At 44.5% G+C, this 116717-nt stretch overlaps 2 protein-coding genes across 4 annotated transcripts in view; both read right to left on the reverse strand.

The window, feature by feature from the left end:
• Positions 1-48683: 48683 nt before the first annotated feature.
• On the reverse strand, positions 48684-90259 carry rab11fip1a (RAB11 family interacting protein 1 (class I) a). 3 transcript variants are annotated; one of them, XM_063194842.1, is made up of 9 exons: positions 88995-90259; positions 69437-69879; positions 67916-68213; positions 67407-67536; positions 66912-67124; positions 65721-66097; positions 61159-62961; positions 52530-52647; positions 48684-51676 (listed from the first exon to the last, which is right to left on the reverse strand). In XM_063194842.1, exons 1-9 carry the CDS (start codon positions 89342-89344, stop codon positions 51479-51481), a joined length of 3930 nt encoding a protein of 1309 aa, XP_063050912.1. In that variant the 5' UTR covers positions 89345-90259; the 3' UTR covers positions 48684-51478. The 3 variants fall into 3 exon arrangements, with proteins under 3 accessions (XP_063050912.1, XP_063050911.1, XP_063050910.1); XM_063194841.1 differs by having other exon boundaries at positions 65721-66100; XM_063194840.1 differs by lacking the exons at positions 61159-62961; positions 65721-66097; positions 66912-67124; ... (2 more) ...; positions 69437-69879; positions 88995-90259 and adding exons at positions 54332-58532; positions 59547-59878 and having other exon boundaries at positions 48685-51676.
• Positions 90260-96903: 6644 nt separating this feature from the next.
• adgra2 (adhesion G protein-coupled receptor A2) overlaps positions 96904-116717 on the reverse strand; it is a 167984-nt gene continuing 148170 nt past the window's right edge. The window contains exons 11-19 of the mRNA XM_063193413.1: positions 116173-116334; positions 114778-114981; positions 110874-111066; positions 109281-109489; positions 108571-108698; positions 106002-106125; positions 104916-105064; positions 102875-102964; positions 96904-101613 (exon numbers count right to left, since the gene is read on the reverse strand). Coding sequence (XP_063049483.1) covers positions 99753-101613; positions 102875-102964; positions 104916-105064; positions 106002-106125; positions 108571-108698; positions 109281-109489; positions 110874-111066; positions 114778-114981; positions 116173-116334 — 3120 coding nt within the window. The 3' untranslated portion in view covers positions 96904-99752. The remainder of the gene's footprint in view (positions 101614-102874; positions 102965-104915; positions 105065-106001; positions 106126-108570; positions 108699-109280; positions 109490-110873; positions 111067-114777; positions 114982-116172; positions 116335-116717) is intronic.

The raw sequence follows: 116717 nt of genomic DNA on the forward strand, positions 1-116717 counted from the left end.
GGACATTGCCACGAGTGGGATCCGCAAGTTCATTGTTCACATTTTGTAAAGGCCACCATTAGAGACCATTTTTCTGTTGAACATATTTCAAAAATGAGATGACCCTGTGCTGCCCTTTATGAATGGCCCATCACCAGCTCACAGCTAACACTCTAACACCAAGTTATCTGTTGATGCTGGATGTTGTGTTGCATTACGCAACATTGGCCCTGGCGCCTGGAGCTGCACGACGCAACCTTCAGGCTCATGAGATTTGAGACGATTTTATTAAAAGTGTTGGTATGTTAGAGATGAATGAACACATTCTAATGCGAAATGAGGGTCTTAACGTTTAAATGCAACTCATTGCACGTTTTTATGTGCTTCAGAGGCTGAGATATTTAGTTTTTTATTGGCTGAGGGCAACTTTTCTTAAAAAGGGCTTAGGAATTGAACAGCCTTTTTTGCAGGTGCTTTAGGCATCAATGGGTAAAATAACAAACAAACAAACCCATTAAATCCTTCTCTCTCTGCTTTGCTTTTGTCTGTGGAGTGGTGGTGGCTCAGGTGATGGAGTGTCTTAGAGCCTGTTGAGCAAAACTCTTAGCTTGGTGGCAGGGTGGTACCCTGTGTGGCAGCCACTGCCACTGCTGCGTGGGTGAATGTGAGGCATACAAAAGTGCTTTGAGTGCTCAAAGTAGTGGGAGAAAAACTATATAAATGCAGTCCATTAACCAGACCACTGTGTGTGTCCACTGTGTGTATGATTTCTGAGCAAGAAAGAGATTTTTGGATATTTGTCAGTTTTTCAGAGAGAGCCTGCTGAGAGAACCAGCATGCTGCTCTGTCAGATGCTGCAGACTAGTCACTGCTGTCAGATGCTGCAGACTAGTCACTGCTGTCAGATGCTGCAGACTAGTCACTGCTGTCAGATGCTGCAGACTAGTCACTGCTGTCAGATGCTGCAGACTAGTCACTGCTGTCAGATGCTGCAGACTAGTCACTGCTGTCAGATGCTGCAGACTAGTCACTGCTGTCAGATGCTGCAGACTAGTCACTGCTGTCAGATGCTGCAGACTAGTCACTGTTGGCAGATGCTGCAGACTAGTCACTGCTGTCAGATGCTGCAGACTAGTCACTGCTGTCAGATGCTGCAGACTAGTCACTGTTGGCAGATGCTGCAGACTAGTCACTGCTGTCAGATGCTGCAGACTAGTCACTGCTGTCAGATGCTGCAGACTAGTCACTGCTGTCAGATGCTGCAGACTAGTCACTGCTGTCAGATGCTGCAGACTAGTCACTGCTGTCAGATGCTGCAGACTAGTCACTGCTGTCAGATGCTGCAGACTAGTCACTGCTGTCAGATGCTGCAGACTAGTCACTGCTGTCAGATGCTGCAGACTAGTCACTGCTGTCAGATGCTGCAGACTAGTCACTGCTGTCAGATGCTGCAGACTAGTCACTGCTGTCAGATGCTGCAGACTAGTCACTGCTGTCAGATGCTGCAGACTAGTCACTGCTGTCAGATGCTGCAGACTAGTCACTGCTGTCAGATGCTGCAGACTAGTCACTGCTGTCAGATGCTGCAGACTAGTCACTGCTGTCAGATGCTGCAGACTAGTCACTGCTGTCAGATGCTGCAGACTAGTCACTGCTGTCAGATGCTGCAGACTAGTCACTGTTGGCAAAAGGCATTTCCCATTCCCAGGGCTGGACTGGGGCAGAAGTTAGGCTGGGCATTTTCAACCTATGCCAGTGAACCATGTGACAACATGTTTTGTCATCTAATACGAGCTATTTTGACCTCAACAGCCAAAATGAATATTTAAATCTGATTCGGAGAGGTCAACTGAGGCGGAATGAGGACTGATACCTCTACATTGAGGGGGGGACCAGGCCAAAATCATCAACAGTCCACTAGGCAAATGCCCTGTATGCCTTGTGGCCAATCCAGCCCTGCCCATTCCCTCTACTCTGCGCAGTGTGCGCCCATCAATCTCCAACATCCATTCTCCCAGGCAGGCAGCTACAGTACAGCAAAAAAAGCAAATGGCTCAAGTAGTTTCTCCCCAAAGAGTTGTTATGTGATGGACATGTAGGTCAGGGCCCTTTTTGTGCCTCTCAACACAATGCCTTCTGTACCGGAACTTGTGACTGTTGACATATTACCAAAGATTTTCTCTTTTTTATATATATATTTATTTGTCTTTTACAACTTTATTGACGATAGGACAGTTTGAGAGGTGGACAGGAAGCGAATGGGGAGAGAGACGGGGAGGGGCCGGCAAAGGACCCAGGCTGGGAACCCCGGTCAGCCGCATGGCAGACGAGTGCCCTACCATTTGGCCACGGCAGGGCCTCCAACGATTTTCTTAGTAGAGTAAGATGATTCAAACTCTGTCCACCTAATGCAAAAGAGTGTGCTCAAGTTCGGTCTCCTAAGGCAGTGGTTCTTAACCTGGGGTGCGGGCACCCCCTGGGGGTGCGCCAGAGATTCTAAGCGGTGTGCGGAACTTTGTCTGTGTTGAGGTTGTGACCAAAAGTATGCTTGCAAACATTGTAATTAGGCCAAATTAAGACCAAATTAAAACATTTGTTGGTCCCCATTTTAAGTCATTAAGATCAATGTCTCAAGCAAGAATCATTGTAATTAATCACTTCAATCACAAATTTAGTGCGTGGCTTGTCTTCGGCACTGGTAAAGGGGTGCGTTAAGAAAAAAGGTTAAGAACCACTGTCCTAAGGGGTGCGTTGTCCCTTCCTTCTTCTTCTCTTTCTGTGGCATTTGGTGATGGCTTGCATAAGATGTGCGCTGCCGCCATCCACAGTGCCAAGGGAACTCAACGTAAAGCCTCCAAAGGTGATCGAAACGTTGCTCCCAATAAATTAAATCTTTTGCGAGCAGTGTGCAGATTCTTCCCTCCTTCTTTTTTGCCGTTATTTCAAAATGACAGGAAGTGAGGGGGGAGAGAGACAGGGAAGGGTCGGCAAAGAAACCGGGCCAGAATCAAACTCGGGTCAGCTGCGCAGCAGACGAGTGCCCTACCGTTAGTGCCATGGTATAGGCCATCCTTCCCTCCTTCTAGTTATGTAGGCCTGTCATATGACATAGACCAGATTGGGGGGCGCTGTGGCGCAGCATGTTAAGCCCCCCACATTTGGGCTTACATGCCCACCCACGGGGACGCCTGCTTCGAGTCCGGCCGGCGTCATTTCCCGATCCTCCTCTGTCTGTCCTGTCTCTCTGTCTCATTCGCTTCCTGTCACCATCTTTGACTGCCCTGTCAAATAAAGGCACAAAAGCCCCTAAAAAAGAAAAAGAAAAAGACCAGATTACTATAAGAAACTGTAATCAGTATAGTTTGCTAACTTGCTGCTTTTTGGAAGGAGCCATACCAGTGCATTTCAAAAGTGATCACTGATAGGTCTTTCTTTTTCTTCAGCTGTTACGTGAGCAGCTCTTTCCCAGAAAGGTGTGAATGGCAGCAGCATGGACTACAGTAGGCTACAGCACAGTAAGCAACACAAAACCCGGCAACACAAAACCCTTGTCAGCTTTGAAGCGTATTAGCTAAGTGGTTAGTGCATGCCAGAAGCAGCATTATGAGTGAAATTAAGGTGTCATGAATGATGGCATAATACATACTGTAGGATATGAGATAAATGGGATAAAAGAAAACTATTAGTAATAATAAATGCAGGGCTATACTGAGCTTTTGTTTAGCCCCCGTCTCCTCTCAGTGACAGACATCTGAGCTCATTTGTGGAGCCTCACGGTAAGCAGGGCTTGGGAATATCATCTGAAGCAATCCCCTGCACACATGCCCAACCCCCCCCCCCCTCCAATTCGATACATCCAATGTTATGGGGACCCAGTTCTGGGCCCTCCATCTCCCTGGGCCCGGAACAACTGACCCCTTTGCCTCTGCCCCCCCCGTCTGTTGGTGGGCAGTGCCAGCTTTTCCGCTTTTCCGCACAAAAAGCTCAAAATATCATACACGAACTAAAAACAGAGAATGAAACAATAACAGACAGTGGAGGACTTGCGCAAGCGCTGAACAATTACTTTATTAAATCAGTTGAGGATATAGCCAGCACTTCTAACACTAGTGGCTGGCCTGGCCCGACTATGGCTACACATACGGCCCATATGTTAGAACTTAAACAAGTATCAAAAAGTCAAGTAGTACAAATAATTAAAAAGCTAAAAACGACCTACTCCAAAGATCTTTTTAATTTAGATATAGCATTTTTAAAAACACATATTGATGCATTCGCTGACCCGTTGACCCACCTGGTTAACACCTCTATAACAAGTGGGATATTCCCTGAAGCGTGGAAACAAGCTAAGGTTGCCCCAATATTTAAATGTGGTGCTAAGGACCAAGTAACCAACTATCGGCCCATCAGCATCCTGCCTGCCCTATCCAAGGTCCTGGAAAAGGCAGTTGCCACACAACTGATGGAACACCTAGAGGGCAACAAACATTTGCACCCATTACAATTTGGTTTTAGAGCAAAATTCTCCACAGAGAGCGCTAACTGCTTTCTCTTGGAGCAATTTAAATCTTACATAGACAAAGGAAATCTAGTAGGGGCAGTATTTTTAGATTTGAGAAAAGCATTTGACACAGTTAATCATAACATTCTAATATCTAAACTTATTAATTATAATTTAACAGAAAGGACAGTGGCTTGGTTCCAATCATATCTCACAAACCGTGAACAATGTGTTGCCATCGGCAATGCAAAGTCATCACTACAAAAAGTTAAAACGGGCATTCCGCAGGGTTCGGTATTGGGACCGATACTCTTCAGTATGTTCATAAATTATCTCCCTGACTCCTGTCCAGACGCAGGTTTTCAAATGTATGCAGACGATGCTGTTTTATATGCTTATGGTAAAACAGCGGCTGCAGTCTCGCAAAAATTAAATGAACAACTGGAGACTGTAGCTCACTGGCTGAACAGGTCATGTCTAGCACTCAATGTAAGTAAAACAGTGTCAATGTGTTTTTCCTCTGGGAGGTGCACCACGTCCACAATCTTAAACATTAGTATCCTTGACAAACCAATAAATCAGGTTACAGAGGTTAAATACCTTGGCCTAATATTGGATGAACATCTTAGATTTGATAAACATATACAGAAGATCAGCAAAACAGTTAGACTGAACTTATGCACTTTTAGACTAATTAGAGATTGTTTATCATTTGAAGCAGCAAATATATATCTGCATTCAATGATTCTCTCTCACCTTGGCTACTGTATAACTGCATGGTCACAGGCAGGTCTCACAGCAACAAGACCACTGGAGAGACTGTACAATCGTGCTTTAAAAATTCTAGCTAAAAGGCCAATTAGAGCTCATCATTGCGATGTTCAGCGGGATCTGAACATGATGAGCTTTGATAATTATATTGCTTTGTCAAATATCAACCTGATATATAAATGCCTGCATGGTCAAGCCCCTCAAGTGCTCTGTGACCTAACCCAACCTATACAGGCAGTTGGGAGGTCTACCAGGGGGGCTGTAGCAGGGAACTGTAGAATACCCCACCGTAAAACATCCTTTGGTCAGTCCTCGTTTTTAATTAAAGGTCTTAATTTATGGAATAATTTGCCCCCAGAATTCAAGGCCAATCACAGTCATATGTCGTTCAGATGTCAGATGAAGGAATTTCTAAAAAATAACCAGATATGTAATCATGTGTGATTCTATGTGTGTGTTTCTAGAATGTGTGTGTGTGTGTGTGTGTGTGTGTGTGTGTGTGATGGAGGAGGTGCAGTTCAGAGTGTGTGTGTGTGTGTGTGTGTGTGTGTGTGTGTGTGTGTGGTGATGGAGGAGGTGCAGTTGAGTGTGTGTGTGTGTGTGTGTGTGTGTGTGTGTGTGAGGGAGGGAGGTGGGTGGCAGTTGACTATGTGTGTAAGGGGGGGTGCTATTGTACATGTTTTATCAAATTGATTAATTAGTGGATGAATGAGCGAGTGACTGTACATTAATATAGGATTAGGTATGTGTATGTATATTGCCTGTCTTCTTAGATTGAATGAATGCTTGGATGAATGGATAGGTTGTATTTTAAAACAACATTAAAACAGTTTTTTATATTTTACTTTAAAAGCCCTTCTAGGGACGGGCATTGGAAATTAGCCTATGGCTACAAATGCTATGATACTTATCTGTTAGGTTGTTGTACAGCCTACATGATGTGTATTTGTCCCTACTCAAATAAACCATAACTGAACTGAACTGAACTGATCTCACAATTTGTACCCATCAAGCTCACGCTTACACTTACATGTTGTATTGAAATGGCACTGTTAAGCATTGCCAGCTGGAACCTTTTCCAGGCTTTTAGTGTGTGCATTGTGCACTTCCTGACAAACTAATTGCATGCTGTTCAACATCCTCACATTCTGAGCGTCTCTCACTCGCGTGCGCGCGCTCGCTCTCTCTCTCTCTCTCTCTCTCTCTCTCTAGCTCCGAGATTCAATCACACACACACACACACACACACACACACACACACACACACACACACACACACACACACACACACACACACACACACACACACACACACACACACACACACACACACACACCAACTCCATCCAACATGCAATGTGATGGTTTCCTTGTAGTTCATCATAGTTCATGGAGAGATGCTTTCTTTAGACTCAACATGCTGTGGCATGCTGTTTTCATACGCCACGTTTCGATTCCTTGCGACTTCCCTCTGTAAAACACATGTGGAAATGAAAATCTGTGGAACATCCACACATCAGTTCCCAGAAGCAGAAGCACATCAGTCTGGTCTGGTGTATGGAACCATTCACAATAAACATTCACAACACATCCACAAAAAAATAGAAGGAAGTTGAAAATATAAGAAACAGAGACACAAGAGACAGATAAAAACAATGACAGGAAAACAGAAATGAAAGCAATTTGAGACTTTCAGCCTTCAAGAAGCAAGTAAAGACTCTCCTCTTTCGTGACTATCTACTACACTAATGCTTGAGCTGCCCTAGTCCCAGACGAGACTCTTGACATGATGTATATGTGTACTCTACTGAGAAAAAAAAACACTAATCCTAATTTGAATCTGCACTTGTTGTTCCGTATATTTCCTGTGCACTTTGTATCCGCTAGTGATGTTGGCTATAATTATGTCCTCGATTAAGTCAAGTAAGTCGCTTTGGTTATAAAGCATCTGTCAAATGCAATGTAATAAAGGTCTAGGATCTAGGTCTGTACATTAAGTACATGGGCCACTTTCCCCATCATATTCTCTCCTCTCTTAAGAGTCATTTCGTCACATGTTCAAGGAGGTGTGACTGTTAATGAACATCAGTAAGCACCGCTATGCAATGTTGTTATACAGAGACCAATCTTTATCTTTAATCATTGTTCTTTTTTTTAGATAGAGGGCAATATTGACTCACTAGCGTTGACCTCTTCGATGCTCACATCATGAGACCTTCTCATTATATTCTTAGCAGCCCTTATATATTCACAATTATACCATACACATGTATGTATAGTCGATATTTATGAAATAATTGGAGCATACTGTATGTGTTGTGCTCCCTCCCACACACAGTATGCACACATATAAGGTAAAGAGCGTGATGTGCATAAGAGCAACCATCCCCATCATTTTGCACTTCGTATCTTTTTGATGACTTGTTTTTTTAGGTCTATTTTCCAACTGTTTCATTTGGCGTATTTGAGCAATAGTTCCAGATAAACAAAATGGACTCAATAAAAACCTCAAGAAAAAGTAGGCCAATATGTATTGATTCTATGTGGAATTGCTACCAACGTGGCAAGCACACTATAAAACATTAATAACTCAAGTAAAATGCAATATAACCTCAGTACAAGGTTTCACACATCTATAGTCTTTTTGAATTTTGTCAATGATTAATGGGAAGAGGCTACTTTTTTACAGCATTTTACTGTTAAAAAAATAACAGTACCTTTACAGCCTGCTGCCATTCTGTCCTGCTGTCCTGCATAATCACCAAAGAAACGTAACACTATATACAGTAAATAGCAAGGCAGAGGCCTTTTGAAGCAGCAAATAATTACAAAATGCAGTCCAAAAAAATCAACAACTTACATTGAAAAGAGTAATTACTATCTTGTCCAGATGTCAAGGTTTGTCATTCATTCTCTATGGAACTCTGTGTTGCCTTTTGAGATGTTCTCTATGGAACTCTGTGTTGCCTTTTGAGATGCCTTTCTACCACCCCAATGTCATGTTTTTATACAGTATAGCCTACTTCTTGCCTTACCTTCAGGTTTAAAGGTAGACTATGTAATGTGTTGTCATTTATTTTCAAGAATTCATGTTGCTCATTACTAAATGGTGAACTACCTTTTTCAAAGAATGCTTACTGCCACCATCAAATTCAAAATAAGTTTTCATTATGACTGGGAAAATTACACTTTTCATGCATGAAATGATGGATCTTCTCCATGTCTGCAATGTTAGATTTCAAATAATAGGCATTTTAGCGACAAAACCTACTGAACTTTGGTCGTGTAGGCCTAGCCTACTATTAATACCACGAAATTAATATTAATTTATCACCCATTGTACATTTTGGAATAGGCAGCACAGTTGCAATGAGCAGCTAGTTGCAATTTCTACTTTTTTCCGTTTTGAGCATGTGACGTTTATGTGAGTAGGCCCTACTTTAATTTCAGACGTACACAAGTGTATCTGCCTCAGAGAGTAGCAGGAATGGTCTTTAGGAAGAGGAGGTCGGTCCATTGTTGTTTGACAACCCTGAACCCTGAGGTGGCTTATCATTAAAGCAGTGGTTAACAAAGATGTGGAGGTTCCTTTTAGGAAAACCTCTTTTAGCCATAATGTATTATCTGTTAAAGGCAGTGCATTATGGAACTCAATACCATTGCACATAAGGGAATATCCCTCTTCAGCCACCTTCAAGAGACAGATTAAAATGTGACCTTGAGCTCAACAAACATGTACACAGCACTAGTTTGAACCCATACACACGCACACCACTAATACATAGCTCTGCTCTAGGGCCTCTTTCTTTTTATTGCTTTGTATTGTACCATTTCTTTTTTTATCAACAGTTTTTTTTTTTGTACATAATGAATATCTGTGGTAACGGAAGGTCACTCGTCTGCTACGCGGCCGACCTGGGTTCGATTCCGACCCAGGTCCTTTGCCGACCCTTCCCCTTCTCTCTCTCCCCCCAAAACGTTTCCTTTCTCTCTCTTAAACTGTCCTGTCACTATTCAAGTCTAAAAGACCAAAAAAAATCTTTAAAAAAATCTAGCTTGCTTATTTTGGACACCAGATGGAAATTAGTCTGTGTGCTACAATCTGGCACATTTACATGTATGTATGTACCGTATACGGTCATTAAAAATCTTGAAAAATAAAAGTAAAGTAAAGTAAAGTAAGTGCAATCTTCTTAACAGTGAATACATTTAAAATACCGTTCAAATGAGTACATTTTTGGAAAGGAACGCGCCACTATCAACTGGAGCCCATCAAAGAGCCATAAATCCCATCTCTAATACTGCCTGTCCCTGTCACTCTTCAGGCTGAGTAACCTACCCTTCCACTCCGGGATGGACGACGGCATTGGGAGCAGCTGGGCCGACAGCCCGGCCTCCTTCTATGGCCTGTCAGGCTCTCCCTGCACCACGGCAACCGGCCTGGAAGACAACAACAATAATGGCAACAGTAGCAGCAGAATTGGCCAGGTACGATACAATACGATACGATATGATACGATACGATATGATATCGTACGATGCGATAATACTTTATAGTTAGTTTTCAGTGAAATTCATCTTAAAGGGTGGTGTTAAAACATGATGCTGATGGCTAAGTCTGAGCACATACCTGAACTCAATTCGTGCCTTGCATTGAGAAATCCAGCGCTAGTTAGCCGATGCTAACATTGGGCTTTTGCTGTGCTTCATCCAGGCATGAAGTAGCCATCCTTGAAAATCTCTACTTTCCACCCATTTTAACAGGCTACTTAACAGCCGGATTCAGCCTGCGCCACAGCCAGTTTAACATTTACAGAGTGTCAACGCACTACTTTCCCCGGTGGTACTGCACTCTAGGGGCGCCAACGGGTGAGTGCAGACTCCATTCAGATGAATGGGCTGCGCTCTCTCACAGCGCCCTCTAGGTGAACTGCAGGCATGGATTGAGTGAGTTGACACTCTGTAACTGTTAAACTGTCTCTGGCGCAGGCTGTATCCGGCTGTTGCTCAGCCTGTTAGAATAAAACGGAAGAATTGATTGATGTATGAAGGACTGTTTAAGTCTGTTGCGGTTAAAGAAGGGAACCTCCCCCACCTCCTCCACCACCACGGCGGACCGCAGTTCCCAGTTTGAGGGTGTGGAGCTGCTGCAGTCCTTCAAGAGCCTCATCATCCCCTGCTACGGCCTGGTGGTGCTGGTGGCCGTGTTCGATAGCCTCATGCAGTGTCGATGCCGTTGGGCTGGGGGACTGGTCCTTTAGTCCAGCGGTATCGTACTGTGCCACCCATTGCCGAACCAATGTAGTTGACGAGGTCGCACGTTCGCGCCCCGAGGGGGATGAACAGGTGCAAGATGACCTCTGTCACAGTGGTGCCGATTGACCCGGGACGGGAGTGAGGTTTTAGGGGTACGGAGTGTAACGGAGGCTAACTAGCAGAGTTGACATGGAAATTAAGTAAACCTCCCTCCCAAAGCCTCATACTGTGTCGATGCCGGAATAAAGGCAAAAAATATATAAATATAAATATAAATATAAATATAAAAATATATACAGTCCCAAGAAAAAGTTTGTGCACCCTTTGAAATTTCTTACATTTCTGTCAAAATTGATCATAAAACATGGTCTGATCTTCCCGGAAATCTCAAGAAGGAACAATCAGAGTCTGCTTTAATTAATTCCACCCAAACATTTACATATTATCATATTTTTATTGGTCATAAGGCCATAACATTCACAGGAGAGCAAGGCATAAGTAAGTACACCCTTGCATTAAGTAGGTTTTAACCCTCAGTTAGTTGCAATATCCTCAACCAGACTTGTCCTGTAGTTGCACATCAGATTAACAAAACAATCTGTTTGTATCTTGTCTCCCTCTTCTTTAGAGAACTGCCTCTCGTCAGCAAGGTTTGTGGGATGTCTGGAGTGCATAGCTTTCTTGACTTCATGCCATATAATCTCAATTGTTTTTTGTCAGGGCTTTGACTGGGCTATTCCAGAATGCGTATTTCATTATTATGAAGCCATTCTAAAGTCGATTTGCTTCTAAAGTATGGGTTGTTGTCACATTTCAGCACCCATACTCTTGTGTGCTTCAACTGTGTGACAGACTTCCTCATGTTTTTTTCTGTAAAATATCACAATAAACTTGAGTTCATTGTTCCACTGATGATAGCAAACTGTCAAGGGCCTGAGGCAGCAAGGTAGCCGCATATAATGATGCTCCCGCCACCATACTCAGAGGAGGAGATGTAAACAAGAATAGCTAAAAATGTGATTCATTCTGCCAATCTAAAATGAATGGGGTTTCTGTCCAAAAAAAATGTTGCTGCACCTTTGAGGTTTACGAAAAAGCATTTATATGCTTCATAGAATTACTGCAAAATATTTTGTAGACCAACGTTGAAACCAAAGTTGAATTGTTCAGGGGAACACACAATGTCATGTTTAGAGGAGAACTGGAGAACCACACCTTCACCAAAACATCATCTCCACCTTTGAGTATGGTGGCGGGAGCATCATTATATGCGGCTACCTTGGTGCCTCAGGCCCTTCTCAGATTGCTATTATCAGTGGAACAATGAATTAAGAAGTTTATCAAGATATTTTACAGAAAAAAGTGAGGTAGTCTGTCACACAGTTGAAGCACACAAGAGGATGGGTGCTGAAATGTGACAACAACCCATACTTTAGAAGCAAATAGACTTTAGAATGGCTTCATAATAATGAAATACACATTCTGGAATAGCCCAGTCAAAGCCCTGACAAAAACAATTGAGATTATATGGCATGAAGTCAAGAAAGCTATGCACTCCAGACACCACACAAACCTTGCTGACGAGAGGCAGTTTTCTAAAGAAGAGGGAGACCAGATACATCCAGATTGTTTTGTTAATCTGATCTGCAACTACAGGACAAGTCTGGTTGAGGATATTGCAACTAACTGAGGGTTAAAACCTATTGAATGCAAGGGTGTACTTACTTATGCCTTGCTGTCCTGTGAATGTTTACATCTTATGGCCAATGAAAATATGAAAACTTGTACATTTTTGGGTTGAATTAGTTAAAGCAGACTCTGGTTGTTCCTTCTTGTGATTTCCGGGAAGATCAGACCATGCTTTATGACCAATTTTGACAGAAAGGTAAGAAATTTCAAAGGGTGTACAAACTTTTTCCTGGGACTGTACATATCATTATATCTCCTAAACGCTCAGGTGTTTGAGGTGGCCCTGCAGCTGCAGAACGCCTCGTCGTCGGCCTCCTCCTCCACCTCCTCCACCACCACGGCGGACCGCAGTTCCCAGTTTGAGGGCGTGGAGCTGCTGCAGTCCTTTAAGAGCCTCATCATCCCCTGCTACGCCCTGGTGGTGCTGGTCGGCGTGTTCGGCAACTACCTGCTCATCTACGTCATCTGCCACACGCGCAAGGTTTGTGCAGATATTTTATCTACTCTCTCTGGGTTGTGTGTGTGTGTTTCATGTTGTGTGTGTTGTCGTGTGGGTTTTTTTGAGTGGGATCTGGGTGGGGTTGGGTCAGGTGGGTGGGTGAGTGCTTTGTGTTGATTGTGTTGTGTTGTTGTACATGTACGTTGTTCCATTTACTTTGTTGTTGTTTAATAAAGAAACATTTTTGGAGGGAATATAATCGAAATAGTCCCGCTGCCTGGGTTATTGCTTTGTGACGTGCAAGGTTTTCTGTGTGTGTTGCATGTTGTGTGTTGTTATGTGTTTTTTTAGGTGGGATCTGGGTGGGGTTGGGTGGGGGTTGGGTGGGTGGTTGGGTGGGTGGTTGGGTGGGTGGTTTGGGCGGGCGGGCTGAGGGTATTGTGTTGATTGCGTTGTTGTACAGTACATGCATTGTTCCATTCACTTTGTTGTTGTTAAAAGGTGGGGTTGCAGGTATGACATCACAGTGGGGGAACTCCCCCAGGATTCTAAGGTTCTACCAAAGATTCTCTATTCTAAAGCATTAAGAACGTCTCTGGTTCTACATAGATTCTAAGGTTCTACATAGACTCATATACGGTAGAGCCTGGGGAGTCCCCACCGTGATGTCATAATAGTACATATTCTTAAGATGGTTAACCTGCAACCCCACCTTTAATGAAGAAAAATTTGATCCCCCCCAAAAAAAGATGCACAACGTCACCAACTTCTTCATCGGCAACCTGGCCTTCTCTGACATGCTGATGTGCGCCACCTGCGTGCCCTTCAACCTGGCATACGCCTTCAACCCGCGCGGCTGGGTCTTCGGGAAGTTCATGTGCTACCTGGTGTTCCTCATCCAGCCCGTGACCGTCTACGTGTCCGTCTTCACGCTCACCGCCATCGGCATTGACAGGTAAGGAGGTTTGTGTATGTGCGTGAACGTGTGCGTGCGTATGTGTGTGTGTCGGTCTTCACGCTCACCGCCATCGGCATTGACAGGTAAGGAGGTGGGTGGGGCAACCATGTGGGTACCAGAGACAGTAGAATAGATGAGAAGGCTCTCTCTGAGTGGTTCGCATTGTAGCCAATACGCTTGCAGTGCCACATAGTTGGCCAAACCAGGGGTGAGTTTCTCAAAAGGGAAGTTGTTAGCCTGTTAGCAACTTCGGTAGTTGCCAATGGGAAAATGCATTGAAACCAACGAAGTAATGTTGTAAGCAACTTCGGTTTCGAGAAATTCACCCTAGGCAAGTGGAAAATGAATGCTTAAAGATATTTTACTCCAATTTCCAGTCATAAAGTTCATCAATATATATTAAAAAAATCCTGTTAAGACCTATGGCTACAAGAGGCTGTATTATCAATTCTTTGGGGTGTTTAGTTTTTCTAGCAGGGCAGAAGATTACGACCTGTACTGGCTGTCATTCTGCTCTGTGGTGGCATTGCAGCTAGTTGGCGACAACGAGCAACTTCCAGAGGCAGCAAGACTAAGCACATCTCTCTTGCAGCCTTCAAGAAACAACTTAAGACCTTCCTCTTTCGAGAGTATCTACTAGACGAATGCTTGAGCTGGCCTTGCCCCAGGGCAGACTCCTGACATGATGTTTAGTTTAGTTTAGTTTGTGTGTGTGTGTTTGTGTGTGTGTACTCGTTATTTACTCTTTATAAAAAAAATAATAATAATTTTAAAAAAAAAACGAACCCCTCTTTGCAACTGCACTTGTTGTTCTGTATAACTCCTGTGCACTTTGTATTTGCTTGTGATGTTGGCTTGATTATGTCCTCTTTTGAAAGTCGCTTTGGTTATAAAGCGTTTGTCAAATGCAATGTAATAATAATAATAATAATAACTTCCATCTCTGAGCCTTCTCTCAGTTTCTCTGTGGGTGCTTCGTGTGGGTTTTGTTGTGGGCTTCTGTGTGTGTGTGTGTGTGTGTGTGTGTGTGTGTGTGTGTGTGTGTGTGTGTGTGTGTGTGTGTGTGTGTGTGTGTGTGTGTGTGTGTGTGTGTGTGTGTGTGTGTGTGTGTGTGTGTGTGTGTGTGTGATTGAATCTCTGAGCTTTATTCATTTGGAACAAATCTGTTGCGAAATAATTGCTTTTTTTCTTTGACAACCATTTTGTACATTATTTTTTCAAAATTATATCTCCTGGGGTTTAATTGGAGAAGAAAAAGAAACCAAAAGAATAACCCTTGCCTGAAGGATGAATACGAGTTTAACCTCTGATCGTGATTGCTTTTCCTCATACCTTTTGGACATGCAGGCAAAGTTATTCAACAAAGCCTCCAGTCAGAGGCGATTCTAGGAGAAGTTGGATCCCCAAGCCAAAATTCAAAAGAATGAACATTCACGACAAATTGCAACTGCATTTTAAAGTCTTGTTATTTTTGTTATACACCATCTAGTATACGTAGGCTCGGGGGCCCCAAGCGGCTGCCTGCCTGACAAGATGTGCCTCTGCCTCCAGTTAATGTAGAAAAGAAATTCAAGGGCAAGCAGACTAGAGGAATGGTACTTGATAAAAAAATTAAAAAAAAACATTTCATCGGCGGAAATACCTTTAAGTCTGGCCTTCAAACTTTTCAATGTCAACCCAAAATGTATCTGAGTGCGTAACTACTGTGTATACAGTCATAACTAGTCTATTTGACTTTACGCAGTTCTGACACACCAAACTAAACCTTTCAGTCTGGCCTTCAAACTTTTCAAAGGCAACCCAAAATGTATCTGTGTGTAGCCTTGTGCAATTATGTCATACTACAGTATATTCTTCATCCTGGCCTTCAATGCACTGTTATCAGCCCTCCAGGGATGCAAGACATATAGGCAAGCCAGGTTTATTTGTATAGCGTAGTTCCTACACAGGTGCAATTCAATGTCTTTCACATAAAAAAAATAATAAAAAGGTAACACGAAAGACAATCAATAAGGGTAAAGACAGGAGCAAAATGTATGATGAAGGACACCTTCCACTCCAGTCATTCCATATTTGAAAGGGAAACGTCTGTGTTTGATAAAATGCAGGACTGAGAGATTGTGCAAGAATATCTTGTCTCAAGCCATCTGCTTTTTAAATTCCCAGTATGGTAAAAAAAAAAAGCCGCACTCCCGGATCAGTTCCTTGCAGTTTTAATACTGGGTTAGCATGGCAGACAGACAGACGTTTCGGCCTAAGCCTGAAGGACGCTGTTTGCAAACAGCTAAGTTCATGTATGGTGGCGTCGCGCTGAAGAAGGCTTAGGTCGAAACGTCTGTCTGTCTGCCATGCTAACCCAGTATTAAAACTGTAAGAAACTGATCCGGGAGTGCGGCTTTTTTACCATACATGAACTTTGCTGTTTGCTCGCACCCAAAGACCTTATAAGACACTTTTCAGAGTTGAGCGCACTTTCTCTACTAAAAGTTTTAAATTCCCAGGACGTATTTTTTTTATTATTATTATAGTATTTTTCACCTTTCTTGTAATATTTTTTATCACTATTCTACACAGCAGAGAACAGTTGCAACCTTCATTCCACTGCCAATTGTGCAAGCACAGAGCATGTGGCAAATAAAAATCTTATATCTTGTATCGATTTCTTCAATGCTTACACCAGCAATCTTTGTAATGATATTTCAACACTTTGAGCATAGGATCAAATGACCTCTACAGAAGAGTGTTAATTTTGACTCTGTAAGTGTTGAATAGACTCTCATTCAACGCTTGGAAATACAGAGAATCAGCACTCCTCGATAAGTGTGTATTTGGACTTACTCCCATTTAAATTACAGTAGCACCTCCAACTTTACTGTGTACAATCCATCAGATACCACCCGTCAGCAGGGCTGGATTAAGATGGGCTGGGGTCCCTAGGCTACAGGTTACCGGTGGCCCCCGCAAAATGCATCAGAATTTTGCATCAGAATTAACATAGGCATCATCATAATCCCAAGATAGTAATTAAGAATAACACATTTGCAGATGAACTTTTCAATGCTTGCATCTTTTCACAATTCTCCAATTATGGATTACTGATATATTTTATTATCGATCATTGATATCTTTTCCATGATTCCTGCACCCCTTGCCAAATATGCCTCAGTCCACCCCCTGATTTTTGTTGATTTTTGTGTGTAGCTTATAGCAGTTGTGTCATTCTAAACTGTCCAGTCCGACCTTCAGTCTCCTCGATGTGCCCCAACCCCCCCCCCCACACACACACACACACACACACTATAGATATATAGATTCTATATCCTACTGTTCAATGCCTCCCATCAACTAGATAAATGCCTGCCTCTCACTTTGCACAGATATGTAGGCTATTAGTAAACGGCTCAATCTGGCATTCAATCTTTTCAATGTCTACTGTACAATTCACCAGAGGGTTGCGCCTACGGCATCTGCTCTTGGGCATAGATACTATGCTCTTCAATGACTGCCTTCCACTTTGTGCAGATGCATTAGTAAAGGACTCAGTCTGGCCTTCAATGTTTTCAATGTACACCTCACCAGATATGCCAGGGCCCACGCGCTGAAGGGCATAGATGTTGGGCATAGACACTATGCTCTTCAATGTCATTCCCTCTAGATACCAACATTTTCCTGAGTGGCCTAGCGCAGTTGTGTGGTACTAAACTATTCATTCTGGCCTTCAATCTCTACAAAGAATGAATGAATTAATGTATTTGAATGAATGAATGTCTTTATTGTCATTGTACAAGAACAACGAAATACAATGCTGGGCCTACATGCTATGCTGTCGAACATTTATTAAGTGAAGTGTGCTGCCCTTGGTTATATGAGTAGCAAGCAATTTGTGGAGATTCTACATCATCTCACTCACCAAATACTGTTCCAAAGTACATGCTTCAGATTTGTACATTACATTACATTACATTGTGTAACATTACAATCTTACACACTTACAATCGAGGACATAATCATAGCCAACATCACTAGCAGATACGAAATGCATAGGAAATATCCAGAACAACAAATGCAGATCCAAAGTAGGGGCAGACACACATACGGTACGCACATACACATCATGTCAAACAGTCTGGCCTGGGACTGGCCTGGGACAGTTCAAGCATTAGTCTACTCTAGTAGATAGTTTAGTTTAGTTTAGTTTAGTTTATTTAGTTTAGTTCAACAGGGACCATGCACAATACACATTGATTACAGAAGTAAAAAGATGGCTTGTGCCAGATTATAGCTATATAGCTAATTTCCATCTGCAGTCCCTGGACAGGTAAAACAAATATTAAAATACAATAACATAGACAAGATATAAACAAGTAAGCACATCCATAGGCCATAGGTCAAACCCACACACACACACACACACACACACACACACACACACACACACACACACACACACACACACACACACACACACACACACACACACACACACACACACACACACACACACACACACACACACACACTAAAATGGCATACAGTGTGAGTCATATTTTTAAAAAAACATATGATTAATGTTGACAAGACTGGTTGGTTAATATCCATTTTTTCACACCCCTTGAGAAGGCCTGGCCCTGATAATCAGTAATACTTTTTAGGTTACTGGGTAGACCATTCCATGTTTTAGTTGCCCTGAAGGAGAAGGCTGACTGAGCAAAAGCAGTTCGTCGGATTGGGAGACTACAATCACCCCTAATGGTGGATCTTGACGTTCTGCTCATCAATTCAGAGCAGGGTTGAACAAATGTTCTTAGGGGTGGGGGTGCTGCATTGTGAATAATTTTATGGATTAGCCGCAGATCAGAAAATTGTATGATGTTTTCAAGGCTGAGCATATTATACTTGCTCAGTATAGGACAATGGTGGTACTGAAAAGATCTTCTATCTAGGACCTTCAGGGCCTGCTTGTATAGTGAATCAATGGATTTTAAGACAGTCTTGTTGGCCTGGGACCAGCTTGATAAACAATAATGCAGGTGGGACATGATCATAGCATTGACATAAGTCACAGCAGCATCAATACTCAGAGAGTTACGGATATGTCTAAAATTTGATATGCTATACTTTACAGTATTACCCAGCTTTTTAATGTGTTTCTTAAAACTAAGAGTATAATCTAAGGTCACACCTAAATATTTAAACTCATCAACATTATTTAGCTTTGTTCCATCAACATATATGTCTGGAACAACATTTAGTTTAAATCTATTGTGAAAATTCATTGTGACCGTTTTGTTGGTATTTAGTGTGAGACAGGAGGTTTTTAACCACATTGAGACCTTAGTTAGTGTTTGAGTCAATTTGCTGGCCACCTGTACCGGATCTTTGCCGTGTGTAAATAATACAGTGTCGTCAGCATACATCAGTATCTCCACACCCTCACATACAGATGGAAGATCATTTATGTAAGTGCTGAACAACAAAGGTCCCAATATGGAACCTTGTGGCACCCCCATAGAGCATGCTTTTAAGGAAGATATTTTATCATATTTTTTATTATATTTATTTTATAGTCACGAAAGAGGAGAGTCTTCACTTGCTTCTTGAAGGCTGAAAGAGATGTGCCTAGTCTTGCTGCCTCTGGGAGACGATTCCAGCACTGAGGAACAACAACAGAGAACAGTATTGACTGGGAACGCTTAGAGCAAGCAGGCGGCAGAGCCAGGCGTGCTGGATAGGCGTAGTTCTACCAAATCCCACACCCTGATTCGTAGAAATGTCAAGGTTGCTTTTACTGCATCCTTGCCGTTACGAAATACCCAGAAACCTTCACACTTCCACACACGTGTTAGGCTTTTTATTATGTGGGAAAGCTACATATGTGTAGCCTCTTAGTGCAAATGGGGTCCTGCGGGCCTATTCGCTATTTGCTGAAAATACTCATCTACAGCATAACAACATTGCTATGACGGTGCCGAGAGCCTTCAGTAACAGATTAAGACAGACTTTACAATTTTGGTGATAGTAAGGGTATAGCAAAGGTGCTGCGCTAAGGTGTTAAACAAAATATGCATGGTGGATGTTGTTGTTTCCGAGTTGTAAATTGCTTAAAATAATGCAACATAACTTGGTCATTGTTTGTGGTCATGATGTTTGTGTAGCTTTTGACTATGGACATGTTTTGTACTGTTATGAATGGATATCAATGTTCTCATAGTTTTGTTGTTGTTTTCAACTTACAGCATAACAGAAATTTTCCCAAGCAGTTGTGTGTACAGCTTAAAAACCCACGCTTGAAATGCCTTTTGAGGCTTTGAGCCTTGTCTTGCGAGTGTGCGACTTCAATGCTGTGGCGGTCAAGGGCAGCACACTTCTCTTTCAGAATCAGTGTTTTGTCATGCCAATGAGATTCTAGAACCATTCTGTGTAGCTTTTGTGCAGCTACATGTATTTCATTATACCATCTGACCTTCACCTTTTAATCTTTCTGTACAGCCCCTGAAAAAGCGCATCTTCTCAGTGGACATACAGTAGACCATATTGTTGCTGTCAGGCAGAAACCTTGTATCTCCACTTCTCATGGTCTTTTACTCATTTATAGATCACTAGTTTATAGTCATTTAACATAAATAATAAATAATCATTTCAGCATTAAAGTTGGTTATTAAATAATGTATACATGTACTCATGGAGATCGACTGATTTATAGTTAATAATGATGAGTAAAGAACGAATACAAAATAATTTAAAAAATAGTGGAGGTACAAGGTTTCTTCTTGACAGCAACATCGGCTCTTCAATGTTATCCCCACTGTTCTGTGTGGCCTCTGTGAAGTTATATGTTCGTATATCATACTACATTATTCCGCCTGACCTTTAATGTTCCAATGCCTACTACCACCACTAAAGATAAGACCCACCAGTCCACCCCCTGAAGCTCATCTCAGTTGTGTGCTGCGCATCCCAGCCACCAAGCGCAGATACTATGTTGTTCTACGACACCCCCACTAGTAGATGCTAAAATCGTTCTAAATGTCTTTGTATCATTACGTTATATAATAGGACCTACTTAATTATTCAGTCTGACCTTTAATTTCTTCAATGCCAATTCCCGCACTATACGGTCGATTTAACATCTCCCAGATTGTATTTGATCCCTGGGTGATTAATGAACACTGCATTTTTTTGCTGTGCAGCTTCTATACTGTTCAATGCCTACCCCCTGATTGACACTATGTGGTTCAATACCTACTTCCCTATTGTATTGTATTGTATTGTATTGTATTGTATTGTATTGTATTGTATTGTATTGTATTGGGGGAGGGGGGGGCTCTCATGTATTGATGGTGGGGACCCTATCTGGACTTTGCCAAACCATATGGTTGGAGGGCCCTATCAGTGTTTTGTCCTGGGGCCCTTTGAACAAATGTTCCATCACTGCCACTAGATATCAAAATCACTCTCTCTAGCTTAGTAGAGTTCTGTAATACTCAACTAGAATATTCAGTCTGACCAATCTCTTCAATGTCTCTTTTTACCCCCTTTACCAGATACTACGCCACAGTCCACCCCCTGAAGAAGCGCATCTCAGTGATGGGTTGCGCCTATCTCCTGTCCGGCATCTGGCTGCTGTCCTGCGGCCTGGTGGCCCCGGCGCTGGCCCACACCTACCACGTGGAGTTCCGCGACGAAGGCTTCACCATCTGTGAGGAGTTCTGGCTGGGCCAGCAGCGCCAGCGCCTGGCGTACGCCTACAGCATGCTGTTCGTCACCTACGTCCTCCCTCTGTCGGCGCTCTGCACCTCCTACCTGTGCATCTCCGTCAAGCTGCGCAACTGCGTGGTGCCGGGCCACCGCACGCAGAGCCAGGCCGAGGCGCAGCGCGCCCGCAAGCGCAAGACCTTCCGGCTGGTGGCGCTGGTGGTGGCGGCGTTCGGCGGCTGCTGGCTGCCCATTAGCGTCTTCAACGTCGTCCGCGACATCAACATCGACCTGGTCAACAAGCGCTACTTCCTGCTGATCCAGCTGCTGTGCCACCTGTGCGCCATGAGCTCGTCCTGCTGCAACCCCTTCCTGTACGCCTGGCTGCACGACCGCTTCCGCGCCGAGCTGCGCAAGATGCTCACCTGCCGCCGCCGCCACCGCATCGGCATACGGCCGTCCGCGGCCAACCACTGCGCCGCCACGGGTAGCGTGGCACTGTGAGGCGGCGTGTAGTAGACCAGATACAGTACGACCTACGCGAGCGACCCAGGTAGCTGTGGTCGCTGAAGAAGCTTTGCCATGAATCCGCTTTATTCGCTCTGGACGGGACATTGACATGTTTGATTTAGCTAATCACATAACGGCTCTGGCTGGACAGATTGGGACATTCGGAGATATGAACATTCCAATTGGTTTTCAACAAATCACGTCGTAGCTCATTACCATAATATTAGCTTGACTTTAATCACTGAAATTCGCTCTTGTCGTTCAGGTAGCGTAGGTCGACCTGGTATACACATACACATAGCTTGACACTGCCATCGACTGCTGTGCTGTGACACGTGAGGTGCGCTGTGATGTGGTCTGATCATCATCATCATCATCAACTTTCAAATCTCTCAAGACTTGGTCTGACCAAGACCATACCAATTAATGTTTCCCAAATGGCATTGTTGACCCACCTCCCTGGGTTTGCTACTGGTTGACTGGTGTCTGACAAATTTACATTGCTCTTGGCCTGACTAGAAGCAACGCCGAAGCTGATGAGTCACTAGGAGGGTGTGGCCTGGCTACTGTGATGTGGTCGTTGTGGTGGTGGTGAGGTGACACGATGTGCTGTGATTTGATGCCATAGGAGGATGGTGGACACGAGAGGAGCGCTGTGAAGTGGTTGTGGTGCTGACACAGCCATGGCGCTGTGACACAAGTGCGTCGACAACTTAAACACATGGGAATTACGTATGTACGTAAAGTGTAGGCTACGTACAAACCCCAACTCCGATGAAGTTGGGACGTTTGGTAAACAGTGAACAAAATCAAAATGCTATCATTTTCAAAACATTCAATCTATTCATTAGATGGAGAATAGTGAAAAGACAACATATTAAGTGTTAAAACCGAGAAAAAATATTGTTTTGGGGGACATATGTACTCATTTCTAATTTGATAAATCCAACACGTCTCAAAAGAGTTGGGACGGGGATCAGTGAAATTTAGTAAACATCCAAATAAGATAAAACAACAAAGAAGAACATTTCAAAATGAATTGTACTGACGGACAATATACGTGTCCAGGTATAAGATCATCACAGAGAGGCTGAGTCACTCAGAATTAAAGATGCAAAGGGAATAATTACCATAGTTATTACATACATTTTTGAATTCCCTTTGATTTACCAGGATTGAGTGTATATAAGACATATTTTTGTTAATAAAATCATTGTATAGGTTCATGACATCATGAAATATATATTGGCTGTAGTCTCACTCTAATTCATGGAGTGCTAGAGCTATTGAAAATTGACCATATTAAGAATGCTTAATGCGTGCAAATGATACAGGGGTGTAACATTCTCCTAAGCACCTGAGCTCACTTGAAATAGACCCAGAAGACATGGGAAACTGTCCTTTGCTTACAGAAGTCAGCAGAAGTTGTAGAAGTCCATTCTTTTTGACAATAATAGAGCATGGCACATCCTGTGCTACAGTGAAAATGGACCATCCAACTTGTGTTAGTGCTAGCTTCAAAAGTCAGCCTCCATGATGGCATGCGGGTGCAGTAGTGCATTGGTTAAGATGTTCTCACTCATCTGTAGAGTTAAATACAGTGCTGAATGGTATAAATGGGTTTTAAACAGCATGAAAAGCCACTCATGCATTATATTTTGAAGGGAGATCTTCGATTACTGCCACATAGTAAGGTCAAATTGCATTCTCTACTATGTTTTAACAGTTTGGCTCCATCATAAGGACCAGCAGGTGATAAAATGGTGGGTTTTTGGTCAAGACCTGTCACACTGTAAGCAGTACAGAAAGGAAAACATTGCAAAACATGACAAGGAATACACCCACCATTTAAGCTGGTGAAATCATGTCCAAGATAGGAATTAACACTGTTTTTTATATAAAAACATCTCATCGGTTAATGTATTTAACTGTTAAGTGTTGTCTTTTGTTTTGTTTTTAGTCTTCCTCGACATTTGCTGCCATTTATTGTCCCCGTCCCAACTCTTTTGAGACGTGTTGGATTTATCAAATTAGAAATGAGTACATATGTCCCCCAAAACAATATTTTTTCTCGGTTTTAACACTTAATATGTTGTCTTTTCACTATTCTCCATCTAATGAATAGATTGAATGTTTTGAAAATGATAGCATTTTGATTTTATTCACTGTTTACCAAACGTCCCAACTTCATCGGAGTTGGGGTTTGTATATGCCAGGATAGACAGAGACCACACACAAATCTTGAATGATTTCCTAATTCATTGTAAGTGCACCACCAGCCCACAGATTGAATACAGCCCCAAAACAAACATGAGCTATGATGAAAATTTTGGGAAAATGGTGTCATCAGCATCAAGTATTCATGCCCAGCTTTGCAAATACACATTTATGAGTATTCTCAGTCATTGTGTGTGTCCTCTGTCCTCTGCCCTTGACATTTCAGTGACTGTTGTGGAGTTATGTCGCACTATGAAACAAGTAACAGCCTGACACACACACACACACACACACACACACACACACACACACACACACACACACACCACACACACACACACACACACACACACACACACACACACACACCATGTCCACTTTCCGCTGGTGTGACTGCGCCATAATTTCACCAGCAGCAAGATGATCCTCAGCACAAGCTCTTTGACAGGATGGATCAACCTGTACAACAGAGTCAACCTGTACAACACCAAAATACTCTTGTAAGGAAGGTTTTTTTTTGTTGTTTTTTAAATATATTTTTAGGGACTTTTATGCCTTTATGTGATAGGACAGTCTGAGATGGTGACAGGAAGCGAGTGGGACAGAGAGATGGGGTGGGATCAGGAAAAGGCCCCGGCCGGATTCGAACAGGGGTCCCCGTGGGCATGCAAGCCCAAATGTGGGGGGCTTTGCTGCGCCACAGCACCCCGGTAACCATTTTTTTAAATGTATGTATGTATGTATGTACTGTATGTATGTATGTATTTTTTTATTAATTTAATTTATTTATTCACTTATTTATTAATGTATTCATTCATTCTGCATTTAGACCTGATATAAGACTATCTTAGTGTTCCGCACAAGATCATTGTTCAAGATCATTGACAGACAACACGTACCCTTGGAGTCATACAGGGGTCTCGTGCTTTTGGTTGGTTCATCAGAGAATTTGACTGCTTGTATATTTATTTCTTTGTGAAAGGGACAAAAATATTTACCGAATACATTTTATATATATATTTTGGTCTTATTTCCATTCAAAAACGGATGAAAAAAAATGAAATGCTAATCTTTTAACTAAAAAATACAGTGCACCTCAAAATACAGAATCACCACATCATGAATTTTAATACCCTTGTGACTTTGTAAGGCTGAAGGGTTTTAATGTGAACGTTTAACGATTAAGCTTCATGAATTAATTTGAAGAGTTCAGTGATTTTATTATAAAAGGCACGAGTGCACAAGTACCCACAATTATAGACTGTGCAGGATCAAATGTGTGTGTAAGGAATGTATAAAATAATTTGTACAGCTACGGGGCAACTGTGTGTGTGTGTGTGTGTGTGCGTGTGTGTGTGTGCGTGTGTGCGTGCATGAGTGCAGTATTTGTTTCTTAATCTTTCTGCAAAAAATATAAAGTGATAAGCAAACTGTTAAAGTGTGTCTATGAAGTGTTGGGAGATCTTGCTGAATATGTTTTGTACATGTTGTGAAATCCTGTACAGTTATACGGTACATTGCACAGTAGTCATGTGTTGCAAAGTGAAAACCATGCGCTCCAACTTCATCAACATGTGAAAGGACCGCCTGTGGAGAAACACCTGCATTTTCTGTTGTAATTATATTCGTCGTTACATTATTTCTACAACAACAATCAGCCATTCTCCTGAAGTGCCAAATTGAGGCATGTTCAATGTTCTCAAGATGTCTTATTTCAATAAGAATGTAGTTTTGATTGTAGGCTACATGGACACCCGGTGGGTATGAAAACCCATTACCTTGCAGCTAATAAGCATTCCGTTGCCAACCTGACGATGAAGGAACAGACGGAAAATCTTTTTCAACTCTATAATGAGATGGGTCTGGCATGCCCATTACATGAAGTACAATTTTCACTGAACCGTGACATTCGTCAGAGATAATGCATAGAGAAAAGAGATGTGTGTTGGGGAGGTGATTAAAGCAACAGCAAGATCAAAGCTATGCATGTACGGTGAAGGGGCTTTATCTTTTCTCATATTGTGTGAGGTGTTTTTAGCCTCATCTTGCAGGGCCCCTGCGAAGGTTTTTTGAGGCCCTAAGCATGACTGATCAGGAGGCCCCCATAATAATTTAATAATAATAATAATAATTCACTAACTAATAAATATACATATGTTTTGTTATGTAATTCAATATTTTTCCATGACGTTTTTTAGTCAATCTCATTTAAAGAGGCTCCAAGTTTGGGGGCAAAGTGGTTGGTGCCCCAAGCAGTGGTAGGTGCCCTACGCACTCTGCGTACTCTGCTTATGCGTTGCGGCGGCCCTGCTCACCTTGTGTGTGTTGGGTCTTACAGCCCATCAAGCAGATGTGTTTTGGGTCAAGCAATTCCATTTTCCTTTCAACGAGTAATGGCTGCGAAGGCCAAGCTATTTTGTTCTTCTCAAAGTGGGTTGTAATCATACAGGCAGACAGTGAAACCCATTTACGTAAATGTGTATTGTAGACTTACGTACATGTGATGATAATAGCAAAAGGGGCTGCAATTTAGCGGTGACATTTGCATAATTTTGCGTCATTGCCATAGTGTACATTGAAGGCTCATACACGTTGACAAAAGCAAATGTATTAAAAAAAAATCTAATTTCTATTTTCTATTTGATCTCTGGGTGAATGAACAGTGTTATTACTGTTACATTACTTGCAGACAATGTTATTTGGGAAAATAAAATGTTTGTTCCATGCCTTGCTCATTATTGCAAATGCATTGAAGTGAGATATTCAACTAAACTTTTTCCATGACAACTATATTGGTGTATCAACTCAGGTAAAGAGTGGAGGACAACATATTTTTTATGCTGGTTGCTAATCTGTAATTAAAACGAATTACACCGCACTCACGATTAAAAGGTGCCAAACAGAAACGAAAACCGAATGAAAATTGCCTGCACATTTAAATCCTTTTTTTTTCTTTTAATGGCCAAGCTTTCAGTCTAGTGACCTTCCAACAACTGATCTCTGAGGAAGGTCACGAGACCGAAAGCATGGCCATTAAAGGTGCTCTCTGTAGGATTTTGGTATTGCAACTATGCTGCTCATTGAAATTGTGCTGCCTATTGCTAAATGTTTCCTTTTCATGAATGTTTACTAAATAATAAAGTAGTATTTGACTAATATAACCAAAGTACAGTAAGTTTTGCAACTAATAATGTATCTTTCTGGAAATTCAAAATGGCAGACAATGGAGGAGATCCACCTTTTCATGTACGAAAAGTGCAATTTTCCCGGTCATGAGGAATACTTAAAATTTGATGGAGGTGGTATGTAGCCTAAGTGAAAAGTGTAACATTTGTGAATGGGCAGCATGAATTCTGGAAAGGAACTGCTTCAAATATTGCACAGTGCACCTTTAAAAGAAAACAAAAGCGTGTGTGCAGACATTTCTCATTCACACGCTGGTTGCTAATAAAACATCATTTTTTTTGTGATGCATGGTGTCTTTACTTTTGCCATCCTACCAAGGCCAACCAGGCCAGCTTTATAGGGAAAGGGGAACAAGCACACTGAGTCCTAAAATTGGTTATTACATAAATGTCCAGACAGATCGCAGAGTGAACATGCATTGCTCACATCAGAACATGGAAAGAAAAAAAAAAGATTGAAAGAGAAGGAAGACTTCCTTTTCCCCACGTGTCTCCATCCTCTCTGCTCATTCAGTCTGTCCATCTTTTATACTCTCGTCTCAGGCCAGGTTCGTTAGATGGGCCCTGTTCAATGGCGGACGTTCACACAGATCAAAGTGCACCTCCAGATGAGCAGCTTTGATAATGAGCTCGGTGACTCAGCGGTGCTTCTCTGCGCTTGGGTTTTTAGGCAGGCAGGTAGCAGACATGGTGGTGTGGTGTGGCACACGCGCACACACACGCACACGCACACACACACACACACACACACACACACACACACACACACACACACACACACACACACACACACACACACACACACAGGGCCGCTGACAGCTTTCACCGGGCCAGGAACAGAGTCAGAGTCATCTGGAACAAAGTCATCTGAAAGTCCCACCCCCCACCCCCCACCCAATACATACTATGAGAACCATATTCTGTGCTCCCTGGGCCTGGGACAACTGACCCCTTGACCCCCCCTGTCGGCTTTCCTGCACACAAACACACACACACACACACACACACACACACACACACACACACACACACACACACACACACACACACACACACACACACACACACACAAATTACTCAAGCGCACCAACCAATTCCAAGCACTCTGTTCAAAAGAGCACGTAGCCTTGTCTGGTGGCTACGCCTTGCCTGGCACATCCCTCTGTTGTCCATGTAATGAATGTAGTGAAGCATACCCATCAGGTCCTGGACCCTGGCAGTGCTCAGTACACACACACACACACACACACACACACACACACACACACACACACACACACACACACACACACACACACACACACACACACACACACACACACACACACACGTGTGTTACATGTGGCCAGGAGTTCAAAGTCATTTATTTCATATTTGTACCTTGTAATACTCAATGCAGGCTTGCTGAAAAATATTGTAAAGGCGGTCTCGTCTGTGCACTTGGCTGTGCACATGTCTCTGTGATGACGATACGCAATGTTCCGTCCAGATGAATAATCCAAGCAGGGGCAGAGCTATAGGTATCGGCGAGCAGGGCATTTGCCCCCAGGGCCAAGGGCCCTCTTATATTGGTTGTGGGGGCCCTATTGTGACCTTAGCAGGCCGTATGGGGGGCCCTATAAGTGCCTTACCCTGTGGCCCTGTGTGCGCAATTGTTCCGCCATTGCATCCAAGCCAGTTATTTTTCTTTTCTACAATCAGGAGCTGCATTGATTGTGTGTGTGAATGTCTTCAAAGAATGTGTTCAAATGAGTTCAAATGGGATTGTAGGCAGTCTTGTGTTTTATGTAAATCATTTGGTGGATAAAGGTGTGATTGCTAGCTAGGCCTTGCCCTCCTATTGACGCAACACCTTCAGCGTTGCTTCTAGTCGGACCAAGAGCAATACAATATCGTTTCTGAGCTCCCGAAAAATCGGGAACACCTCCCACTTTGTCAGGAAGTATACCACCATTAGCAAACCAAGGGAAGCATGTCGACCATGCTATTTGGGAAATGTTAATTGTTATGCTCTTGGTCAGACCAACTCTGGAAGAGATTTGAAAGTCGATGATAATCAGGCTGTGATTGCTACAAGGTTTCCTATTGAACAGATTCCAACACTTATTATTATTAAGACTGAAGTCTAGCCTAACAACAACTACTCAGTATACTGCAATCATATGACAATAGAATATACATAATGCCTATACTGATTATATGTAAGGGCTAACGTTCGGCGAGAAGGTCGCTACCGTGGAATAGTAGCACGACAGAGAGAATCTTTAGACCCCGACACGGAGCGGAGGGGTCTTGTTAAGCGGGCTTGCGGAGCAAGGACCATGCAGAGCATGGCCCTTGCAGAGCAAGGCCCGATTATAGTAATCTCTAAGTCCTGTTTTTTATTATCGTTCTTGTGCAGGGCCGTAAAATAGAAAATGGATCTCCTCCTAGGCCTTTCGAGATAGAGACACCGTTCAAACACTAAAACGACCGGCTCGGCTTGGAGATCTCGTATAGTTATAGGCTTCTCCGTGTCTCTTGTCGTTTTCCCGTTTTTGGCGATTTAGTGAAAGCCTGGGTCCCCATTCAAAACCATGGTGGAACCTTCATGAACGACAGTTCCGCCACTCTAGAGATTAGAGTGTAGGAGGCTTTTTCGGTCATAAAACATCAACACTTTCACCTAGAAGTTTAGTTGACGCGTTGTTAGCGAGCTCTATGGGATGTCTCCAAATTGTCAAAGTTTCATCTCCCAACTCCCAATACTTTTTAAATGGTAGGTTTGTAAAAAAAAACAGGCCTGGGTCTATGGAGAATCCCAGTCTTTCGAAAAGTGCATTTTTCAAGAGATCAGCGCATGTCCCACACGGAGGTCCATTTGTGCCTGAAAAATGTAACCTATAAACTTCATTCAAAGACTGTTAGAGAGATCACAAGCATGACTCCGATCTGTGAAAAGGACACGTGCCAACTCCTTTTAGTTTTTTTACAACGATGTTGTAAAGACAAAAAACTCATTCTCATTTTCTCCCCAGTTTAGAGCTCGATACTAACTGTCTTTCAGTCAATCACAACAGGTGCAGCCAGTGAAGGGTTCCATTTCAACTGTCACTGTCTCAAGATTCTATTCTTAACGAGCAGGTGCGAGCAACCATTCTAGAAGTCTATTGTTCAGCTCTGCAATGCAATGTAATATAGTCTTGATGGACTATGCATGACAATTAGCTGCTTGGCTTAGTGGTAATGCATGCCGCTGCATTAGAGATATGGAGGTTGAGGGTTCGAATCCCACCCGAAGCCATGTTGATTTTCTAAATTATATCATATGCAGCGTTCCTTGGCCGACTTAAAATGCCATGTATATAATTTAGTATGGATGGCAAATGTGCTGAATTACAGATATTGAGGTTGGGGGTTCGAAACCCAGTCAAAGCCATGTTGATTTTCAAAATTATATCATATGCAGTGTTCCTTGGCCAACTTAAAATGCCATGTATGTCATTTAGTATGCATGGCAAATGTGCTGGATTACAGATATTGAGGTTGGGGGTTCGAATCCCAGTCAAAGCCATGTTGATTTTCAAAATTATATCATATGCAGTGTTCCTTGGCCAACTTAAAATGCCATGTATGTCATTTAGTATGAATGGCAAATGTGCTGAATTAGGGATATGGGGGTTGGAGGTTCGAACCCCAGTCGAAGCCATGTTGATTTTCAAAATGATATAATAATAATAATAATAATAATAATTGTATTTGTATAGCACTGTGTCATACAAGGCATGTAACTCAAAGTGCTTAACAAATGGGAAAAAACATTGTTAGAGATAGATTTAAAAGGAGAGGTATAGAGGAGAGGCAGAAAAAGCAAGAAGGCAGAGGAAGAAGAGATAGACAGAGAATGTAGAGTCATAAGGTCAACGTAGGTTAGGACCAGGATTCTTAGATGTGTAGGGTCCATAGTGGCTGGGCCTATCATAAGACATAGATAGTCACACAGAGATTGGGCGCTCAGGTGCGGCCCCTGGTGGCATCAGGGGTGAGGAAAAACTCCCTTTCGCTTGATTCATAGTTTGTGAGGGGTAAAAAAAGCTCGGTGAGGTCTGAGAAAAAAGACCCCCTGTAGTCAGGAAGAAACCTCAGGCAGAGACCAGCGGCCACCTAGGGGAGCCCCCTGCCAGGGCTGGATTGCGAGTAGTAAGGGTGCTGCGGCGGCTGGGACACTATGACGCCTTGGCAGCTAGGAGTTGGCAAGGATGAAGAGGTGGGTCTTCAGCTGCTTCTTAAAGGAGTCGACGGAGGTGGCTGATCGGATCTCGATGGGGAGGGCGTTCCATCTCTTGGGCGCATAGCAGGCAAACGCGGCGTCGCCGATCTTCTTCTGCGGGGGGGTGGGGGTCCTTAGCAGCTTGGCATCAGTGGACCTGAGAGCTCGAGCAGGGGCATAAAAAGAGAGCATGTCTGAGATATAGCTAGGGGCAAGTCCATTTAATGCTTTAAATACTGTGAGCAGAATCTTAAAGTCGATTCTGTATGAGACAGGTAACCAGTGCAGGTCTGCCAAGACAGGAGAGATGTGCTCTCTCATTCTGGTTCTTGTTAGGATTCTTGCCGCAGAGTTTTGAATGAGTTGCAATTTGTCAATTAATTTTTTTGGGAGACCAGAGAAGAGAGCATTGCAGTAGTCTATCCTACTGGTGACAAAGGCATGAATAAGTTTCTCAGCGTCTTGTCGGGGGGCCAAGCCGCGCACTTTGTTGACATTTCTAAGATGGAAAAAAGCAGATTTTGTTATCTTGTTGATGTGAGGCTCAAAGCTCAAATCCGAGTCTATGACCACACCTAGGCTAGTAACCTTATCTTTAATGTGTATGCTTAGGTCACCTAGGCTTGAGTGGAGTTTTGCACGTTTTTTCTTAGGCCCAATGAGCAACACTTCAGTTTTATCTTCATTTAATTTTAGGAAGTTACTGTTCATCCAATCTGTAATGGCAGACATGCATTTAGTCAAGGCATGAATGGCAGTGGTTTGGCTAGGCTCGACAGAGATATATAGTTGAGTGTCATCGGCATAGCTATGAAAATCAACATTGTGCTCTCTGATGATGGAGCCCAGGGGCAACATATAGAGAGAGAAGAGGATATCATATGCAGTGTTCCTTAGCCAACTTCAAATATCATGTATTGTATGTCATTTAATATTAATGGCAAAGGGGTTGGATTACAGATATGGAGGTTGTGAGTTCTAATCCCGCTCGAAGCCATGTTGATTTTCAAAATTATATCATATGCAGTGTTCCTTAGCCAACTTAAAATACCATGTATGTCATTTAGTATATCCCCAAAACGCAGAGCTACAACACTTTCAAGATGGCTGAATCCAAGATGGCTGAATTGTTTGGCCCATAACTTCTGACTGGGTGGTGTGATGTAAGGATCTATTTTATTATGCGCAGTCATACATTAATGTGTTACACCCCGTATATAAGTTACATCACCTGTGTATCATATCAGTGTTGTGTATGCGCAGTAACAAGAGAACCTGTAATACATGCCACTCAGTTTGAAGTCACAGATAAAGAAGTCAATGGAAATCAGCTTCGAGTTGTTTCATTATAACTTCACAACTTCACATGGTGTCAGAAGCTAAGGAATGGCGAAATTCCATCCTCCAGAAAGCTTTGAATTCAACCATCCTGAGCGTTGGCCGGAATGGAAGCAACGTTTTTCCCGCTACAGGACTGCGGTGAAATTAAACAAAGAGGAAGACGAGGTACAAGTATCTACTTTGATTTATGCACTCGGAAAGGAGGCAGAACAGATCTTTAGTACATTCGTTTTCGAAGAAGGAGAAGAAGAGGCTTACTATGATAGTGTGTTAGGAAAGTTTGACAACTATTTTGTGCCTCAAGTTAACGTGATACACGAGCGCGCACGATTCCACCTGCGTGTTCAGAAGCCAGGCGAATCCGCTGAGGAGTACATTCGCAGCCTTCATGAACTAGCCCAGACGTGTGCATTCGCAAATGTGAAGGATGAGAACATCCGCGACAGGCTTGTGGTCGGAATTATAGATAAAGAACTGTCTGAAAATATGCAATTAATGCCGAAGCTAACGTTGAGCACAGCAGTGGAACTAGTGCGACAATCGGAACAAGTGAAAGAACACATCAGTGAACAAACAGCTAGCAACAGTGCTCATGTGAACGAGGTGGCACGACAGCGACAACAGCAGCAGCAGAAGGGAAAGTGGAAACCCAAAAGCGGACACGGACAAGCCAACAAGCAACAGAAAGAAAGCACTGGTGAGTGGAAATGCAAAAGATGTGGCAGAAGCCATGGGAGGAATGATTGCCCAGCTAAAAATGCAACATGCAGACGGTGCAATAAAAACGGACATTTTGCAATAGTGTGCCGCACCCTAGAGATCAATGATGTTTGTGTACCACAAGATGGCGCCGTTGCCACACATTTCCTAGGTGAGACCAGGGATGTGCAGGAAAACAGTGCATGGACTATTACTCTCCCAATACTTGACACTGCTGTTGATTTCAAAATCGATACTGGGGCTGATATCAGTGTAATTTCTGAAAAGACATTATTAAGCCTGAAATGCAAACCTAAATTGACAAAAGTGACAGCCAAGTTAGAGAGCCCAGGAGGGAAACTACAGTGCAAAGGGCAGTTTACTGTCACAACTACTGTGAAGAACAAGCCATTTAAGATAAAGCTGTTCGTAGTGAGTGGATCCTCTGTGAACAACCTCCTAGGACGCGGAGCATCAGTCGCGATGGGCTTTGTCAAAAGGCTGGACGAGCTCAGCTCAGCAGTCCCAACAGACATAGGTCTGCTGAAAATTAAGCCAATTCGGATTTGCTTGAAAGACAATGCTGTCCCATACAGTGTCACAACGGCCAGAAGGATTTCTGTGCCAATGCTTTCCAGAGTCAAGCTGGAGTTAGAAAGAATGATGGCAGCTGGTGTAATAGAGGAGATAAAAGAGCCAACTGAATGGTGTGCGCCGATGGTGGCGGTCCCCAAGAAAAATGGACAAATTCGGATTTGTGTAGATCTCAAACAGCTCAATAAAGCCGTAAAGAGAGAGAAATACATGCTCCCCACCATTGACGAAATCCTACCAAGGCTAGCAGAAGCCAAAGTCTTTTCACTCCTCGACGCAGCCAGTGGCTTCTGGCAGTTGCCTTTACATGAGGACAGTGCAAAGCTGACTACGTTCTTAACACCATTTGGCAGGTACTACTTCCGACGCTTGCCTTTCGGAATTACAAGTGCGCCAGAGATTTTCCAGAGAGAAATGGCAGAGCTCCTAAAAGACCAAGAGGGAGTAGCAGTTTTCATGGATGATATTTTAGTGTACGGAAACACAGCAGAGCAACATGAACAAAGACTTCAGAGTGCATTACGCACCATCGAGAATGCAGGACTAAAATTGAACAATGAAAAGTGTCTGCTGAGACAGAGCCAGCTCTGCTACTTAGGGCACGTGATCGACAGCAATGGCATACGTCCTGACAATGCCAAGATCGACGCCATAACCCAGCTACAGCCACCTGAGGATGTTTCTGACCTGAGGCGGATGCTAGGCATGGTCCATTACTTGGGCAGGTACGTTCCACACCTGTCTGAGGTCACAAGGCCACTCAACGAGCTCCTGAGAAAAGACACAGCATGGACCTGGGGCCCGGCTCAAGATGAAGCATTCCACAAGGTAAAAGTCCTAATCACAGAATCACCTGTTTTGGCATTCTATGATGTCACTAAGAAAACAATTGTTAGTGCTGACGCCAGTAGTTATGGACTGGGCGGTGTCATCCTACAGGAGCACCAGGGTGTACTGAAGCCAATAGCCTACTGCTCAAGAGTGCTTACAGATGCTGAGAAAAGATACGCACAAATTGAGAAGGAGTGCTTAGCCTCTGTATGGGCGTGCGAAAAGTTCTCCAGATTCCTGTATGGCCTAGGAAGCTTCACCCTCCAAACTGACCATAAACCACTCGTCCCGTTAATAAATGCCAAGGACCTTGACGCAGTCCCACTCAGGTGTCAGAGATTGCTAATGAGAATGATGCGTTACAATCCAGTTGCAGTGTATGTGCCTGGCAAAGAGCTAATTGTAGCCGACGCGCTTTCAAGAAGCCCCCAACCTGTCATCACTGCGGAGGTCAGTGAGCTGATCGAGGAGGTGGAGGCGTATGAGGAAGCAGTCAGCAGCGCATGGCCCATCTCGCCCACCAGATTGGACATTGTTAGGGCAGAGACAAAGAAAGATGCAGATATGGAAAAGGTGAGACACTATATCAGGGCCGGCTGGCCCAAGTATGCTGCTAATGTCCCTCATGCAGTGAAGCCGTACTTCAGTGAGAGACCCCACCTGTCCATCTCCAAGGGGCTAGTGCTCTATGGTGACAGAATTGTCATACCCCAAAGCATGCGCACTGACATTTTACAAAAGATTCACAGCGGACATCAGGGCATCGTGAAGTGCCGTGAGAGGGTGCAGATGAGCGTCTGGTGGCCCGCCATAGGACAAGACATTCAGCAGATAGTCAGCAGCTGCAACGACTGTCGAGAGTCACGACCTACACAGAGAAAAGAACCGCTGCTGACCACCCCGCTGCCTGCCCGTCCGTGGGAAAGAGTGGGAGCGGACATATGTGAGTTGAACAAGCAATACTATCTAGTTGCTATAGACTACTTCTCTAGATATATAGAGATTGCACATCTTCCTAACTTATCTGGTGAGACAACCCGTGCCAGACTAAAGTGCATATTCGCAAGATGGGGCTGTCCTTCCGTCTTAATTACAGACAACGGCCCACAATTTAGTGGCCGAGCATTTCAGCAGTTTGCAAAGGACTATAACTTTCAACACATTACAACCAGTCCCCATTACCCTCAGGCTAATGGTGAAGCAGAAAGGGCTGTACAGACCGCAAAGAAAATTCTGAAACAGTCTGACCCTTTTGCAGCTCTGCTGAGCTACCGATCTACTCCTCTCCAGGCCACAGGCGCGAGCCCAGCGCAGCTCATCATGGGGAGGCAGATCAGGACACCGATCCCCACACTGGAATCAAACCTACAGCCTGCCTGGCCCGACCTGCACAAGGTGAAACAGGCAGACGCCAAAGCCAAAGCAAGCTACAGGCGCAACTTCAACAAAAGACACAATGTCAAAGACTTACCTGAGCTTAGTCCTGGAACCACAGTTGCCCTGAAGCTTGACAGCGAGTGTTTTGCTCACTCTGGCCGAGCAAATGGGAGGTCTCTCGCTACATTTTCAATTGAACAATCAAACTATTTAACAGGGGGTGAATTAGTGGGAGGTTCACTTTACCTGATTGGTGCAGTGGGTAGCTGCTAATTTGTGGGTAGCCAGTGGTGTTTGCATGTGAAATCCAAGTAGTCCGGTATTGTCCAATTAGGTACGGAACACAAACTATAAGTAGGAGCGCGCATTGTTGCTGGCGCATGCTGTCATGTCAAGAGGGCGATATGCCAACGGTAAGATGTTCCTGTTTCCTCATAACTTTGACTCTGCTGTTTAAGTTGTTGGTATGCTGCAATTATGTATTTGTAGGCCTATGCTTGGTTAAACACTGCGCTGGGCGCATTAATAATAACATTTGTAGTCCAGTGTTTGAAGTTAAGAGTTGAGAAATCTGCGTAACGCTATCAGCAATGTTTGATTCTAGCGCTTCCTCGCTTTGAAACGCTATAGCGTGTACCGCGTGTGCAGCATATGAATTGTGGGTAATGTAGTCGATTGACTCCCTTCCTGTTTGTGGAGGTAATTAGATGTCTGTATAGTTTGGCTCTATTACTTTACTCCATGCATTGCACCCTTAGTTTATGTATTGTAAATAACTAGTTTTGTACTGAAATATTACTTTGTGGCTTTATTGGCTTGGTAAATACATGTGTTCAGTAAATAAGGTAATTGTTAATGCATTGGTAAATGGGTTTACTATTTTGTGGCTATTGCAAGTTTAACCCTTTCATCTATTAATGCTAATTGTGTTGGTCCTTGCAATTTAATGGGTACTGTAAAATGATGGTCATCTGGAAAATGCCCTTGATGTTTACATTTCCTGCCTTTCTCTACTGTTGGTGTTTTGTATAGGAAATGTGTTGTTACTTAGTACAAAGGCAAATCCTGTTTCTAGTACTTAATACCGAATCTATTTGTAGTTAATGAATGTGCTGTTTAGTTGTCATTTCAAAGATGTGTATATAGTATGAATCAATATTTGTAAACAAAGACTTAAATATTGCTGTATTTTCACTATTGGTGTTTCATGGTGGCATTTTGCTCTTTCCTTCAGGTTTATAACCTGCAAAGTTGGAGTAATGGAAAAGAAATAAAACAACCCAACTGAGTTATAACGTCTTATGAGCTCTCTTGACTGCCCTTTCGGTGGGATTTGAAAGTGAACCGAACAGTTATAAACCGAGGTGCCATCCCGTTGGATTAACAAGCCAAGAAGAGGAGGAAGAGGAAAACCCTCCAGAAATATCCACTTCTTCAGGCAACAAAATGGAGTCGACTGAAATTGCAGTCTTGAAAGAAAAGTTTTCAACAGCACAGACAGTGTTCTGCAAAAAAGCTAACAGACTGTCAGTAGCTGTAGATATCCCAGAGAAGGAGGTATTTATTAAAGACATTGGAGAACTCTGCATAGAATTCAGCAGATTGTATGATGCTGGCTGGGACTATATTGAAGCTCTAGGAGAAAGTGAAGACGAGAATGGAGAAGCAGCACAGGCAAGGGAAAAAATAACCAAGTGCCTCGCTTCATGCGTTGAGTCACTTCAGCTCGCTAGAGAGACATTATGGTCAAAGTATGCCAGTGATGAGATCCAGCTTTATGCTGATAGTGCAGAGAAAGAATGTGTTGAGACAGAGAGTGTAAAAGTGCAAGGATTGCCAGTAACAAAATTTGAAGCCATGAGAGTCAGCGTGCTGAAGAAGATCCACATGCTTGAGGAAAAGGTGTTGGAATGGGAGCACCTCATCCCTGGTAAATCTACATCGTCAAAACGACTGCTGTATAAACTGGGGAACAGGCTTCGTGACTGGGAGAAAAAATGGAAATGGTCAAATTGCAGCACCCCCAAGAAGGCGTCGGGTGGCGCTGGTGTGCGGCCGACCTCCAATGCTTCCAGCAGCGAAGACGCTCCACCCTCTGATGAGCCCACACCCTCTAAAACCCAGAACAGCCTAGTCAAAGAGGTTGTTGGCCCCAACTCTGGTTGGCTTGGGGCAAGTAACCCAACTCTGCACCATCCCATTGAACCTGGCATCCCGAAGGCGACAAGAGCACCACAGGCAGTGGGCACAGCTGCAGCGCTACAAACGGGTGAACACTCAGCAAACGGTGAAGTTGAGGACATCAAGGCAAGTCTGCAATTAATTGAACACACAATCACTAGCTTAGTAAAAGATAGCATTGCAAAGCAGACAGAAGATGAAAACTTAACAACCAGGGATGTCCACCCACAGCAAGCAAAGTCCAGCTCTCACCTCCTCCTCGCAAATTCTGCCTCCTCAATTCTTCCCATTCCAGTAGACACCACTGCATGGCCGCAAGCAAGTGAGCACTCGGCCACCAGCGATGTCCACATGCAGGAAGCCAAATCAGGCCCTGCATTTCCCCTTCTGCCAAGGCCAATGAACCAGGCCGAAATAGCAGAGGGGTCTGACATTGGAAAAGAAGTTCCTCCAGCCAAAGAGCCTGCACCAACTGAGCCAGCTGTCAAGTATACCCCAACGAAGTCAGCTAGTGAGACAGAGTCTGGTGACTATTGTGGTCAGTCAGAGGAAGGACCAAAAAGGCCCTCTGTCGCTGAAGATTCTGGGAGACAGAGTAGAAAGGTGTTGTCAGTGCTAGGCAAGGAAGAAACTCAACCCTGGAAATGGCCAGGAATCAAATTTGAAAACCCTGTGCATCCCCGATGCTCCGGCTCACCAACACGAAGTGAGCTGAATGCCCAGAGAAGCAGAGCAGTGGAAACCTGGCTGGGTGGCAACAGTCAGGTCCAGCCTCCCTTAATGTTCAAAGCACCTGGGACCATTGCCTACCTGTGCCTAGCAGTAGACGCCTGGCTGGGCGAGAATGACCAGGCCCTGGCTCTCTCAAAGTGGGAGGCACCTGGGACGATCGTCCAAGATGGCCAAGTGATAGACGTCTGGCTGGGTGGTAACAGTCAAGCCTCAGCTCATGCAAAGTGGGAGGCGAGACCACTGTACGGGACTTTCATCTCGATGAACCAAAAAGAAGAAGCCTGGCTGGGTGACTACAGTCAGGCCCTGGCCTACTCAAAGTGGGAGGCCAAACCGCCCTCAAATGCAAGCATCCAAGACCCTGCCCTTCCAAAGTGGGAAGTAAAACCATGCAGGCCGGCAGATAAATGGGCAACAACCTCAACTTTCTTAGCCCTTGAAGTCGAGAATGGCATCATCTGCTACTCCGCCGCGACGTCCTTGGATGTTCTGGCAGTCCAAATAGGAAGAGCAAGTTTCTGGCACTGCGGAAGAAGATTCCAAAAGCTCGCAACACAACTGACTGGAGAGGGTCAGAAAGAAAATTGTGAGTCTGACACTTCCACCTCACAAAAAAGACAGACACCCTGTAGCATGCAGGGACTAAATGAAGTCCCAGCAGGTGTCACGGACAAAAACCAAGAGGTTAGGAAGTCATCGCTCAATTCCACCACACCTGGTCGAGCATCACCTGAAGGAGACTCTGGTGGTCTTGGCCAAGAGACCCATTCCTGGCGCCGACTGAGGTCCTCCCAAATCGAGGTGGACCAGGTCTGTGCAAAGCGAACGGAACCACGGGAACTACCTAGCCCAAGTCAGTTCAAAAAGAAGTGGCAACAGGAGGGGCTTCAAGGATGGCGTCCTGCTGGCGTTCCTGTTGCCGGCTCTCCTGCTGATGTTCCTGCTGCTGGCACTCCTGCTGGCGTTCCTGTTGCCGGCTCTCCTGCTGATGTTCCTGCTGCTGGCACTCCTGCTGGCGTTCCTGTTGCCGGCTCTCCTGCTGATGTTCCTGCTGCTGGCGCTCCTGCTGGCGTTCCTGCTGCAGGCGTTCCTGCTGCCGGCGCTCCTGCTTCTCTGGCAAGTAGCCAAAGACGGGAAGATCTTCGCTGCCAACAGCAGCTGAGAAGGGGTGAGACGACTTCTCATCCTCCTTCTGCCGGAGGACTGAGATCCTCCACTTTAATCCAGTCTGTTGGGTCAAGTCTTTTCCAACCGAGCTGGTGGTGTACTCCATGCGCTGCCTCCATACTCATACGTTGCACACATGCGTCAGGCTGGTGGTGCACGCCATGCGCTGCCACCACGCCCTTACATCGCACAACATGAAAAGAGAAGATTCGTGAAAACACTCTTGATACATTCCACATACGTTCCCGGACAAGACGTCATGGACACTGAACTGTGCATGGACACTTTGTGCAATGAGAAAAAAAAAAAAAGGAACCACATGCACAACGGATTCTTAATGACAGAAAAGAAAAACGATATACTGTAAATGTGGTAAAAAATTGAAATGTTTGTGACCTCATTGGATCATTTGATCATGTCGGTCAAGTGGGAGGTGTTTTGCTCACTCTGGCCGAGCAAATGGGAGGTCTCTCGCTACATTTTCAATTGAACATTCAAACTATTTAACAGGGGGTGAATTAGTGGGAGGTTCACTTTACCTGATTGGTGCAGTGGGTAGCTGCTAATTTGTGGGTAGCCAGTGGTGTTTGCATGTGAAATCCAAGTAGTCCGGTATTGTCCAATTAGGTACGGAACACAAACTATAAGTAGGAGCGCGCATTGTTGCTGGCGCATGCTGTCATGTCAAGAGGGCGATATGCCAACGGTAAGATGTTCCTGTTTCCTCATAACTTTGACTCTGCTGTTTAAGTTGTTGGTATGCTGCAATTATGTATTTGTAGGCCTATGCTTGGTTAAACACTGCGCTGGGCGCATTAATAATAACATTTGTAGTCCAGTGTTTGAAGTTAAGAGTTGAGAAATCTGCGTAACGCTATCAGCAATGTTTGATTCTAGCGCTTCCTCGCTTTGAAACGCTATAGCGTGTACCGCGTGTGCAGCATATGAATTGTGGGTAATGTAGTCGATTGACTCCCTTCCTGTTTGTGGAGGTAATTAGATGTCTGTATAGTTTGGCTCTATTACTTTACTCCATGCATTGCACCCTTAGTTTATGTATTGTAAATAACTAGTTTTGTACTGAAATATTACTTTGTGGCTTTATTGGCTTGGTAAATACATGTGTTCAGTAAATAAGGTAATTGTTAATGCATTGGTAAATGGGTTTACTATTTTGTGGCTATTGCAAGTTTAACCCTTTCATCTATTAATGCTAATTGTGTTGGTCCTTGCAATTTAATGGGTACTGTAAAATGATGGTCATCTGGAAAATGCCCTTGATGTTTACATTTCCTGCCTTTCTCTACTGTTGGTGTTTTGTATAGGAAATGTGTTGTTACTTAGTACAAAGGCAAATCCTGTTTCTAGTACTTAATACCGAATCTATTTGTAGTTAATGAATGTGCTGTTTAGTTGTCATTTCAAAGATGTGTATATAGTATGAATCAATATTTGTAAACAAAGACTTAAATATTGCTGTATTTTCACTATTGGTGTTTTCATGGTGGCATTTTGCTCTTTCCTTCAGGTTTATAACCTGCAAAGTTGGAGTAATGGAAAAGAAAATAAAACAACCCAACTGAGTTATAACGTCTTATGAGCTCTCTTGACTGCCCTTTCGGTGGGATTTGAAAGTGAACCGAACAGTTATAAACCGAGGTGCCATCCCGTTGGATTAACAAGCCAAGAAGAGGAGGAAGAGGAAAACCCTCCAGAAATATCCACTTCTTCAGGCAACAAAATGGAGTCGACTGAAATTGCAGTCTTGAAAGAAAAGTTTTCAACAGCACAGACAGTGTTCTGCAAAAAAGCTAACAGACTGTCAGTAGCTGTAGATATCCCAGAGAAGGAGGTATTTATTAAAGACATTGGAGAACTCTGCATAGAATTCAGCAGATTGTATGATGCTGGCTGGGACTATATTGAAGCTCTAGGAGAAAGTGAAGACGAGAATGGAGAAGCAGCACAGGCAAGGGAAAAAATAACCAAGTGCCTCGCTTCATGCGTTGAGTCACTTCAGCTCGCTAGAGAGACATTATGGTCAAAGTATGCCAGTGATGAGATCCAGCTTTATGCTGATAGTGCAGAGAAAGAATGTGTTGAGACAGAGAGTGTAAAAGTGCAAGGATTGCCAGTAACAAAATTTGAAGCCATGAGAGTCAGCGTGCTGAAGAAGATCCACATGCTTGAGGAAAAGGTGTTGGAATGGGAGCACCTCATCCCTGGTAAATCTACATCGTCAAAACGACTGCTGTATAAACTGGGGAACAGGCTTCGTGACTGGGAGAAAAAATGGAAATGGTCAAATTGCAGCACCCCCAAGAAGGCGTCGGGTGGCGCTGGTGTGCGGCCGACCTCCAATGCTTCCAGCAGCGAAGACGCTCCACCCTCTGATGAGCCCACACCCTCTAAAACCCAGAACAGCCTAGTCAAAGAGGTTGTTGGCCCCCACTCTGGTTGGCTTGGGGCAAGTAACCCAACTCTGCACCATCCCATTGAACCTGGCATCCCGAAGGCGACAAGAGCACCACAGGCAGTGGGCACAGCTGCAGCGCTACAAACGGGTGAACACTCAGCAAACGGTGAAGTTGAGGACATCAAGGCAAGTCTGCAATTAATTGAACACACAATCACTAGCTTAGTAAAAGATAGCATTGCAAAGCAGACAGAAGATGAAAACTTAACAACCAGGGATGTCCACCCACAGCAAGCAAAGTCCAGCTCTCACCTCCTCCTCGCAAATTCTGCCTCCTCAATTCTTCCCATTCCAGTAGACACCACTGCATGGCCGCAAGCAAGTGAGCACTCGGCCACCAGCGATGTCCACATGCAGGAAGCCAAATCAGGCCCTGCATTTCCCCTTCTGCCAAGGCCAATGAACCAGGCCGAAATAGCAGAGGGGTCTGACATTGGAAAAGAAGTTCCTCCAGCCAAAGAGCCTGCACCAACTGAGCCAGCTGTCAAGTATACCCCAACGAAGTCAGCTAGTGAGACAGAGTCTGGTGACTATTGTGGTCAGTCAGAGGAAGGACCAAAAAGGCCCTCTGTCGCTGAAGATTCTGGGAGACAGAGTAGAAAGGTGTTGTCAGTGCTAGGCAAGGAAGAAACTCAACCCTGGAAATGGCCAGGAATCAAATTTGAAAACCCTGTGCATCCCCGATGCTCCGGCTCACCAACACGAAGTGAGCTGAATGCCCAGAGAAGCAGAGCAGTGGAAACCTGGCTGGGTGGCAACAGTCAGGTCCAGCCTCCCTTAATGTTCAAAGCACCTGGGACCATTGCCTACCTGTGCCTAGCAGTAGACGCCTGGCTGGGCGAGAATGACCAGGCCCTGGCTCTCTCAAAGTGGGAGGCACCTGGGACGATCGTCCAAGATGGCCAAGTGATAGACGTCTGGCTGGGTGGTAACAGTCAAGCCTCAGCTCATGCAAAGTGGGAGGCGAGACCACTGTACGGGACTTTCATCTCGATGAACCAAAAAGAAGAAGCCTGGCTGGGTGACTACAGTCAGGCCCTGGCCTACTCAAAGTGGGAGGCCAAACCGCCCTCAAATGCAAGCATCCAAGACCCTGCCCTTCCAAAGTGGGAAGTAAAACCATGCAGGCCGGCAGATAAATGGGCAACAACCTCAACTTTCTTAGCCCTTGAAGTCGAGAATGGCATCATCTGCTACTCCGCCGCGACGTCCTTGGATGTTCTGGCAGTCCAAATAGGAAGAGCAAGTTTCTGGCACTGCGGAAGAAGATTCCAAAAGCTCGCAACACAACTGACTGGAGAGGGTCAGAAAGAAAATTGTGAGTCTGACACTTCCACCTCACAAAAAAGACAGACACCCTGTAGCATGCAGGGACTAAATGAAGTCCCAGCAGGTGTCACGGACAAAAACCAAGAGGTTAGGAAGTCATCGCTCAATTCCACCACACCTGGTCGAGCATCACCTGAAGGAGACTCTGGTGGTCTTGGCCAAGAGACCCATTCCTGGCGCCGACTGAGGTCCTCCCAAATCGAGGTGGACCAGGTCTGTACAAAGCGAAGGGAACTACGGGAACTACCTAGCCCAAGTCAGTTCAAAAAGAAGTGGCAACAGGAGGGGCTTCAAGGATGGCGTCCTGCTGGCGTTCCTGTTGCCGGCTCTCCTGCTGATGTTCCTGCTGCTGGCACTCCTGCTGGCGTTCCTGTTGCCGGCTCTCCTGCTGATGTTCCTGCTGCTGGCACTCCTGCTGGCGTTCCTGTTGCCGGCTCTCCTGCTGATGTTCCTGCTGCTGGCGCTCCTGCTGGCGTTCCTGCTGCAGGCGTTCCTGCTGCCGGCGCTCCTGCTTCTCTGGCAAGTAGCCAAAGACGGGAAGATCTTCGCTGCCAACAGCAGCTGAGAAGGGGTGAGACGACTTCTCATCCTCCTTCTGCCGGAGGACTGAGATCCTCCACTTTAATCCAGTCTGTTGGGTCAAGTCTTTTCCAACCGAGCTGGTGGTGTACTCCATGCGCTGCCTCCATACTCATACGTTGCACACATGCGTCAGGCTGGTGGTGCACGCCATGCGCTGCCACCACGCCCTTACATCGCACAACATGAAAAGAGAAGATTCGTGAAAACACTCTTGATACATTCCACATACGTTCCCGGACAAGACGTCATGGACACTGAACTGTGTATGGACACTTTGTGCAATGAGAAAAAAAAAAAAAGGAACCACATGCACAACGGATTCTTAATGACAGAAAAGAAAAACGATATACTGTAAATGTGGTAAAAAATTGAAATGTTTGTGACCTCATTGGATCATTTGATCATGTCGGTCAAGTGGGAGGTGTTTTGCTCACTCTGGCCGAGCAAATGGGAGGTCTCTCGCTACATTTTCAATTGAACAATCAAACTATTTAACAGGGGGTGAATTAGTGGGAGGTTCACTTTACCTGATTGGTGCAGTGGGTAGCTGCTAATTTGTGGGTAGCCAGTGGTGTTTGCATGTGAAATCCAAGTAGTCCGGTATTGTCCAATTAGGTACGGAACACAAACTATAAGTAGGAGCGCGCATTGTTGCTGGCGCATGCTGTCATGTCAAGAGGGCGATATGCCAACGGTAAGATGTTCCTGTTTCCTCATAACTTTGACTCTGCTGTTTAAGTTGTTGGTATGCTGCAATTATGTATTTGTAGGCCTATGCTTGGTTAAACACTGCGCTGGGCGCATTAATAATAACATTTGTAGTCCAGTGTTTGAAGTTAAGAGTTGAGAAATCTGCGTAACGCTATCAGCAATGTTTGATTCTAGCGCTTCCTCGCTTTGAAACGCTATAGCGTGTACCGCGTGTGCAGCATATGAATTGTGGGTAATGTAGTCGATTGACTCCCTTCCTGTTTGTGGAGGTAATTAGATGTCTGTATAGTTTGGCTCTATTACTTTACTCCATGCATTGCACCCTTAGTTTATGTATTGTAAATAACTAGTTTTGTACTGAAATATTACTTTGTGGCTTTATTGGCTTGGTAAATACATGTGTTCAGTAAATAAGGTAATTGTTAATGCATTGGTAAATGGGTTTACTATTTTGTGGCTATTGCAAGTTTAACCCTTTCATCTATTAATGCTAATTGTGTTGGTCCTTGCAATTTAATGGGTACTGTAAAATGATGGTCATCTGGAAAATGCCCTTGATGTTTACATTTCCTGCCTTTCTCTACTGTTGGTGTTTTGTATAGGAAATGTGTTGTTACTTAGTACAAAGGCAAATCCTGTTTCTAGTACTTAATACCGAATCTATTTGTAGTTAATGAATGTGCTGTTTAGTTGTCATTTCAAAGATGTGTATATAGTATGAATCAATATTTGTAAACAAAGACTTAAATATTGCTGTATTTTCACTATTGGTGTTTTCATGGTGGCATTTTGCTCTTTCCTTCAGGTTTATAACCTGCAAAGTTGGAGTAATGGAAAAGAAAATAAAACAACCCAACTGAGTTATAACGTCTTATGAGCTCTCTTGACTGCCCTTTCGGTGGGATTTGAAAGTGAACCGAACAGCGAGCAACGATGGCGAAAATGTGGCAAAGTGCTCAAAATGTGTGAGACTCCAAGATCCTATCTCATACAAACAGAGACAGGAGTGCTGCGCCGCAACCGTCATCATCTCATGCCCAAAGTCGACCAGGATGACGGCCCAGGAGCGCCGGAGCAAGACGCACCTGCTGTTCCTGAGCAACCGACACCTGTGCTGGATGCACAGGCCGACACTCAACTGCACCAGAGTCCAGATCCCCAGCCACCAGCAGCGGAGGCCGCACCGACTCCTGAGAAGACTCATCGTGGCCGTGCAGTGAAGCCTCCTGAGAGATACAAAGACTTTGTGCAGTACTAATATTATTTTCTGTTACAGGATGTCCGGGCTGAAATTAACAATGTTTCTTTACAGGTCCTGAGTTCAAGACAAGACTATGGAAAGGACTGATTTTATTAAAGAATGACTTTTCAGTTAATGGGTTTAAGTAAGAAGCCTCATAGTTTAAATTTATCAAGAGGCTATTGTTTGAATACACTTAATGAGTTAAATGTGTTAATAGGAAATGCTACAGCTTGGATGAGTAAACATTTACGTATTTGTTTACACTGTTATGATGTTATCTCAAAAGGAAGGGTGATGTGATGTAAGGATCTATTTTATTATGCGCAGTCATACATTAATGTGTTACACCCCGTATATAAGTCACATCACCTGTGTATCATATCAGTGTTGTGTATGCGCAGTAACAAGAGAACCTGTAATACATGCCACTCAGTTTGAAGTCACAGATAAAGAAGTCAATGGAAATCAGCTTCGAGAAAGCGACCGACTCGCCAAAAGTTAACCCGCTTATTATATGGATATACTTAAATTATTCACACATGGCGGGGACATTTCTTTAGGCCTATTTAATGTTAAGTCTATTATAGTTTTTAATGTCAAAAGATTGTTGCTGCGCAAAACAAAACAGTGCCGTTGTGGAACACCGCTAGGCAACAGCTAGGTAGCCAGGACAACAGGTGCTGTCTATCACAGCAGCTGATTAGAGTCTTGTTGAAAAGTCGCTTTAGCAGTGAAAAGTCTTGTTGCCATTGACAGCGGTCTGTTATAGACCAACCCGTCCGTTATCGAAAAATAACAGACGTGCGAACGTTGGGGAGCCCCGTTGAAATGAATGGAGCATTCGACCGATGACGTCACACCATATAATAAGTAATAATAACAAGGACGTCTGATGCTTTGTCTTTGTATGAAGACAGAATATGAGGTAGTTTAGCAATGTAGCAGTAGAAATTTTAATGTTTTGTTGTGCAGCATTTTTAGGACTACTGTAAGCCAATGTCTGACGGTTTTATTTTCTTTCTTCGGCTCTGTTTAATACAGTTTTTGATTTTGCATTCAGCTGTTGTGTGCGACTCCTTTCTTCCTTTTTGCCATACTTGTTTTTGGAATTACGCACCGAGCGAAACGCTCAGAAAAAGACATTGGCACGGACTGGACGCCACCCCCACCATTAGGGCTACTGTAAGAAAATGCTGTTCTCTCCAGGACAGGGCACTAAGCAGACTAGAGTACTGTAGTATAGTAGCCCATTACATGTTATCATGAGCGCATCTCTCCCTTTGCCACCAGGGGTCAGGCAAAGTGCTGTACAGTACCATTGCAGTGGCATTATCATTCAGCTCCATTCTAAAATGGAGGGGGCCACAGAGCACCAGGGATGGTCACAAGCGGGAGGGGGTCTGCAATTGGGTCTGTTGTCCCGGAACCACGGAGAGAGGGGGGCCCAACATTGTGTCCTCATTATATTGTATGTATGTGGGGGGTGGGGGGGCTTTCAGTTGAGTTTGTCTTGGGCCCGTCAAAAGCGGTCGCTGGCACTGCAGAGCACATGGATAAATGGAGACCAGGGTTGTGTGGAGAGTCCCGGGATGGCTGTGGTGAAAGCAGTAATGATGTGGACTCTTGTTTTCCATTTTTAGCTAAAATGGAGACTATTTTGTGACGATATTACGCAGAATGGGCCCATGTGCTGCTTGCTTCATGTTTCCAGACACCAGTTTTGATTATCTTTCAATTACATGTGTGTAAAATGTTTGTGTGGTGGGTGTCTGAGTGAGTGAGTGAGTGAGTGAGTGAGTGAGTGAGTGAGTGAGTGAGTGAGTGAGTGAGTGAGTGAGTGAGTGAGAGAGAGAGAGAGAGAGAGAGAGAGAGAGAGAGAGAATGTGTGTGCTTTGTGTTAACTGAGTTAGAAGCAACAAAAAGAAGGACTGATGCATTCATCATCATAATCATTCAAATCATTATTCAAGATAATTTAGGGAAAAGAAAGCCGGGAATGCATAGAATCACTTTATTCATACATACATCATTCCATCAATTCATGTGCTTATACTGTTTATATCTACGATCAAATCCAGTGAGATCTACAAAGTATATTATTAATAAAAGATGTAATGACAAAAATCATGAAGATAATCATTATTAAATAAATCGCAACTAAATCATTACCTTGTACATTTTTTTGAAAACTGAAAAGTGATTTCTGTTTCATCAAAATGATTGTTGGTGCGCTGCATATTCACACACAAACAAGGCACTGTCCCTGACAAAATTATACTGTGAGACTTAACACAAGGCAGCATGATACCATCTTTACTTACGGAAATAAAAATAAAAAAACATATTTAAACTAAATGTCCATTCGCTTGAATTGTGTAGTGAAAAGCAATGCAGTATGTTATCAAGTGTTGTACTTTTGGTCAGAAAAACAAAATGGTGATTTTTTTTTCAAGAAAGAGAAACATTTAAATAATAATAAAAAAATGATTTGATAAATACATGTAGCAAAAAGGCTAAATGTGGAATGTTTTTTTTGGTTGAAATAGCATTTGTCTACAGCATCACTAGTACAACCTGTAAGTCATTTAAAAAGATGACCTACATCAACACTGATATTGCCATCAAATAGTTAATATAATACACAGTGAACGAGAAGTAACAAACTGTAAGCCTTCATAGCGCATGGTGCCATATATTTAAGACTGATGATATTTAAGTATAAGGCAGGGAGGGATACAATCCAAAGGCGCCAAAAATATTTCAAAACAATGCTTCTAGACCATTCCTTTAACACATTTGGTACCCAACATTGGAAGAATTTTCTTTTCATTGTTTTGTTTTTTTCAAAGGGGGATTATTTATCGGAAGACCATGTTTAAACTGGGAGGGCATCACCACTCTCAACCATAACACTGACTCCAATGCATTCAACAGAAGCAACGGCACTATTTGACCAAGCTTGCCGCTACGGCAGCACAGGACCTATACAGTGTATAACCAGGTGGCACAGTGTGATCGTACATGAGAACCTTACAGGGGTGCATTTCTCAAAAGTATCATTGCTAGCCAGCTAGCAACCGGGAAGTAGTATTGTATGGATCCATCCAAGTTGCTAACATAGTTCGGAGTGATCTTTTTGAGAAACAGGGTGCAGAAGAGAAGCCCCATTGAACACCCACAACCAAACAACAAACTTAAGTAGTGGCAACGGCAAACAGCAATAGGCCTTACATCAGTGTAATAAATATGAATAACTTTACCAAACATTCCATAGAATCGTGAAAACACTCCATCACTGTAGTCAGGGACTGAGACTGTTACGGTCAATTCATCGACTGACAAAAGGTCATGAACTTCCACTTTTGAGTGTTGCAATTAAGAGCACGTGTGACACAGTATTTTTATGTACCGAGTAAGAGTTCCAGAAATATAGGGTTGAACTTCATTGAAAAAGAAAAAAACAACAACATAAATAGTCAGTTTCTTTGATTGCTGATATACACCAATATATCTTAGAGTCTTCTACTACATTACAGCCACCACCACTATGGATTTCCAGCATAGATAACTGTACAGTACTGTCCGACTCCTTCATCTGTCGCCCAGTCTCACAGTTCCATAAACAGAATGTCCATTTCAAAAGTGCATGGAACAGCCAAAGGGTATTGCCAGAGTATATAAAAACACCAGCGTGAGGCAAAACATCTTTGTGCAATATATGTTTAACTCCAGGGTGCGATTTGTAGTGGGGGATGGGGGGATTGTCCCGCCTTCTGGTTTTGATATTGACACTTTTTCTACATGATTTTAATAGTGGCTGTATATAACTCCATTGATAATGCTTAAATTCTGAAACATATCCCTTCTTCTGGTTCTTCAACAAATCGCACCCTGTTTAACTCAATCCCCTTCTCGCCCTCTCAGAATAAGCAAGATGAGACAAAAATTAATAACAATAAGCCTTAAGACTCCCCCGTGATGCGTGTCTTTGTCTCTGAAAGGGGCCTTCGGAAGCAGCAAGGATACAGACAGAAAATTAAGAAGTAGCTTTACAAGGCTCCCCAGCTGTGCTAGATGCCCCTAGCAGCAGCAAACAAATTTCACTGCCTTCCTCAACTTGATTAAATGTGGGTCTAGCACTGCAAGACTAGGCTACTTCCCCATCAGAACAGTGTGCAGAATAGCATATAGAATGCCCCCTTAGAGATAATGGTTCTAAAAGAGGTGCTTGGAGATCAAAGGTTCTGGAATAGGGGCTTGTAGAAGGCGCCTTTGGGAAACAATCGCCTCTGAAACAGGACCTTGGAGAGAACAGATTTCAGAAGAGGCCTTTGCAAACTACAGCTTGAAGAAGATGCCCCCGGAGACGATAGATTCTAGAAGGGGCCCTTGGAGACCATAGCTTCTAGAATGGAGACAATAGCTTCCAGAAGGGACCAATGGAGACGACAGCTTCTAGAAGGGGCCCTTGGAGACTACAGCTTCTAGAAGGGGCCCATGGAGACAATAGCTTCTAGAATGGAGACTACAGCTTCTAGAAGGGGCCCTTGGAGACTACAGCTTCTAGAAGGGGCCCATGGAGACGATAGCTTCTAGAAGAGGCCCTTGGAGACCATGGCTTCTAGAAGGGGCCCTTGGAGACAATGGCGTCTAGAAGGGACCCATGGAGACGATTGCTTCTAGAAGGGGCCCTTGGAGACCATGGCTTCTAGAAGGGGCCCTTGGAGACAATGGCGTCTAGAAGGGACCCATGGAGACGATTGCTTCTAGAAGGGGCCCTTGGTGCCGGCGAGGGCCATGAGGATGCTGGGCTTCTCCTCGATGACGCGCACCAGCAGGTTGTCGATGTACTCCTCCAGCTCCACGATCTTCTCGTCCTTCTTGGAGAGCTCGGCCTGCTGCTTCACCACCAGGGTGATCAGCTCCTCCTGAGTCAGCTGGGTGTAGGGACCACTGTCGGCCACCTGAGGAAATAAGAGGAGGAGGAGGAGAGGGGGAGAGGGAGAGGGAGGGAGAGAGAGAGAAGGAGAGGGGGAGAGAGAGGGGAGAGAGAGAGAGATGAAAGATGAAGGGAGAAAGAGAGCCAAAGAGAGGAGAGGAAGGGAGAGAGAGAGAGAGAGGGGGGGAGAAGGAGGGGGAGAGAGGGAGAGAGAGAGAGAGAGAGAGAGAGAGAGAGAGAGAGAGAGAGAGAGAGAGAGAGAGAGAGAGAGAGAGAGAAAGAGAGCATGAAAGAGAGCGAGCAAGCAAAAGAGAGGAAGGGAGAGGAAGGGAGAGAGAAAGGGAGAGAAAGAGATGGGGAGGAAAAGGGAGATGTAAAAAGACATGGAGAAAGGAAAGGGGATTTAAGATAACAGAGTGGATGTTGGGTACATTAAGGCTTACTTATCAGGCAAGATAAGTCAGAATTAACGCAAACATGCAGGTTCATGGAGGGGATTTTTTTTTTTTTTTTTTTTTACTTTCTGAATGCTATGATTTCATTACTTTTCAAATTCCATTTCATCAACCCAGCAAATAATACACACTAGTGTGGGATTGTGGAGACTGGGGAGCCGTTATATATAGTTGTCATTTCATGTGGCGAAGGGTGGCGATGTACCATCGCATAATGCCAAAAACCAACAAGGTCGGTGTCTGTGCCTACACTTTAAACCTGTGTATTGCTTGGTGCATCCGCTCCTAAAAAGCAGTAATCACTTGAGGTAATGAAAAAAGGAGGCGCACACAAGGCTTGTGTGAAAAAGATTTTCATTACATCTATTGCATAATGCACAAGCTGAATGTAGCCCAGAGAGAAGAGAGACAATTCGGCCCTACCTTGACCTTCTGCGACGCATCATTAATGCTAATGGATTTGAGGTCTCTGCTGACTGCTATGGTGCTGCTGTTGGGGGTCTGACTCTCCGTGGAGCTCAGGGGTCGCACTGGATGAGGTCTGCGGAGGGTGCAAAATAATTGTTTTTAATGATTTGCAGTTTATTTGACAGGGACAATGCAGTGCACATTATTAACAAACATGACATGGCAAGGCCATGACATTTAACTTGTAGATGTGAATACATAAATGGTTTATAGCCCAGATGGCTGATTTGCAACCCCAGTCATCTGTTCAATTTCCTTTTGACAGAGGAGAGAAGCAAGAGAGGGATAAGAAGGACCTAGGATGTCATCCCTGTGGAGGAATGAATGAATGACTGACAGCAAAGACAAAAATGTGTTGTCGGGGGGTCTCACTGGATGAGGTCTGTGGAAGGTAAAAAAGGATCATCTGTTGAATTTCGATTCGAGTGTTTTTTGTCATTGTCATTGAAAGCAACGAAATTGTGTGAAGAACAACAACACTGCGTAGTTTCAAGTAGTAGTTGTATTCTATTCTATGTACATGGTCAAAGTGTTTGACACCCCTCCCTTCATATAAATTGGTAAGTAAAAATAATACATTTATAGTAATAATAAAGCGATAATACATTAATAAAGTAAATCAAGAAATGTCTTTCGACTGAGAGGAAAGAAACAAGACAGGGTTAAGAAGCACCTCGGATATGTTTGCTAAATCTGTTATGCCTGTGGATGAGTGAATGATTGACGGCAAAGGCAAGCCTATGTTATCAGCGTGAACGCAAACACACACTTTACAAAGGGCAATAAAGATAAGGACAAAGAAGAATGCTAGAAAAGAATGGAGCCACACCAATAGCCAGACTCACACTGGAATCATCAGCTGAGATGGCTAACCAAAAACCTTAGAAATAACAGGAAGCGTGTTCAACACCTTGTAATGCACTACACTGGGTGGTTAACTTTTTTGATGAATAAAAAGGCACTCATCAGATTTCTTTTCGCCATATCACAATGAGGGGCGCAAGCCTGGAACGTCTTTGAGGCGATTAAAAATCAAAAAGAAATCTGATGAGTGCTTCTCTATTCATTTATTTTGAAAACCAAGAACCTTCACAGACATACTGCACAAGCAAACAACTTGTTACTAGTTTATATGACAAGCACTCTGCACAAATTCATTCAACATTCCAAGCACATAATGTGAGATTTTTTCCTTTTGTACCCCAAAATCATGTACCAGAGAAACCCAGAAAGCATAGACAAATAGTTTAGGCCAACTGGGCTGGCTCATCTGTCAGGATGGGATATATTTGTAAGTCTGCTCGCAGCACAGAAAATCACATCTTGTCAGAGGAACCTGCTCAGTTGAAATTGGGTGCAAATGCCAAACACAGATAGGCACAGACACAAGTATTTTGGCTAGTAACGACACTACATTAACACTTGTCCACAGATAGTCATCAGAGGAGGGAATTTCTTCATGAATAAGGAAGGAGAAGAGGTGAAGGTAGGTTATGGAGATAGAGAGAGAGGAGACGACGCACACACACACGCGCGCGCACATGCGCACGCACACGCATGCACACATACAATCAGACAAAAATGTGTGCGCTTTCAAGCAAACATTGTGCACATGAATCCACGACACCCGCAGAGAGAGAGAGAGAGAGAGAGAGAGAGAGAGAGAGAGAGAGAGAGAGAGAGAGAGAGAGAGAGAGAGAGAGAGAGAGAGAGAGAGAGAGACTGATACACACCCTTTGACCATTGAAATCTCTCACCTGATTGAAGCTGATGCTAACTCTGACATGCTGCTATGATGGTGATTACGGACACCAGGCTGCACCTCTAAGGGGGAGACCCTGGCACACACAGGGGACCTGCTGTGTAGCGTCGCCGTCGATGATGCGTTTTCCCATCCAGTCCCCCCAAGCGAAGGCTCAATTGTGGAAGGGGTCAAAATAGATGGTAAAGATGTCGGGAGAGAAAAGGACGAGGAGATTTTTTCGGATCCCCAGGGGCTGTTGCCGTCTCTAAAATGGTGGACGTCTTCCTCAAAGATGGTGTCAAGATACCCAGCGCCAGGCCAGTTGCTCTGTGCATCACAGACAGCCATTGCTGAATAATAGTAATCAGGTTCAGCTAAGGAGATGTTCGACATACTGTGAGAGTTGATAATGGGGGTCGTCACAGCAGGCACTTCAGGTGAAAGTGCACTTTCATCCAAAATATCATGTTTGCTCCATGAGGCCCCCGCAGCACCATTTGGAGATATTACAGAAAATTGATGTTTTGAAACATGAATTTCAGATTGATAAGAATTACTCTCCCAAGGTTGATCATATTTGGTTGGGGCAGGTGATGAGAGATATAAAGATGTTGGCACAACTGCAGAATCTGCAGAAAATGGCCTCTCTATGATTTCGGCATCAGTAGTTGCTAAACTTTCCTGAGTTTCCTTGATGTTGTAAGAAGATTTGAATTCCTCCACATGATCTGTATTCTCTCCTAGGCATTTCTCAGAGCTGGCCATGGACAGTTCATCCTGTTGTCTGTGAAAAGCATCAGTAGAAGACAGGGTTTTGGCACTGGCAGATGTATCGATTGCCAATGGTGAGGTGTCCGCTTTCCATAGATGTGCATTCTCTTTGGACTTCGACACCGGGGGAATTGTCTGGGGTGTGTCCGTTTCATCCCTGCCATTTGTAGAGAGGTTCACATTAAGTAAAGGCTCTTGTTGTTGTTTCGAGGGAACATCATTGGGAGAGGGGAGAATGACACCTGGGCCTATTTCCAGAGTTACACGACGAGGAGGAGGAGGAGGAGGAGGAGGAGATGGAGAAAATGTAACTTCTGAATTATCAGGTTTGCCTGAATTCCTGTCGGCCTCATTTGGGGCCCAATCAGCTTCTTCTGCTCTCATCTCATTTTTCACACAGTGTGCAGAAGCGTCATCGTCATCCTTTTCACGCAGTACAGAAGAACACGAGTCATCATGATGTTGACCATAAGAAAAAGGGTCAAATATGATCATTCTATTTTCTGTGTCTGCCCCAGAAGCATTTTCGGATGGCACGATCTGAACAGGAGTACTAGTGCCTCGCTGACTGTTTATTTCGGGAATGACTTGTATCTCTTCCCGTAATACTGTTACCTCAGCAGGATCCTTTGCCGTTTCTATGTGGCTAGGCATGACACATACATCATCATCACACATTTCCCCAGGCTGGGTCACCTCAGGTTGTACTACACTCACAGTTTGAGACAGCAAGGCAAGGGAGGTGTCTGTTGACTCTGTATCCATCATTTCCTCACTAGGTATACATACAACAGCTTCTGTCTCCAGGGAAATCATTTCAGGCTTTGACTTCAACAAATCTGAAGACGTTTCACTGTTCTCCACTACGCAGCTTAAATTCTCAGGCGAAAAGGCATCTAGGTTACTTTGGAAATTTGGAAATTCTCCAATGGGTGTTTCAGTGTCTGTTACAGACACAGCTTTATTTTGTTCAGTAAATTTCTCAGAACAATGGTCGGAAAACTCATTTGTTGGAATATCGGATCCAAAAATGCTATCAAAGTAATCAAGTGTTGATGACGCATGTTCTATTCTTGTTGGCTTTGGCTCTGAGCCAACTGCGAGAAAGGAGTCATCATGTGTACTTTGTAATGGCATACCCCACGGATCACTGACTAGATTTTTATCATCACAAAACGGATCACAAATGAAAACCTTGTCCATTTGTACATTTGCATTATTAACATGCTCTACAGCCTCAACTTCAATGCAGTCTGTGTTGGTTTCTTTCCATTTCGATATGGCCTCCATCCCTTTCACAGCCACTCTAGCCTCTATAGCAGGTGTGAGCACAGTTTCACAGGCATCCTCCTCTTCCCTAAGGCTAAAACCCGTTTCTACATGTTGTGTAAGACTTGGACTGGAAGTTTGCATTCCATTTGCATGGTAATTTGGCTCGTCCATATCTGTTAATGACACGGCGAGCATTGTTCCTGCTTTAGGCAAAGACTCAACATGTGGCTGCTGCTCTGAAATATCCACTGCGGCTTTAAGAACATTGTTTTCATTCTCGAGACAATGGGATGGTTTGGCATCTACATCTGCACCGCATTTCTGAACATTTTCCACAACAGACATGGATTCCGTGAGAGTTGCTTGGGGATGTTTCTCTGCACTGACACTGATGTGTTTTGAACTGTTCGCCTCAATAGGCATTAAAGCCTGTTGCTTTGATGAAGTTTCAGCAAACATGGTCTTTGAACCAGTTACCATGCCGTGGGAAGTCATGTCTATGTCTTTCGCATTTTGCTGCTCCTTGTTAGCTACAGCTGAGTCCTTACTAGCCATGACATAATCTTTGGATTTTACATTCAACTCAGACTCTGTAGAGTTTTCTTGCGTTTTCTTTTCTGATTTGACCTTATTATCATTTCCAAGGCCGCTTGATGTCCCGGGAGGGAGAGGAGCGCGACGTTTCTTCTGAACAGTTGATGGAGTGGGTGTGGCAACCGTGGAGATCTCCATGGCATGGTTTGGCTCAGAGGTCCCAGTTAAGGCATTTTGAGAAAAAGTATAAGAAAATAATGGATCAGACAGAAGGGTCTCTTCTTTAGCGCTATTGGGATTCTCTTCCATCATCAACATTTCTCCTCTCACGCTCGGCTCTGGTAACTGCCACGGGTCAGGGGAAAGCAGCTGGTCACTGGGGAACGGGTCGACTTCAAAGGCCTTATCATTTGAGCATTTCAAGTCTAGTCTTCTTTCTACCGACAAACAGTGATTGAGCATGGAGGGCTGATTGTCACACTTTGGGACAATTTCCTTTGATGTTGTTGTTGTTATTGCTGAAGCACATTCAGACTGCTTGTTTTCAGAGTCTTTTTTGGACCTTTTTGGTGGTATTATTTGTAGTCGCGGTTTAACAAGAGGCCTCTCTTGCGTGCCACTGTGTGTTTTGTCCTCACCTGTGAAGTGTGAGTCTGACAGCAAGGGGACTGTTGGTGGAGGCGTGTTCTTTGGTTGCGCTGGTTCACTGACGACAACACGTGCATTTCTCTCATTGCTGTTAAAATCTTGTGATTTTGCAAATCGTGAATCTCTCTTCTTGACATTTTCCAGTGCAGAAAGTAATAGCTTGCTAGAGGCTCTTAAAGGCTTTTCAAAGGATTGATTGACCGGAGACTGGTCCAGCTCAACAGTCTGACAAGGTGTGACAGGCTTGGAAGGCTGAACACCTAGTTTAGAACAGGAAAGATCATCATCAGGGACGGTTGGGGGCAGAAAATCTTGTTTTGAACTGGAGCTTTTCCTGCGTAAAACTGGCAAGCGAGGCAAGAGAGCTTTTTTGGGACTTTTGACAACCTTCTGATCAATGACTTCACTCGAAGTTTCAAGTGGCTCTGCAGTGCTCTGCCTAGTCACAGCTGGGGGGAGAGAAGAAGCTCTCAATACCTCATCATGGCCTGCTGCGGCACTGTCTTCAGCCCCGCTGCTGTTAGCACTAGCAGCTTTGTTCATCCGCCTCTGATTCACCTCAGCTATGATGTGGTCCCAGCGAGTCTGACCCATGACGCCGTGCCTCTTCTTCGGAAATAAAATCTCATAATCGGGAAGAGGCAGGTCAGGCATCTGGCTCTTGTTCGGCTGGTTTGCTGGCGCTTCTGCTGGCGCTGCGGCCCTCTCTGTGCCTCTCTCCTCCGTGGCGGTCTCCTTCACGGGTTGCAGAGCTCGGCCCGAGACAGAAACTCTTCTTGGCAGCCCTATCCTTTTCCTGACTGACGGGTTTTGGTTTTCCATGATGGTTTCCTCACTCTGGGTGGTGCTAAGTGGCTCTATGCTGGTATGTCAAACCAAAGAGGAGGAAATGGTTTTCCTGTCAGCAGAGGAGACACTCCCCCACAAAGGGGAATGCTTTTAATAACAGCAGAGAGGAGACGAGAGGCTTGGTTGTGTATGGACAGGATCTGTGGGGGAAGGGGAATTGATCAGTTTCGGGCCTTTGATGTCAGGAGGTCTAACCATTAACTAACCATTAACAATTAACCAATTCATTTTGTTTGGTCTATTGAGAGAGACTCAGTAGTATCAGCTACTGCTACAAATGTTTCCATCACCATTTCTTAGATCCTTCTGTATGTAATGATTCATGTAATATTGGTTGATTGTAAACGTTATTTAAAGAATATGGCTTTGAATAATGCTCAGTTCTAACAACTATCAGAGAGAGGGAGGGGAGAGAGGGAGAGAGAGAGAGAGAGAAGGAAGGAGTGAGTGTAAGGGACACACGCGTGCACATGCACACACACACACACGCACGCACGCACGCACGCACGCAAGCACGTACGCACGTACGCACGCACCAAGATTATATTTTGCATATCCCTCGTCCATCTATTTTACTAACTCTTTCAGCAGTCAGATAGTAGGAGATTGATGGTAGGTATTAGGTAATAGGTACCAATTAAAATTGAGAACACTAGCCATTCATCTAGCCTGACTGTTGCCAAGACAACAATGAGGAAATAAAGAGACACTCAAACATTAGACTTCCAAAAACACGGCACACAATTATGAACGCTAGTGGACCTTTGGGTTGGTATACTGTGACATTTCACTTGATATTTAATTTCCAGCTCTCGATTGTGTCAATATTTAACATACCAATAGCTTCTTGAACCACACTAGTCTGATTAGATTTCTTCTCAGCACTACGGCACTACAGATTGTTTACATTCTGGGCCCACATTCAGTTCTTATCTTGAGAAATGGTGATGGAAAGGTTCTTGTCACATGCAGCAGAAGCCATATGATCTATTGCATTTCATCATGTGCGTGTGACAAGCAGTATGATTGCCAAATTAGCAGCAGAAACTGACTCACAACTGTCATCTTAAACTTCACTTTAAAAGTAAGTTCATCCAATGCTCTGTGAATTCCCTTTTTCCTATTTTTAAGACAATAAGGATACAGTGACTCACCATTGGTATATAGAAAAATAAGTCCAAAAACAGAAAGAACAGGAAAGCACCTTAAGTTCCTTAAACCGAGAAGTTGCTATGACACACAAACACAATGCATGTTTGTCACAAGTCTGTGAACCCTGGCTACAATCCTCAGCAACCAGTTCTTCTCCATATCAAAACCACTCTGCTCAACTCACATCAACCAATCACATGAAGAGCTGAAACTTGTCAGGCCGGTTACCAGCCAAGCACAATAGCACGAAAAATGGTAAGTCAAAAAGAGAGATGGTAAAAACCATTACGTTTGTAAGCATTGTTTAGACTTAGAGAACGTGCAGTTTTGCAAAAGGTAGAATGAGTCCAATCCAACATCAGGCAGTGGAAATGTTAAAGCACAGGCATGAATAAAATGAAAAACATGTTCACATTCAAACAGCGAAATACAGTGATATTGAAATATCTCCCAATCAGTAAAACAACATTTCATTCATGTTGCATTTTGTGCTGATTGTTGATGAATCCATGGCGAGTTTCACATACATGTTTTGTGCTATTATGCATGTATGTGGCTGAAAGAGAGTCAGTGAATGCAGAAACAACTAATGTAAAACAAAACAATAGAACAAAAATGATGAGGGCATCTCAGGTTACCTCATATTTCATCATGTGTGCAACAACCATGAAAAATGTAAACTGTAGATAAGAAAATTCAGCAGACAGAAGGGAAAATAATGGCCGAGTCATGTTGGCAAGAATATCAGTCTTAGAACGTCCACTGCTGAATGTGAATGTAGAGAAGTTTGAGGATGGCTAAAATAACACACACAAGGCATATAGTCATTTCCCACAGCGAGTGAGAAAGAGAGAGGCACAGACAGACAGACAGACAGACAGACAGACAGACACGGACAGACACACACACACAAACACACATTGAGTTTGGCCTTTCCAGCATCTATTTCACCAAGTTTTTCAAGAAGTCAGTTAGTAGGAGGTTAGTAGGAGATTCTCACACTGGCTGACAGACATAACAGATTTTTTCACAGATTTCTCATTTCCCAACAAAGATTATTATTCATTCATCAGCACCTGATGAATAAAATCTTCTATTGTTTCCCCAAAAGATATTATTCACAGGACCTGATGACTCTTGTACTACATGTCAAAATGACAACACTGTAAGACTACTGGGCAAACAAACAATGCCGTGAATGTTGGCAAGTTTGAGGATGGCCACAATAACCCACACAAGGTACAGTATATTGGCATTTCTCACCCTGAGTAATAGAGAGGGGCAGACACACGCACACGCATGGGTGCACTGCACACACACAGCGACATTAAGTTTAGCCGTTCCAGCATTAATTTCACCAAGTTTTTTAAAAAGTCAGTTAGTAGGAGGTTAGTAGGAGTTCCTCACACTGGCTGACTGACATAACAGATTTTTTCACAGATTTCTCATTTCCCAACAAAGATTCATAGCACCTGCTGAATAATACATTGTATCGATTCCCCACAAGATATTATTCACAGGACCTGACGACTCTTGTACTACACATCAAAATCATAACACAGTTAGACAATGGGGCAAAGAAACAATTGCCGAGAAAAAAAAAACTGGTCTCACCTGCGTAGGGTTGATGATGCCGACCCTCCACTGCTACTTGGGGTAGCGCTAAGCTGCGTGTCTGAGGGAGAGACCCAGGCTCGCACGGGGGCCTTGCCCCCCGCGGCAGGCCCCACTGCCATGTCCCCGGCCCCTGCTCTCAGGCTGCTCAGGTTGGCACCGGCGGACACCGCCTTAAAGGCAGAGGGCGAGGAGAAAACCATCGGCTCCTCTTCGTCACTGAGGACAAAATCCTGAATCTTGGCTTTTGATTCCGGTTTCGGGGCATTGGATCTGATCAGTCCTGAAAGTCTGCTACCCGTTTTATCCGCAGAGTTGTTTGTAGTTGGTTGGGGAGAGTTCGCGGGAGGCTCTGGCGCCCGCCGTTTCTTTGAGAAGGCTTCAGGAGAGGCTCTGACCTTTTCGGACAGAATTTCCACGGGCTTATCTTCTGGCTCTATGACAGACTTAGCCTTAGCCGTGCCTTTCTGAGAGAGGTGAGAGAAAGGATCAGCAGCAGGGTTATGCAATTCGAACACTTGTCCAGGATCCTCCGCGATGATGCCCAAGTCCTCCATTGTCTTTTCTCTCTTTGTGCTGCCTCCGGTGAAAAGGTCATCTTGATGCGGTGTGTCCGCCTGCGGCTCCTCCAAGGCCCATGGGTCTCTCTGCTGAAAAGCGCTGCTAGGGAAGGGGTCAAATCCATCCGTGCCCTTATCTGGGATTATTTCAGGCTGGGTGGGTTTTGTTTGTTCCTTGCTGGTCGGCGGCTTCAGTCTGGGTCTGACTGAGGGCAACTGTTTCTCAGCGTTTGTTGAAACGTCTGGCGATTTTCTGTCTGCGTTACTACTCTGGAGCGGAGTGGTGGATCTGGCTGCGGGTAAAGGGGCTTCCTTGGGTCGCCCACGCTCAACAGTGATACTCCTTCTCTCTCTGGGAGTGGGGCTGGGCCCTCTCTGGACCACGTCTGGACTGTGGGACTGTCTCAGCTTGGCAACAGCCGTCTCTTTTTCCGCTTGTTGGTGTTGCGGTGGAGCTACATGTGCTACAGCGGCTGCCCTGGAGGGCTGTAGAGCTTGTTTGCCCCCGTGTGCTGCTGTTCTTGCCTCAGGCCTATCCCACTGGGCTTCCTCCGGCCTCTGTGGCCTGTGGCTCTGGTGGTGGTCCGCAACATTTGTAACCCTCTGCCGTTGCAAAGCAGCTCCTTGGACGACTGAAGAAGAAGGCTCTTCTGCGGCGGCGGGACCGTCGACGCTCATCTCCGGCCCGCTCATGTTAGCCTCCCGCTCCTTCTTCCTCTGGTTCACCTCGGCGATGATGTTGTCCCATCTGCCCTGGGCCATGACACCATGCCTCTTCTTCGGAAACAGAGTCTCGTAGTCGGGAAGGGGCAACTCTGGCCTCTGCCCCTGCTGCTGCTGCTGCTGCTGCTGCCCATCCCTGGGCGAACCCCGACCGTTCACAGTGACCGCTGGAGCATTAAGTCCATATTGTCCTCCGTCTGAGCGCGGTGGATATCCAGGCGGGAGCATGACCCGTGTTCTTCTTTCAGACGTAGAGCCAACGTCCGCAAGGTTTTCTCGGCTACCTCGCATGGAGGCTGAGGGGCCCCCTCTAACGTTAGGAGGAGCGAGGGACGAGTGCATGCTGGAGGACGTGTCAGAGTAGGGGTCGGAGGGAACACTAGAGTGGGGGTGCTCCGAGAGCAGAGGGGAGGGGGATACTGCTTGGTCCTGTTTTAGGGTGTCTGTATCTGTAGTATCGATGGGCGAGGGAGGGTCACCTACATCAGGTTCTGGGTCCTGCCACTGTGTCAGTCTCCCACTGACCAAGAACAGGGAAAGAAACACACAAAATGTTGCCTGCTAATCAATATATTTTAAAAAAACACCTTTCTAATCATATCAACTGACTCATTACAAGTCTTCAGAATAACACCATGTAAAAGTCTTTACTACTCATGACAATGTCTAGTAATATCTAATTCTTTGTAGTTTACTAGCAGACAATGTTAACATATTATATATAGTTTATATATCGTAGCTGTGTCTAATTTAAAACGTCTAAGACGACCACACGATGACAGATTTTAGCATATCAACAACACACATCCCAATGTGACTAGTTGCACTATGCCGCATGCCTATAGCACAATCATAACACTATTGTAATACATTGTCTGCATAACTATAGATTACTTCCAACATCACTTAGCTTAAACCGATGTTCAAGTAGAATGAGAATCAACTTACCAAGTGAAAAATTACAAATACTACAATTCCGATACAACAGGGAAAAATGAAGCCGCTCCTCAGGCTTGTACCTTCGCAGGTGACAAGTCACTGTCTAATCTGATGTCTACATCCTCAACCTGTTCTACTCCATACCGAAACCACTACGCCATGCCGGCACACCCAATCAGATTCCACCACCATAGGCCATCGGCCAATCACAATCAAGGATTCCCCAAAACTGGTTTGATCAGTTGCACCCAAAAGCAGAATGAACTGAGGACAGTTGCAAAACAATGGAGAGAGTCTACCACACCATGACAGCATGTATACATACAAAATGCTCTGCGATTCTTCATGTAAAGTAGCCCCTTTACAGTTTACATGAGGAAGTAATAAAATCGAAAAGCAAGAAAGTGGGAAATTGAGAACCTCATGTGAATAACTCTGATGAGTGTCAAGCCAGTGTGACAATACCAAAACCTCATGAAAAATGGTGGTACAGAAGCATTGTCAACCTTTTCTATCTGAAGAAAATGGTGTCTATTGGTTTATTTACATATAACAGAAGAATAACAACAAACACTTTAAAATCATAAACACTAAATGGGCTGCTGCCTGGTATGTCCATCCCCTGCTGTTGGGAAGTAAAGATGTGACACCTGGTGGTAGGTGTTCAGAAGGATAAAAGAAAGTAAGGGGGGAGAGAGAGAGAGATAGAGAGAGAGAGAGAGAGAGAGAGAGAGAGAGAGAGAGAGAGAGAGAGAGAGAGAGAGAGAGAGAGAGAAAGATAGAAAGAGAGAGAGAGAGATCTGTGGATATCTTTAAAAACATGGGAGTAGGAAAATGTCATTCCACATTGGAATTCCACATTCCAAACAATTAGTGGGGAAAAAATAATTTCAACAGTCACTTTTGTAAGCCAAACAATTTCAACCTGGAATTCAATCAGAATTTCATGTCAGTTTTTTGGATACACCAGACATTTCCCACAGCAATTCATTCATTTGACATCCACAAGGCCTATATATATATTTTATTATTATTATTATTAAATAGAAACACTTTGTTTATTGAAATACTGTATGTTGCTTAGTGTAAGTGTATTGTGTAGTGTAGTGTAAGTGAATTGTAAGTTAATTGTTCATGAAGTTCCCAAAGCAAAGCAGTTGCACCAATCCATGCAGTGTAGCGCCGTTTACCAGCATTGCACTTCCCTATATGCTCACGGAGAAGGCTTTGTGACCTCTGGCAGACACCAAAGCAACACCTCCTCACAGAAAAATGTAAACAAACCCATGCTGTCGAGCCAAGAGCCTGCTAATCCTACCCCGGCAGTAGGCTACGCGAGCATTAGTGAGGATTTCAACGCCGCAACCTGTTCCAGAGCGTTGACCCCATGACTAACTGCATGACTTAGATGATGACTACTTACCGTTCATGATGCAACATCTCCCACAGGATGTCAACCTAGTGCTTCTAAGCAACATGAACACATTCGCTAGAGAGAGACATACATGGGCAAGGCTGGATGGGTAATCTGGCATACGCCGTGAGCCGACAGTCCTGAGGGGGCAATGCTGTTGTTGTTTGATTGTTTTTTTTTCCTAAGAGGACCCATTGATCTATTTTTAATACAATGGGCTGAGCAAATCACAATGTCCCAGACCGTGATGGGTAAAATGGATTCATTTGTTGCAATCCAGTGACAAATACTCCAAACGACTGGGTTTCATTTGTCCAATTCAGCCAGGTACTTGGCCGGTTGAATGGTCATCTGGTTGAATTGTAGTGTACAGGTAAAACACAAGGTCGGAAATTTCAGAAAATGTGGCACTAGATTGTAACTAATGGACCCATCACAGATCATAGAAAAGCAGGAGGCTGTTTGAGGGGCTGGTCTATACCAAAATGCCAGGTCTGATTTTCAATGCCAGCCAGCCAGTCCAGCCCTCTCTTGCTTGTTTGTTTGATTGTTTTTTCTCTCTCAGAGAACCCATAAATCTATGTTCAAGTGGACTGAGCTAATCATAATATCATAGAAAAAAAACGGGGGTTTGCGAGGGATTACTACACCAAAATCCTCTGTCTAAATTTCAACGCCAGCCAGCCAGCCAGTCCAGTCCTGTACATGGTGATATACTATGGGGAGAGAGACTCACCTGGGCTTCAAGACAAGAAAGCTCCCCCCACGCACTGCTCACATTTCCAGCGTTTGACTTGCGACGTGTCCCTCTATGGACAAGTGTGCGGAAGCTTTCTCGTCTTGACATTGGTGACCCAGGGGTTCCACTCCGACGCACCTGGCCAAAGGAGGTGTGCAAGACTTCTAAAAAAAAAAATAGCACTGACCTGGGCTTAACAGCGGCCTTGGGTGTGCGACTGGGGAAGCCGGTGTTTGGGGCGTGGGGGATGAGGACTCCTCTCTGGGAGTCCACGTGGCCCGGGACCGTGTTAGTGGCGGTGGGTGGCTCCGGACTCAGCGAGATCTCCTCGAAGGGGTTGGTGGTGGCAGGGATCTCGAGTTCCTTGAAGGCACGGCGAGGGGTGGCGGTTGGAGGGTGGTTGTCATGGTGTTGCTGGTGATGCTGCTCCTCCTTCTTCTCCTCCTTCTTCTTCCCCAGGCCGAAGAGAGACGAGAGTCTGTCCGTCACCCGCGTCTCCTCGTGCTGCCTCTGCTCCTCCGCTCTCCTGGCCTCCTCCTGCCTCTTGCGCTCCTGCTCCTCCACCTGCTATGGGGGTGTAAATCACAGCTTCCATGACGAAACGTTTCGAATATCGATTTCTTTTTTTCCGCCAATCGATTTGATTATTTTCGATACTTTAGAATGCTCCATGATACGATTCAATTAAATTCAATTCAAATCATTGGTTCATATTTTTTTTAACTCACAGGCTTATGTGTGAACTAAATGTTAAATAAATCAACAAAAGCTGAAATTTCTGCATGCATTTCATTTGAGGGGCATCTTCATAATGGTCAGTATTATAAATTCCTGCTCGAGCAAGATAAAATGCCTTAGAAAATGAGAGCAATAATTACAAAAACCGATGAATCGATTAATAACGATTTATCGATTGTCTTGTGGAGCCATTGATTAACTGAATCGTGGGCTGCAGGATCGTTGATGCATCGATTCAAAACGATTATTATTATCTACACCAGTGTTTCTCAACAGGGGTGCCGGGGCACCCTGGGGTGCCGCGGGCCCCCCTCAGGGATGCCGCAGAAATGTGGCTGATAGACAAATTATGTAATATAATACATATTTGTCTAAATTGATAAGTTAATGCTAGTCAGTGGAATCTTTCATCTGCCATTTACGCACAATAAAGTAAATATAGGTCGCCCTAGTCAGCTGCAACTTCGAACGTAGGTCGTGTGACGTCTCCAAATGTGTTACTTTTCTAAGCTTGTGTGGTATCGGATGCAATGCCATGTTACGGCTTGTTGGTTTGGGGTGCCTTGAAATTTTTCATGAATTGAAAGGGTGCCTCGCCTAAAAAAAGGTTGAGAAACACTGATATACACCCCTACTGTACCTCCTGTCGCAGCTTCTCCTGCTCGTCTCCCCTCTTGCGCTCCTCGTCCTCCCTCCTCCTCCGCCGCTCCTCTTCCTCCTCTACTTTCTTCTGCCGCTCCTGCATGCGCTTCTTCTCCTGCTCCTCCTGGCGGTTCAGCATGTCCTGGATCCGCTTGCTCTCGGCTTGCCTGCGTTTCTCCTCCGCCTGCCTCTTGGCCTCCAACTCCCTCTCCTAGGGGTGTAAATCAAAGCCTCCATGACGATACGATTCAATATCGATATCTTATTATTCGATGCGATACGATTCGATTATTTTCGATACTTAAGAATGCCCCACGATACGATACGATTTTTTTCCCGATTACTTTTCCACTTCTATTAAGTGAATGGGCAGGGGCCAGTGCTTCGATTATTTTCGATACTTAAGAATACCCCACGATACGATGCGATTCCATTCTATCATCAGAATATATTGCGATATATTGATACATTTCGATATTATTTACACCCCTACCCTCTCCGCCTCCTCCTCTCGAAGGCGCTGCTGCTGCTGCTGCTGCTGCTGTTGTGGTGGCGGCTGCTGGATGTGGATCTGAGGCACGCTGGGTTTCCTTTCCTGCGTCTCCGGCTTGTAGGACGGGATGCTGAGTAGAGTAGAGTAGAGTAGAGTAGAGTACTTTTATTAATCCCGAGGGAAATGAAGGTGTCTGACATGAATACACAAATACAAAACATACGTAGACAGAGACCTAATACACACTGTTGCACATTGCAGTAAACATATGGCACACACTTGAGTACAGCAATCAACCTTGCATCAGTTCACATACACTCTCTCTCGCTTTCTCTCACACACACACAACACAACACAACACAACACAACACAACACAACACAACACAACACAACACAACACAACACAACACAACACAACACAACACAACACCTCACACACACGCACACACGCACACACGCACACGCACACACACACACACACACACACACACACACACACACACTGTACCTGAGCGCCTTGAGAGAGTCTGTGGAGGCGTCTGAGATGTTCCTCTCGTGCTGCTGCTGTCTCCTGACGTCCTCCACTGAGCCCTTCCCAGAGCTGTTGAGGCTGAGCGTGGAGCCCGTCTTGCGCTCTGCCTCCTCGTTGTAGACGTGGCTCCCGTTGATGCACATGCTGTTCTCGTCGGCAGCGCGCTGCTTGGAGCGGCCCAGCAGCGAGAAGGGGCCCGTGGACACCTTGCTGTCGTTGCTGCCCGTGCGCTTGTGACCCAGGCCGAACTTGCCAAGGCCGATCTTCCTTTTCACTGCACAACAACAGCCAAGCAGAGGAAAAACATACATGTCAGTATACGTGTAAGATGAAATGTGCAAGTGTTCATTTATTTACAGTGTATACATTTTAATTTATTAACTTAATACATGTGCAAAAGTATGCAAAGTATGCAATGTAAAAAAAAATATAACAAAAGTACCCGTCTATGCTTTATGACATTAAATCATCCTAATGTTTCACAGGGAGCTAATCTGCCCTACAAGTACAAAAAGCAGTAACTATATACTTTATCAAAATGAGTTTAGACTGAAAATGGTCTCCACTCCTTTATTTTCTGACAAAGCCGTATGCTCCAAATGCCAATTTTGCAGTTACGGTACTTCAATATCTAACCTAACAGCAATAATTTGAAGGCCTTTATCTCAGTTTCAATTAGAGATGCACCGGATCCTGATTTTTAGGATCCTGCCGGATACCGGATCCACTGCTTAAGATCCTGCCGGATCCAGAACCGGATACCGGATCCTACAAAAGGGTTGAAACACATAGTCTACTCGCACACGTGGGCCCTTTTTATTACGTTGGCTCAAACTATTTTTTAGACTCATTGGCTTGCTGCCAAACTGCCTGCAACGGCCGCTTCCAAAGGGCTTTCACTCCATGCAGTGATTGGGGTTGTGAAAGACTGACTGAAAAGCCTAGGCTACGTAAAAACTAGAGATGCACCAGATCCTGATTTTTAGGTAACTGCCGGATACCGGATCCACTGCTTAAGATCCTGCCGGATCCGGATCCTGTGAAAAACCCTATTATCCTGCTGGATCCGGAACCGGATCCGGATCCGGTGCATCTCTAGTTTCAATGTTGGTGTACAAAGTGTAGTTACTGCACTTTGCCTGTGTAGAGCAATAATGTGGTCTACTACATCATTAACTGGGAGCGAAACCCTCACCACTGTTCCTACACCTTCTCCAGAGTCCAGGTTGGACAAGGTGTTAGCAATACTTTGCCAAAAACACTTTGCCTTTGTAGGGCAGTAATGTGATCTACATTATTGGAAGCGAAACCAGTGTTGCCAGATTGGGCGTCTTTTTCTGCAGTTTTATGCCCATAGAAAACGATGCAATTTGTTGAAATTGGGCGGAATTCACGTTAAGGCCATAATGTTACTTAGTTTCAATGTAGTTACTGCACTTTGTCTTTGTAGGACAGTGTAGGGTACAGACACTTGTAGCATATGAGGTAAACCCTCACCGTCAGGGGACTCCACGTTGAGGCCAGATGAGCGGCTGGCACTGAGGGGGGAGTTCTTCTCCGGCAGGGTGCCCAGCACGGACATGGACTGGGAGTGGTTGCGCTGCAGGTTGGTCTTGGGGGCAAACAGCGACTTCAGCTTAGACTTCTTCTTTGTGCTGGGAGATTCCGCCTGTCCCGCGTCTTCCCCTTCCCCTTCGCTGTCGGTCAGCACCTGACCGCGAGTCACCGAAGGCACGATGGCGGACGCCGAGTCGGAGAAGCCGTCGCTCTTCTTGCCGCGGACCTTGTCCTTGAGCTTGGCGATGCGCGACCTTGGCTTGTCCTGCATGGAGAGGTCGAACATGCTGGCCGTCAGGTTGTTGCGCATGAACTGGATGTCCAGCAGCACCTCGCCGCGGTCCTTATCAGCCTTCCCGCTTTTATCCACCAGCTTGAACCAGCTGCAAGCAGAGAGGGAGAGCAGGGGAGACAAGATGGAAAGAGAAGTTAACTTTTTGTTTAATTTATTAATTATTTTGGGGGGTTTTTTTCAAACAGAGAAAGGTAGACAGACATGAGGGAGGATATGGAAATGTCTTCAGACTGGACTCGAACCCAGGTCCCTGACGCAACTATACAGTGAGAGCAGATGGACAAAAGAAGTTACTTTTTTCTTTTTGGGCTTTTAAAGGGACACTGTGCAGGAAATGGTCAAAAAGGTACTACAACTATGCTGCTCATTGAAACTGGTCTGCCTATTGCCAAATTTGACCTTTTCATGATGGTTTACTAAGTAATAAACTAATATTTTCTGGTATGGCCCAAGTACAGTCATTTTTGCAGCTAAAAATGGCTATTTCTGGAAATTCAAAATGGCGGACCATGGAGAAGCAATTTGGAGATGCAATTTTTCCAGTCATAATGAATACTTAGAATTTCATGGTGGTGGTAAATATTCATGAAAAAGGTAACATTAGTGAATGGGAAGCATGAATTCTGGAATTAAACAACTGAAAATCTCACACAGTGTCCCTTTAAGCTTTTTTTCAAACAGGACAGAATAAGAGTGTGGAAGGAAATGAGTGGGCTATAGACATGAGGGAGGATAGGGAAATGGCCTCGGAATGGAATCGAACCCAGGTCCAAGGCAAAACCATAGAGTGCCTTGGGCATTTGAGCCACACCCGAGGCCAGAAAGAGATGTTTAAATCCTCGACACAAGAAGTTTAAAGAGAACACCTAAAACTATTTTCACTAAAAGCAGTGTGCCTCAGATGTTAAAAAACCATCACCTATATACAACAAGGAGCCTATTGTTTAGGTCTTGGTAGACTTGGGGGACAATCAAAAGTTAAGTACTGACATCTAAAACCATGTCTTTCATACACATACAGTAGGCCTACTATGCCATACTTGGCATATATCCACATAAAAAACAGCAAAGCTTTGAGCACTTTTACTGAGTCAGTGGTAAATATTGTGGTGCTCTGTTAGCCTCACATGATGGCCCATGTTTTATCAAATTAGCCGCGTGTGGGGAAAAAAGTCCTCACACGTACATCTGTCCTCAATAGTTTTGAGGTCAAATCTCGAAATAGAGGCTTCATTCCTGCTAAGTCCGGATGTAACTGCATGGCCTAAAGTAATTATGTTACGAGGAGAAGAGGGACTTGTTCAGTCTGTGAGGCCTTTTTCTACAGCCGACGAGCATACTCTGTTTCATTCTGTTAAAAAAAAAGGTCCCCTCCCTCTCGCTCTCCCGCTCCCTCTCCCCTATTCCAGCGGGCTCCAGGCGACACAAGGCAGCCAGCTGATACATAAACAGACAATTATGCCTTTGTGCTTCCTGCTGCCGTCACAGCACCTCCACCATCCCCCCCCTAGGTCAACACAATTAGCATTTAGGCAGCACAAACCCTGGAGAGGTAGCGTAGCGCAGTTAGCGCTTGGGTGTGGAGAGCGCTTTTCACAGAAAACAAGTAATTATCCGCAGATGCTGTTATTAGACTAGAAGCATTTCCAGAAAAAGGCCCTTTATAAGGGTGTTAGAAGCATTTTTTAGTAAAAGTTGGGAACCTAGTTTTCTAAGACAATTAGAGTACCCTGAATTCAGCTAGCGTGGTTCCCAAGCTGAATTTTGAGTTTTTGACCATGAAATTCTTGATTTTGGGCAGAATATGTAGAAAGTACCACTTCTCCATGGAAATAAATGTGCAATGCTCACATATTTGCATTTATCATGCATTCCTACACTTACACAAAGGCAAATTGTCATGGCGAAAAGATAAAAAAAATACTATAATTATGCCGTTCTAATAATAAGATATTCTCGTAAACTGGCATTCAATAGCAATAGCCTCCATGAAGCACATTATCATACAAAATTGTCATTCAATAAGATTTTGAAAGAAAAAGAGAGGCAAAGAAGATAGTATTATCTAAAAGACTAAATATTAGGACATTTATATGTCCCCTGTTCTTTGAAGGAGATGAGTGAGTCATCTCTATGGGAGCGCACTCTCAGCTGTACGATTAGCTGAAGACCTTTGCAATCACGCCAAAGGTCCAATCAACTGTGTGGTCAGGATGTCCACTTTGTCAAAACCGAATGGTTGCGCGCAAATAAGCCAGTCTGATGCCAAACATCTCTTCGGCTGTCGGCAATAAGGTTGTCTTGAGAGATGGCTCACTCATCTCCTTCAGAGAATGGGGACATATTCATGTCCTAATGCTCTCTTTCAGTCGAATCGTTCGCATATCTATGGGAGAGTTACAATCACTCCCGATTGCTGGTCCAAACTAGGCAGAACTCCAAGAGCATCCTGTAATGATAGCGTTTCTATTACCTTACAGACAATCAGTAGTCCTGCCCAGAACCCTATGTTCCGGTGGCAACGTGGTCACATCTGGCCGGTAGAACCGGACAAAGGTGGCGGGGTTGGCCCAACCAACCGCTCTGCACACCCTTGAAACTGCTGCACCCTTGAAGAGAGGACAAGATGTAGAGACCTGCACTAGTAAAGTGAGCCCTAATCTGAGCCGGGGGTTGGCGACCCTTGGACTCATATGCCAGGGCAATGGTTTGAACCAACCATTTGGAGACCTCTATTTCAAAACTGTGAGCCCTGTAGAGGGCTTGATGAAGCACACAAACAGCTTCTCAGTGTTCCTAAAAGAGTGAGTCCTGTTCATGTAGATGTGTAAAGCGTGCACAGGGCACAAGTTGTGTTGTCACCTCTCTTCGACGGATCTGAAAGGTGGTGTGCAAAAGCAGTTTGGAGAGGCCCCTCTTGGAGGGGCTCGAAAGGGGCCCCACACATAGCCTCCAGTACTACAGAGATATCCCAGGAGGGTATCGTCTGATGTAGCACGGGGCGTAAGTATCTAGTGGATGGGCACTCAGAGTGTTGGAACCGAATCCTACATGGCACGATGAAATCGCTGCAAAGTAGACTTAAATGGTAAAGCCTTGTCTCCCCCCAATAAGTCTTGTAGGAAGGACAACACCATCGGTACTGAACACTTTCGCGTTGGTCACACTAGCGTTCGAAGACAGACCACTTCAGGTTATACAGTGTCCCAGTAGATTGGGCCCTGGCCCCTTAAATTGTCCTGATAACGTTATCCAGAAAAGCGGTTAGGTTCAAATGCTCCCTTGCCAGACCCATAGGGGCAGGTGGCCCCTGGGCTGGGGTATGTCCTCCTCCGGGTCCGTTGCCAGACTCGAACCTGCAGGAGAGGGGAAAGTAGCAGGAGGGGCTGAAGCCCCTATGCTCTCAGCTGAGGCCCCTGAGCCCCGTGGGCTAAGGGGGGACAAACCCTGAGAAATCTCGCTTCCTTGCAGGAGGGGAAAAAGGGAGGCGTCAGGCGAAGGCGCTCGTGGTGCATTATGCAGGACTTTTGGAGCGCGCCATGCCTGGTGACAGGGTGCGCTTTCGTGCCAAGCACAGTGGCCTGCGATGATGCCCAAGGGGCTCCAAGGCAGCTGCTTGAGCTGGGGAAGCCACATCAGCCACTAGGGTGGTGGTCAGTACTGTATGAGATTCTCTGTGGTGGCAGGGAGTTGGGATAAAGAGTCGTCCACCTTAGGCGGGAGATCGAAGCACTTTGCCAGGGGGGAGTCAGAGTCTGACTCCACTGAAATTCTTTGCCAGCAGTCGACCGTAGTCAAGAGAACAAAGGGACAGAGCAGGCTAGAACTAGTCAAGCTCTCGTAACTCGTGTCCTTCAGGGTACTCGTGACCTCAGTCAGGAGACGTGAGTCCAAGGAACCGGGTACGCACAAATGTTTGTAAAGAACTTTTACTCTGTATTGTTTCTAATCTGCCGTGAGTAGATTCCGTCATTGGGTCATTCCACGCCAAATCAACAAGAGCCAGCGCACTTAGGTCTCAAAAAATTCTGAAAATATTACCAAGTGTACCCATGGTACTTAAGAGAAACACTGTACATTTATTTGAATGTAAGATGTATACTCTCCATGTTACAGCCAATTTTACTGGGGGAGGGGGGTGCCCATTTTGTTCACACTCTTTTTTTTGTCAAAGTTCACAAGCCCGTAGCTCAATAACTAAACCATGTAGGAAGTTCAAATTTGGCATGCTGGTACATAGATAGGAATAGTTTGTTGCAAAACTGTCAGTTTTGGTCTGTATGATCCTGCATCATCATGGCATTCCCTCAAAGATGATACAAATTGTACTGGAGTTTTTGGCTGTGCTCTGTTTAGGCCTTCAGAAGACATATTTGTGCCCAACATAGCCTCTTGATTTTTTTCCCTTGTAGAGACAAGTAGGAACACTCTCATAAAATTCTATAAATAGAAAGGAAACCCCATTAGTGTTTGACCAGAAGACCTCACAAGTCTGACAAATCATTTTGGGTGTCATTTTCAGAGCTCCAGAACCCCTTGTGGGATTGTCCACAGATTTTTATTTTATTTTTTTCTTCATTCTCCATGAATTCTTCTTTTTAAAAATGCGAATGAGATTTGTCTTATGTGATGTTTTCTTTTGTAATTTCCAACCTGAACATGGGCAACATGCACATTGAGGGCAATATGTTTTCTATGCGTTTCTTCCGCTGCCATCTGCTGGTCAAAAAAAGTAACAACATGACTCCTTGTGCCTGACCTACTGTCTCTTTTGGTGTGCGAACCTGCTCCCACATTGAACGCTCCTGAAATCATTTAAATTGAAAGGGATACCTGCACCCCTGCACAGGGACTCTCGGGTGATCATGTCTGGGCAAAATTTGCATTTGATTATTTAGCCTTTACATTAAATGTTATCGAAATCATGTTGCTCTCTTTTTGCATTTTGCCCATGTATAGGGTGGAAATTACAAAAGAAAACATCACATAAGACAAGTCTCATTGGCATTTTTAAAAAGAAGACTTCATGGAGAATGAAGAAAAATATAAAATAAAAATCTGTGGACAATCCCACAAGGTGTTCTGGTGCTCTGAAAATGACACCCAAAATGATTTGTCAGACTTGTGAGGTCTTCTGGTCAAACACTGATGGGGTTTCCTTTCTATTTATAGATTTTTATGGGAGTGTTTCTACTTGTATCTACAAGGGGAAAAAATCATGAGGCTATGTTGGGCACAAATATGTCTTCTGAAGTCCTAAACAGAGCACAGCCAAAAACTCCAGTACAATTTGTATCATCTTTGAGGGAATATCATGACGATGCAGGATCATACAGACCAAAACTGACAGTCTTGCAACAAACTATTCCTATCTATGTACCAGCATGCCAAATTTGAGCTTCCTACTAGGTTTAGTTCTTGAGCTACGGGCTTGTGAACTTTGACAAAAAAAAGAGTGTGAACAAAATGGGCGCCCCCCTCCCCCAGTGAAATTGGCTGTAACATGGAGAGTATACATCTTACATTCAAATAAAGTAACAGTGTTTCTCTTAAGTACCATGGGTACACTCAGTAATATTTTCAGAATTTTTTGAGACCTAAGTGTGCGGGCTCTTGTTGATTTGGCGTGGAATGACCCCATTGTGAAGTTTCTTGCTGCCATGGGGAGGACACTGTACATTTCATATGTTTGATCTGCAATGTGTGATCTCAGGTTAAAAGAGAGTGTCCACCTACACAAAGCTGAGGCTGTCTCGGTGATCACAATTATGCCTGTGACATTTACCCACTTCATAGCCTGATCAGAATCTGGCTAAACTTGTGAGCCAATCTCTTGACCACAAAGTGGCCTTTTTGGAATTCAGACAAAATGGTTCTGGAAGCTGACTCATCAAGTAGATACACTGGGCCCCATTGTGGATAATTAAGATGGCCATACCGCTTAAAGTAGGGCAACATTAGGCTGAAAGAGTGAAAATTCAGATCCCAGGTAGCTTCACGTTGTTCTCTGTTGTGTACTGCAGCAGAACAGTAACCATATCCATATACTGCCACCAGTTCACATCATCAGATTGACTCTCAGCAATATCATGCAGAAGATTTCTGTCCTTTTCCTGATACTGGAATGAAATCAGTTCACTAATTGTCTGAGGATCATCACCATTAGCCATCCTAGCAAGACAGGTAGAGAAGACTTGGCATGAGAAGACCCTAAAGGGATTGCAGAGTAAACTTGTGTGCCATGGCTTTGTTGGATGCCTTTCCTGCCAGAACAAGTTCAACAGGGCCTTATCCAAGCAATCCACCATCCATACATTGGTCAGTCCAGATCCATTCATATGTTCTCCTATGGCCTTAAGGAAGTTGATTGACAAGTGAAGTCCTCCTAGGCGAGGTATTCATCTGTTGTTCTATTCAGAAATTGCTCACTTTAATTCTTCAAGTCTGCAGTACAATGCTTGGTCAACTGTGATAACTGTTCCTGTCCAAAATGTTAAGATATGACAATGCATTTGTATTCAAAGTATCAAAACGTGTGCAGTAGCGAGGACTATTGGCAAATACCCCGCAGCAGTCTGTTGTTCCTTTGATGACACCAGGGCTTGACACTGGCACCAGCCAACCGGCCAAGTGCTGGTAAAACTTGGCTGTGGCTGGTAACAAGATCAGTGTCACTAGCCAATTTGGCAGGTAGCTTATTCTATGGTATGACATATCAGAATAGCCTATATTCTGCTCTTTGCCCCTTGTGTATCTATTATTTGTATTTAAGTTCAAGAAAAAGCTCAGTACAGTTTCTATTTGTTTTATTTATTTCCATTTAGAAAGCTATGCACTCATCTTTTTGCTATAGTACTTCATCTTCTGAGGCTAGATGTACAGCGTTATGATAAACAAACAAAACAAAACAAAACAAAATTTGTGGCTAGTAGAATAGCTGAATGGCTAGTGACTTGGGATAACCACTAGCCACAGTGGCCGGCAAACAAAAAAGTTAATGTCAAGCCCTGATGACAGTGACTGATTGAACACTGACCAAGAAGTCTTCATGTCTAAGTTTTGACAGTGCAAGAAGAAAGCTAGATCTGTAGCCTTTGCTTGTCTAGCATACTTATGCTCCTCTCCAGATTTTCCAAAGCATGATTAAGCAATGGGTGCTGAAAAAGTTGGCTTGAATGTCCTATGAGTAATCCAGAGAGGATGTAGCTCCATCAGGGCATTTGGCACATTTAATGTCTGTCTAGTAGACACCTCTATATCTTTAACAGAATCATCAATTGGTTGGCCTCTCTGCCATGCTGCCATTTGTGTTGCATGGGAAGTATTCTTCCCATCAAGTGTTTCATCCAGGATATCAATGTTATCACATGTGTAGTGGATGAATTTATCTGCCACAATGTTTGTTGGAATAATGGCACCACTCTCTTGGTTCAGTGTTTTAGAGTGCTCTCAGCTAAGGAGGATCTGGACTTGGAGGACCTGGTCGTAACTCAGACAATGACCTGCCTGATTGAATAGTCATATTAGGTCTTTTACCCAATAGCTTGATGAAGAGTACAAGCAAGGCTGACATGTTTCGGAGTCCATTTTTTGCCATCACTGACACAATAAACAAGGACTTTAGCCTCATTCAGAACTCTTCTTTGAGGAAGTTTTTCCTTGCCACCAATTCCATCATCTTCAAGAGATGTCTGGCTTCTAACAACCAGGCTGAGTAGCATGTATAGACTATCTGGAATGTATGCAATAGTATCTGATAGAATATATAAAATATGTCTGAACATTTTTCAAAATTTACGTTATATGTAATATCATGGTGTCATCTAGCGATTTCTGGACAGTTTTCAGAGAGCCAATAGCAACTTTCAGTGATTTTTTGGAAACACTAAATACTTCACATAATGCAAAGTATTTCTAAAATACTTACATCAATTTTCTTAACCATATAAACACACATAGGCTACAAATATCTTATTAGAAAAGCTAAATATTTAAAACGTTTAGGCTAACACCTAGCCTACAATATTAGCATTATTAGCATTCTAGAAGCTATTTTATACTTTTTAAAATCCTCTATAGTAGATACATTCATCAAGAAACATTAATGGGACACAAAATGTTAGAAAAGAGCATTTATTTCCAAGTACAGCAATACTTGGTAAAAATGCTCTGTCAAAATAGCGTATTTTGGCAGCCATTTTGTTTTTCAAATTTAACTGTCAAAACCTCAAAATCCAGCTTGGGAACCAGTCTAGTTGAATTCAGCACACTTAAATTATGTTAAGTACATAGGTTCCCAACTTTTACTAAAAAATGCTTCTAACATTCACAAATATGAAAAATGTGTCTAGACTATATCAAAGCACCCTTAAGGTAGGATAGAATTGGCTTTCTGGAGGCACGACTGCATTTTAGTAAATGGATGCCTCTGAGGAGGACAGAAGGGATCAAGATGACGCTAGCCTGGACTTGTGCAGATAAAAACGAATAGGTGATGGACAACACAAACACAACACAAACCGTCATAACAATAGTGTGGGTGCCTTAATTAGTTTGACTCAAAATAATGAAAGAAACATGTTACACCATTAGCATGGCCCCAAGAAAACTCGTTATGCAAATTCCAATCCAAATGTTTAGAGACAGACACACAAAAGTGCACGCACACAAACGTCATGCATGTGTACCCAGGGCACTGTATTTTAACGCCCCTCACTTGTGAGGCAGTATAATGCAGAGAGATGGACGGTATGGGCAAAACTTACCAATTACAATTAAGTCTTATTACAAGCTGGAGAGTGTGTCAAATCTGTGCTAATCTCAAGAATTAGAATGGACTGATTGAAGTGTCCTCTTTATTACTACCATTGGGTTTGCTCCTTTTGACATCACAGCTACAAGTCCAGACAGGCATTAATTATTAGTTTAGCTAATCAACGCGGTTATTCATTGGTTGAACTCTTCTACAATCAGAGGAAATCAATCCAAGCTGATTTAAAGTAGCAGCAGCATACTTGTCAATCAGTCGGCTGGTGGAAGACTCATTGGAAGTCCATTATGGGCAAGGCCAACAACCAAGAGAATGAGAACTCCTCGAGGACACTTATATTCTGTGGATCATGTGAGGTTGTTCTGCTCTGTTTTGTGCTGTGAGTGTAATGTGATGCATCACTGCACAACGAAAATAATAACAATAAATAAATGTAAAAGTTCCAAAGAGTGCAATAAAAATAAAGGCATCCATCAAATTTGTACTATGCATTCAATAGAACTTTATCATGTTTTCTATGCATTTAAAAAACCTTGCTGTGACAGATTTAATATCTCAACATCTGGTAGGCCTCAAAAATTCAATGTGCATAGTAATGACACCTCAGTAATATAAGCCAAAATATGCACTTCCCACCAAAGCATTAGATAGGAGTTTTATTCAATGTGACAATAGTTAAGTCAGTGGTGAAGAAAAACTCCCTTTGACACAGGAGGAGATAGGAGGGGTCCAGTGTTGCCAGATGTACGATACAATACGGTATCGATTTCTTAAAGCAGGGATTCGATTATTTTCTATACATAATTCCCCACGATACGATATGATTTGATTCAATTCGATTTTTTCCAATTACTTTTCCAATTCTACTATGTTATGGAGGTGGGGCATTTGACAGGGGCCAGCGATTCGATTAATTTCAATACATAAGAATGCCGATACGATGCGATGCGATGCAATTCGATTCAATCGTCAGATTATATCGATAAATAGCGATAGCGATATATCGATAAATTTCTATTTATACCCCTATAGGACACCGTCCATAATTCAAGTTTAGGGCCTGCTGGGGCTGAGGCTGAAACATCTTCACAGCAGCCTGCCCGCAACCAGAAAAACCTCTTCTGGAGTCAGCAGGCCTCAAAATTGCACTAATAAAGCCAGAATAATGGCAGACAGCCAGCGTTATCCGAATCAACATTCCCCAGGAAAATGGAATTCAGCAAAGCGTGGGGTTGGGGGGTAGCTGAAGGAGGAGGGGAAAAAAAGGGAGTCGAGTCAAGCTTGCATTCCGACGAGTCTCACTGCTCTGTGGGGGAGGCTTTCGTGTGTTAGCGGAGTTACCGGAATGGCCTGCAATGTATTTTAGCCTCCCTGCCTTTGAGATACCGGTAATAGTGATGCAGAGAGATTAACGATGTGGATTAATCTTACTGATTACAATTAAGATAAAATAAGACTAGGCTTACTAAATTACTAGCGTAGGTGAAATCTCTCTTAATGTGAACTTTTAGGACTGATCGACTGGCTTGCATTCCGACGAGCCTCTGTGTGCTGTGGGGGAGGCCTTCATATGTTAGCTTAGTTTACAGAAACGGCCTGGCTGGCCAGGATCGCTATTCCAAATACCTTATCTCACTGCTGAGGTGAACCGCTGAAAGGCAAACAATCCCATGACTGCAAGACTCACACAGACCCAACCACCCCCCCACCCCTCCCCAACCGATTCATTTCTCCTCTTGTGCAACAAGGTTTAGCAGTGTTCCTGTTTTAGTAGTAGTACTGTACTGAACGTTTTCACCCTTCCTAGTTTCGCAGTGGTAAAGGGAAATTACAGAGAATTAGGTTATGTTACAGGAAGCAGGTTATGTGTCCTCATTAACACATTGGAACGACTGGTTTCTGGCTTGAACAAGGCGCTCGCTATACATAATAGTGTTTACTCAGAAACATGACCGCTGGGGCCCTAAAGGGAAAGGCGTCTGGAGTCTAGTTGTACCTGTTTCTAATAATACAGTCACACCATACTTAGAGCACCTCACCTGCTCCTTTGTTTGTTTTGGGTAGAATAACCTTTCGAATGAAGTGATGAAAACAATGACTAAATGGAAGTTAAGTGTCTGTGTGTCTGGTAAATTATGTGAGATGGTACACACCTGTACAGAGTATCGGCAACTCTCAATTTTAGCCTCTAGAGTGAGGGGACTTTTTGTGATGTCTCTTAATATGATGGAGGCCAACCAGCAGAGTGTGGCGTGGAACGTTAGTAAACCTCAGTGGTCTCATACTGTGTCTCCCATTTCTGAACAAACGTAGTCGACAAGGTGGCAGGTTCGCGGCCCCGAGGGGGACGAACTGTGCAGGAACACTTCGGTACAATACTGTACTTCAACTTTTTTGTTACTGGCACTGTTACAGCTCTGATGTTTTCTCCACTCTTGAGTTTCACAGGGAAAGCATTTTACAGGAAAAGCATTTCACAGGAAAATCATTTTCTGCTTTGATAGTCTCACCGCTGTAAACGGTCTGTTCTGTACTAGGGTGTTTTTGCACCTGCGTTTTCCTCTGCTTGCACTTATCAATGTGCTTGCTTCAGATGATCACATCACGAGCTCGCCCGCTTTTCATTTTTTTGTGTACAAAAACACCCTACTCTATAACTTTTTTTATCAGTACAGCGAGCCTACATGCCTAACATCTCTTTGGCAACAAACTCACTCGCAAACAGTAATGTATCAATGTGCTTGCTTCAGATGATCCGCCTGTGTTTCGTTTTTGGTACAAAAACACCCTACTCTAACTTTTTTATCAGTACAGCGAGCCTACACGCCTGCCGTAGCATCCCTTTGGCTACAAACTCACTCGCAAACAGTAATGTCATCGTTTCCTTTTTGGTACAAAAACACCGTACTCTTTAACTTTTTTATCAGTACGCTCTACAGCGAGCCTATCATCTCTTTGGTTACAAACTCACTCGCAAACAGTACTGCATCAATGTGCTTGCTTCAGATGATCACGATCCTGTGTTTCCTTTTAGGTACAAAAACACCCTACTCTCTAACTTTTTTATCAGTACAGTGAGCTTACCATCTCTTTGGCTACAAACTCCCTCGTAAACAGTAATGTCATTCATACTTCAGGCTACTCTGTGCCCAAGTACCAGGACATTGACGACTTAGTGGCTAGTAGCAGCAGTATGTGGTGTTCATGTGCGATAAGAAGACAAACTTCCTCTTCTTGTCTGATATATCAAGAGGGTGAGGGTGCAGTGTGTGTGTGTGAGAGAGTGTGTGTGTGTGCGCGCGTGTGTGTGCGCGTGTGTTGGTGTGTGTGTGTGGGAACAGCTCTGTTTGTCATCGTGTATTATCCACAGTTCCTCATTGACAACACATTGTCTTCTCTGCTGAGTCCATGTATTGTGAGAGCACACCCTCAGCTGAGTCGCAAACAACCCCCAACGTATGGAATATGATCTGGCTCGATGTGTATGGCCACAATGTTTTCTCAGCGCTTCGTCTCACGTTTGAGAGAGAGAGAGAGAGAGAGAGAGAGAGAGAGAGAGAGAGAGAGAGAGAGAGAGAGAGAGAGAGAGAGAGAGAGAGAGAGAGAGAGAGAGAGAGATTTTATTTTAAACTGCAAACCCAGTTTACCTTCGGGTACCAATAAAGTTGAACTGAACTGAACTGAAGAGGGAGAGGGCGAGAGAGAGAGAGGGAGAGATACGTAGATAGAGGGCAAGAGAGAGAGAGAGAGAGAGGGAGAGAATACATGTACAGTAGCAAGAGTTTCCATCAAGGACAAAAGACGCCACAGCCCCACCATGAGAATTAGATGAGAACCAGGCAGGCCCCTCAGTGTCAATGTCATGCCCCTATGCCTGTGTGCTGTGTGGGATATCAACATTACACTCAAGTAGGGCAGTAATATGACGCCACAGGAGAGAGAGAGAGAGAGCCATGGGAGAGAAAAGACAAGAAGGGAGGAATTCAATACTCTGGAAGCGTGAGGGTGTGTAAAAGTCTGAGGGGGAGAGAGAGAGAGAGAGTAAAAAGGGAGCTGTATATGGCAGTCATAAACCTGCTGCAGAGAAGACGTATTAATAGAAACACGGGGGCAACTGATAAAAACCAGCGGAGAACAGTAAACACGCAAGTGATGATGTCATGAACTTGCTTGCTCTACAGCACGCCCTTTCTGTGCCCTACAGAGGTAGTGCAGTAAATACTGTATCGGTGTAACTGAGAAAAAGACCTTCAAAGTATTGGCCTTAGGTTGGATTAGGGGTGGGCGATATGGCAAAAATGTTGTATCACGATTTTTTAACATGAAATCACGATATCGATTTTTTATCACGATCTTCCATCCAAAAAATAAAAACGACAAAAAACAACTTTCATATACTTGCAATTTGTAATTTGCAGTCAATAAAATGTTAACACACTGATGATACTCTCATAAAGTGTACAAGTGGAATACAATAATGTAAAAAATGAAGTGAAGACAACAACACAAGTGAGAGAACGTCACTCTGATACTGATAATAAACATCTTCACTGCAAGACGATCTATACAATTTCTCCACTTTGGCAGATTCGAGACGATATTTTACTCAATATCGCGATTCACGATATAATATCGTCATATCGCCCACCCCTAGGTTGGATATTGTATTATTGAAGTATATTGTAGCAATCTCTCTAAAAAGGAACACATTTGGACCATAACCGCAGAAATACACCAGCGGCGATCTGAGCGAGGCGAGCGACGGAAGTAATTGACTTTGTATTGAGTCGCGCGACAAAACCGATTCTGGAGACTAGAGCGACAGTTTGAAGTTGAAATCTTTTCAACTTTCTATGACGCGGTTCGGCGACAAGCCGCGACAGCCAATGACTGTATAGAGGACAGAGGTCAGTGACCACAACCAATAGGAATGCTTGAATGCTTTGCCTTCTGCCTGTATGGACATTCTCTAGTCTCCTCAATCGCTCATATCGGTTGCTGCTGCACTCTGTCGCTTGAATCGCATTGCGTCTGGTCTATTCGCGTGGTAAGGCTTTGTCACGAAATAAAGGGGATTATGAAGACCATTTTCAGTCTAAACTCAATGTTGACCAAATATGTAGTCACTGCATTTTGCCCATGCTCTGCCCTACTGTAGCCTCATCATGGAGAAAGTCAAACTGGGAGCAACAAACTCCACAATTCAATTACAGAAGAGTCAAAGACGTTATTTTATTTTACTAAGGGATCCCCATTAGCTAGTGCCATAACAGTTCGCTAGTCTTCTTGCTGTCCAGGACGAATATTAACTCCCCCAGTAACGAGTATTAACTGTTTTACTATTTGGCTCCATGTTACTGTACAGTAACTTACTGTACAGTACAGGCTTCAGCTCCACACATGACTTTATTGTTCAATCAGGGGGCAGCTGTAGCCTAGTGGTTAAGGAGATGGGCTTTAGATCAGAGGGTTGCAGGTTCGAATCTCATTCTTCCACTTGCTCTTTCACTGCATGGCTGCTGAGGTGCCCTTGAGCAAGGCACCTAACCACACACTTCTCCAGGGACTGTAACTAATACTCTGTACCACTGACTTGTATACTATACAAGTCAGTGCTCTGTACTGATGATGATGAATTAAGCCGCTTTAGATAAAAGCGTCAGCTAAGGATAATGTAAAAAAATCAGCTGCTAAACTCTACTAGGAAAACAAGATAGTTATACGCTGCATGCATAGGCCTACGCTTTTATTTATCCTCTACACTGCAGATATTTATTTATTCATCCACCTTACTTTTATTCTTTTTAAAATCTTTTATGTGTTTCTTGTGTTTTTTATGTGTGAAGTGTGAATGTGTGTGTGAAAGGTGTACTATTACTGCACAAAAATTGCCCAAACTGAGACAAATAAAAGCTACTGAACCGAACTGAACTGCACTGAACTGCACTGAACTGAACTGCCCCAGGGGTGAGTTTCTCAAAAGAGAAGTTGTTAGCCTGTTAGCAACTTCGGTAACTGCCAATGGGAAAATGCATTGAAAACAGCAAAGTAGCTACTGTAGTTAGCAACTTTGGTTTTGAGAAATTCACCCCTGAACTGAACTGAACTGCACTGCACTGAACTGCACTGAAATGAACTGAACATCATTTTGCAGTTGTGTCAGTCATCAGCTGTGAGGAGGACTCCTCTTCAATGGGTTTGTCTTGTTCAACATGTTAACGTTAAGTTAACCTTACTCACCTCATTCAAGATGTTCTTTTTAAAAGCGAACATCGACCAACCCGGTTACATCATTCAAAGGGTGTATGTTTTGTTTGCTTTGTTCGATTCTATTTCAGAGCATGTGGCATTATGTTTTCAGCTACTCATCACCACCACACCCATCACATTAACGTCAGTAGGCTACTGTTGTTCACGCACACACACACACACACACACACACACACACACACGCACACGCACACGCACACGCACACGCACACACACACACACACACACACACACACACACACACACACACACACACACACACACACACACACATCCCAACAGTCGACTGTAAAATTTTAAAGCTATGACAAAGTTTAAAGCTATGACAAAGATACACAGTCACGCACACACACATGCACAAACACACGCACACACACACAATTCCCAACAGTCAACTGTAAAATCTAGTTTAAAGCCGCCCATGACAAAGATACACAGTCAGTCAGACACTCCTTTGGGCAAAGAGCACAAAAAAACTCAAAACAAAACAAACCTAACCCAGGTGAGTGACTGACTCCAATGTTCACTTTCACACTCCACCTCCACCTGACTCCAGCACATCAAGGCTACACTGAAAGGCCAACCCTTGGGAGCGGAGAGACATGCAAATACGGTAGGAGGCCTCACCACATGCATGACTGGCAATCTCACCACCATGGTGCCACCATATTGGAAGACAGTGTCAAACACATGAGTCATGTTTTCAATACAGGACAAAACAAAGTTGTTTGATGTCTCAAAAAGAGAAAAGGGAATGCTTCACTGGGTCCTGTATCCAATTTGTAAAAAGGGTGCTCATCAAAAAAAAACTTGGGCGTCCAAACAACCATGAAAAGATAAGAAACACTAAGAAACACTCCTTACTAAAGTTCAAAAGCCTTTGTTGAACACTGGCTACACACATGTAGCCAGTGTTCAATAATGGCTTCTTAAGTTTAGTAAAGAGTGCCTCAAATAGTTTCTTATCTTTTCATGGTTGTTTGATGTCTGTTTGAAGTTTAACTCAAGTAACAGTTAACAAACATAATGTCATTTATTACATACTTCCAAGTGTTGGAAACGGTGTAAAACACAAAGTCGCGTTTTCAAAAGGACAAAACAAAAGTAACCTATTTTTAGTAACCTCAAGCACTGGCTGACAATCCTAATGACATTTACATATGTCAGCGTTACGTATTAGGAAATGCTACCGTTAGTCATACACAGAGATCTGCACCTAGCTCTTGTGCGTGCCTGTAGTCACGACGAGGCTGTTATTGTGTACATGGTGCTGTGTACAAAACACTGCGCCCGTGTACAGCTGATACACAGAACATGACGCCACACCACACCACCTCTCCTTCCCATTCTGTTCTGCTTGTTTCAGAGTTCTGCTGACTTGCTGAACTCCTTATTCAGTTCAACTTCCCACCAGTCTTTTCAGTGGAACAAGAAGGTGATATCAGACAGAGGTGGCAAAAGTAGAAGTAAACATCAAAACCTGACGCAGTTTTCTACAAACACAAGTAACTTCACTGAGTAGCTGGTCTACAGTTACTATGGAGCGATGCAGCTGATTCTGCTCTGGTTGGATTCCACTTGGGGGTTCCTTTACAACAACATTTTGCTTCTTCATTAGGTACAACATGGTCAATAGTGTAACCACTATGTAATATAATGTGCTGGTGTTGTACTTACACCATAAATGTAAATGTAAATCAACTTTTACTTTGGACATCTCTGATATCAGACAGTGGTCATCAAGCAGGTACAGCGCAATACAGGCGTCACCCCAGCAGCAAATGAGACAAACACACCTCATGCCAAGAATAATGTCAAAGCGTGTTCTCACAATGGAAACACAAGCAACTGTAGCAAGAACAGCATGAGAACAGCAAGAACTAAGGAAGAACCTAGTCTGTTTTATATGTGTCACTAGAATGCCATATAAGAATGGCATTACTAGGCAGAATTCCATAATCTTATCTGAACTGCGGCCAAAAACATTTGGTGGCTTGCTATGAAAATGTTGCGTGTATCCACGTTTCCCATTGTGAACACAACATCATTTTATTCAGCAAAGCGTGACCATTGTATTTCTTGATAAAACTCTGGCAAGAAGCCAGTCTGGGATGCCAACATGGAGATGGTGGTGGTGGTGATGATGATGGCTTGTTAACATGCCGTGTTTAATGAAGTGTAACTTCTAAGCTCTGGTCCCAGGTCCCCAAATCCTGCTTAGCTTAGCCTCTCACAGAGGGGGGCAACATTTGGGGAGGGGCAGGAGAGTCTTTCAGCTCTGGTGGAGTGTAGGAATCCAGAGATGTGCCGCAGTGTGCTTGGAGGAGTGCTGAGAGGAGTTGAGAGTAGTGTAGTGGTGGAGTGTAGGTGAAGCCTTAACCCCCCACAGGGGGAACCCAGATAACCCCTCCACTCACAGCGGGTGGCTATCGCTTTTTGGACTTTGGTCCAATGGAAATACAAGCCAAGCCAGCCAGCCAGCCAGCCAGCCAGCAAAACCTGCGTAATTCTAGCTTCTCTGGGAGCTCAACTGTGCAATTTCAAGGGCAGCCCAGTTTTGTTTGATTGGGCCTTGATTTGTGAAGCTTTTAGTGAGGTCAGATCTCCCTCTCTGTCTCTCTGTCTCTGTCTCTCTGTCTCTCTCTGAGCATCCCGGAGGAATGCTGGAATGTGAGAGGGCAGTGCTCTCGCGGGCAGGGAGGCAGGCAGGCAGATCAGGGGAGGAATGTTTGCGCATGAGAGGTTGGCCCTGGTGCTACCAGCTCAATTTGGGCAGATCAAGGCACATAAGAGTAAACGCGGCAAAAAGCCAAATATCAGCACAAAGAGGAAAACATTTTTCAAAACAAGCAAACTAGCTCCTTTTTCAGGATGGTTGAAACTGGCGTGGTACAGTTAGACTCCAGGGAACTGCTACTAGATTAGAACTCTTTATCAGAACGTTCAGATGAAAGTTCACTCCAAGGCAACAGTTTAAAAGGTGTGGTCACCAATTCAAATCCAATACATCTCATCTGCAAGACTGAGTGTGAACTGATTCCCATGGTGAACTAGCTTCACTTCCTCAGCATGAGAGACATGTGTGTTTGCCTATGGTCACATCACCATGACCATGTAAATGCAAAACAAACAAAGAAGTTGAAAGCAAGTCAGGGAACTGCAGCCAATGGCGGATATTGAGCCAGGTGCACAGAAGGAAGTGATGCACTTTGAATGACTAATAGGACTCCGACTTACACATCATTTTACAAGAGTGAAGAGTTAACAGAGTGACCATTAAACACGTAATGCCCTGTTTGGTGGAAATGTCACAATAACATTTTACATCATTTTGACAGTTTGTCTGAACCGCTTTTACAACAACATGCTACTCGCATAGTCACTGCATTTTGTAAGCCTGATGTCATTCAGTGGTCCACCTTAATACTTGACTCAGACGAGAAAAAAGACCTGCATGGCAAGAGAATAGAACTGATATAGAAGAACAACACGCAATGTCACATTACAATATGATTATTTCTACAGGATGCAAGTCTGTCACCGCACAATCCCTTCAGTTAAACCAGCTAAAAACAGGTCCCTAATACAACTGCAAATATGAATACTGTACTTTTGGCTACCTCTATTCATGACATTTCTACTCTGGTGAGTAGAAACATTATGTCTGAATGCCGTCAGTGATGACTATTCATTAGAATTGTATAAAGCACAAGTATGAAGTGCTCTTACAGATGTAGGTCAATTACAACAGCAGTGGTATGGTATTACATGTTTGCAATCAACTTTATAATATCATAGTACAAGTGTCGTAATTACATCTTTAAGAGCAGGCCTACTTGTCTTCTACTTCTACTTTATATAACTGTGCTATTCATCTTGGTGATGAAGCCATGACGCACCTCCTCCAGACTCACAGGTAGGTAACACACACCTGCAGTTGCCCTGGAGTCGACTACACAACACAACACAACCAAGGCCATTTATTCCCCTGCCATAAATGCATTTGAATAGCTAGGAGTGTGTTGAAATGGGCCTAAAAACCAAACCAAACGGAACATTAATTTAATCATTTAGATACTTTTGCGCGTTTGTTTCGCCCTCTCTGTCTGGCATTTTACACAGTTTTGACCAAACATTACAAATACAGCGAAACAAATACTCACTCTGTCTTCTTCCGGGACTTGTTATCGTGTAGTTCCAAGAGGTTGATGACTGCCTGTCCAAGGTGCTTATCCAGACCCACGAGCGCCCTGTGCATTACGATGATATGGAGAGTGCAGCGCTCGGCATTGCCGTGGTGGAAGAGCGGCAGGTCAAAAGTGGCTTCCTCCTTCCATACTGGTGCCACACACTTCTCAGCCACCGACGTTGAAAATTTGTCTTTGGCCACCTGCATGATGGCATAGGCGTCGTTTGTGCCATGTTTGCCCTTGATCCTCAAGTTCTTGGCCTGGAACACCGTTACCTGTACACTTGTAGGGTACCATTGTTGACTCTGGTCTGCTAAAGACATCCTCGAGGATCAGGCCCTGTGGTCACTTGAAAGCGTAGGACCAGCCTTGTTGCCACAGACTGGCAATAAACACACTTTATAGCTAGTTAAACGCGTCAGAAATTGGCGAAGCGCACAGCTGCTACTACAACTACAGCGACTGTCCCGTCAGAGTTTGATGCACATCGACTACTTTCGCAACACTACTACAGACTCCTCCTTCGCAGGTTGGATCAGGAAAGCGTTTTAGTCCAGTGACGTAGGCGATAAGCATGGGGAAATTGTTTGGGAACGCTAAATGACAAACTCCATCAGTGGATGAAAATGAACACACTTCAAGATAATTTGGTAAAAGATCTATTCATAGTCTATAACTTATAACATGTGTCTTCTTTTCAAGTTTTCCGTGGGAAAAGTATGATGCGCCCAACAACAGCTCAGGCGCACACGACGAAACAGATATTAGAAGGAAATATTGATGGGTGGCTTAAATTCTTAAATAACTATTGGTCGGAAGTCTTCGTAATAACTAATGTGGTGGCCTGGCCGACCATGGCCCACTCGTTTAGTGGGTTAATTGTATTACTCCACTAGGACACATTTGCCTTCTCATAATCTTGTTATTGAAACAGCATCACGTTATGAATAACACCCGGGTCCTAAGTATCACTACGTGTCAGGCCGATTAGTCATACATTTGAACGTCTAAATTTACCATAGGAGGGCAATTGCGGTCACTAGGTTGGATGAACTCAGCCCACGAAGTGGCCACATCAAGCTGGAAGCTTCCCTGGACAACAAAACCCAGCCTGGAATTGTAGGTTGCATTGGAGAGGAGAACGGAGTATTCGACGCGCTTCACCAAAAACACAACATATGTCTCATTTCTGGATAAATCCTTAAACTGGGCATGACAGAAGGTACCCTACTCCTCTTTGTTTGTAAGAAGTCTTCCTGCTTCGTCACACACTGTGGCTCAGCCCATTGCACGAGCTCACCATTTGATTGGTCAACTTCAAGTCTGTTAAGTCAATCCCTTGCGCAAAAAGACGCACAGCATAGATGAATAATGCGCAAATGTGCACTGCTCGATAAAGGAGTTGTTCAAAAACGACAAAATAATACATAAGAACACATCTTAACCTACCCTAATTACCACACAAAGTTTTATTATTATCTCCACTTATCAATTGTGAATAAAGTCAATTTGCCTTGAAAACAGGTGCATTGGAGAGGAAACAAGTTGTTAATCCCTTAGTAATGGCAAATGGTGGCCATAGATAATGGCCCTCTCTGTGTAACAATGGCTCTCTCTCTCCCTCTCTGTGACTTCTGCCGCTGTAGAAGTAGCCAATCCCTTTCACCATTACTAATGAATAATTCATTAGCATGGCATTGATTACAGTCAGCAAGGAGAGAACAGCCCAACACACATGACCCGGGCTGGTATCCACTGGTACTGACCATAAGGGGAAACGGACAGATCACTGGCAAACTCCTTCAAAACCAGATAGAGTCGGCTATAATGCTGAGCTGTCCATCACAATCACAGATGATGGGGATATCAAAATGACCTGCTGGGCAAAAGAACATATTAAGAAATTAAAAGCACCGGGGCCATACATTGTATTGGCCCCCTATGTGTTGGGGAACAGCCTACAGGTAACTGATTGCATGTACCCAGATTCAATTATTCAGATTGCACATTTTAAGAAACTGTATTCCCTTACAGTTACTGTGTCAATAAAACATTCAATAGAAGCAGTAACAGAATACATCTACTTCCTAAAATAAAGGAATTACAAGGAGGCACTTTTTTCCTGTTCAACATATTAAGCTCCTGTGAGTTTCTGTCATTCCAGGCATTGTCAGAAACCCAAACTGGGCCCTGCCCTGGCTCAAATGGAAGAGCACTACACTGGTACCCGGATACGATTCCGGCATGGGTCCTTTGCCGAACATCCCCTATCTCTTTTTCCCATTCCCTTCCTGTCCCTCTCGACTGTCCTTTTTAATGGTCTTTTAGACTTTATTATGGACAAGACAGTATGAAAGGTAGACAGGAAGCGAATGGGGAGAGAGGCGGGGAGGGGCCGGCCAAGGACCCGGGCCGGGAATCGAACCTGGGTCAGCTGCATGGCAGCCAAGTGCATTACAGGATGGCCACGGCAGGGCCCTCTCTCGACTGTCCTATAACACACGAGTCTGACAGGTGGACAAAGATGTGTCCGTCTTTGCAGAGGGGCCCTAACTCTGCCGCCTTGTGGACACAGGAGGGAATTACAATTTAAAGAATGCATTTCAGACGGATGGATGGAGACAGACCGACCGAAGGACATATGCTCTTATAGAGATGCTAGGAAGCATCTAAAAATAAAGGCAAACACCCCCCCCCAACCCAAACAGAACATGCAATAAGAGTTTCTATGTACATGTCATGTTAATGTTGATGAAGTCAGTGGGCACCCAAAGGCATAATAGCCGATTGTCCTTGGAAATTCTGTTGCCACATGCGTCAGGTGAAATCTGTCAGTTTGATGTGAATAATGTGTGTAATATATATTGACAATATATCAAGTCGGCCTAAGGTAAGTAATCCAAAAGTACTTAGATTACCGTACTCACATTGAATAATTAAAAAAGATTACATTACGAACCACATTTTGAATCATGCACTCTGTTTTCTGTTGGTGAATACATTTCTAAGTAACCTTCCCAACACTGGTTAGCATCAGCCTTACTTTGGGCCCAATGAAAGAATGGAATTTTGAGTACTTATTCCAATTAGCCTGTTTGCATTACCTGACAAAGGAGCTGTCGGTTCCTACAACTAAACTCTTTTGACTCGTTTTTAAGACGAATATTACCAGGGCCCCTAGGCTACAGGTTGTTATGGGGCCCCCCGAAAACCAAATTTCGTAACACATTTACTGACAGTGTCATAATAATGTGCTAGGAATTGAGGATAATATTACATTACATTTTCACTTAGCTGGCGCTTTCATTTGTTCAAAGCGACTTACAACTATTATTTTTCAGGGTATTGGTTACAGTCCCTGGAGCAATGTGGGGTTAGGTGCCTTGCTCAAGGGCACTGCAGCCATGGATGGAGGTGTAGGGAGAGATTAGGGGGGATTCGAACTGACAACCCCTAGATTGAAAGACCAACTCTCTAACCACTAGGCCATGGCTGCCCGAGTAATGCCCGATAATATGCCTACTACTAATTCTGCAATTTTTCACTTTTGGCTATTCAGGGGCCCCATATCAGCCATATCTAGCCTGTGGGGGCCCCTGGGCTGCAGCTGTACCTGGCCCGTGTGTACATCTGGCCCTGAATATTACTCTGTCATTGTTGGCATCGTTAAGTCTCCAGCCTGGCATCCTAATGAAACCGGTAGTCGATGGTTAGCAGCACAGTCCAGCCAAATTGCCCACTTGACAGACAAAATGACAACTGGCAGAGCCAATACTGAAGCTCCATCTGTTTCAGAGATGAGATGACAGATGGTTGGAAATGGAGCACATTCAGTATGAGAGAAGACTGGCGATTAGGGCAATGGCTCAGTCTGAACCTTGTTGGAGGTAATGAGCTTTTTCTACCATAAATTCTGTTATTAATCTACTCCACCTGAACCTACTTTTTGGACAATCTTGTCTGAACGTCAGTGCACCATAATAGTGTGTGTGTGTGTGTGTGTGTGTGTGTGTGTGTGTGTGTGTGTGTGTGTGTGTGTGTGTGTGTGTGTGTGTGTGTGTGTGTGTGTGTGTGTGTGTGTGTGTGTGTGTGTGCGTGTGTGTGTGGGAGCCTCTTCATATGGAAACGCAGGTGCCGCTTTTATCGTTAGGACATTAGCAGAAGATTCTAGTGCTGTATTGGACTCCTTTTAAACCAAATTTGGATTGTGCCATGGATAAATGTATATCTGTCAATCCAAATAAAGAAGTATGTGTGTGTGTGTGGGGGGGGGGGGGGGTCATATAGTGAATAGTGGCTTTTAGTCAGCAGCTACTGAACAACCATTTGAGTTTTCTAACAATGCAGATTTCCGGCCTTGTCAGGTCAGGGTGTATAGAGTGAGTTTCTGGTTGACAAAGCCATTAATACTTTTTACGGGCCATGTCATTTCCTAAACCTTTTTGAAGCCAGTGTTTCCCAATCTGGGGATCGGAACCCTTAGAGGGGGTAACAGAAGGACTAAGGGGTTTGCATACAGAAATGCAAGTTATGTTACGTCTATGTCTGTCTGCATGGGAAAGTAGGAAACGTAATTTCAATTCTTTGTATGACTAGTGCATGTAAAGAGATTGACAATAAAACCGACTTGACTTGACTTGACTTGACTTGACTTGAAGTTAGCGGTTAATGCTATACATTTCTTAGTATTCACAGTATTCACTTTTTATGGTTAATGTTATGGCCAGAGCATGTTTGGCATTAAGAATCTGGGAGGTGGGAACCACTGATGTATGTCATTCTGCCGGGAACTTTCAAGAAGTCCCATCACGTCCTGATGCAGGTTTTTTGGGAAGGAGTCCCCCACTCATACTTGACAGTCACCAGGCTGCCATGAGTACCAACACAAGGGCCATGGGCAACACATGCTAGAAAAGTGGTGACGAACACAGGCCAGTCATGGGAACTGCAGCCTTGCGGATTTGGAAACGTCATACTCAATCAATGAAATGTATACTATACTGTATGTATACCTAAATGTATAATCTACTAGAAATGCACTCAGAGAGTGCACACCTCCACCAATAAAGCTGTTTGATAGAACATTTGATTATGCGACACCTTCATTCTCTTTTCAAGTCTTTCTGCTTTGTTTTTGTGGAGTTAGAAATGGGAATGTCAAAATTCACCCTATTCCTCAATGGTGAAGAATCTTTTTTTTTTTTTTTTAAATCCTGGATTCGGATCATCACCACAATCACTTGTGCCTTGTGTCATTTCCAACAACACAACATTTTATCAAAATCCGTGCATTACTTATTGAGTTATCCTGGTGACAAACAGACAAACAAACCAATGTGAATGAAAACATAACCTCCTTGGCGTAGGTAAAGGATGAATTAGACCATATGTCACTATTCCCTGTCTCACTAAGATTCACACATTATGAGAGTGAGGACAGGTATGTGTGAGTGTATGTGTGTGTGTGTGAGTGTGTGTGTGTGTGTGTGTGTGTGTGTGTGTGTGTGTGTGTGTGTGTGTGTGTGTGTGTGTGTGTGTGTGTGTGTGTGTGTGTGTGTGTGTGTGGGGGGGGGGGTGGCATGCACACTGTTGAGTCATATTACGGTTGACTGTGATGATTGAGGTGAATTGACTTTATGTATTCTGGATTTTTAGCGGCACATCTCATCTTTTTTTCAGGGGGCTTTTGATGTCTTTATTTGACAGCAGTAATGAAGAGAAGACAGGAATCGAGTGGGGCAGAGAGATATGGGGCAGGGCTGGGAAATGACTCAGGCCGGATTCGAACCTGATTCCCTATGGGCATGCAGGCCCAGATGAGGGGGGCTGATTGCACCGCGCCACAGTGCCCCCCTCCACCCCAGCAGCACATACATTTCATGACTTATTACATCCAGAATACATTTTGACAAACCCATCCTAATAATAAAAATAGTATAACATAAATACTGTATGTGCCTGTTCATGAAATCCCCTATTGTGTCTTAGATCCAGGAAACTCAAGGAATGAATAAATATCATATTGATTCGAGGCACCGAAGGTCTAATGCGCTATGTATTGAAATATGTGCTTTTCTATTATTAACTAGAAGCACTCAGAGAGCGCAAACCTCCGCCAAGGAAGCTGCTTGATAGAACATTTGACTATGTTACTCCCTAAGTCTTTCTGCCTCTTTTTGTGGAGTCCCCGCAATTACATTTCTGGTCACTAGGGGCGTCTGGATATAGACCAGCAATGGTGAAGAATCTTTTTAAAAGGCTTGGTTTCGGTTGGTTATCCAGATCACCACCAGCATTTAATCACTTGTTCCTTGGGTCATTATCAACTACACAAAGTTTTGTCCAAATCTGCTGATTAGTTTTTGAGTTATGCTGCTGACAAACAGACAAACCAACGCAACCGAAAACATTACCTCCTTGGCAGAGATAATAATTATCTTTCATTTGCCATTTCCATCAGATTCAGCTTCATTGGCCAACTATGCTCACATGTACAAGGAGTATGACTTCGGTAGATGCAGTTTCTCTCCTCATTAGGAAATAGTGTATATATTTCCCCACTAGAAACATGACAGCATGGGTAAATAGAAACAGTGGGTCTTTCTCAAAACCTAGGCCAGTGTCCTACCAAGTGTAAGCCTAATTAGTCATGCCCAGTGATTGGAAACTTTTTGGTGAACTCAATATCCAATGGGTGTGACTAATAAAGGGTATCCATCACTGGGCGTGACTAATTAGTCTGATAAACTTGGAAGGACACTGGCCTAAGTTTTGAGAAAGACCCTGTGTCATTATGGCCTCAAAGGTGCACTGTGTATGATGGTGACCAGAGTAGGCGTTGCAACTACGCTGAAAAAAAGTGTAAGGTGCACGCACATCCCAAAGTAACAACTAGCTACGGGTGCAGAATATCAAAAAAACGTATAAGGAGAAAAGGAGACAAAATACTCGCACACCGCAAAAGCTCCCTTGTCGTGATTTTAATGTGAAAAATGGCACAACGTTTCGACCAGAACTGTGCTGCCTATTGCCAAATTTGATCTTTTCATTAATATTTACCAAGTAATAAAGTAATATTTATTAATATGACCAAAGTATGGTGCGTCGTTTTGCAGCTAAAAATGTCTATTTCTGGAAATTTAAAGTTGGACATGGAGAAGATTCAGCTTTTCATGTATGAAAAGTGCAATTTTCAGTCATAACGGATGCTTAAAATTTGATGAAGAGGGTAAGTGCTTGTGAAAAAGATAGCATTTATGAATAGGCAGCATGAATTCTGGAAGCAAACTACTAAAAATATTACACAGTGCACCTTTAACATAACAGATGGTCACCAACCTAGCCTGGGAAACCAGACTATACCATGACAATACTCAGCAGGGAAAACATGTTCTTGCTGTGAGTTTATCTAGGTCAGGGGTTCCCAAACTTTTTACCCTACGCACCCCCTTGTGCATTTCAATGAGGTTTGCGCACCCCCTAAGCGAAATTTGGGTGTGCTGATGGCCACGCAAGGATAGATTCACTGCTCATTCACTGCACATTGTGCACAGTCATTTTGGGGAATCCTCTTTTCCAATAGTCTTGGAGTTAAACTACACTTCAGATGGACCCTTCCAGCATACAATGCATGCACCATACAATTAAAAACTACTTAATGTTCTTTAATGCTGGATTAAAAACATATCCCCCATTGCTCTATTCAGCTCGCGTACCCCCTTATGGCAGATTGCGCACCCCCAGCGGTGCACGCACCCCAGTTTGGGAAACCCTGATCTAGGTCACAAGGGTATCAGTATCACCAAGCTGTACTGTGAAAGACAGTATGATGGGGGATCATATTTGTATTTCAGAAAAATAAAAACGGTTGAGAACAATAAGAAACATTTTTGTAAGTCTTTATTTTGCATCAGATTTGATAAGGCACTGTTTGTGGGTCTAGAACAAATATATTATTGAATAATAAACAATAATTAATTTCCTATTATTTAAAACTGATGCCATGACAGATACAACAAATATAAATACTGGTAAAAATTTGATTTCTCCCTTTTCACTCTGAGATGAATTTGGACATTTGGGTTTTTTTTTGTGTGTGAAAATCTTACAAAAACCTTAACATGACAACCGACAATGAAATTCAGGTTTCAGTTCACAAACACTGGCTGGTATGTCACTGATCTGATAACATTTACAAGTCCCAAAACCACAAACACATTGCAATCCATGAAATACACAGAGGGGAAAAAAACTGCCTGGTGGGTGATGTATGCATGTTTATCAAAGCTTATAGTTCTAAGATCTCTGACATTGGAAAGCCGACTGACACCGCACACTCAAAAAGTCTATGGCACATACATGTACTACTACATCACATTGTGGAAAAATATCCAGGAAAATGTAATAGTAGCAGAAACTAATACTTTTACAGGACTGACACACACAATATGGCACAGAAACCATCAAAATCCTGTGGCTTTGAGGTTGTCTTTTTGCGACTGAAACCATTCTTTGGCACGAGAATGTCCCTGAACGTACACAGTAAATGTTGTGGTGTTAATTCAACACTTAAAGAGTTCATTTAAGTCCAAATGAACACTGCAGAATTTACTACTGGAAAACACTGTTCTGGTAACACTGTAGCATGGGGTTCCTGTTGCAAACTGTTCAGCACGTCCTCTCCGGTTCATATCTACAAGGGCCTGCTGGTCATGATTGGGGAAAACAACATGGATGTTACGGCACGTAAACAATGTGGGAAAAACCAACAACAGTTAGACAATGAGTGGCAGTTCTGTGATAGAATCATAACGAAAGTCAAGGAAGAAGACACGGGGTGACAAAGAGGTAAGTTGTCCCGGGCCAAGGGAGCGAGGGGGCCCCAGAACTGTGTCCTTGAATTGAAGGGGGCCCTTTCCGATCACTTCGTCCGGGGCCCGGCCAAAGCTGTCCTCAGCACTGACTGCAGTGTAAAGATTCATTGAGAGCACACAATCGCCACATTGAATAACGGATCGAAACAACACTGGTTAGATAATGCCTCAACCACAGAGAGACCAGTGTTGTATGTTATCTCAGAAAAAATGTGTTGATAGTAACAGTATTACTCTTATGAAATGACATTATTATGTCTTCATTACAGTAAATGGGTTTGTGGATATGACTGACTGGTGCTTCAAACATACCAAGACACCTTGGCCCCATACTACAAAGCAGTTTCAGGACTAACCCAGGTTAAGTTAAGAGGTAAATCATCTAATAGAAGACCCTGAAGTCCTCATGACTCCAGACTCTTCTAAAGATGATTTACCTCTTAACTTAACCTGGTTTACTCCTAAACCAGCTTTCTAGTATAGGTCCCTTGTCTGTGAAAAGAAGTCACAAAGCCACAACAACAACAAAAATGTGAAGACTTCTCTACTGGTGGTGCATCAGTGCAGGGTCAGTGACGGGTTGTGTCCAGTGGGTGGCAGTAGCGACCTATGAATGCGGGTGAGAAGTTAACCGGACATTCCCGGCAAAATGGAACCATCGAGGAGCACAGACAGCCCCTTCCTGCTTTACAAAGTTCACAATGCCACAAATTCGTTCACCAGAGTACTGTATTGCAGGGTGGGTGGAGGCCCATTCACACTGCACTAAATACGAAGGGATCCATTTGCTTATAGCTTGGGGTTGTTTGCAAATAGGCAAAAAAAGCTATTTTCAGTGCTGGGTAAAGGACGGACTTCATCTTAATACTTAAAATGGTTAAGAAGAATATGTACACTGGGTGTTTTCTCTAACTCTCACATGCGCACGCACGCACGCACACACACACACACGCATGCACGCACGCACGCGCACACACACACACACACACACACACACACACACACACACACACACACACACACACACACACACATACTGTATATACGAGCACACACACATGCTCACATACAAACACTCACACACACACACACACACACACACACACACACACACACACACACACACACACACACACACACACACACACACACACACACACACACACACACACACACAACAAAATGTCCTTCACAGAGGAGATGCTTATAGCAAAATGGGCTTTCATGAATTCCATTTCCATGCTGGCAGGTTTCTTATGCATAGACTCAAGCAAAAAATAAAAACATCTAAGCTTCTAAGCTTACAGATATACAGTCAAGGGTACAATTGCTTCTTTTCAACAAATTATTTAGCTTTCTTTTACTTCTTAACACTGTATACCTATGGTGGAATACCTTGATATAAACAAACAAATGTATACTTTTGCACATTTTCCAAGCAAAACATCAAACATAACACTGACATGTGGCGTTGTGTGATCTCCAGCTGCAATAAAACTAATTGGCAGGGCGGGATGCAGAGACTGTGTTGACTGAAACAAAATATTCTTCAACCACATACTTTCTACAGTTCTTTAACCTTTGCCTCAATTCTCAAGTTTGTTATGTAAGTACAGATGTATACCAAGTGCTGGCTAAATTCAGTTCACACTGAATTTCTTGCTTTTTGTGGCTGCTGTTGTTTTGACCATGTTGACTCCAGGAGTAAACCAGGTTAAGTTAAGAGGTTAAATCATCTAATAGAAGAGCCTGGAGTCCTCATTTTCTTAAGATTTACCTCTTAACTTAACCTGGTGTACTCCTGAACCTGCTTCTTAGTATAGGCCCTAGGAGTTCAAGTCTTAGCCAATCGTTCAAATCAAACGGTGGTCTCGCTCTTCCAGACGCCGCTGCGCATGCCCACGGAGCTCTGGGAGTGGTCCGTGCCACTGGTGTCCGGCTCCAGCCGTAGCGTGGAGCGCTTCAGCGTCCCGTTGGGAGCAGCGTTCACGTTGGCGTTACTGTTCACCATCGACGACGACGTGGCACTAGCCGCCGCCGCATTAGCCGTAGCCGTGGCAGTAGCTGTCCCGGCAACCGTTCCCATGGGAACCCCACCACCGGCGGTAGCGGCAGTGTTGTTGTTGTTGAGCGGGAAGGAGCTGCGCTTGGCTTCACGCTCGGCGGCCGCAGCCAGTTTGAGGTTGTCCCGGCTGGCACAGCGCCTCTGGGCAGCGCCACCTCCGCCATTACCGTGCTGCATGGCCACACGGCTGGCCATGGAGGGCAGGAGGGGGAAGGGCTTCCGGCAGCCGCTGCTGCCCCCGTCGCTGCCCTCCGAGGGGCTGGTAGCCAGCGCGTCACACCCCCCCGTGCCCCCGCCCCCGTGCCCACCTCGCCCGTTGGTCAGCGGGCCGCCCGTCTGGCTCTCAGAGTGACTGTTGTGGTTGCGCAGGCTGCCGTTCTCGCTGGACGCGTGCTTGTGGTGGTGGTGGTGGTGGTGGTGTTGGTGGTGGTGGCCGCCCCCCATCTGGGACAAGCCGAGATGCTCCACCCCACCACCCCCACCCCCACCTACAACACCCGGGGGGCCCAGGGCGCCAACGCTGCCCCCTCCGCCGGCCCCTCTCAGGGCCTTGAGGCGGTAGTGGCCCCGGCCCTCCCCGCGGTGGTGGTACTGCCCCCCCCCACTTGTCTTAGTCCTGCTGCTGGCCTTCCTCCTCTGAGGCTGCTGCTGCTGTACGGGCGCTACGGAGCCGATGAGGGGCAGCACATTGTTCTTGGGCTTGCCGTTGTTCTCCGTGCTCGTGCTGGTGTTGGTGTTGGTGTTGGTGTGTGTGTTGTTGTTGGTCACCATCGCGGTGGTGGACGACGCCCGTGCCGCCGCGTTGTTGGCGTTCTCCTGCGCCACCTGCAGCAGGTTGGTGAGCTTGCACGGACCACCGGCTCCGACGGGAACGGGAACGGGCGCGTGCCCGGCGCTGCTGCTGGTGCCGCTCGGCGTCGACGAAGACCTGGCCGAGGAGCAGTTGTTGGCCTCGCTGGGCGGCGCGCACCCCACGTACAGCTGCGAGCCGCGCTCCGAGGAGGCGTTGCCCACGCCGGCGGCGACCGCATTAGCGGAGGAGGAGCAGGAGTAGGCGGCCTGCATGGGCCGGGAGCTGCGGTAGCGCGGGCAGCAGCAGCGCAGCCACGCCGCCTGCACGTCCAGCCTCCGCAGGCAGTGGTGCGCGGCCAGGAACAGCCCCAGCGCGGCCGCCGCCACCCCGTACAGGCAGCTGAACAGCAGGCTCTCGTGCCGGCCGCCGCCGCCGCCCGCCACCGGCTGCCACACCGCCATGGCCCCGCAGCACCACAGCGCCAGGAACAGGAAGTGCGCCGTCACCAGCGCCAGGAACTGGACCTTCAGGGAGTACTGGTCCTCCACCACCGGAGGGAGGCCGCCGTGCATGGCTCCGGTTCCGCTGCCCTGGGCCGAGTCTGTGGACAGCAGGCTCATGCTGCCGCTGAGTGCCGGCTGGGTCTCGGGGAGCGGGGAGGAGACGGAGGAGGTGGTGATGGTGTTGGTGCCGCAACCGGTACCGCCGCCGCCACTGCCGCTCAGCAGCTCCTTGGTGCTCTCGGTGTTGCGGCGTCGGAGACGGAAGATGGCGCATAGGAAGTAGATCCAGGTCACCACCACGACCAGGCCGGCGGGGACGAAGAAGGCGCCCAGGCTGGGACGCCACACCAGCCAGCAGCTGCAGGGGGACACAGGTAAGGGTAACAGTCATTTATTTATCATAGAAAAGCTTGTGAAATAACAGTCTGGTTAACTCCATGTGCAGAAAGGCATAGCTAAAGTAAAGCACATAGTTAGTTAGTTAGTTATGGTTTATTTGAGTAGGGACAAATACACATCATGTAGGTTGTACAACAACCTAACAGACAAGTATCGTAGCATTTGTAGCTATAGGCTAATTTCAAATGCCAGTCCCTAGAAGGGCTTTTAAAGCAAAATTAAAAAAACTGTTTTGTCTGTTATTGTTGTTTTAAAATGTAACCTATCCATTCAGCCATCATACATAACTAATATTGAGAGAACACGCTTAGGCTCCGGATGCCACACCAGCCACAGCAGCTGCGGGGACACAGTAAGGATCAGAGACATTTATTTACGTATCACACATGAGCTTACTAGCCTGGTAGGAAATGGTAACAGTCTGGTTTACTCCATGTGCTACTTAGCTAAGGTAAAACACACACATAACTAATATTGAAGCAGATAAATAGAGGGGGGTGGGGGGAGACAAAAAGGCAGAAAGAAAGAAAGTAAGAAAGAAAGAGCGAGAGAGAGAGAGAAAAGGAAAGAAAGAGAGAGAGAGAGAGAATGAAAGTGAAAAGAAAAGTAGTCTACTATATTTTCTTAATTGTCCATAGATGTGCAGAGGCAAGACGGGTGAGGAAAGGGGGTGGAGGAGTGTGTGTGTGTGTGTGTGTGTACGCGCGTGTGCGTGTGCGTGTGTGTGTGCGCGCGCGCGCGTACGCGTATGTGCGCGTGTGTGTGTGAGAAGGTTGGGGGGGGGTGCAACAAATAAGACAAGGTTAGTAAGGGTCACATTGCTGTGTGACAAGCCTACGTATGTGATGTTGATGTCGGGAGCACAAGGCCAGCCTCTGTGTTGCTGCTCTGAGCCGCACACTAAAATGGAGTCTCACAGGAAGGACCTCGCCGCTTATATCAGCAGTAAACATGAGAACGCAGTCACCAGGGTCACACATGGCCTGTGGGCAGGAGTGAAGTGAAGTGTGTGTGTGTGTGTGTGTGTGTGTGTGTGTGTGTGTGAATGTGTGTGTGTATGTGTGTTTGTGTGTGTGTGTGTGTGTGTGTGTGTGTGTGTGGTGTGTGTGTGTGTGTGTGTGTGTGTGTGTGTGTGTGTGTGTGTGTGTGTGTGTGTGTGTGTGTGTGTGTGTGTGTGTGTGTGTGTGTGTGTGTGTGTGTGGAGGTGGACTACTACTTACTAAGGGATGTTTTCTCCGTAGTTGTTCATGTTGACTGCTGCTGTTATGCCACAGATGATGCCGGGGACGCCGTCAGCTATTAAATAAAACCTGAAAATAGGAAGGAAAAAAAAACAGGATATGGTGACAAATTGACACAATGGGCGAATATGAAAACTGGCCAATGAGGCCAGAGGCCACAAATATTAACTGTGACGTTTTATTGTGATGTTTGTGATGTGTTAATACTGAAAAAGTAGTACAAAATGTAGTAATCCACAATAAAGAAAAGAAAAGAAGAAACTGAGAAACTGACATGACACATGCACACACATAAATACACTACTAATATCAAATTAAAAAATCAAATTATGAAAAGAAGTAATTTGGTCCCTCATTTATTATTATTATTTCATTATACGACCCTTGACAATGCACACCACATGCATCCAGTTACTTTGTCATCTTATGACCGCCTGCCTGCCTGTCTGCCCGCCTGCCCGCCCGCCCGCCTCCCTGCCTGCCTGCCGCCTGCTCCCCTCCCTGCCCGCCTGCCTGTCTGCCTGCCTCCCTGCCTGGCTTCCAGCCCACCTGCCTGCCCGTCTGCCCGCCTGCCTGCCTCCCTGCCTGCCTGCCTGCCTGACTGCTTGCCTGCCTGCCTCCCTGCCCGCCTGCCTCCCTGCCTGCCCGCCCGCCTGCCTGCCTGCCTGCCCGCCCGCCCGCCTGCCTGCCTGCCTGCCTCCCTGCCCGCCTGCCTCCCTGTCTGCCTGCCCGCCTGCCTCCCTGCCTGCCTCCCTGCCTGCCCGCCTCCCTGCCTGCCTGCCTGCCCGCCTGTTTGAGGTCCCATTCTCAAGCCTCCAGCTGCAGCATCAACAGGCGGACAGACAGCCATAGCCAGAACCATAGCGAGGGGCCACACGTGATTTATTCCCCAGCCCAGACATTGTAGCCACATTCAGGAGCTGACCTTAGTGGGCCGAGGGGGTGACCACTGGGGGGTGGGGGGGGGGGGGGGGTCAGGGGGGTGTTACGTTCCACAGAGAGGGCAAAGGGTCAGCAGTACAGTGTGAGATCACAAGCTCCATCAGACAGCTAAGGCATTGAAAAGGGGAGGAGGTGATGGACTGGTGTGTGTGTGTGTGAGAGAGAGAGAGAGAGAGAGAGAGAGAGAGAGACAGAGAGAGAGAGAGAGAGAGAGAGAGAGAGAGAGAGAGAGAGAGAGAGAGAGAGAGAGAGAGAGAGAGCGCAAAATTGAATGTGTGTGTGCGAGCGTGTGTGTGTGTGTGCGTGTGCGAGCGTGTCTGTGCTTTTGCTTGTGCTTTTCAACCCCAAACACTCCGTGGTGGCAAGATTTATGTAGGTGGTCAACCCATACGATTTTGTGTGTTATGCTACACTTGCAAGATTCGCCTACGCCGCTACGCTTGGGTCTTACTTCTCAGTTATGGCTCAGAATCTCTCTCTCTCTCTCTCTCTGACCGTCTCTCTCTTTTAATAAAAGTTCTCTTTCTGTGGAGTTGTCCATTAAACGAAGCAAGAAAACCCAGGCAAAAAAAAAGAAAAGAAAAAGACAAAAGTGCCTTAGTTGGTTGGTTGTTGGTAAGACAATGGAGCTTTGATAGCAGAGAGCCCCTATATCACTTGGTGGTCCATTTTCTACAGACACGCTCATTTGAAATGCTCCTTCACAGCCATTTCCCATCTGCTCTCACAGAGGGAACATGACCAGGGGTGGGGGTGGGGGGGACAAAGGGGTCAGTTGTCCCAGGCCCAGGGATAGGGGGTCAATCAGGCCCTCATGACATTGTATGTATTGAGTGTGTGTGAATGTGTGTGTGTGTGTGTGTGTGTGTGTGTGTGTGTGTGTGTGTGTGTGTGTGTGTGTGTGTGTGTGTGATGGAAGGGCTTTCAGATGAGTTTGTCCCGGGCCCAGTCAAAACTGCCAGCGGGCCTGCCTCTCACAAAGAGGCTCTTGAGACAGCGCTCTCTCTCTCTCTCGCGCTGGACTCTCGTCTCTCGTCTCTCTCTTCCTGTCTTGTCTCGGCCTGATGACATCACTGACCTGAGCATGGGCCTCTGTGTGGGCACGGCCGGCACCTCTCCCTCCGGTTGCCGTGGCAATCGCAGCACAGCCTCTTTGTAGATGACCCGCGCGCTCACCCCCATCCACAGCAGCGTGGACAAGGAGGCGTAGTGCAGAGCAATGCCCACCTACAAGACAGACACGCACGCACGCAGGCACGCAGGCACGCAGGCACGCACGCACATACACACGCATGCAAGCACACACACACACACACACACACACACACACACACACACACACACACACACACACACACACACACACACACACACACACACACACGCACACACACAAATACACACACACACACACACACACATCCAAAGGCAGGCAGACATTTTCACACACAAAATGCATACAGTCAGACAGGCAAATAGATAGAAATAAAGGCACACATATGCACGCACATATGCATGCACACACGCACACACGCACGCACACACACACACACACACACACACACACACACACACACACACACACACACACACACACACACACACACACACAGAGACACACACACACACACATACATCCAGAGGCAGGCAGACATTTTCACACACAAAATGCATACAGTCAGACAGGCAAATACATTGAGATAAAGGCACACATATGGACGCACACATGCATGCACACACGCATATACGCACGCACACACACACACGCACACACACACACACACACACACACACACACACACAGACATTTTTGCACACAAAATGCGTACAGTCAGACAGGCAAATAGATAGAGATAAAGGCACACATACACACACCGCACGCACGCACGGATGCACACACACACACACACACACACACACACACACACACACACACACACACACACACACACACACACACACACACACACACACACACACACACACACACACACACACACACACACGCACACACACAACCAGAGAAAGAATGAAACAGAGATGGGGTAAACGAGCAGACAAACAGTGGGGGAGAAAGAGAGAGAGAAACAATCTTTCATTTATTCCAACCTTGCATACTCAAAAAAGAAATGTGTTATGAAAGAGGGCTTGACTGGGGCTTTACCGCTTGGCAAACGGCGGGGTAGCTGGTCAGGGTGATGCCTCCTGCAAACACCGCCGTCGTCATAGCGATGTGGAAACAGGTATTGAGGATGGTGTGCCAGCTCTTCCTGGAGACGCGCACAGAGCTGAGACAGAAGAAGAAGAAGAAAAAAAACAGAGAAGGCAGTGGAATTTTCATTATTCTGATTTTCATGACTCTTTCATGACTTCTTTTCTGTAGCCCCTCAACGCACGCCGTTCTACAAGACCTTTACTACCACAGTGCTACCCCACTATAATAGTGTACAGGGCCTTAAAGGACCAGTTCAGTCAATTTCAACATGCACTTGTAATGCTCACACTACCCTGGACTTGTCAGTACCTGAGGGTTTTTTTTTTTCCTTCATCAGCCTTTTCCGAGATCTTGGTCATTGTAATGGGGGCAGCGCTTTGTTTACATTTAAAAAAAATAATTCTATTCATTCCTAAAAACATCCGAAAGGTTATACAACATCAGCAGACAACTAGCAAACAGCGGTACCTTTTGGGAAAATATTTGAAGTAGGCCTATGTTCATTATTATTTTTTTTTAAACAAACGCTGCCCCCATTAGAATAGCTCATATCTCGGAAAGGGCTTAGCCGAAAAATGTGGCATCAGCAGGTACTGATAAGTCAAGGGTAGCGTGAGCTAGAGTAGCGTGCTTTTTATGAATTTATTGTCACACGAAAGTGAGAGAGTGGCAGACAGGAAATGAGCTGAGGAGAGAGATGGCGTATGGTTGGGAAATGACCCAGGCCAGATTCGAACCTGGGTCCCCATGGGTGACAGCCCCATACACTGTACAAGTGGCTTAGCGCAATGCAGCACAGCTCTTTTTTATTTACATGTAAAATGACAATAAAGTTGAATTTAGTCGAATCTATTAAGTAGACCTGTTACAAGTACACCAAGCTTTTTGTTACTTTTACATTGCATTACATTTAGCAAACGATTCTATTCTAAACGATTCTGTACAAAAACAGTAGTCGTGCGGTTTCACTAACACAAGGGGCTTCATTTTCAGTGCAATTCATTTTAGACATTTTATGAGCATGCTTCAATTTCACTGGTTTTGCCTTCGGAAATTAGCACTCTTGTGTGTTATAATCAAAAACTGTCTCTGGTAGGAGTGTAAATATGTCATCACAGAGACTAACTGAAGTCTTCTGGTGACCAGACAAGGAGGATGAGAGAGTAGCGCTCGCAGTCGCTTTGAAGAAGCCAGCGATCCAACCGGATGAACATCCAGTAGCTACTCATTGTGTATCCTTGTATAAGCACAGACACAGAAATTACAGTGCTCAAAAGAAATGCATGTCAAATTGCTCTGTCTCTCAACATAACTCAATTTTCTTCTTCGATTTTCTCCCAACCTACGTACATTCCATGTTCTGACTGGAAGCTGGGTTTGACTTCATATGTATCAGATTTCATATTTACACAAGCATAAAGAAACCTTCTTCAATCCTCCTTTCAATTTAATATGAATTTAATTTCCACACTGTGTTATTTCTAATACGGGTCTATTAAACCAAAAGTGCCTGGGCCTTATTTCTCCCCCAGCCCAGGCCTGTATAGAACACACCTGTGATGAAATATGTACAGTATGTGATGATGATGGTGCATAGCGATGGTGCATAGAACATACCTGTGGTGGAGTATTTTATTTATCTTTATTTGTAGTGTATTTGTCAGGGACAATGCAGTGCACATTTTTACAAACATGACATGGCAAGGCACAGCTTGCAGATGTGAGTAGATAAAAGGTTTGTAGCTAGATAGCTAATTTGCAACCTCATTCCCTGGTCTCGCTAGCTATTCTAATAAAATATATAAGTCACCTAGACTATACAATTATACAAAATATACAGTATACAATTACAATTGTATGTATGTGATGATAATGATAGTGCATACCTGTGATGGAGTATATATGTGATGGTGATGGTGCAGAGTGCATACCTGTGGTGGAGTATGTATGTATGTGATGATGATGATGATGATGATGACGATGATGATGATGATGGTGCATAGTGATGGTGCATAGTGCATATCGGTGGTGGAGTATGTATGTGATGATGATGATGATGATGATGATGGTGCATAGTGATGGTGCAGAGTGCATACCTGTAGTGGAGTATGTATGTGAATGATGATGATGATGATGTTGATGATGATGATGATGATGATGATGATGATTGATGATGATGGTGCATAGTGATGGTGCATAGTGCATATCGGTGGTGGAGTATGCATGTGATGATGATGATGATGATGATGATGATGATGATGATGATGATGATGATGATGATGATGATGGTGCATAGTGATGGTGTATAGTGATGGTGCATAGTGCATACCTGTGACAGATTATGTACGTGATGATGGTGCATAGTGATGGTGCATAGTGATGGTGCATAGTGATGGTGCATAGTGATGGTGCATAGTGCATATCGGTGGTGGAGTATGTATGTGATGATGATGATGATGATGATGATGATGATGATGATGATGATGGTGCATAGTGATGGTGCATAGTGCATACGTACCTGTGGTGGAGTATGTATGTGATGACGATGGTGAAGAGGCAGAGGAGTAGGAGGGCGGTGCAGGCGTACACCACAGGATGAAGCACGTCCACCGGGAGAAGAGACACGCCCGGGAAGTCAGGAACATCCTGTAAAAAGATGAAGATTACATTACATTACATTACATTACATTACATTACATTACATCACATTACATTTAGCTGACACTTTTGACCAAAGCGAATACAGATCACACACAGTGGGCAACATGTGGATTTCCGACTCTTCAATTGATACTTGACCCTGGATCTCTTCCTTGGACTGTGCACATTGACTTTGGCACCTTGACACTTTGGGGGACAATTTGTAAATGTTTCATAAGTATAAAATATTGATATAAAAGTGCAAGAGAGTCCTTGTGCACAAGCCCTCAGTAATGCAGGTGCAGGTGTGAGGCAGGAGAAGGTGAATCAATTAACAAAATTCAAGAGACACCGCACACTGCTTACTTTTCTGTACTTTATTTCTCGGAGCGAACAACGCGTTTCGCCCAATGCGTCATCAGGTTCGCTCGAACATTTCCCAGTCATTTACAAACATTTGTTAATGTTTTGTTCATCATTTGTTCATGATTTACTGTGTTATTAAATATGCAGACTTTATTACAAAGTGTTACCCAAGTGCAAGTGAAATAACAGTATTGTAATAGTGATAACAAGTTGTTCCCGTACCTGCAGCACAGCGTAGTTGCTGAGGCGTGAGCAGTGAAGGGTGGAGGTGCTGGCGTCGGAGTGCACCAGGCGGCATCCATCTTGGCTCCAGCCTCCTGCTGCGGATGGCTTGTCCAGGCTCCAGTGGGCCGCGATGGGGTTGTTGCCCGCGGACAAGTGGCGCAGGGACACGGTGATGGGGTCCGAATGGTTCCACATGTTGCAGGCGTCTGAGGAGGCATTGTGATACATTACCATGGGCGTGTATTATGACAGCAATATTGATATCACGACATAAATTCGATAAATTGCACAGCCCTAGTGTGTAGATATAGGGACGTGGTGGTGCTAAAGCACCTGTCCCTTTGCCTCACTTGACAAAAATGCCCTTTTTGCTCATTTTTTTGTCACAATATACTGTGTTCCATGTTGACGTGATAATGTGCAAATACTTGACGATCAAAAGCATGTGACAATAATGCTCCGACTGCAACATATAGTCTCTAGTCCATTTTTTGATGGAATGGTTGAAAAAATTTGTCTGCTGCTAATCCAAGTCCTCCAAATAAAAATACGATGTGATAAACAGTCTAAACAACATCTTACAGCATCGTTGCACAGACAGATTGCCCAAAAAGTTGCCCTGTGTATCATTATACTGTAGCTGACACCTTTTGCGTAAAGCTCAGTTGTTCTCAACCTTTTTTTTTTTAAACCAATGCCCCCTAGACCTTTTCATAATGTAGAGCCCCCGTTGAGAAACCCTACTCTAGACAGTTTGTTCACCTCAGTAGTAAATACCAGAGATGGGACCAAGTCACTAATTTGCAAGTCACAAGTAAGTCTCAAGTCCTTCCAATCAAGTCCGAGGCAAGTCACAAGTTAAGACATATTTGACCAAGTCAAGTCCAAGTCCAGAATGAAGTCCAGTTGGAGTGCTTCCTGGAACTGTTTAGTTTTTTAAGATGGTATGCTAGTATTTTAATCATGCTATGCCCAACAAAATAAAGGCATTTTAATTACAAAGAAGATGAGTGCCTTGGTATTTCTAAAACTTTTTTGAAATCAAGTCCAAGTCCAAGTCGTGCCAAAGCCAAGTCAAGTCCAAGTCCAAGTCTTATTTTTTCCAAGTCCTTAACAAGTCACCTTCTATTCTATGTGCAATATTGACAATTACTTTTGGTCATAAATTCATTACCTCTCCACACTGCTTTGCATGCCCCCCTTCACAAAATGTCCCTTTACTAAATACAGTCATCGCAACCTGCATTTTCTTCTTCAACTTTACTTACAGGACAGTATGAGAAGTGAAGAGGAAGCGAATTGGGACAGAGACGGGGAGGGGTCGGCAAAGGACCCGGACCAGGAATCGAACCCGGGCCAGCCGAATGGCAGGCAGGTGCCCTACCGGTTGGCCACGGCAAGGCCCAGCAACCTGCATTTCATGAAAGCATCTGCCTTGAGGTCTATTGTGGTATGCCAGTGACTTCCATTAGAGTTAGCCAACAAAAGGGGCAGGAGGTCAAGAGTGAATTCTGAATGGTGTTTCCTCTGTGTATTCTGCTGTTGACGGGTGCCGGCCCCAAAAGTGCCCATTTGAATTTTTCAACTTACCCAGGCCGACAAAGATGACTGGCGTGTTGACACTGCGACGACGGGAAACGTCCACCGAGCTGCCGCTGGCGTTTCCCAAAAAGGGGAAGAGGCTTCCGTTTCGGAACGCCACAAACTGCAGTTTACAGTCGGCAGGGGCGTCCGGAGGAAAGAGGGAGGCGGGCAGGGAGACGGAGGCCAAGGCCAGGGAGTTCTAGAAGAGAGAGAGAGAGAGAGAGAGAGAGAGAGAGAGAGAGAGAGAGAGAGAGAGAGAGAGAGAGAGAGGGAGAGAGAGAAAATACAGTCACCATCAAAATTACAGAGTGAGAAAAAAAGAAGGGAAGAGAAGGAAGAAGGAAAGAGTGAAAGAGAGAGTGAAAGAGAAAGTTACAGGGAAAGAGAAAAGGGAAAAGAGTGAGTGACAGGAGTAAGAGGCTATATATATATATATATATATATATAGAGAGAGAGAGAGAGAGAGAGAGAGAGAGGGAGAGAGAGAGAGAATATAGTCACCACCAAAATAACATAGTGAGAAAAGAGAAGAAGAAGGAAAAAAAAGGAAGAAGGAAAAAGTGAAAGAGAGTGAAAGAGAAAGTGACAGTGAAAGAGAGAAGGGGAAAGAGCAAGTGACAGGAATAAGAGGAAAGAGAGAGAGAGAGAGAGAGAGAGAGAGAGAGAGAGAGAGAGAGAGAGAGAGAGAGAGAGAGAGAGAAGTGAAGGTGTAAAGCAGGGCTTTGAACCGATATTTTTTTCCGATCGGTTTGTTCCGAACAGAAACGGAATTTTAACGTTTCTGGTTATGAGTTCCACCAATAAATTGACATTCCTGAACTGGTTAGAACAAAAAAATACTGTTCCCAGAACAGTTAATTTAGTTCCTGTCAGCAGATTACTTCCCATATCTGACGTTAATTAACCAAGAAAGACGGAAGTCCAAATGGGTCAGCCTACATGCCAAACTGTTTATTCAAGCGGATGAAAATAATATCCTCCAGAATTTTGACATTCAGGGACGACCTAAGTGGAGAAGGAATAAACCTCAAACATGAAAATGCGCGCTCCACGCTGACTTGGGTCACGGGGAGCACTATGACAGACATTGTGAGTTATATGCATATCTGCATTTGAAGCGGCCATGGATGCCCATTTTAACGAAGAACATTATTGTGCGCTTTAAACATGTCTCTCTGCCATGTCTAACAACGATGCAATGGGAACTCGGCCCTTTTGTATGACAGTGGTTTCTCTTATTTAGTATGTGGAGTGGAGGTGTAATCCACTGCTCTCTCTCCATTCAGTCAGCGAATGTCTGATGTCACAGGACATGAACCTCAGCCATCATGGTAACTTGCGCAGGAAAATAATTACTTCTTTTTAGTTTGAGGAACGAAATAAAACCGGTATTAACCGGTTACCATTATTTTTCCAGAACATAAAAAATAATAACGTTTCCGGTTTTATTTCTGTTCCCTGTAAAATACAAAAAGTTCCCAGTTTACGTTTTCGTTCCTTGAACTGTTTCAAAGCCCTGGTGTAAAGTAAAAGCACTCTTACGGATGGCATTACAACAAAACACAAGCACTTGATAGTTTATATTCCAGAGTACATGATGATTAATGAGGTAGATAAACTGTCCTTCTGCTTTTATGTTACACACCTCTGCAGAAAAGAGATCAAGGACAGAGACAGAGAGCAGGGAGCAAGATTTGATATACACTGATTTATCAACTTCTATCACCCCCCTCCACTCACACACACACACACACACACACACACACACACACACACACACACACACACACACACACACACACACACACACACACACACACACACACACACACACACACACACACACACACACACACACACACACACACACACACACCACCCCATCCTGGGCTGACTGGGAGACAAAAAAAAACAAGCCGGACATTTTCAGCCAAGACCGGTCCGCCAGGCATTGAGAGAGACAATGAAGCCTTTGACAACATGTATAGTCATCTATTACAAGCTACTACAACCACAATAAATATTCAATTCTGACTTGGAGAGGTCAGCTGTAACGGCATGAGGACTGAAGGGCGGGTTTTCTAGCCTGATTATCATCGACTTTCAAATCTCTTCGAGACATGGTCTGACCAAGACCATGACAGTTATCATTTCCCAAACAGCATTTCCCAAATGGCCTCCCTTGGTTTGCTAATGATTGTTTGCTTCCCAACAAAGTGTGAGGAGTTCCCGTATTTGCGGGAACTCAGAAAGTACTTGCATTGACTCCTGACCTGACTAGTAGCAACGCTGAAGCTGTTGCGTCACTAGGAGGGCGTGGCCTGGCTACGGGTTTTCAGCCTGTCACCCTCAGGTCAATGCCGTTAGTTTTGATTTTTGTTCGATAGTCTGCGCTATCCGTAGCTGTCGCAACGGTAGGGGCAGCGAGATGATTGTTCAAACTGCCTTCGATACAAGGAGTAAGCAAGACGTGTCTGTTGCTTTGCAGTCACCCTTGTTTCGGAGCATAAACCAGGCTTGATACCACAACGTTGACAAGAGGACCAGGCCATAATCATCATCAACATCAACAGTCCACCGGGCAAATACCCTCGATGCCTTATGGCCAATCCAGCCACGCCCCCATTGTCTTCATCAGTAGTCCTCAGCAGGAGTCGACGAGAAGAAGAACAGAGAACAGGTTCCACTGTTCCCGACAACAACAGCAGATGTTGCTGCAGCAGCACTCTACGTCCACGACACAAACAAGCGCCTGCCTAGTCTACCTGCTCTGTGTTACCCCAAACTTCAAAGCCGCTTCAGATCTCGCTAATGAGTTTAATGGTCGCCTTGCCTTGCCTTGTGGGGAAATTTAGATGTGATGCAGATGCAAGCAGAAGCATCAACAACACAGCAACAGCTGAGGACGGACGGCGCTAGTCATCTCTCCTGACAAAAAAAAAAGACACAAACATACCCTGAAGTAGCAACGTTTTACAGACACACACGCATGCACACACGCATGCACATAAGCGCGCACGCACACACACACACACAACCACCAGGTGCAAGATAACCTTATAAGGGTAAAGGGTTCGCGTTGGCAAGCACGTCCTGCCGTACCTTCAGGGGAAAGTTGTCCAGAGAGGTGTTGTGAAGCGCCTGTCACGCATCGGAAACAAAGCTGTTGCTCATGAAGAGTTTCTGGAACCGCTTGGTTGTTGTTATTGAGCTCTAATTCTTCTTCTGCTCTAATGCTGTTTCCCTCTTTTTTGTGTGTTTTTAAAATATATATATATTTTAAGGGCTTTTTTGCCTTTATTTCCGACAGGACAGTGGAGAAGAGGACAGGAAACGAGTGGGGAGAGAGAGAGACAGGGAAGGACCGGCAAATGACCCGAGCCAGAACCGAAGCCGGGTTGCTGGCGTAGCAACCCAATGCCCTACCACCAGGCCACTGCAGGGCCCTTACTTGTGGTTTTGAAGCCCATTTCAGCCTTGATCAGGTCTAAAATCTTGTCCCTGAACTCCTCGGACAGCTCCTTGGTTTGAGTTTGGAGTCTGAGTGGCCACGTTTACATGACGAATTCAGAATTCAGAATTAAATAGTCCTGTCGAGTTTACATTGAACTTTCCTTTAATTCCGATTATTTGTGAGATGTTTACATGACGTTTTCACCACGGAATTAAGCTTTATTCAAAATCAAATTGAGTTCATTCTGAACTGATTCTACTGAATCTACTGTACATAACTGTCTTTTATGCAGGTGACTATTTACCGGTGTCTTTAATTCAGATGACAAGTTTAATTGGGAGTGAATAAATGGTGTGTGGAAACAGAACTCTTAATGGTTGGGGATCAAATACTTGTTTCCCCCTCAACGAAATAGAAATCAATTAACACATTCTTTTAATCAGGTCCACATCTTACCTTCAGGGGAAAATTGTCCAGAGAAGTGTTGTGGGCGCCTGTTGTGCATCGGAAGCGAAGCTGTTGCTCGTGGGGCATTTCTGGAACCTCCTGGTTGTTGCTGTTGAGCCCTAACGGTTCTCGCTTCTGATAGGCCGTGCAGCTCATGCCCGTGAAGTGGGCGGGGCGAATGAGGTGCGCCAGCATCACGATGTTGGACGAGGCCTACAGGGCAATAGTGGGAAGATACTGTAAGTTGTGTTGCACCGTTACGGATACCAGTATTGGTGGATCGGTGCATCGGCACTAAAATGGTGGTATCGGTATCGGCGAGTACCAACAAATAGGGCACCGATACCATTTATAGGTGCTTGTATGACACTTAAACAGCCTTGAAATTAGTTATTTTGTAGAGGTATTTAAAAAGTATAAAAAGTTTAGCTGGATTCACTTTGTATTAGTCTTTTTCCTGTTTCACAAAGGTAGGCAGCAGCCTGACAAAGCCATGCAATGATTTTACATCCAAGTAGTATGCACTACAGCCCTTCATATATATACATTTCAAATAGGTATTGGTATTGGTATCAGCCGATACTGCACAGCCAGGTATCGGGTATCGGTATCTGGGCCAAAAAATGGTATCGGTGCAACACTAGTTTGAAACCAAAGTTTAATCATCATTCAGGGATACACTTCTCAACAGCCTGGTTGCTAACTAATTGTCCCAATTGCCCCGGAGAGGCCCAGAATTGGGACCCTATTACTTAGTATGCATTAACAAGGGGGCCCATACAAATGATTTTGTCCTGTGCCCAGCCAAAGCTGTCACTGGCCTTGTAAGAAGCTGTGGACTTTTTTTTTTTAAGCTTTTGCCCGAATTTTTTTTTGACCTGGTTGAATGAGAATATTCTCAGACTTATAAAAGGAAGTATCTAAACATTACAATAACAACCCCTCTATTCCACACTAGACTTACTTTGCCTGTGTGCCCTGTATTTCTCCCCACGTGTTATTGGATAAAAGCGACTGCTAAATTAAATAACAGCCGTAATGCATCATAAATAATAATAGTAGACAGTAGTGATGTAAAACATAGGGCGTACGTTTGTTGAGTCTTTGTATGTCTTTGTGTTCACCATTGCTTTTTTCCACTGCTGGTTTTCTGGTAAGCTTGACAAAGCGCGACTCTGCTGCCACTTTTTGCTCTTCGATTCAGCTGTGTCGTGCCCAATAGAAAAGCAAAAAATGGCGGCCGAGTCGCCCTGTGTCGAGCTTTAGGCCTACCAGAAAACCGGGAGTGGAAAAGAGGCATAACTGTTTTGTTTTTTATGTTTAAAGGCCTGTAAAGCGTTTTTGAGTGTCCTGAAAGGCGCTTTATAAAACCTATGTATTACTATTATTGTCATTATTACGTACCAGCGTGAGGTCCTGGTTGCCGGCGTGGAGCTGTGGCCAGGCCAGCGTCTCCAGGGCGTGTACGATGGAGCTGCAGGCCCTCTCCTCCCTCTGGGCTCGCCACAGCAGCTGGCCCTCCACCTCCATCAGGTTACTGCCCATCCGCACCAGCTCCTCTGACAGCTGAGATGTTATGGAGGGAAGATGGGGAGGGCAACATTATAAATACAAACTTTACTGGGGGCAACTATAGCGTGCATATTACACCTCCATCATGTTACTGCCCATCCTCACCAGCTCCTCCGACAGCTGAGATGTTATCCAGACATTACGGAGGGAAGATGGGAAGGGCAGCATTATATAGACCAGTGGTTCCCAACCTATGGGTCGGGACCCAACCTATGGGTCGCCAAAGATCCACAGTGCGTCGCGTAGCCCTCTTGATTTTAAGGGGTTTCATTTTAATACCATATTTAGCCCATGTTGAATAAATGACAAAGCATTTAAACTAATATATGCATTGAAGCAACAAAATGTAAGTGATACATCAAACAGTTATTCTATAT

Source organism: Engraulis encrasicolus, chromosome 3 (assembly GCF_034702125.1).
Source record: "Engraulis encrasicolus isolate BLACKSEA-1 chromosome 3, IST_EnEncr_1.0, whole genome shotgun sequence".
Classification (NCBI taxonomy): domain Eukaryota; kingdom Metazoa; phylum Chordata; class Actinopteri; order Clupeiformes; family Engraulidae; genus Engraulis; species Engraulis encrasicolus.

Excerpts from the sequence above, each read along its gene's own strand:
- rab11fip1a (XM_063194840.1), bottom strand. The coding sequence starts at position 58,365 with ATGGAAAACCAAAACCCGTCAGTCAGGAAAAGGATAGGGCTGCCAAGA. Across the intron at positions 52,648-54,331 it reads TTAGCATCAGCTTCAATCAG|ACCTCATCCAGTGCGACCCC; the intron begins GTGAGAGATTTC and ends CACCCTCCGCAG. Across the intron at positions 51,677-52,529 it reads ATGCGTCGCAGAAGGTCAAG|GTGGCCGACAGTGGTCCCTA; the intron begins GTAGGGCCGAAT and ends TTATTTCCTCAG.